General features: G+C 37.2%; 11 protein-coding genes, 2 long non-coding RNA genes and 1 pseudogene across 31 annotated transcripts in view; 6 read left to right on the forward strand and 8 right to left on the reverse strand.

Annotated features, from left to right (window-relative positions):
• Positions 1 to 1,710, reverse strand: part of LOC147550917 (putative F-box protein At1g32420) — a 2,230-nt gene extending 520 nt beyond the window's left edge. Inside the window, exons 1-3 of the mRNA XM_086671089.1 lie at positions 1,296 to 1,710; positions 845 to 1,193; positions 1 to 747 (exon numbers count right to left, since the gene is read on the reverse strand). The exon at positions 1 to 747 is cut by the window's left edge and continues 520 nt beyond it. Coding sequence (XP_086527215.1) covers positions 1 to 747; positions 845 to 1,193; positions 1,296 to 1,349 — 1,150 coding nt within the window. The 5' untranslated portion in view covers positions 1,350 to 1,710. The remainder of the gene's footprint in view (positions 748 to 844; positions 1,194 to 1,295) is intronic.
• Positions 1,711 to 13,361: 11,651 nt separating this feature from the next.
• On the reverse strand, positions 13,362 to 16,344 carry LOC147550918 (putative F-box protein At1g32420). 4 transcript variants are annotated; one of them, XM_086671903.1, is made up of 4 exons: positions 15,869 to 16,344; positions 15,408 to 15,738; positions 15,175 to 15,304; positions 13,362 to 13,653 (listed from the first exon to the last, which is right to left on the reverse strand). In XM_086671903.1, the coding sequence occupies exons 1-4, from the start codon at positions 15,935 to 15,937 to the stop codon at positions 13,521 to 13,523; spliced, it is 663 nt and encodes a 220-aa protein (XP_086528029.1). In that variant the 5' UTR covers positions 15,938 to 16,344; the 3' UTR covers positions 13,362 to 13,520. The 4 variants fall into 4 exon arrangements, with proteins under 4 accessions (XP_086528029.1, XP_086528028.1, XP_086528027.1 ...); XM_086671902.1 differs by having other exon boundaries at positions 14,207 to 15,304; XM_086671901.1 differs by having other exon boundaries at positions 14,189 to 15,304.
• A 5,965-nt stretch (positions 16,345 to 22,309) lies between these two features.
• On the forward strand, positions 22,310 to 25,147 carry LOC147550919 (uncharacterized). The gene is made up of 2 exons (XR_015237560.1): positions 22,310 to 24,690; positions 24,853 to 25,147. It is a non-coding gene; the product is annotated as an uncharacterized LOC147550919 (long non-coding RNA).
• An 8,780-nt stretch (positions 25,148 to 33,927) lies between these two features.
• LOC147550920 (GATA transcription factor 1-like) lies at positions 33,928 to 35,550 on the reverse strand. The gene is made up of 2 exons (XM_086668992.1): positions 35,137 to 35,550; positions 33,928 to 34,670 (listed from the first exon to the last, which is right to left on the reverse strand). The coding sequence occupies exons 1-2, from the start codon at positions 35,335 to 35,337 to the stop codon at positions 34,074 to 34,076; spliced, it is 798 nt and encodes a 265-aa protein (XP_086525118.1). The 5' UTR covers positions 35,338 to 35,550; the 3' UTR covers positions 33,928 to 34,073.
• A 3,564-nt stretch (positions 35,551 to 39,114) lies between these two features.
• Positions 39,115 to 44,647, reverse strand: LOC147550921 (chaperonin CPN60-2, mitochondrial). Its single transcript, XM_086667447.1, has 18 exons — positions 44,267 to 44,647; positions 44,118 to 44,142; positions 43,806 to 43,937; positions 43,415 to 43,574; positions 42,575 to 42,750; positions 42,332 to 42,427; positions 42,066 to 42,170; positions 41,847 to 41,933; positions 41,663 to 41,752; positions 41,471 to 41,551; positions 41,304 to 41,372; positions 40,963 to 41,040; positions 40,776 to 40,871; positions 40,485 to 40,584; positions 40,282 to 40,385; positions 39,742 to 39,847; positions 39,575 to 39,653; positions 39,115 to 39,426 (listed from the first exon to the last, which is right to left on the reverse strand). The coding sequence occupies exons 1-18, from the start codon at positions 44,302 to 44,304 to the stop codon at positions 39,330 to 39,332; spliced, it is 1,719 nt and encodes a 572-aa protein (XP_086523573.1). The 5' UTR covers positions 44,305 to 44,647; the 3' UTR covers positions 39,115 to 39,329.
• A 313-nt stretch (positions 44,648 to 44,960) lies between these two features.
• On the reverse strand, positions 44,961 to 55,832 carry CLASP (CLIP-associated protein). 3 transcript variants are annotated; one of them, XR_015237890.1, is made up of 21 exons: positions 55,096 to 55,701; positions 54,157 to 54,312; positions 53,882 to 53,944; positions 53,284 to 53,352; positions 52,961 to 53,126; positions 52,424 to 52,585; positions 51,884 to 51,981; positions 50,447 to 50,521; positions 50,300 to 50,368; positions 50,136 to 50,221; positions 49,927 to 50,044; positions 49,614 to 49,712; positions 49,176 to 49,527; positions 47,068 to 48,896; positions 46,783 to 46,884; positions 46,495 to 46,599; positions 46,334 to 46,408; positions 46,182 to 46,250; positions 45,708 to 45,890; positions 45,561 to 45,623; positions 44,961 to 45,458 (listed from the first exon to the last, which is right to left on the reverse strand). XR_015237890.1 is itself a non-coding variant. In XM_086670013.1 (21 exons), exons 1-21 carry the CDS (start codon positions 55,426 to 55,428, stop codon positions 45,297 to 45,299), a joined length of 4,359 nt encoding a protein of 1,452 aa, XP_086526139.1. In that variant the 5' UTR covers positions 55,429 to 55,832; the 3' UTR covers positions 44,961 to 45,296. The 3 variants fall into 3 exon arrangements, 2 of the variants coding, with proteins under 2 accessions (XP_086526139.1, XP_086526140.1); XM_086670013.1 differs by having other exon boundaries at positions 45,561 to 45,662; positions 45,822 to 45,890; positions 55,096 to 55,832; XM_086670014.1 differs by having other exon boundaries at positions 45,822 to 45,890.
• A 4,581-nt stretch (positions 55,833 to 60,413) lies between these two features.
• On the forward strand, positions 60,414 to 63,264 carry LOC147550923 (tetraspanin-18-like; annotated as a pseudogene). Its single transcript, XR_015238286.1, has 6 exons — positions 60,414 to 60,862; positions 61,686 to 61,785; positions 61,998 to 62,078; positions 62,168 to 62,272; positions 62,630 to 62,836; positions 62,938 to 63,264. The product of XR_015238286.1 is annotated as a tetraspanin-18-like (transcript).
• A 2,005-nt stretch (positions 63,265 to 65,269) lies between these two features.
• LOC147550924 (uncharacterized) lies at positions 65,270 to 70,420 on the reverse strand. Its single transcript, XM_086672050.1, has 6 exons — positions 69,823 to 70,420; positions 69,154 to 69,300; positions 68,790 to 68,857; positions 66,778 to 68,685; positions 66,371 to 66,521; positions 65,270 to 66,233 (listed from the first exon to the last, which is right to left on the reverse strand). Exons 2-6 carry the CDS (start codon positions 69,290 to 69,292, stop codon positions 65,503 to 65,505), a joined length of 2,997 nt encoding a protein of 998 aa, XP_086528176.1. The 5' UTR covers positions 69,293 to 69,300; positions 69,823 to 70,420; the 3' UTR covers positions 65,270 to 65,502.
• Positions 70,027 to 80,603, reverse strand: LOC147550925 (uncharacterized). Of its 12 annotated transcripts, none has more exons than XR_015238713.1 (9): positions 80,275 to 80,603; positions 79,539 to 79,649; positions 79,266 to 79,400; positions 78,944 to 79,063; positions 78,159 to 78,264; positions 78,027 to 78,090; positions 76,484 to 77,855; positions 76,147 to 76,262; positions 70,027 to 71,649 (listed from the first exon to the last, which is right to left on the reverse strand). XR_015238713.1 is itself a non-coding variant. In XM_086672051.1 (8 exons), exons 1-7 carry the CDS (start codon positions 80,411 to 80,413, stop codon positions 76,521 to 76,523), a joined length of 2,010 nt encoding a protein of 669 aa, XP_086528177.1. In that variant the 5' UTR covers positions 80,414 to 80,603; the 3' UTR covers positions 75,914 to 76,262; positions 76,484 to 76,520. The 12 variants fall into 12 exon arrangements, 1 of the variants encoding a protein (XP_086528177.1); XR_015238710.1 differs by lacking the exon at positions 70,027 to 71,649 and adding an exon at positions 74,656 to 75,033; XR_015238715.1 differs by lacking the exon at positions 70,027 to 71,649 and adding an exon at positions 74,656 to 75,033 and having other exon boundaries at positions 76,454 to 77,855.
• A 13,552-nt stretch (positions 80,604 to 94,155) lies between these two features.
• LOC147550926 (uncharacterized) lies at positions 94,156 to 99,345 on the forward strand. 2 transcript variants are annotated; one of them, XR_015237706.1, is made up of 5 exons: positions 94,168 to 94,734; positions 94,865 to 95,204; positions 95,316 to 96,434; positions 97,623 to 97,941; positions 98,042 to 99,345. XR_015237706.1 is itself a non-coding variant. In XM_086669487.1 (4 exons), exons 1-4 carry the CDS (start codon positions 94,663 to 94,665, stop codon positions 99,205 to 99,207), a joined length of 2,697 nt encoding a protein of 898 aa, XP_086525613.1. In that variant the 5' UTR covers positions 94,156 to 94,662; the 3' UTR covers positions 99,208 to 99,345. The 2 variants fall into 2 exon arrangements, 1 of the variants encoding a protein (XP_086525613.1); XM_086669487.1 differs by lacking the exon at positions 97,623 to 97,941 and having other exon boundaries at positions 94,156 to 94,734.
• Positions 99,346 to 105,659: 6,314 nt separating this feature from the next.
• Positions 105,660 to 107,045, forward strand: LOC147550927 (uncharacterized). Its single transcript, XR_015237910.1, has 2 exons — positions 105,660 to 105,855; positions 106,392 to 107,045. It is a non-coding gene; the product is annotated as an uncharacterized LOC147550927 (long non-coding RNA).
• A 2,943-nt stretch (positions 107,046 to 109,988) lies between these two features.
• Positions 109,989 to 112,764, reverse strand: LOC147550928 (uncharacterized). The gene is made up of 4 exons (XM_086672534.1): positions 112,335 to 112,764; positions 110,820 to 110,918; positions 110,674 to 110,730; positions 109,989 to 110,585 (listed from the first exon to the last, which is right to left on the reverse strand). The coding sequence occupies exons 1-4, from the start codon at positions 112,713 to 112,715 to the stop codon at positions 110,256 to 110,258; spliced, it is 867 nt and encodes a 288-aa protein (XP_086528660.1). The 5' UTR covers positions 112,716 to 112,764; the 3' UTR covers positions 109,989 to 110,255.
• A 6,667-nt stretch (positions 112,765 to 119,431) lies between these two features.
• On the forward strand, positions 119,432 to 120,694 carry LOC147550929 (glutathione transferase GST 23-like). The gene is made up of 2 exons (XM_086669415.1): positions 119,432 to 119,792; positions 120,246 to 120,694. Exons 1-2 carry the CDS (start codon positions 119,475 to 119,477, stop codon positions 120,600 to 120,602), a joined length of 675 nt encoding a protein of 224 aa, XP_086525541.1. The 5' UTR covers positions 119,432 to 119,474; the 3' UTR covers positions 120,603 to 120,694.
• Positions 120,695 to 137,750: 17,056 nt separating this feature from the next.
• LOC147550930 (F-box protein CPR1-like) lies at positions 137,751 to 140,287 on the forward strand. The gene is made up of 3 exons (XM_086669488.1): positions 137,751 to 138,408; positions 138,547 to 138,883; positions 139,023 to 140,287. The coding sequence occupies exons 1-3, from the start codon at positions 138,349 to 138,351 to the stop codon at positions 140,201 to 140,203; spliced, it is 1,578 nt and encodes a 525-aa protein (XP_086525614.1). The 5' UTR covers positions 137,751 to 138,348; the 3' UTR covers positions 140,204 to 140,287.
• Positions 140,288 to 141,896: the final 1,609 nt, after the last annotated feature.

Below are 141,896 nucleotides of genomic sequence, written 5' to 3' on the forward strand. Positions count from 1 at the left end.
CTTCTTTATCCAAATTGAACGCAATAATATATCCATCTTCAGTTAACCAATGTATAATCCCTCGATAACAAACAGGAAGAACATGTTCGCATACGTAACCTATTTCCAACCCGTTAGTATCATAGCTTATCATGGAAGACTTGTTGGAGTCTCTCCAACGCCTTTTCTTTGGCATAAAAATCTTGAATTTAAAAGCCTTGTGTGCTTCAACCAAGCAAACCACAGTGTAGTGATTATTATAGTCATACTGGTTGGAGGAAGTCGACCCACCAAAGATTATCCCGTAACCACAACGGAACATTTTGGAGGGAGATGGAATATGTTCTTTTTTCTTGGTCAAAGGGTTGTAAATGTAAATGTAGCCTCCAATCACAACCAGAAGAAGGCCACGGCAACTAGCACAAATGCTTGACATGCCATAGTTACCAGGTGGTATATCTAGACTGAAGATGGTTTCACTAAGGAGATTGCGTGAAGGATGATTGAAAGATAACAGACTGATGTTATCACCAAAAAATTTCGAAAGAAAGGTACATGTTTGCAAAAGAAAACTAGTAGCATCACGAGTTGTTTGAAGACTAGTGTGTTTGGTGACAAAGGAAGGATGAGAGATGAAGGAGTACCATCTTTTGTTGATAACTTTTAATCCACCTAATGTTTTTGCAGGTAGTCTTATCAAGATTTCAGAAAGGAGGTCGTCGTTGTCCATGACCGCTCTCGTCGCTTTTGGGATACAGTAGTAATAATCTGCAAAGAAAGAGAAAAACTTCAAAAACTAGCTCTAGGTAATGAATGAATCATATGGGAGAAGAATAAATAATAAACCCTAGCTGGCTGCTAGTACCTCTTTCTCCTTCTTGTATTCTCCTTCTCACATTCCTCATGGTTTGGCTACCACTAGTAATATTGTTGTTGTATTTGAAGATGACCATTATATCATTATGGTTGGCCAAGGTAAATAAAAAATATTTCTTCATCGTGAGAGGAAGCTGATAAAAATTTAAGCATCTTCCACCTGCTCTTTCGATCCTTGCTCTTGCGGCGTTAGTGAAATCCAAAGCAATAACATTCAATTGTGGTGGAAATGGAATTACCTCATCATCATCATTAACCCCCCTAGACCTAGTAGTAGTGTCATCATCATCATCATCGGTGACTGTACCAAGAAAGCCAATATGATTCCCCTCGTCGTCCTATTATTGAGTAGTATTAATAATCAAACACCGGATTAACAAACAAATAATCAGCAACTTATAATATTAATCTGGAAAAAGGAAGAAACTATATTTATTTACCTGTTCCTTTACGTAGGTTATCAATCTGGAAATAGTCGTACTGGTAATCGGCATTGGATCCTTCTTTGGTTGCTAGAAAAAAGAGGATATGAATAGCCGCCGCCAATGGTTTTATGGAGAAGAGAGGAAACAAATATGTTTTGAGCGACAAAGAGATTTTCAGAACAGAGTTTAATGGGAGAGAAGAGGGTTTAGGCAGGGTTTAGGGAGGGAGAGACAGAGAGGTTTTGATTTTGGGAAGAAAAGATTCAAGTGATTGTCCAATTATATATAGAGGAGAGAGGGCGCGCGAGGGAGAGTCCGAGAGAGGGCGCGCGCGAGAGAGAGAGAGAGAGAGAGAGAGAGTGAGAGACCATGATGACACCATGTGGAGATTAGCATACAAAAGGGCTGCTCTCTCCCACGGGTGGAAAACTGACCAAACAAGTAGTCCAAGTGTCACGTGCATATTGTTGAGCATGCATATGACGTGACGAGTGCTAGGAGCACGTACGAGCATATAGGCCGTAGGGCCGAATACGAGGTCGAGATAGGGCTAGAGTGCCAAGCAAGCTTCCTTAGGCCATGCACGGGACGCCCGTGGCATTCAAGACTTTGTCAAGGATACGAAGGGTCATTTGGACGAGAGTATGCCTGGTTAAAAGGATTGATGTTTCCTTGTGGAAATAGGCAAAACAAGAAGTTTGCACCTTAGGAGGGGGTGGTCTCCCTTCCTCATATGCATCCCGCATATGCCAAGACCTCGTGGATGGGAGCTCGCCCATCCTTAGCATGGTATGCACGAAAGTGAGCATCCTCGTGGCGCAACCCATGAGGCCGGCCTAGCGTATGCGAGAGAAGCATATTGCACGGGTTCCCTTGTCATAGGAAATGGCTCGGGACAGTACCTGGAGATAGGTTACTGCGGGTTCCTTTTGAAAAGGTGTTGCATGTTCTCATGCCATGGCGAGGCGTGCGTCGTGCTAGCATATTCCATAAGGAGGATTGAGCTATTCAAGGGGCCAAGCCTTGATGTGCTATGTTGGGCATGAGGTAGCTTATTAGAGATGGATGCTCCTATGCCCAATGTCCGGATGGTAAGCCGAGATGATAAGGTGACGGATGCATGAGACTAGATGGCAAGATCCGCATATGCGGCTCGGTGTGCTCCGCACATATGTTGGTATCCTTTATAGTGGGCGAGAGTCTATGACTCAAGGAAGCGTTATACGGGACGGCTCGAGCTATGCTCGTAGGTTGGGACACGTTGGTGTCATGCCGCATTATTGGTTGGGAACCAAGATGACTTGATAGTCGAGATGCTCCGAATATGTTCGGGAAGGCTGGCTATGTGTTAGGAGGGAATACATAGCGCCGCACGGTACGTTAGGATTTGATATTCCGCACTATCGACCCGTGTCTTTGAGCATAATATGCCGGGTCGACCTAACGTGACAAAAAGGCCGTGCCAATTGGTATCAGAGCCTGGATATCAGGCTATAGATTATAGTGCTCTGATCCCATATGAGAATAGTGATCAGAGTCCGAGTGACATGCTAGAGTATTGTGCTCTGATCCTAGATGAGAAATGGATGTCAGAGCCTGAGCAGCAGGATGAAGATGCACGAGCGAAGATGTATTGCATCCTGATAACCATTTAACAATTGGTATAGCCTAGTGGATAGGCAAGCGTGTATATTGCTCTGGTCCTTGTGATAGATGGATCAAGAGCTTGATAGCTTACAAGATGTGTTCCAAGAGCCTAGTGATTGTGGCAAATGGATATGGTTTGGAAGCTTGATGAGACAAGCACGAAGATATGCCCAAGAACATGTGGTATGTTTGGAAGCATACTTCTAGAGCCTGGAGGGCAGGTTCAAAGAGATGGTATCTATGCTCGAAGAGTTGACGAAGAGCTTAGTGATTCTCCCACTATGGTATAAGGTATACTGGAGTGTGTATGAAGAGCTGTGTTGAGAGCATGATTCCAAGAGAAGGCTTTCAGAGTGAGATGCATTCAAGATGATAGGGTCTCTGAAGCTGTGATACAGGATGGGACCTTTGTCGAGGGATGCATGGTGCATAAGGCGACGAGAGTTCCGATGGAAGGAATAGGCCGTGTGCACGGATGCTACGGTGGTAGCTATACTTGGGTCTATGTTCCTTTGAGATGAAGGACATATGCGAGATATGAGATGGAACCGTATTGACACAAGAAGTCATGTGCAAGCTGTAAGAGTTCAGTGTGACTTGGTGTACAAGAAGGTACCATATATACTTGAGTCCTTTAGAGGTAAGGACAAGTGCAGAGATGAGATGAACCAAGAATGGCACGGTGAGTCGTGTGCGAGCTTAGTGCAGTAATGCTCAGTACGATTTGGTGCGCATTGGGTACATCATATGTTAGAGTCCTTTGTGTGGACAACATGCTTGGTAAGAAGTGTACCAAGATGGCAAGTAGAGTCGGGCTGAGAGCTTGTGGTAAGCTAGTCTGAGTAAGCTTGTTGGATTGGCATCCAAGAATGGAGCTATGTTGATCCGAGTGATACTTGAGCGTTAGAGCAGGGTATGGCAACAAGGTGTTGAAGGATACTCTCTTATGCTTAAGCCGAAGGTAGCATCGAGTGACTTGTGATGTTGTGAGTTCAAGCTACTTACAGAAGACAGGGGTCAAAGAGTAAGGTAGATGGACAGAGTACATCGTTGGGCAAGTTGGTGCTAGATCAAGTTGTGCTTATGTGGTATAAGTGCATTTGAGTCCGTAGAGAACGGACCTCACTTGAGATGAGACATGGATATGCTAGCATGGTCGTGATTGGTATATCGCATGAGTACTATAAGCCGAAACCAACATTGAAGCTTATGGACATATTGGTGTGAAGTCTAGATGACAGATTCACGAGACCAAGTGAAGTACTGATGGTAGTTGGAACCGAGTTCAAGCCGTCAAGTAATATGAGGGTCGTTGTATCTGAAGTGGATCGGCCCATGTTTGAGTTATGCATTGCAGGTAAGTTGGAACCGAGTTCAAGCCTACAGTGTGCAATGAGTACGTGGTGACTGAGAAGAGATCAGCTCACGTTATGGGATTTCAGAATGGTGTGTCGTGGTGACATTAAGCATCGTTCAAGTCTGAAGATAGTTGGGACTAAGTTCATATCGTCAGATACATATGACAACGTCGAGTTTGAAGTCGAGTTGTAAGCCGTATGGTGCTGCATGAGATGTGTTGGAACTTATGTGGTGGTACGTTCGGATGTGTTCAAGAGGGACACGAGCCTACCAAGATGCTCGGGTTAAGGAGCATCGCCAAAGATTAAATGGCAAGTGTGGGTCTGGATGTAGTCAAGAGGACGTTCCCAAGAGTATGCCAATGGTGGATGGTTTGGTACCATGTAGTCTCGTGGAGAGAAAGCTACCATATTCGTTTAGTGGACATCGAAGGCAACACGACATTTTCCCGAGGAAGGGATGGCACGGATGATGCCGAGCGCACGAGGCGCAAGCGCGGAGGCGCACAAGCAGAGGCTTGTTTGAGTTGCACAGAGGTGCAGGTGCAGAGGCACAATCGAGGCAAGGGTCGTCGAGAGAGGGGCGACATTGCGAAGAGTTCAAGTGACATACACTCAAGGGTACAAGTAGTGGATACGTAGGTACTAGAGTGCACTTGATGTTGGGGACAGTGGTCAAAACGAGGGTCTCAATGAACAAGCAAACCAAGGAGTCAGAACGTGGAGTACATGGGTACGTTGGGTCTGATCCAGAGGGGAGTGACATTGAAGACGAGTTGCTTCGCGATGGTAACATTGCGAGCACATGGCAAGACGCAGTGGCGTCGAGATGCTAACTCAGGTGAAGGCAACGGTTGCTGAGGTACCAGGGTGACGAGTTGTGTCGCAGTTCACTGCGATACGCATGGCAAGATTGGTCACAAAAGCAGAGATGGAAGGTGACAATCGAGATGCCAACTCGAGGTGAAGCCGAGGAGGTGAAGTACCTGAGTTCGAGGAGCGGCGGAGGCTGCAACAGAGAAGCGACATTGAGCATGGATGAATGGTACGGAAGACCATTATCCTAATGCATTGGAAGATGCAAAGCAGAAGACTGAAGTAATCCTGCGGGATGCCTACACGATGAGACTGTGTAGTTCGCACGGAGGTGCGGTATGCCGAAGACACGAAGGTGCAGTGGTAGCATCGGAGTTGAGGCAGAAGATTGAAGTGATACTCCAAACTTAGTCGACGAGGACGTCGACATTACAAGTGGGGGAGTATGTCACGTGCATATTGTTGAGCATGCATATGACGTGACGAGTGCTAGGAGCACGTACGAGCATATAGGCCGTAGGGCCGAATACGAGGTCGAGATAGGGCTAGAGTGCCAAGCAAGCTTCCTTAGGCCATGCACGGGACGCCCGTGGCATTCAAGACTTTGTCAAGGATACGAAGGGTCATTTGGACGAGAGTATGCCTGGTTAAAAGGATTGATGTTTCCTTGTGGAAATAGGCAAAACAAGAAGTTTGCACCTTAGGAGGGGGTGGTCTCCCTTCCTCATATGCATCCCGCATATGCCAAGACCTCGTGGATGGGAGCTCGCCCATCCTTAGCATGGTATGCACGAAAGTGAGCATCCTCGTGGCGCAACCCATGAGGCCGGCCTAGCGTATGCGAGAGAAGCATATTGCACGGGTTCCCTTGTCATAGGAAATGGCTCGGGACAGTACCTGGAGATAGGTTACTGCGGGTTCCTTTTGAAAAGGTGTTGCATGTTCTCATGCCATGGCGAGGCGTGCGTCGTGCTAGCATATTCCATAAGGAGGATTGAGCTATTCAAGGGGCCAAGCCTTGATGTGCTATGTTGGGCATGAGGTAGCTTATTAGAGATGGATGCTCCTATGCCCAATGTCCGGATGGTAAGCCGAGATGATAAGGTGACGGATGCATGAGACTAGATGGCAAGATCCGCATATGCGGCTCGGTGTGCTCCGCACATATGTTGGTATCCTTTATAGTGGGCGAGAGTCTATGACTCAAGGAAGCGTTATACGGGACGGCTCGAGCTATGCTCGTAGGTTGGGACACGTTGGTGTCATGCCGCATTATTGGTTGGGAACCAAGATGACTTGATAGTCGAGATGCTCCGAATATGTTCGGGAAGGCTGGCTATGTGTTAGGAGGGAATACATAGCGCCGCACGGTACGTTAGGATTTGATATTCCGCACTATCGACCCGTGTCTTTGAGCATAATATGCCGGGTCGACCTAACGTGACAAAAAGGCCGTGACACAAGGTCACTTATACTTGAGATCCTGGCATAACGGGCAAATTTCTCAATTTGTCTTTCCGACATCCTGACAAATCGGGCGGGCACTTGACATAGTTCGGTCGTCTGTCCAAATTGTTGGGCAATCGGGGTTACAGATCGGTCGGACTCGACCACAGTGTTTATTTATTTTTGTTTGAGTGTCCACGAAAAGAACTCATTAATATTTCACCCAAACAAAGCCCATAAAACGTAGTCCCACATTGTAAACTCTTTGAGATGAAAGAGATACAAAACTTTATAAATAAGAAATATAGTCTTTCCATGCATATACATGTAATAGCGTAGTCTAAATGCTAACTATATTAATTGTTTATAACTATCTATATACGATTGAAATGTCTAAGTAAGTCAAAAATATCAAGTGGTTGGACTTTGTCGGACTCGGACAGAATGTCGATTAGAGCTTTTTGTCTGTGTCCGTAACACTAAATTTAGCGGTCCGGACGGGTAATGTCTATCTCGGACTCTAGCCACTCACGATCACATCAGGTTCGGCGGCGTTCCTGAGCGGATACGGACTCGTTGACCTTTTCCCCAACCCTACTCTCTCCCAGCTCACTTCAAGTAGTTTTTTTTTTTTTGCTGAAAAACCTAACTTAAAGTAGTTGCAATTCGAGAAATGGTATTTGACCCGGGACCACACATAACAAGATCTAGTCAGATTGGACGGGAAAAAATTATACAAATAGCGGAATTTTGACTAATCAAAGTGAGACTCACTTTGCTTTCTAAATCCTGTCCGTCAACTTAAAGCGGATTAGATTTCCTAGCCGCTCAAACGTCGGACAGAGAGTTGGAATTAGTGGTGTTCAAAAGGTCGGGCCGACTCGAGTTGGGCCCAGGCCCGGCCTGTACGGTAAATGGGCCAGGTTGACTCGAGTTCATTTCCGGTCCCGCGCTGGGTTTATGTATTGAGCTCGGGGGGCCAAGCCCGACCCTGGAAAAGCCTGGGTTCAACCCGTTTTTCTCTTCTTTTTTTTCTTTTCCTTCCTTCCTTGTTTTTTTTTTAAATTCCTTAGATTTCTTTAAAATTTCATAGGTATATTTTTAAGTAAATGAGAAAGTATTTTTTAAATTCCATAGATTTCTTTCAAATTCCATAAAGTTACTTATGTAAATCATATAAATCTTTACATTTATGAGAAAGTTTTTTCTAAAATTCCAAAGACTTCTTTTTATTTTTTTAGAAATTGACTACTATCAACAGTGGTCGTTACATTTGGCATTGATACATCAAAGATGTGATAAGCTCGATAACCGCCCATTCAAACGGTAACAAGACCAGACCTAAAGCCCAACTAAACTATGAAAACCCAACTAAACTATTGCATAAAACTCAACTACATTATTTATACCCTAATAATTCCATTTCAAATAACCAAAGATTCCACCTTCTTTAGGATTCAAATCTGGGACCTCCAGGGCTTTTCTGGATTTATATCAATACCTTGGACCACTTGGACAACCAAAGACTTCTTTCAAAATGATTTCATTCCCTAAAATTGTTTCCATATAATCTTTCCAAAAATCTTTTTCAAAGTTATTAATGTAAAAGGTAGGAATCTTAAGTTTATAAGAAAGTATTTTTTAAAATTATATAGACTTATTTTCAAAATATTTTATTCCTATAATTATTTCCATATCGGGTCTTATTTATTGTTATCATCAAATCATCCCAAAATTAATGTCAAAAAAATCTTTTAAGAAAGTTATTTCTAAACTATCGATAAGTACTTCCTAAAATAAATTATCAATTTATATTTTCTTTTAGGGAGCGGCTGTAGGCGCCTCCCAAAACTACTGTAGGGGCCTCCCAAAACATCTATAGGGGCCTCTTGAGCACCTCCATCTTCTTCTTCTCTTCTTCGTTTTTCTTCCTTCTCTCTCTATTTTCAACCTAACAATCAACCAACTAAAATCCATTAATCTTCAAAAAGATTAAACACAAGATTAAAACCTGAACTCTAAACCCGTTTTCAATCGTTTTTGGCTTCCTTCTCTCTCTACTTTCTTTATCTTAACCCAACATAAAAACATAATGAAAACTCTAGATTTTGCCAGCCAACTTCGAACGCGTGATGAAGAACCCCTAGATAAGTTGTCCAATTTCGAAAGTGTGATGAAGAAATCCTAGATCTAGTGTCCAATTTCAAGTGTAATAAAGAACCCCACCATTAATGAAGAAACCCTAGATCTACTTTCTCGATCTTCTCTCGGACTGATCAGTCCCAAGTCTAAAGGATGGCCTCGGCTTGGGCCAGTCCTAGACCTATCGGACTGGACAGTCCGACCTATTTTGGACTGGGCCAGTGCGAGGCAAAACTTTGAGCCTCGGACTGATCAGTCCGAGTGGGGGCGCCTATAGGTGTCGGGTGTTGACTACGGTCGAACAGCATTTGGAGGCCCATAAAGCATTTTGGAGAGGCGCCTTTAGACGCGCCCTTTCTTTTATTTGTATATCAAATTGAAGAATTTAAACAAATAAATAAATAACGGGCTTATCTGGTCCGGCCTAGGCTTGTACTTGGTCACGGGTTGCGAGGAGATGAGGGAGAAAGAGCTTTCCAAAAGAAATGGAAGATAGAGGAGGGTATCAAAGGGCGTGAAGAAGAAGCTTGGGCGGGAAGGTGAGGCCGGTTTGGGAGGGTATCTTCGAATGATGCTCTTTGTTATCATCTCTACCCTTCGATGAAATGCAATTGAATCTAAGTCATCTCATTTTGAAAAACTAAATCTCAACTACTTGATATAAGTTCCTAAGATTAAATCTGGACCATTGGGAGGGGAGAAGATACGCTCCTCCCTTATTACATGGATGTCTTTAGTTTTTATTTTTTAATATTTGCAAGATTTAATAACTTTAAAAAAATCTTCTCCCAGTCAACAGTTGGTAGCCCAAGTGGTTCCAAGGACCTGACATGAACTCCAGAAAGCCCACCGGCTATAGGCCCGGTCTTGTAAGAATTTGAATGGGCAGTTACCGAGCTTGTCACATCTTTGATGTATCAATGCCAAATATAATGACTATTGTTGATGGTAGTCAACTAAAAAAAATTTCTCTTTTCTCTTTTTTTTTTTTGGAATCTGGTAACTTCATTCATTGCCGAGGCTAAAGGGATTACAAATTCGAAGTTACAAAAAAGAAAACAAAGCAAACCCTAACTCTAATTAGCTAGTAAAGCTTGTTGGGCTAGCTCGTGGGCCAACGAATTGGCTTCTCTAGGGCAGAATTGGAGTGCCCACAGCAGGTTGGTTGAGAGCAGTTGTTGGGCCTCGGCCAGTAGTGGTGCTATTCGCCACGTTGTTTGATCTCCACCATCAGATAATGCATCTATGATAATCTTGCTGTCCCCCTCATATAAGACCCGTTGTAGCCCTAATTCATTTCCCATTTGGAGAGCTATCAGACAAGCTCTCGTCTCTGCTTCAAGGGCCGACAAAACCTCAACCTTCATCGATTTGTTAGCGATTACTCTTCCTTCCTTGTCTCTCGCTACTGCTGCTATAGTTGCTCCTGATCTTGAGAAAAGCCTCGTCGAAATTGATTTTAATGTTGGGTTCAGTGGGGGGTATCCAGGAGAGATTACTTGAAGTGAGTGTTGAACTTTCAGATCTGTTGAAGGAAGCTCTTGATCTTCCAAAAGAAAGATCGATTATGTGGTTGATGTTGAGGATTTTGTTGGAGAAGCATGCATTATTTCTTCCCTTCCAGAAGTTCCAAAGCAGATAAGCACCATACACCAAATCTCTTTTGTTTTTTTGATTTTAAAGTAATTTTTTTAAGAAAATTACTGGATCTGGTTCATACTCTATATCCATTTTATTTGTTGCTGCATGTATCATCTCTATGAACCGAGGGCAAGATCCAAATAAATGACTCAGAGATTCTAGTTGTAGATGGCAGAGATGACAGGTTGGATCTATATTGTGATTTGCTCGACTAATACTTGTTAGCACAGGTAATCCATTCATTACTACTTTCCATAAAAATAAGCTCACCTTCGGTTCTATACATGTATTGTTCCATAACTTGCTCCATGGGAAGTCTAAGATTGGTCTATTGCTTTGAGTATTGTTTGTGATTTGTTTGTAGTATGATTTTGTGGAAAAAATCCCTTTTGGATGAGGGATCCAAATCCATCTATCTTCTGTCCAGCTTTGAGAAATAGGGATCTTTAAAATTTCCTTGGCCGATTCTTCAATGAAAAGGTCATTTACTCTGTCTTCATTCCACCTATAGTTAGTGATTAGATCTGAAACCATCAAACAGTACTCTTGTCTCCGATTCTCACATGTTGGTTTGAAATCTTGTAATGTAGGGACCCATGGATCATTATATATGTTGATGCTAGAACCGTCCCCAACCTGGTAACAAGTATGAGCTCGAAGGGTGTCCCTGACTTCCAATAACGAAGACCAAATTGGCGATGAGTTTAATTTCTTGCTTTCAGTCCAATAATCCCCTGTAATTGTATATTTTGCTTTCAATATCTGTACCCATACTGCCTTAGGACTGTTGATGAATCTCCAGGCCAACTTGGCCACCAAAGATTCATTAATTTTGGCCAGAGACCTCACCCCCAAACCCCCTAGATCCTTTGGTTTTTGGATTGCTTTCCATGGCAGGAAATGCATTTTCCTTTGACCTTCATCATGATCCCACCAGAAGCTACGTTCTAGCCTTTCCAATTGATTTAAGGTCCCTTGAGGAATAATGGAGAGGCCTAGAAAATAGATAATGATGGGACTAAGAGCTGCTTTGATTAAAGTTGTTCTACCTGCCTGGGAAATCAATTTTTTCTTCCAACCCGCCAATTTAGCTTTGAATTTTTGGATGAGAAAATCGTGGGCATGAATCCTGTTTCTAGGTTTTAGCATAAGAATTCCAAGATATTTCTCAGAGTCCGTCATAAGGGGAGAATTTAGGCGTACCTGAAAAGTAGTTTTAACGTGTGTTTCCACGCCTGCCCCAAAGAATAATCACGATTTGTTAAAATTAACAGCTTGGCCAGAGAATGAGCAATAAGAGTCCATAATTTGTAGAACTGAGTCTAGGTTTTGTTCTGTAGCCGCTCCAAAAATAATCAGGTCGTCTGCAAATAATAAGTGAGTCACTGTAGGAGCAAATCGATTGACTTTGAAACCTGTAAAAAGAGAATTTCGTTCATAGGTGTCTATCAATAGAGATAAGGTTTGAGACGCGAGTATGAACAAATAAGGTGACAAGGGGCACCCCTGCCTTAAGCCTCGAGAAGACTCAAAGTTTCCACATTGGTTGCCATTCACTATAATACTGAACCTTGGTGTTGTGACGCAAAACACTTTTCTCTTTTTTCTTTCCCTCTTCTCATTCATAAATATTTACATGTATTAATTTGGTAAATTTGTTTGATTGTATTTCATTAGAGGTGCGCCCAAAATAGGTAGACACGAGTGGAATATTGTAACAACATTTGCTTCAAATTCCATGCAAAGTTGATATTGGTGGATTCGAGTTGAATTTTGTTACCAAATTCAGTTTTTCCTTGGTGGCTAATATATGGACAATCAACTATTCTATGTGGACAACAAAATTGGGCGTAAATAACACGATCATACTAAGGGTCTAAAATTAAGTACTTCATTCTTTATCCTTCTTCATCGGCTACCACTCCTTCACCCAAAACTGGGAAGTTTAGAAACCCTAACTTTGAAAAATCTTTCTCTTAGCTTCACATACATTGCTGAATCATCTTTAATACAACTAATGATGCTAAATTGCACCTTGGAAATTGGATCTTCAACCCCTTGAATCCAGGAAAAGAACTAATACTTTTCTGCTTCCGTAAGAAGAAGAAATCTCTGATTATATGACTGGTGCAGAAGGATTTGTTAAAAGGGGAGAAGAGTGAGGAACAATAATCGATTCAATGAAAGCAGCCATATTTTTTTAATCTGAAACTTGTATGTGTAGAAATAGATGAATTGATACACTTGAGAGAGCGAGGGCTGGGAAGAATTTGTCTGAGGAACAATGATCCTTTTTGTTGGAGAACCACCACCAACATATTCATCTTCTCCTTCGTTCTTCATTTTCATCTTACTCCCTCCTCCCTTTAAAAGAAAATCTAGCAGAAACCCTACCCAAATCAAACTAACTAATTTGAGAAATTTCTCCCTAAATCTTTCTTAGTCAATCGTAAATCAAATCAAAGAGAATCCAGCTATGGAGTATCTGGATAATTTGTTGGTGTGGGCGGTGAAGATATGTGGATGTCAAGATCGTGAGGACGAAGTAAAAAAAAAATTTATCTTTTGATCCTTCAAATAGATTGTATTATTTAGCCCCAAACTGTTGTTGTCCATATAGGAAAAGTGATTGTCCGTATAATGGTGGCCTTTTCCTTTAATATCATAATCAATATTTTGTAGTGGTTGTTAGGGTTCAGCATAATAATGACCGGAAACCATTGAATTTTTTTTTTGTTGAACTGAAACCATTGAATTTTGTACAAAAAAAAATGGTATGGTCCTCCTTTTTACACCATACTCAATTATTCTACACACTTCCTCAAATGATTAAAATTCAACAACACACCCAATTAAAAACCACCCAAGTTGTCCAATTTGGATTTGTGAGACAAAAGGAGAAGCTTAAAAAATAATCTCACCTTTAGAGGTTTTATTTATCAAAGAATTGAACATGGAGGAGGAAGAAACCAAAACGAAGGACTAGAATTGTATGAGATGGTAGATTAAAACTATTGGTAAAATACAATTCTGAAAAAAAATCAACCAAGGGAAACGCTTCTTAAGATTTATTCAAACTACTAATCTTCACTTTACAACTTCTAACACATAACTTACGAATTAAGCAGAAACTTCCTAGTAGCAACAATTAAAAAAATGCATGCTTGCATTTCCCAACTCATCCGACGTATTATTCTTGAGAAATCATGGTTAATGGAGCAGAGAAGGCTTTAAAAAAGAGCAGCAAGACTCCATACAACGATAACAACAATCGAGCTAAACCAAATTCAACACAAGCAATCCTTCTGAAGAATAGCACTAACCTGAATAGAAAATAAGCACGAAAGAACTAAGCAACGAATTCGACAAAAAATGGTAAGAGATTTCTAGCCGATCATATATATATATATGATCATCTACCCAAACTGCATTTCTTGACAATACTTTTTTCGACTTTGATACTCAATTACTATGAACTTCAATCTCAAAGAATTAAAGAATGAAAATGGTGAAAAGATTACTATCTATTAAAAGCTTAACTCGAAAAAGACTGCCAAAATGACACAAACTGGAACTTAAACCAAACAAGATGTGTGTCTATCCACCACAAACAGACTAACTACCATTCATGCTATTATTAACAATTGCTTTACCTATGAACTTCAAATAAGATATAAAGAATGAAAAAGGAGAAAAGATTAGTATCTACTGAAAGCTTAACCCGAAAAAGAGTTCCTACCGAAATGGCACAAAATGGAACTTAAACCAAACAAACGTGTATCTATCCTCCACAAACAAGCTAACTACCAGTCTAAACCTCAGTAAGAGTGGTCATGACAGGAAGACACAGAAAAGAACCTGGAAACGATATACGACCTTCAGAACGTAAAGGTTTTGAAACACCAGTTCGGACATCATGTTCCATCCGTAAATGTGCATGGTACCCAGACTTGTAGTAGATGTTGGTTGAGATGGTTAACAAAAATCTCTGACCATCAAAGAATAATGGTCTTATATAAACTACGGGAACCCTCTTAAGATTTATGACATCTTTTCTCTTAATTGTCCACTTGTTGTTTTCATAATCATGGAGTACCCAAGTTACAATTTCATGTTTAGAGGTAGCCACGACAAGAATAACTTCATCTTCTAAAACTCCGAGCCAAGTACATTCCCACCATTCTCCCCTCATAGCAACCGCCATTACGCTCTTTGGTATTTCAATCATCCTACTCTCTTCTTTATCCAAATTGAACGCAATAATATATCCCTCGCGAGTTAACCAATGCATAATCCCTCGATAACAAACAGGAAAAATATCTTTGCATATAGAATATATTTGTAACCCGTTAGTACCGTAGCTTATCATGGAAGACTTGTTGGAGTGTCTCCAACGGCTTTTATTTGGCAAAAAAACCATGAATTTAAAAGCCATGTTTGCTTCAACCAAAGAAACCAGAGTGTAGTGATTATGGCCGGACGAAGTTGACTCACCAAAGATTATTCCATAATGAGAATAAAAGGTTTCGTAGGGTTCTGGAAAATATTTATATTTCTTGGTTAAAGGGTTGTAGACGTAAGTGTTGTATCCAGTTTTAACAATAAGAAGGCCACGACCACTAGCAAAAAATTTAGGTTGAGGAACAATGGTTGGTGTACCATAGTCATCAGGTGGTAAGCTATGGGTGAAGGTGGTTTCACTAAGGAGATAGGATGAGGGGAAATCAAAAGATAACAGAGTGACAAGACGTTCATATGTTTGGAAAAGAAAAGTAGAAGCATCTCGAGGTGTTTGAAGACTAGCATGTTTGGTAACAAAGTAAGGATTAGAGATGAAGGAGTACCATCTTTTGTTGATAACTTTTAATCCGCCTAATGTTTTTGCAGGCAGTCTTATCAGGATTTCATAGAGGAGGTCATCGTTTAGGTTGTCCATGAATGGTGTTGTCGTTGTTGGGATACAGTAAGAATATTCTGCAAAAAAGAGAAAGAGATAAAAAAAAAACTAGTTATAGATAATGAATCAATGAATAATGAGTATGTACTATAGAATAGAATAATAAACCCTAGCTAGTACCTCCTTGTCCTCCTCCTTGAATTCTTCTTCTCACATTCCTCATGGTTTGATTACTACTACTAGGGTTGTTGTTGTTTTTGTTGGGTTTGAAGATGACCATTGTTGTATCATGGTATTTGGCGAAGCCAGATAAGAAGATTTTCTTGATTGTGAGAGGAAACTGATTAATACTTACGCATTTTCCACCTGCTTTTTCGATCCTTGCTCTTGCGGAGTGAGTGAAATCCAAAGCAATGACCTTTAATGGTGGAATTACTTCATCATAAACCCTACTAGTATTCCAATCATCATCGGTGACTATACCAAGAAAAGCTATATGATTCCCCTCGTCCTATTATTGATTATTAATAATCAAATTAACAAACAAATAATCAGCAACTTATAATATTAGAGAAAGAGGGGGGAAATTCGTTCTTAACAAGTAAAGTGGGAAAGAAAAGGAAGAAATTAAATATAGTTACCTGTTCTTTCATCAAGTAGGTGGTTATCAATGTGGAAAGATACGTCGTCGTCGGCCTCATTAGATCCATCCTTCTTTGCTTTGCTCAATTAAAAACCTAAATCTAGATATTAACTCCCTCCCTCCCTCCTGATAAAAAGAGTGCAGATTTATTGAGCGACGGAGGAAGGCGAGATAGGAAAGATTTTTTTTTTTTTTGAGCGACAGAGAGAAAGATAGATTTTGATGGAGAAGATAGGGAAAGATCGATTTTGATGGAGATGAGAGGGAAAGATCCATTTCGATTTTGATGGAGAAGAGAGGGAAAGATCGATTTTAACGGAGAAGAGAAAGAAAGATCGAATTTTGATGGAGAAGAGAGGAAATCGATCGGAGAAGAGAGGGAAAGATCGATTTTGTTTGGAGAAGAGAGGGAAAGATCGATTTTGGTGCTGTTTGTTTTTTTAATTTTTCAGATCTGAAATCTGAATTGGGAACGATTCAGATTTCAGATGTTTGTTTTTCTTATTGGGTTTTTTGAGCTTACCCCCTCAAAACTAATTAGTAATTGAGTTTACCCCCTTCAGTAATTAGTAATTGAGCTTACCCCCTTTGAATTTTGTATTTTTAGCAAAACTACTAAGGACATGTTTGGCATGAGATGATAAAATCACAAATTACAACCAAAATCAATCTTTACTAATCTTATTACCGACCAAATCAAACAATAAAAGTAAGGTGGAACAACTACGAGGAATCATATTGAATGATAATTGTTTTTGGTAGTCACATTTATTTCACGTACGCCAAACACAACCTTTGTGTTTTTGTCAAAAATAGTAAATCTAAGGGGGTAAACTCAATTACTCATTATTAAAGGGGGTAAACCCAATTACCAATTAGTGATGAGGGGGTAAGTTCAAAAAACCCTTTCTTATTTAATGAAATCTGAATTGCAGGCTGAATTATGTTCATGTCTGAATGAGCTGAAAAATATCCCACAATTTTCAGACTTCACAACAAGTCTGAAAAGAGGATGAAACTTCTGAAATGCGTTGATTGACCATTCTACCCCCGTGAAAATAGTAATTGCTTTTTGCATCTCCCTCTTCATCTTCTCCAACGACCACCACCGACAACGCCGCCACCGACAACGCCGCGCCACCGACAACGCCGCCACCACTACCGACTTTGGAAATGCAAATCCAATCACCACCACCGACCTAAGCAACACAGATCTGATCACAAGTTCGACAAATACATTTCTAACAAGAAGTTACCGGACTTTTAGATTCCGATAAGAGAAGGTTCTTCGTTCCGACCAAATTCAAGTATCAACCAACCGAGTTATTTAGAATCCGTAATCAAACTCCACCATCACTGTAGAACAATCACCACAGAACACCACCACAAAATATTTCGAGAGAGATACTCAAAGAGAGACGGAACCCTAAGTGGTAGTTGGTAATCAAGTTGAATTTTTGTATCTTTATCTTTTGTCTCAGGTTGATCTTGATTTTGGATCTGAGGCTGATCTTCCTTGTGGGTTTGACTAGTTGGTGGTCGATCAGGAAGAAACATCATCACCAAAACATGAACAGTTTGAGTACTATCATCCAGAAACCCACAATCACACAACTTTCTACTATAATCAGACAGCATCTTATCTGAGAAGACAAATCGAGTTTGATATGAATAATTCTCGCCGGAGAACATGAGAAGAGAGGCACGGTCAGAGAGAGAGAGAGAGAGGGAGTTCTTGAGACAGACTGACATAGAGAGAGAGAGAGAGAGAGAGAGGAAAGCTTTGGATTTTAACTTTTATTAGGGTTTCCATTTTGTTTTTGTGAGGGAGAGGGAATTTAGGGTTTTGTCAAAAAAAATTCCAAGTTATATACAGGGGTATAAATGCCAAAGTTTTAGTTCAGATTTCATAATTCAGATTCAAAAAACAAACAACTAACTTGCAAAAGAATTCAACCAATTCAGATTCAGCCATTTCAGTTCAGCAATTTCAGATTCAGACGCAAACAAAAAAACAAACAGCACCTTTGTTTGGAGAGGAGAGGAAATCGATCGGAGAAGAGAGGGAAAGATGGAATTTTGATGGAGAAGAGGGGGAAAGATGGAATTTTGATGGAGAAGAGAGGGAAGATCGATTTTGACGGGAAAAGAGAGGGAAAGAAAGATTTATTGAATTCAACAACCAAAAAAAAAAGATTTATTGAGCGAGATAGGAACACAGATTTTGGGCACTCTCTCTTTTAGGGTTTCAAATGGGCTTCATGTACCTTAAGGACCCATGGTTCTCCGTGCACCCTTGGAGAAATTTTCCAAGGTGAATCTATAAGCACACCCCAGATTTCTGTTGGCGCCTCAGTTGATGTGGTCAATCTACATTGACTCCCGACACCTGTAGGTGCCGTTCTCATACTGCCCCAGTGTGAGGCCCAAAGTATAGGGATCTCAGACTGCCCCACTTTGAAGCCCAAAGCATTCCCCTCGACGTCGCCCAGTCCTATACCATCCCATATAACCCATCAACTATTTCTAGAATATTTTCATTTTTTTAGTTCTTTTCTCCTTTTATTTCATTCGATTTTTCTTCATATAACCCATGCACTATGATAATTGCCAAAGAGTTAGAAAAAGAGAATCCTAAAGAAAAAAGAAAGACAAAGAAAAAATCGGTTTTGATGGAGAAGAGAGGGAAGAAGAGAGGGAAAAATCGATTTTGATGGAGAAGAGCGGGAAAGATCGATTTTGACGGAGAAGAGAGGAAAAAGATCGATTTTGACAGAGAAGAGGGTGAAAGATCGAATTTTGACAGAAAAGCGAGGGAAAGATTTTTTTTTTTTTTTTTTTAACCATAACTTTCATTCATAAGTAGGATTTAAATCCAATTTACATGGTTTAGAGACTTTGATTCCTTTGAGTACAATATTGATTTACTATCATAAATTACAACACGCAACTTACAAAAGTAAAGTCAACATGAAGGTAAAGGTATACAATGTTGCGAAAAACAAAAACAAAATGAAAAGACCCTAAAGGTCACAGAATAAAACGATCCTAAAGCTCACAAATGAGAAGACCCTAAAGATCGTACCAACTCGTAATTTTCTGGGCGGAGGTGCTACACAGATGTACCAACTCGTAATTTTTTCGCGGAGGTGCTACTCAGATTGTACCAACTCGTAATTTTGTTTGTTCTAGAGGAGGTTCTAGAGGAGGTTCTAGAGGAGGTTCTCTTAGAGGTGCCACTCCTAGTGGTGTGGGAGGCTCTTTTAGAGGTGCCACTCCTAGTGCTGTGGGAGGTTCTTTCAGAGGTTCTTTCAGAAGTTCTTCTTCTAGTCGTCAACCTCAACAAATTTTTCTTTCTTCTCCACTTAGTTTTAATGAACCTATAATCTTTTTTTCTAAATTTTGGTTCATGTTTCTGGTCAAGGTCATGCTCATCCATCATCATCTGGTGTTCCTCTACTCCTATTTCTAGTCAAAGAAACGAAGGTTTTCTCCTGTGGTTGTTTCTTCTGTTGCACCTACCTTTGAACAACTTAAAAAAAAAAATTCTCTTCTGATTCAGTTGTTTCTGGCGGAAATGCTAATCAAACTTAATTATAATTTTTGTATAATTATAATTTTAAATTATATAAAATTTGATAATTAAAATTTAATAATTAAAATTATATATATATATAATTATATATATATAAATTTTATATAATTATATAGGTTTTCTTAGTATAATTATAATTTTAAATTATATAAAATTTGATAATTAAAATTTAATAATTAAAATTATATATATATAAATTTTATATAATTATATATATAATATTAATTTTAATTATCAAATTTTATATAATTAATTTTACTTATATAATTAAAATTTTAGTTATAATTTAATTATATTATAATTACAAGTTGAAGGTCTACCTATATAATTTAATTATATTACAATTATAATTTTAAGTTGAAGGTCTAGCTACCTATATAATTATATAGGTAGACCTTCAACTTATAATTTTAATTACATTTTTAATTATATTATAATTAAAATTATATAATTTTATAGAATTTAAAATTATAATTATATAATTATAATTAGTTTTTTTTATTATAATTATATAAGTAGACATGCCAAGTTGCCAATTATTTGGTAGGTTTTTTTGTAAAGAATCGATATTATATATGGGTGACCTGCTAAGTTGACAATTTCTTAGGAAGTTTTTTTGTAAAGAAATGGATTTTGTATATAGGTAGACCTTGCAAGTTGCCAATTATTTGCCACTTTTTTTTGTAACAAATAGATTAATATATAGGTAGACCTTTAACTTTTTGGAAAGAGTAACTTTTTTGAAAAACAACTTTTTGTCGGTCATGCTAAACCAATTGGACCCTTTCGAACCTCCCCAGTTCCTCCGGATGTTACAAATGCATAACGAGGTATATTATCTTCCCCTACCTTACAAGATCTAACTTTTTCTATTTTGTTGTTACTCTAACTAATAATTTTCTTTCTTGGTTGTGTAAGAGTTGCTAACAATCCCCCTTCTATTTCTGGTGCTTACAATCTCCCTCCTATTTCTGGTGCTTACAATCTCTTTGGTGCTAACAATCCCCCTCCTATTTCTAGTCAAAGAGTTGCCACTCTTCCTTCTTCTACTTTTACTGTTACTCAACCTATGCCTTTTTTTTGTACTTTTACTGTTACTCAACCTATGACTTCTTTTTCTGAAAATCTTTTTCATGTTTCTGGTTTTAACCATCCCCCTCATAGTCAAAGAAACCCACGGCCTCCTCTTCTTACTCCTTCCTTTGACCAAGAGGTTGATGATTTTGTCACTTCTTCTCTTAGAAGTGATAATCAACAGCACACAAGAAACTTGCTTGATTCTATTAAAGGGACTTTTGGGGGTGGAGGGACTTTTGGGGTTGGTGAGTCTTCTGGTTATCTTGGTGATCCTATGATTAGTTCTGGTAATTCCCCCGTCAGACGTCTTGGTCCAGCTGAACCTAATTCTGATCCCTCTGGACAACAAACGGTTAATCTCATTTCTTCTGGTGGTCAAGGTTCTGGTGGTCAAGGTTCTGGTGGTCAAGGTTCTGTTGGTCATGGTGGTCAAGGTTCTGTTGGTCAAGGTGGTCAAGGTTCTGGTGTTACTGTTCGTAGCATGTATGAATTTGTATTGCATATGGGGACCCAGATTTCTGATGTATCTGAGAAAGTCAATCAGCTCCAGGAAATGAACACCCAGATTTCTTATGTATCTGAGAGAGTGGATCAGCTCGGGGACATGAACACCCATGTTGCCAATTTTTTAGCTAGTTTTTTATGAAGAAAGGAGGAAACCTATATTTGATAACTAAAATTTTGTATAAAATTTTATATATATAAAAAATATTTATATATATATATATATTTATAATTATATATATAATAATATATATATAATTATAAATATAAATATAATTATATATACAACTAATATTTTAATCATCAAATTTTATATAATTAATTTTAATTATATAATTAACATTTTAGTTATAGTTTAATTATATAATTATATTATAATAATAATTTTAAGTTGAAGGTCTACCTATATAATTATTTAGATATAGGTAGACCTTCAACTTAAAATTATCTAATTATAATTCTATAATTATAATTGAAATTAATTATATAATTAAAATTATAATAGTTTAATTATATAATTAATTATAAAATTATATTATACAAGCGAGAAAGTTGCTAAAAATAACGCTTCACCACAGTTCATAGCAGGAATAGTTTTTAGACAGTCTCCAGTTCCAATTGTCGGTCATGCTAAACCAATTGGACCCTTTCGAACCTCCCCAGTTCCTCCGGATGTTACAAATGCATAACGAGGTATATTATCTTCCCCTACCTTACAAGATCTGACTTTTTTTATTTTGTTGTTATTCTAATTAATAATTTTCTTTCTTGGTTGTGTAGGAGTTGTTAACAATCCCCCTCCTATTTCTGGTGCTTACAATCTCCCTCCTATTTCTGGTGCTTACAATCTCTTTGGTGCTAACAATCCCCCTCCTATTTCTAGTCAAAGAGTTGCCACTCTTCCTTCTTCTACTTTTACTGTTACTCAACCTATGCCTTTTTTTTGTACTTTTACTGTTACTCAACCTATGACTTCTTTTTCTGAAAATCTTTTTCATGTTTCTGGTTTTAACCATCCCCCTCCTAGTCAAAGAAACCCACGACCTCCTCTTCTTACTCCTTCCTTTGACCAAGAGGTGGATGATTTTGTCACTTCTTCTCTTAGAAGTGATAATCAACAGCACACAAGAAACTTGCTTGATTCTATTAAAGGGACTTTTGGGGGTGGAGGGATTTTTGGGGTTGGTGAGTCTTCTGGTTATCTTGGTGATTCTATGATTAGTTCTGGTAATTCCCCCGTCAGACGTCTTGGTCCAGCTGAACCTAATTCTGATCCCTCTGGACAACAAACGGTTAATCTCATTTCTTCTGGTGGTCAAGGTTCTGTTGGTCATGGTGGTCAAGGTTCTGTTGGTCAAGGTGGTCAAGGTTCTGGTGTTACTGTTCGTAGCATGTATGAATTTGTATTACATATGGGGATCCAGATTTCTGATGTATCTGAGAAAGTCAATCAGCTCCAGGAGATGAACACCCAGATTTCTTATGTATCTGAGAGAGTGGATCAGCTCGGGGACATGAACACCCATGTTGCCAATTTTTTAGCTAGTTTTTTATGAAGAAATGAGGAAACCTATATTTTAGTATATAGTGAAGAAACTTTTTGTGGATGATGTGAATGGAAGTGAATGATTGTGAGTAGTGACTTTTTGTTGATGACAGACATATGTGTGAATTGAAGTGAATGAAAGTTTATTTTAGTACCTAGTACGTTTGAATGTCTGCTCACTTTTTAATTTATGTTAGTATCATTTCCTAGTTCCATTAAAGTGGCTTACAGTTCCATTGAAGGGCTTTACTAGTGATAGTTTAGTCAATCTAAGAAATGGGGGGGTTTCTTTTAGTTTTTTGTATCTCATTGTGGTTGTATTCATTTTGTTCTAAGATCTGGTGGTTATCTTAAGGTAAGAACAAACGAACCTTGGGATTGTTCTAGGATTGAGTCTTCTGAGTATGTGTATCAAGACATCACAAACATGAAGTTAGAGAAAATTCATACTCATTATTATGATTTAAAGATGGGTTCTTTTTGTCTTAGGGTTTTGATTTTGTAATTGTGATTAGGTTATTTGATTTTGATTCTAAACAGGGTTTTGGAGTTTTGAATAATTTTTTGGGGAATTATTGCAGTTATGAATAGATTGATTTAATGTATGTTGTTTTGTTTTTCTTGATTCTTTAGTGTGATTATGTGATCGATTATTATTGATGGTAATTTGTCTTCCTTTTGTTGATTAGTACTTAGAATAAGATATTAGAAAATCTTCAAGTAAACTTTTAGGTAGTAATTTTTTAGGCAAAAGAAGAATAAATCTTTTAGCTTTGCTTTCATGCTTAAATTCTCAAGTTTTTGAACTAGGGTTTGTTTCAGAAGTTATGGGGATATACTTGCTTGAAGCAATGGCAACTTAAGAAGCCCCGAAAAATCTGCAAAATTTTTAATAGACTACTTTTCTTTTTTATGTAAGCTACAGGTTTTCTTGATCTTCCTTTCTCTTCACTTGTAATTTATGGGTTATGGTTCGAAATTTGATACCTATTGTTCGAAAATTTTGAGTATTTGGCTCATTACTTTTGTGTATTTCAATAAGATTTGAGGTTATTTTGTAGATCAATCTTGATCATTATGCTTCTTAGAGACAACACATCTTTTGGTCTTTAAATGCACTTCAATTCTCCCAAATGCCATGTTTTTTTTCCTAGGAGAGGCCATCATGGCCCGTCCTAGAAAATATTAAAATAGCTTCTTTTGTTTCTCGTATTGGTTCTGGTTGTTGAGTTATGATTACGATGAATAAATCTTGAATGTTCGTCCGTCATTAATTGTTCGGGTACTAAATGAACTCGGATATCAAATGATCTCCAACCTTCAATGTTGTTTCCGTTTTTTGGCTAACCTCTTGTGTTATTTTTTCATATTATTGGGGGTTTAGTATTAGAAGATTACAGTTAATTGCCATATAGTTAGTTGAAGATGGAAGAAACATTTTATAATAAACAAAATGGCTGTCAAGACGAAGTTCAGTTGCTACAGTTGGGAAGAACAAGGGGACACCCAAGAAGGTTGTTGATATCTTTAGGACAAACAATTTGTTCAAGCATGGATCTAACCACAATGTCGGTGGACTAGGCCCGATATATGAGGATATCTCTTGGAACCCATGTGAAGACACGTTCGATAATCTTGATGCACTGGGAAGAAGAAACCTCCTTGACTGTTCGCCCTGTCTCGAATTAGCAGCCATTGTTGTGAAAGAACTTCTTCATGAAAATTGTCAAGAGGAAATTGTTGGAGGTTGGGGGCTGAAATTTTTAGAGAAAGCTAGGATTCTGCCAGCCAATACGCCCTTAGAACCGTCCGTTTCATCTGATATTGGCCAGGAGAGTTGTAACAGAAATAAAAATGATTGCTCGACTACTAGTACGAGTATGACTGTTTTAATCCCAGATGGTATTCATGGAGGCCCAAGAACAAATCATGGTGGGCCTTGAGTCTCACTGAGAGATGGCAATCAGGTGGAAAGTGCGATTGTGGTGGAAGGGATATCGGTTGCCCTCCTAGAGTACTCAATGGCAGCAAAAGCAAACAAGACTTGCCCCACGCCGATACACAACAAGAGTGTAAACCAAGGGATATAGTGATTGAGGTATATTCATCCTTTATTCTTTTACTCTCATCCGCTAATATAATCATTATTACGAATAAACAACTCTGTTTTCTATCATATATATGTAAATCATTTCAAATGAACTACTATTTCATTGGAAGGCAAGAACTAACAGTAATACGAAAATATGTTTTTTGACAGGGTGGGAAGCAAGATTTACTCCGATGAGAATGGTGCAGATGCAAGACGGATCATACATGATTCATTTTCAATCTAAAACGATATCGATTCTGCAAGCTTTCTCAATAGGCGTGGCAAATATTTATACCCAAAATTCTACTTTTCATTCGAAAAACGTACAGAAATTGAGGCAAAAATCAGGAGTGAGGTTAATGTAGTTGCAGTTGTAATGTTTTCTCTTTGTGTATAATGTATATTTAATGGATATTTACTTCGATAAATTAAGTAAAGATGGTGGATGTTTAGATGTTCTTAACTCTATTTTTGGTTGCTTTTACTATCTCTATTTGAAGAAAATTGTCATTAAATTGGTCTAGCATCAAGGGGAAATTGGGGATCCGGGATCATTCGAGATCGATACTGAATTACTGTGAACTTCAAACTCAAAGAACTAAAGAATGAAAATGGTGAAAAGATTACTATCTATTAAAAGCTTAACTGGGAAAAGAATGTCTACCAAAATGGAACTTAAACCAAACAGACGTGTTGATATCCACCACAACCAACTACCATTCTATGCTATTCTAAAACAACATATATTATGTTCGTTACCCATTATCCACAGACAGTGACGACGTCTTCTCCTTGTGCTTCCTCATCTCTATTATCTTCCTATGGGAATTTGAATGAACTTCACTCACTAACGTCGGGCTGCTAGCAGGCCGATACTCTGGCACGAGCCGCCCTGATTTATACCTAACACCACATGCATTACAAAGTGTCTTCGGACCCATTGGACCTGCTCGCCATTGTGGAGTTTTTTCCTATAAACAATGAGTACATTTCCTCCCATCTGAAACTTTTGCTATTCTTTCTCCCGTCTCTTCTCGGGTGCGGAATGAAACAATCTCCATTTATGACCAGAGTATTCTAAGTAATTACGTTTTCGTCGTCGTCTCTTGATTCTTGCTTGAACTGGAACTGGAACTCCAAGAGTGATATTAGAACTCATGATTCCACTACTACTGCTACTACTGCAACTAATACTGCTACTACTAATGGTGCTAGTTTCGAGCTTAATCGATATAGGACTTTTATGTTTCATTTCATTGTTGGGTTTCGTGGGAATATATGTTTCTATGGGTGGAAATGCATTTTCATTTGATTGACCATTCCAACTCTTCTTTTTGAATCACCTCGGAATGCTGAAAAAACAAGAGTTAACTCAGTAATCATCCGATTCAGTACTTCATAGATTAACTTCATTATACAAACGAGTGAAGACCAGAAACGAAACACTAGTCTACTTTCATAAACCTTTGTTACTACGAACCGGAAGAGATCACTCACTGTACACTGCCTGAGTCATCCAATATTTTAACTAGAATAGATGAAAATCATTCATTTGATAACTCAAATTTTTTTAGTACAGCTTTTCACACAATATTTTTCACTTTCTTTAGCTTAATATAAGTAGTAGTTTTTTAACTCCACCGAGTTGAACCCGAGTTGTTAAACTCAGAGAGCATCTAACATGTTCGAATAAATCAGCTGAGTTATGATGTCTTCAAATCTTTCATCTTCTTCAGGCTAAGAATCACTCTTTAATAATACTTGGACCAACCAATATACTATAAACCTTTATCTCACTTAGATTTCACAAAATCACGAGTTCATAGCCAATCCATACATCAAAAACTTCATACTAATTGCCTAACCAGAGCTTGGTTTGCCTTCTCATACCGTTGTCAGAGTACTTATATCGGGGAAACACCATTCACAATATAGGTTGAAACTTAAAGGTCTTGAAACACCAGTTTTGATATCATGTTCTTGCCAATGAGATTTAAAGTTACCAGACCTGCTCTCGGCTAGAATGAGAAGAACCAATCTCTCACCATCGAAGAACATGATACGAATATAAACTATGCCATTAATCTTTGTTTGTATCGCATCCTTTCTCTTAATTTTCCAGTTTAAGTTTTCATAATCGTGGAGTACCCAAATTACTATTTCATGTTCAGGGGTAACCATAACAAGATTAACTTCATCTTCCACAACTCCAAACCAATTATTCCTATGTGTAGTTATGATTTCAGATAGACTCTTGGGTATTTCAATCACCTTACTCTCTTCTTTATCCAAATTGAATGCAATAATATATCTCTCGTCAGTTAACCAATGTATATTTCCTCGAAACCAAACAGGACATGATTTTGTAAATACCGACCTACTTTTCAACCCATTACGATAGCTTATCATGCTAGTCTTGTTGGAATCTCTCCAACACCCTTGCTCCGGATCGAAAATCTTGAAAGCAAAAGATGTATTTGTTGTATACAAGCAAACCACATTGTAATGGTAAGACGGAGATGAAGTTGTTCGAAAAGCTAACCCATACCTACAAGAGAGCGATCCACAACCAGATGATGGAATAAGGTGTCTTTTCTTGGTTAAGGGATTGAAAGTGTAAATGTAGTCACTAAACTCAACCAATAGAAGCCCATGACAACTAGCTACAATGCCTCCACAATAACTACTACCGGGTAACTCTTTGGCTAAGTCTAGAGAAATTATGGTTTTAGTGAGGGGACGACCGGGCGAAGATGGATCGAAAGATAGTTTGAAGACATCTCCACCAGTATTTGAATAGCTGAGGAATAAATTACAAGTTTTGGTTTGAAGACTAGTGTGTTTATTCACAAAGGAAGGATCAGAGATGAAAGAGTACCATCTTTTGTTGATGAGTTTTAATTGACCTAATGTTTTTGGAGGCAATCTTAATAGGATTTCACCAAGGAGATTGTTGTCAAGGTTGTCCATTGCGATTCTTAACCAATTTCTTTGTATAAACCACCGAGAGAGAGAGAAACTTAAACAAAAGATATTTAAAAAAAAGCAACAAGGGTTTGATCAATTTTTTTTTGTTGTTAAACCAACAAGGGTTTGATCTAGATCCAGAAATCAATATATGTATATGAACAGAAAATGGGTTTAGGGTTTATGAGGATTATAACAATGGAGAACTCATCAAATCTCTGAATTGAATTACCTGATTAGCCCAAATCCAAGTTCTTCCCAAAATAGATGAGAGAGAGCGAGAGAGGAAGATACGAGAACTAGATTTGCTTTTGAGGGGAAGAGAGAAGAGAGAACCGACCTGTTATTTTTTTTTTTTTTGAGTTAATTCCTATATTGCACCCTACTTTATGACCAGCTTCCTTTATGGACTCTTTTTTTCGTAAATTCAAATATGGCCTCCTATTTTCAAGTAAATGTCATTACTACCCTTCTTAATTCTAAATTTAAAACATTAAAAAAAGTTATTTCCACCTCACCCCTCTCTCTCTACAACTCACCCCTCTCTCTCTCTCCAATTCACCTCTCTCTATCTCCAACTCACCTTTCTCTTCTCCGACAAGGTCGCCCGCCGAAAATTTTTACGGGCAGCGACCTTCAAACCTGAAAAAAAAAATTCTCTCTCCTCTCTCTCTCTAAATTTTATTTTTTAAATCTCTCCACTCTCTCTCTAGAAACTCCGGTTAAGGGATTTCCCTTCGCCGGAGTTTTTAGAGAGAGAGAGAGTGGAGAGATTTTAAAAAAAATTTAGAGAGAGAAAGGAGAGAGACATTTTTTTTTAGGTTTAAAGGTCGGCGGCCGGAAAGTTTCCCGGCCGGCGACCTTGCCGGAGAAGAGAAAGGTGAGTTGGAGAGAGAGGGGTGAGTTGTAGAGAGAGAGAGAGTGAGGTGGAAATAACTTTTTTTTAATGTTTTAAATTTAGAATTAAGAAGGGTAATAATGACATTTACTTGAAAATAGGGGGCTATATTTGAATTTACAAAAAAAAAGAATCATAAAGGAAGCTGGTCACAAAGTAGGGGGGCCATATAAGAATTAATTCTTTTTTTTGGGGGGGGGGGGGGGGGGGGGGGGGGGAGGGGGGGAGGAGAATAGAACCGACCTGTTATTTAAGGAGGGTAGTCGATCAATAATGACTTTGCATGACATTCCAAAGTCCTCAAATGTCTGCGGCATTCAATAACAGACATTTCAAAGTCCGCGATGGTTAGTGATTCAATTACAGATATTTCAAAGTCCGCGAATGTCAGTGACGTTCAAATTCATCGACTCTGATAGACTTGGACTTTCATTAACATTTTGGTAGTAGATTCTAGTGTACAAAAATTAACCAAATTTGTCAACAAAAAAAATGAGAGACTTTCATTGACATTTTGGTGGCTTCTACTTTAATTTATAATTAATACCAATAATGGTAATTAAAAATTATTATTATTAGTATTATTATTATTACTTAAAATGACATATTTTACTGATATTTCAAAAGTATTTTGATATTTTGCAAAATCAATTTCACTTTAAATTTTAATATCCACTCTTCTTAAAGTTTTTTTTTATGCTTGATTTGATTGAATTCTGCCGGACCGACCAACCAAACTCAATTGAGTCAAACCGAACCGGACCGAACGAAGTCAGTTGACGATTTGATCGGCTCAGCTTCGGTCGATGATTTAGTGAACTTTGAATTGTAGAAATGAGCTTTCATGCTCCTATGATGATCTTGAAGGTCTTTGTAAGACCTTTAAAGTCCAAGATGTATTTAGTGATTGTAGTTAATTAACGTATTTTTTCATGATGTATCTACACTATATTGATGTAATGACTCTTAGAGTCCACGTCAAAAAATAAAAAAAGTATATTATAGTAATATATTTTATATGATATAATATATATATATATATATAAAATAATATCATATTGGTTGTTGATCTATTTATCACAGTTATATTAGTACATTACACTTTCATAGACATGAAATCCATGAAAGTCCATACAATGTCAATGAAATTGTCAATAAGAATCCATGCAGGGTTATACAATGTCAATAGAGATGCCATTGAAATGATAATGAGAATCCATGAAAGTCTGTGGACTCTCCATTATCAATGAAAATGTACATGGAAATGAAGTCTATGAATGTCAACCAGATTTAATCGACGGCAACGAGCAACTTCTTTGCCTCTTCTCTCTTTTTTCTCTTTCTCCTCTTCTCTCTCTCCTCTTTCCATCTCCCTGCTTCTCTCTCTGTGTCTCTCTAAGTTCAGCCAAAGGATGCCCCTTCACCCGAACCCTTAGCCGGAACTTAAAAAGAGAAGCACGGAGATGGAAAGAGGAGAGAGAGAAAGAGAAAAGAAAAAAGGGAGAGAGAGAAAGAGGGAAAATGTGATTTAGTGGTGGAAATCGTATGTATTAATGGTAGAAGTCACTAGAGAATGGTAGAACTCGCAGGAGTTATAGTGGAGGTAGGAAGAGAAGAGAAAAGAACAAAAAAACAGAAAATAATAAAAACATTAATGGTGATGTTTGGAGGAAACAAAAAGTTTCTAAATATTTTTGTTTACACCCAAAACTTATTGTCCCAGAAACTTTTCTTATTTCCTCAAACAATAAGTTTAGGGAGCCCGCTATATGGGGACTAGGGCTGGGAAAACGGTCCGAGACCCCGGGATCCGGCCCGTTCGGCCCGGACCGTTAGAGACCGCTACCCGTAGCCAACCCGAGCTGGGATTACCCGGCCCGATGGCTCGGGCTTATAGGGTCGGGCTCGGACAGGGACTCCAATCCGAGTCCTGGCCCGATAAGTCTGCCCGATACCCGAGCCCGATTACGCCCGCTACCCGAGCCCGCGTGTAGTAGTAACCCTAACATCTAAACCTATTATAAAAGCAAATCACAACCAGAAACCTAGGCAAACTCTTCCGCCTCTCTCTCCTCTCTTCCGCCTTTCTCTCCTCTATTCCGCCTTTCTCTCCTCTCTTCCGCCTTTCTCTCCTCTCTTCCGCCTCTTTCTTTCTAAGTCGCCTCTTTCTCTCTAACCTAAACACCAACCTAGAATCAACCATGAACTACAACAAGCTTGGAGTTTGAAAAATCAACGAACTCCATAAAAGTGTAAAAACGAAACTTTTATCTAGATCACTGATCAAATACCCTAATCCCCAAATCCCCATTAACAAGATCATTAAATCAACAGAAACAGTACGAAAATCAAACATGGAAAGACCGAAAGCAGAAAACAGGTATACCCAAACCCTAATTTAGACAATCTTCTTAAATCAGTCAATTCAATTCAGATACAAACAAAGCATGTACTCAGAAGGAAAGAAGAAGTGAACTTACTGGTTAATACGAACTGTAGTGGAAAAAACCCTAAAATCAACAAAATTCAAATCCATAGATTTCTTCCAAAGTCTAAAGTTAGAAAGAGAAACTGAATTTCTTACAGACAGAGAGAAAAAGAGAGATTGTAGAATCAAATTCGAGTTTTCAATCGTTATCTATATGATGAATGGAAGAAGAAGAAATTGATTCCAGTTGGTATTAACCCTAAAATCAACAAAATTCAAATCCATAGATTTCTCACAAAACCCGAACCCGTCCGGCCCGAGCCCGTTGGAATCCGCTCGGGCAGCCGGGCTCGGACGGGCTACGGGCACTCAGATGGCGTGTTTCGTCCGGCCCGATCCGCCCGACTCCCTACCTCGGGCTCGGCTTATCCGAGCCCGATCCGCCCGAACCCGACACTTTGTAGCCCGAGCCCGTCCGCGCCCGCCCGATTCCCACCCCTAATGGGGACTCCCTATGACCCGTCTAACTCATTTGGGCTAAAAGACAAAGAAAATTCTAGAGAGAGAAAGTGGTTTAGTCTTTGTCTTTTAACCCAAATGGGTTAGACGGGGGTCATAGCGAGTCCCCATATGGCGGGCTCCCTAAGACTTATTGTTCCTCAAAACACTGTTATTTTACTAATGTAAGGTATTTACTGAGGAAAGAATAATTTTAAAGGCGCCTCCTTAAAATGTTATTGTCGTCCCTTTCCTTCACTATCTATTATATTAAAACAGCTCAGTCGGTTATCCATGGGATAAGTCTGACCGTCCATTATATTTTAGAGATTTGGTTGGGAAAACATCCGACGGATGATATAAAATCTTTTTATGTAAATTGACTCAAAAGGAAGGGTATTAAAGTCAATAACAAAACAAAAAATTTGAATATAACTACTTCCTTTATTTTCTCACGGTTAGTTTTCATTTTCTCTAATTACTCACTCTCTCACGGTTATCCCACTAAAATTCAATTTGAAATCCACTGAATTCTAACTGCCTTGATACTCTCCCACGTTTTCATTCACACTGAAATTCAACCAATTTTTTTCATGACTTCCTTAAAATCTTAAATGTCTCTCGACTTTCTCTCATTATTCTCTCATGTCTCTCAAATGCTCTTTATATCTTCTTCTTAAAAGTTAATATATCTGTTAATTAATTCTTATTTCATTTGTTATATACTATATAGATATAACTCATATGTTTCATTTTTCTTTTTACAGGCAATCTGAAAAGAAAAAACATTAACAAAGGAAATTATAGCCATTTTACTCATCTGTTTCATTTTATAGTTTTTATACTCTTAACTTTTTTGTGTAAGTTTTAACTTTTTTGCCAATAGTTTAATGTTTCTTCCGTGTTAATCAATATATAGATCATGTTTATGAGTTTCTTCTTATCAATTGTTTTGATCTTAATGTTCATAATTATTGAGACGGCGTTAGCCAAAAGGGATCTACCGCGTCCGTAGGACGCGGTGGGAACCTAGTCTCAATCTAAAATTGGACATGAGAGGAGTGGCATCAACACTTCCAAGGGGCGCCTTTACAACTATACTAATTTTAATTGGGAAATCAGGAAGTGGCAGTAGAAATTCTACACTCTCTTTAACTTGGTAAATCAGTTTGATTGTTTATTTGAGGGTCCAAAAGAGGTAGACACGAGCCCAATTTTGTAACAGAATTAGGTTCAAAATCCACCGCAACTCTAATGCTCTGAGTTGCAATGGTGGACTCCGGCCAATTTTGTTACAAAATTCAGATTTAATTCTACTGTTGTAGAGTTGAAATCGGTAGACTTTAACCTAAAATTTTGTAACAAAACTTGGCCTGAGTTCACTAATTTGAGTAATAGTTCGTAGTGGTTGTAGGGTCCTCCCGTTTAGCCCATAATCAATCATTCTACACACTTCTTCACATTAGCAAAATTCAATCAAACACCCAAATACAGACCACCGAAACTATCCAATCTGGATTCGTGAGACATGAAGGGAAGCTTCGAAAAAAATCTCAAGTTTAGAGGTTCTATTTCTTAGAGAATCAAACTTGTAGTAGGAGGAAAAAGAAGCCAAATCGAACTGCTAGAATTGTATGAGATAGTAGATCAAGATTCATGTGTAAAAATACAATTCTGAAAGCAAATCACACAAGATAAAAAGGAAGCGATTTTATATTTCTCGTTAGATACTAACGTAATAGAATAAAGGATTCACTCAGAACAACTAACCTTCTCTTACAACTTCTAACACATAAGATGCAAATTAAGCAGAAACCTTTGAACAACAACAACCAAAAAACAAAAGCATGCTTGCATTTCTTAACCGACATATTCAACTTGAGCAAAAAACGAAAGCAATCTTCATTATTCTTTAGCAATCATGGTTAATGGAACAGAAAGGGCTTTAAAAAGAGAAGCGACACTCCATACAACGATAAAAACAATCGAGCTAAACCAAATTCAACACAATAACTTCCATATTTCGATATTGCAGATACCAAAAAAGAAGAGTGGAAGCATGTAATGTGTTTTCTAGGGTTGTCAAATTTCATACTAGTTTTATAATCAAACTAGGTCATTGTCCTTTAACCTCAGTCAGAGTGTCTATATGAGGAGAAACACTTCAAACAATCCTTATGAAGAATAGCATTTACCTGAATGGATAATAAGCATGAGAACCATAAAGAACTAAGCAATGAATTCAACAAAACATGGTAAGAGAATTTTAATAGATACACGAAAAAGTAGTGTCAAGGAAAATCTGCAGTTTCGATAGATGACCATATATATCTGATAACCATTTTCTATGAGGTTATGATTCTAGTACTCCTCCAGTGATGTGATAAAGATCACCGACATAGATACTCAATCACTATGAACTTCAAACTCAAACGAATTAAAGAATGAAAACTGAGAAAAGATTACTATCTGATAAAAGCTTAACTCGAAAAAGAATTTCTACCAAAATGGAACTTAAACCAAACACATGTGTTGATATCCACCACAACAAACTAACTACCATTCTATGCTATTCTAAAACAACATATATTATGTTTGTTACCCATTATCCACAGACAGTGACGACGGCTTCTCCTTGTGCTTCCTCATCTCCATTATCTTCCTATGAGAATTCGAATGAACTTCAGTCACGAACGTCGGGCTGCTAGCCGGGCGATACTCTGGCACAAGCCGTCCTGATTTGTACCTAACACCACATGCATTACAAAGTGTCTTCGGACCCATTGGACCTGCTCGCCATTGTGGAGTTTTTTCCGATAAACAATGAGTACATTTCCTCCCGTCTGAAACTTTTGCTATTCGTTTCTCCTGTCTCTTTTCGGGTGCGGAACGGAACAACCTCCATTTATGACCAGAGTATTCTAAGTAATTACGTTTTCGTCGTCGTCTTTTGCTTCTTGCTTGAACTGGAACTGGAACTCCAAGAGTGATATTAGAACTCAATGTTCCACTACTACTGCTACTACTGCAACTAATACTGCTACTACTGATGGTGCTAGTTTCGAGCTTAATCGATATAGGACTTTGATGTTTCAATTCAATGTTGGGTTTCATCGGAATGAATGTTTCGATGGGTGGAAATGCATTTTCATTTGATAACCATTCCAACTCTTCTTCTTGAATCACCTCAGAATGCTGAAAAAACAAGAGTTAACTCAGTAATCATCCGATTCAATACCTCATTAGTTTTATATACCAACTTCAATATATACAAACAAGTCAAGAACAGAAACCAAACACCTGCTGGTCTACTTTCATAAACCTTTGTTGATACGAATCGGACGAGTTGACTCACTATAAACTACCGAGTCATCACATATTTTATACAAGAACAGATGAAAATCTTTCATGTGATAGCTACAATTTTTCGAACACAGATTTTAACACAACATTTTTCACTTTTTTAGCTTAATAAAAGTAGTATTGTTTTTAACTCGACCGAGTTGAACCCGAGTTGTTCAACTCGGTGAGCACATAACATGTTAGAATAAATCGGCCGATTTACGAGTCAACTCGGTCTAAAATTTTGAAGCAAGGGTTTTCAACTGAGAAGGTAGAAAGAGAAACGTAAGAAGAAGAAGAAGAGGGTAAATGGACTTACAGGGAGAAATGGGGTTTCTTTGTCTGGGTCAAAAATGGTTGTAAGAGCTTCATCCTTTAAGGGTTTTGAGTCCAAAGGCAAAGAAGAAGTAAGAGCTTTGTTGTTGGGTATGTTGTTTTTATTCTCGTTTTCTTCTCCAATATCTGATGAGAAATCGAGAAGGTCGTCTATAATCCAACCAGCTGTGTCCAAAGACTCCATTTTCTCTTCCTCTCTCTCTCTCTCTATAGTTTCTCTCTCTAAAACAGTAAGGAAGGAGTGAAGGGTAGGTAAAGTCTGAACAAGAAAGAGGTTCTCTCTCTCTCTCTCTCCCCAAGAAGAACAATAGAAGAAGAGGATAGAGAAAGAGGGTTTTTCTCTTCCCTCTTTATCCCTCTGAATTTTTTTGACACTTTTCAAGAGGGTAACAAATGAGGGGGCAGTCTCCATTTTTTGACTTGTTCTTTCTTAACAATTGGCCATTACTTTTAGCTCTATTTACTTTTGGCCCTCCTCTTTACATTTTATTAGGGTTTTGATCTTTTTCTTTTCCTCTTTTGTTTTCCATTATTTGGTATTTAATTATTCTTTTTCCCCAAAATAATATTAGTTTGGAACCCTAAATTGAGCAATAAATCTCTATTGAAACAACCATTTCTTCTTGTAAAGATAATACCATTTAAAGTAGTTCTTTTCGATCTTCAATTATTATTCTTTTATATGACTTAGGTATAAAGATACTGAAACCCTAACAAAATCGAATAATCTATCAGAATTTATTCTTAAAAGAATAAATGAGTATCCATTTGTAGTTTATTTTTTCTATGATTTTTCTGTAAGAATCCACAACTTTTCAAATTCATAACAATTAAAATCAAGAATTAGTGAAAATTTCAAAAATAGGCTATAAACTCATCTGAATGAAATCTCTAATTATATTTTGATTCATTATGGTGTTAATCTACATTGGAATTGAACTAATTACTTTTCCCTAGTTGGATTTAATCAAACATAGAGACAAAAATGAATTAAAATAACAAAAACAACCATTATATGGTTCACCACTAAGTCTTTGTTGATGGGCAATGGAGATAAAGGCCTTCCACTCAACACAAGTTGAAAAGATGTTATCCCAACTAACAAAAGGAAACCCCATATATACCAAGTATAAAATCTTAAATCTAACCCTAAAAACCTAAAGTCAAATTCAATGCTAGATGAGTAGGAAATCCCAAAAAGAAAATAATTGAAAAACTTTTTATCTAACCTTTAGGCAGTATAGTTTTCATCCTTATTTATATATAGAAGCACATTATTATTTTCTTAAAATTGAATGAAACACATGACACTAATGTTGGGAAAAGACAAAGAGTTTACATTTTCTTGACTTAGAAAAAACTACTTACTAAAATTTTTATAAAACTATTCAAATATATAAAAGTCACGGTACCAAAAAAAACTTTTAGATCGTCACCTCCATGCTGAGAGTTGACAAATCATACCTCTCTTTTAGACCACATCTCGAGTGGAGAAGTTCATCTCACGTTCGATTAAATTCAGAATTTTTAGAAAACGTAACTTACGGACTTACTCTCTTTAGACATTAGACGTTACTCTTATCTAAATTCTACAAGCTAATTTTTATTCTTTTATCTATTTATGCTACTAAAGGTGTAAGGAGAAGGACCACCAAAAATCTATAATTTCCTACCATCTCTTTAAGTAAACAGTTTCTCAGTCTCTCTTTTTCATTCTTGATTGGTTTAAAGTACTTTTCCTTTTGCAAAAGTACTCGCAAAAGGAGTTCAAAAATAGCATTTACAAGAGGAAGGGTATATATGTTATTGTCTCTAAAATGAAGGGCTTAATAAAAGTAAAATACTTAACGGGTCAGAGTGGACCCTCAGCCCTAATGGCGAGTTGATTCCAATGAGCTAGGTACACGTCAATCAACCAATAATAATATGACACGTGTTTTAGGACAAGATAAATTAAACACGAAATTCACGGCTCCATTTCTACAGAATATGGTTAATTCTAATTTGACCCCTGATCTATTACCAACTGGACAATCAGCCATCGTATCTGTCCAACATCCCAAAATGGTCCAGAAGACGGAAAACCATGTTTGACTCACAACAACTCACCATTCTTTCTTTTCATTTCTAACCTTTCTTTCGTAAATATTTTCGTTATGCCCCTCTTCTTCCTTACTTGATGGAAATCGATGCTGGCAACCTAATATTAAAAAGGACAAAAAAATAATGACATCAAATAAATCGCCACAACCTCTTTCTCTATTGTTTTCAATTGACTTTTCTCCCTTTTAGTAACTCCAGTGGGGGGTTTTCTCCTCTTATGTAAGAAGGGTCGTTGGGGTTTGCCTCCCTACTCAAAAAAACACTATTGGGTTTCTTCATCTTCATTTAACCCTAATGGGGTTTCACTCGTAGAATCCCGAAGGCTTATCCTATGGAGGGAGAGGAATCGCGACAGAGATTCCTAAAGAAAGAGGAGTGAAGTAAAGAGGTGGTGGTGGAGATGGAAGGAGTGAAGAGATAGAAATGCAATTTCTCATTATGTTAAAAGCAGTAACAGATGAGCAATCGACTGCCTGTTAGTAATCAATTTCTGATAAAAAAAAAATAGGTGGGTGTGGGGAAATAAAGGAATTTTCTGGGGTCCAAACACTTAATAATTTAAGCTTCTTCACTCTTCTTCCTCTCCCACTTCCACTATGATCTCCGGCGACCTCCACAATAAATTTCTGCGACATATTCACCATTTCCGACAACACCTTTTCCTATCATCTTCCCTCTCTCTCTCTCTCTCTCTCTCTCTCTCTCTCTCTCTCTCTCTCTCTATCTATCTATATATTTCCGGCGAAGGAGGGGGACCCTTTTCGTCGGAACCCTGGTTTCCAAAAGAAACCAGATCTGGTTTCGTCTGGAAACCAGGCCACATGAGATATGGTCTCATCTGGTTCCAGACGAAACCAGAAATCTGGTAAAGGGGTTCCTCCCCTTCGCCTGATTTGGAGAGGGAGGAGAGTAGCGAGAAGAAAGAGAGAATGGAGGGAGAGTGAAGAGGGAGAGAGAAGAGACAAAGAAGTCGCCGACCGTCGCCGGTCAACTCCGGTCGGCGACTTTAAGGGCGTGTTCAGTTCATGTTTTTTTTTGGGTTTCCACCATTTTCCCCGGAAACTATTCTTGTTTCCTCAAAACACCCACCAAAAAATATCATATTTGGAGAAGACAAAAACGAAAGAAAATTATTGTTAAAGCGTACTAACTAAAAATAGTCTTTAGAACCATTTTTAGAACGTTGGACAAATACGAGTACAAAGTTTTCCAATTGATCATAATTTTCTAAATTGGTCATAAACTGGAGCCCCAATTGAATTCTTCAACAAAAAAAAAAGTTGAACTTAACTGTATTTTGTGTACTTGGTTACTAGAAAAGTGTAGGTAATTATCATTTGGACGTGCCAAATATATCGTTAATGATTCGGTAATATCGTCCAAAACCAATTGGTAATTGTGGGTGAAACTCTGATACCGTGTTAAGTTTGTGTTTATTGAACTGAAAACTACATTATATTTTTAGTTGCTAGATATCCCTTCTCTTGTGTGGAACTATTCCACACCATGTTACACGATTTTGCTTTAGGCTTTGGAGATCTTAGATAGCAAATTCATCAGCTGCTTGAGCCGTATAGAAGTTTCGAGCTCTTAGATACTGCTATCTGCTGAGAGAACTGAAACAGGATGGGGGCCGAACTCCAATCATCCCATCCTAAATGGGTTACAAAATTCAGCCAAAACCATCTAAAACCGAGTCAGAGATAGTCACGAGAATTAGGGTACATGTCCAAACCAAAATCAGAAATATAGCATAAATGTAATAACTGGATTTAGATTCTGTGGTAGTGATCAAGTACTTGAATATCACCCACATTTGAATCATTTGATACTAAAAGACCTTTAATTTCACAAATAATTTGAATGGGAAAAAGAATAATTCATTCCATAAAATGAATCCTCATTATGATCACATGTTCTTTTTGCCTCTCCTACATTGTTTACAAGCTTAAAAGAAAGAATCTAATTCAAATCATGAAAGTTTTACCAATTCCCGAAGTTTTGTAACTCAGACTATATGATTTTTGGTGAAGATAATCTGTATCAGACAAAATGGCAGTAGCGTTGTTATTCTTAGTAATCCATGCCTCCACCCATTGCAGGAGTTTCTTTGTCGTCCTTGGGTAGTTCCACCACCACAGCTTCTGTCGTTGTCATCAAAGACGACACACTGAAAAACACAAATTTAGTTAGATTTTTTTGATTAAGACAATTTTAGTTTTTTTTTTGTTGAAAGAAAGACAATTTTAGTTAGATAAACTATAAAGATATCGATGATGGGAAAACCAAGTAGTAGAGGTCCGAGTTATTTTGGTTACCTAGCAGCATCTACTAAAGCTGTTCTTATCACTTTCAAAGGATCGATGATTCCTGCTTTGATCATGTCGACGTATTCCCCTTTTTAAAGAGAAAGAGAAGTTCAAAGCTTTCAGTATCAATAAATGAGAAAGGGATCAAAGTAGGAACGTGTTTCTTTTTTGCATACCTTTAGCTGCATCATATCCTAGATCAGGGTTGTCTTGTTCTAATAGCTTGCCTACAACAACAGCACCCTCCACTCCAGCATTTGAAGCAATTGTTTGCACTGGTGCCTGTTATCGAGTTATGCACATTGGTCAGTAGATTTCATGATAGTGAATGTGAGGTAAGATTCTGATAGACTAACTGATGCATACAAACTAAAAATGACTTGTGCATGATCCTTAAACAAACCGTAAAATCTGAAGCCAAAAAATGGTCGACTTATGTATGATCTTTAAACAAATCAGTAGATTTCTTGATAGATAATGAATATGAGGTAAGATTCTAATAGACTAATTAGTGTCTACGAAATAAAAGTGACTCGTGTGATCTTCAAACAAATCGTGACTCGTGTGATATTCAAACAAATCGTGAATTCTGAAGCCAAAAATGGTCGACTTCACCCGCTGATAGCGAAGTATCAAGTCGTGCAGAATGGAGTGATGGGAAATGCTTTCCAGAACAGATTTTTCTTCAAAAATGATTTGAAAACTTAAAAGTTCACCTTGAGAGCATTTTGAATGATCTGAACACCTATCTTCTGGTCGAAGTTAGCAGTCTGCAATTTGTCCAACTCCTTGGAAGCGTAAAGGAGTGCAACACCACCACCTGCAACATGAAACCATCAAGTAACTATCTGACTAAATCATGGTAGCACAACACAATCGCTACAATTATCCACAATAACTATTAATGACAAAAAGATACCGGGAACAATGCCCTCCTCAACAGCTGCTTTGGTAGCATTCAAAGCGTCGGTAACTCTATCTTTCTTCTCTCCAACTTCTGCTTCACTTGCTCCTCCAATCTGAAACACATGTAAATTTCAATGACACAGCTCATGGACTGGCGATGGAGTATCCAAGATAATTGCAGTTCGGCTTTCATCTCTGTAGTTTTTGGTGATACCCCAAATGACTTTAGTATACTATTTGACTAAATCAACACGAGAGCTGCAAGAATATGTAAACTTATTATCATTGACATAGGAAACAAGACCTTCAAGACAGCAACACCACCAGAGAGCTTTGCTAATCTTTCTTGCAATTTCTCCTTCTCATAATCAGAGGTGGATGCTTCAATTCCAGACCTTAGCTGTTGTATCAGGAGTGTTAATCAAGTTAGAGAACTACACCCATCACTACCATCCCTTGTACGAGGAAAAGAACAGTTAGATATCACAAACCAGTTCACATCTCTCTTCAATGGATTTCTTATCACCAGCTCCATCAAGAACCACAGTGTCATCCTTCGATATGGTCACCTGATATATACATTTAGAAGTTACCTAATCAGTAATTCAGTATAGCACCAACTAGCCGAAGACAAAAAAATCAACCACTATCTTCAGTCTTAGTTTTCAAACTGGGTAACAGGGGAAGAGATGCTTCACTAACATGTTGAGTAAAAGCACGAAAATGCGTTCGATGGAGATTACATCATAGTATCTTACAAGTTACTACTAACTATTTTAATCCTGACTAGAAAATAAATTTGTAAGTAATCTAGCACTACAGATGATTCCACCTTTTTGCATGTACCCAGCTGATCCAAGTCAACCTTTTCGAGATTCATTCCGAGCTCTTCAGTTATGAGCTGCACCACAAATATAGGGTCGCCACTTAAATACCGTTTAGTAGAAAACGACTAGAAAACTTGGGCAAACAAAACCACTAAATAATAAGGTAACTTACTTGTCCTCCTGTTAGGACAGCAAGATCCTGCATACTGGATTTTCTATTTTCACCAAAACCAGGAGACTTGATCGCACAAACCTACAACAAACATTCAAGTCCTCGTCAACCAAAAGTGGAACCTAGCGCCAAATTGGGACTTGTTCTAAAAGAACATAAGAGAAAAGAGAGGAAAAAAAACATGAACTGCACCTTGATTCCAGCTCTAAGCTTGTTTAAGATGAGAGTCGCTAATGCATCACTTTCTACATCTTCAGCAACAATCAACAAAGGCCTTTGTCTCTGGAAATAAGAATTAGATAATTTTAATAACTTGTCATTTCCCGATTAAATAAAATTAGATAACCCAAATCTCGACAAATCAAATATTGCTCACCTTCAGGGCGAGTTCTAGAACTTTCACGATAGCGTTGATGCTTGAGATTTTCTTCTCGTGGATTAAAATAAGGGGATCATCTAATTCCTGCCAAAAGAATTTCAAATTAGATAACTCGATTATATCAACAGGCGTAACTATAGCTTTGCCGACCACCAGATATATTAAAATTGTATGAAGGCAATAAACATTGAGAGATCTAAGGTCTTAGTGTCTTACACATTTTTGATTTTTCTGGTTGGTGATGAAATAAGGAGAAATATATCCTCTATCCAGTTTCATTCCTTCTACAACTTCCAGTTCATTGTCCAGTGTCTTCCCATCCTGTACATGTTTAAGAGCAAAACTCAGACCATTATAACCACAGCAATCTGCGAGTCATAAATGTACAACAGCCCACTAGGGAACAATTAGAATACCAAAAGCTGTATGTTGAGTCTTGTGTACATAATACTTATATATATATATATATATATAGAACTTACAGAAATGGTGATGACCCCCTCTTTGCCAACTCTTTCCATAGCCTTCGCTATCAGCTCACCGATCTCTCTTTCTCCATTTGCAGATATTGTACCGACCTTTAAGAGCAATAAGAACTCAGCATCCAAGCAAATGACAGAATCCATAAACAGCTAAATGTTTTTTCAGTCTTAACGGCTATAAAAGACTTTCTTCGAAATACCTTCTCCCTACGAATGACAATAAACAGAGTAAGAAAAATTAACCTGAGCTATTTCTTCAGATGTGCTAATCATTCGTGCTCTGCTTTTCAAATTTGTAACGACAGAGTCCACTGCCATTGTGATACCTCGTCTCAAGTCCATTGCATTCATTCCAGCTGCGACAGACTTGCATCCCTCGGAAAATATAGCACGTGTAAGGACTGTGGCACAAGTAGTTCCTGCAACCATGAAACATAAAGCAGAAGCACCATTAGTAACTACATCGCCCTAGAACCTGAAAGCCAATACCGATAAAACCATAAAAGTGTGAAAATAGTCCCACATGGGAGAAGGGGTAACAAGCAACCAAGAATATAATACGTAGGTCCTCTCCACTCATTGCCAATTGGTTTTGAGTTGGATGGCCAAAAACTTAACATGGTATCAGAGCTAGGCCCACACGTGATAGGCTTAAATGCCACACGTGCTCCACGTCACCCGAAAAAAAAAACACGTGTTAGACTAACCATGCCACACGTGAGGGGGCGTGTGAGAATAGTCCCACATGGGAGAAGGGGTAACTAGCAACCAATAATATAATGTATAGGTCCTCTCCACTCATTGCCAATTGGTTTTGAGTTGGATGACTACAAACTTAACAAAAAGAGTTACAAACAATATTGAATACTCTTAAAAGCCTTATTTTTGTAGTAAGCTTGTCGAATAAGCAAGGCCACTACTGCGCATTCTTCATACACAATTTCTCAGAACTTTTGTTTCGACAAATCGATGAAAAAGATATTAACGCAGCTTTTCGAGGGCGAAAATAACACTATAAACCCAGGATTCTTTGTAAACATGCATTACGATAAAACCTCAATATAGTTTACAAGGGAAACTTACCATCACCAGCAACATCGTTGGTTGCGTTTGCGACTTGCTTTACAAGGCTTGCACCCATGTTTTTAACTCTATCTTGGAATTCTATGCTCTTAGCAACAGTGACACCATCTTTTGTAACTTTAGGTGCCCCATAGCTTTGCTCTATAACAACATTCCGACCCTTGGAAAACCAAAACATTGAAACCAAATATAAGACATCTATAACAAGGGTTTCGTTTATGAAGTAAGCTATAAGCACAACTATGCAAAATGAAAAGATTTGCATCCACTATAACACATTAAAATAGAAAGAAGAGGTAGAATACCAAAACTTAAAGTTTCAACATTGCACATCCATGGATTAAGTTAAATCAAACTTCTCTATATGCAAATGATAAGATGATCACAATACCTTTGGTCCCATTGTCACTTTAACAGCATCAGCAAGTTCTTCAACACCTCTAAGCATCAAAGCACGAGCTTCAACTCCAAATTTAATGTCTTTAGCTGCATAGTTTCTATTCCAACTCACTCTACTACCAATCTAAAACACAACAAACACAAAACAAATAAGAAAAAAAAAAGACTTATTTTGAACATTTAGGATCAACCCATTTCACCAAATGGATTAAGAAAACAAACCCAATAAACCAATTGATGTTAAAACCATCTAATATTGAAATCAAAGTAAAATGGTAAAAACAAAATCTAAAATAAGCCTTACTTGCTGGGTACTGTTCCTGACGATCCTGAAATAGTAGTGGAAACAGATTAATAAGAGCCAATGATTGAGAAATAAACAAAACCCAGAATCAGAAACAAATGAAAACTTGATTTTACTTTCTTGAAGTTGGTAGTAATTGAAGAGCTTACCGGGCTTTAGAGGCAAGGTTAGCAGCTGCTCGATACATTTTGAGATAGGTAGAATGACAGAGAAAGATTTGAGTTTAGTCGATAATTGAGATTGTTTTGGATCGTTTCTCTCACGGCGTTAATAGGCGGCAAGAGAAAAATGTGAGAGAAATAAATATAGAGAGAGAGGCCTGGAAGTCAGAATGAGCTTTGAGTTGATTCGGAAAAAGGGAAGTCTCTAGAAGAAGCTTATATAGGGTTTAGGGTTTTAGGTGTGCAATAATGGTAAACGGCAAATTATCTTTCAAATATTTCTATTTCTTTTTGGCAAATCTCAAGCTCACAACTGGCTAGTGATACTTTAACTCGATTCCACAAGTGAGATTGAGTCTCGGTAGAAGCAGTTTGTCACCCAAATTTATCTCATATAATTTAAATTATAAATAAAGTAAATATTGTAATAGATTTGTCATCTTCATGATGTATCAATATCTTAACAGTCTCATTTCGACAATAAAGTCAGAAATATTTCGTACCAGCCCAAAGGGCCAAAAAACCCATAAATTCTATTACCACATTTCACACAACTATACATAATTAGCAACTCCAACTAGTACCAATTAAAGATGAGGCATCTTAATTACAAAAATCCAATCAGAGTCATTTTTGTCTTGAGTGTTGGATCCCACATAAGTAAAACAAATACTAGCCTTCATGTTTAGAACGCGATAATCACATTCCAAAATTTGGTACATGGAAATACATTAGAAATCATAATCTTTTCTTATTCATCCCAAACTCAACATATCAATTGACTCTTAACTCTCACAAACTCTCTAAAATGGGCTCATCTCTCTCTCTCACAAACATATGCTTATAACTTCCATTTTCCTCAAACAACAAACAAAAACCAAACCACACAATATAAATTGACAACATTTCACACAAATTTACAAAACATACATATAAATAGATAACACCCCAATAACACTCCAACAACACCACCTAAACAACATCTGTTCCCCTTCTCCATGCTCAAGTAGCCATCTACCTAACCATGGTTAGCATCAATCGTGGTGCCTGACCTGGCCTGTGAAATACGGTTCGCGTAAATTGTCACCAATCTCAATTGTGTACTGTTAAGACCTTCCAGGTATGGCAAGAATGCCTTTCCTAGCATTATATAGATATCCACCAAACAGAAAACAACAGTCTGCAGATACCAGCAAATCATAACAGTCAGAAAGGAAAGCTAGAATAAATGGTTATTGACAACAACAATAACAAGTTTCAGACACACAAGAAAAATTCTTACCTTTCGAACATCAGCACTCTGGTTTCCAAATGCATCAAAAATGGCAGGAAGAAATGAAGGTATCTGAGACATTAGTTCATTTTGTGAGAGACGACCCACAAGCTGGATAGAGAGAGAGAGAGAGAGAGAGAGAGGTGTCAGTCTTACCAATCAATATATCATACAGCGATGTCCTCGTATCAAAATCAAATTTCAATTGCCGTTTTTCAGAATGAGAAAACGAGAGTGCGTGAATAAAATGAAAGGTTAACAAGATAATACCTTAGTCAAACAGTTGATGCAAGTGACAAGAGTTTTCTCATCTTCACTGACTAATAAGGGAACAATAACCTGCAGAGGGAATAAGGAAAAGAGTTGAGAGATTTGGCAATGCTGAATAGCAGATTTATCATTTATGAAGTGTATCTTTTTTCTGCAAGTGAGAACCAAAATCTGACTCGAGGTCTGAGTTCACTCGAGTCGGTTATTTCAATATCATTTGCTTTCGTCTAACACATCCGAATGACTGATTTGATTTTTTGGTTTGGGTTCCATTTGACTCAAACGAGTCAGATTCAGACAAACAACATCATAGTGAAAAATATTGAAGATTTGACATATGAAATTAACTTCTTAACGTACACTCAAACATCTAAACGGATCATATTGAGATAACACGATAGTCAAACACTGCTCCGCTTCACTAGAAACCTGGTGACAGAACCAAAGTCAATAAGAAACTCGTGAAACTATAAAGACTAAATAGTAATCGTAACCCAGAAAAAGTAAGATACCTTTACAACAGAGTCATTGGTCACATGAAGCAGTTTCTCGATTACGATCTCAACAGAATCTTCCATGGAGTCTTTCTGGAAGCAAGACAACTTAGTGAGTTTCCGACTATGAAAGAATAAGACAATAAAATATAACAAAGAATTCTATGTTTTTTAATAACCTGATTATTAAGCATTTCCACTATCAAAGAAAGGGCAAGCTCCCGGATTGACGAATCCGGATCGTCGAGTACTTCAAGAACAACTGTCAAAATCTGATTGAAGTACTGCAGACATATAACTGAAGTTTATTAGTTAACTATTTTATCTCCAGCAAAACATTTCAAAATACTGCCTACTCAAACAACATATCATGTCCTAGCGAAAAAATGAATTTAATCTAGGGTTGACACTTCGATGAAAAATTAGAAGAAGCACTGGGGAACTAGCTTAATGAGAAACCATCACACCTTCGCCCAGATGGAGAGATCATTAACCATAGAAACTTCAAGCAACTGCTGAAGTGCTTCACGTTTGCCTACACTTGCGCTCCCTTCATTTCCATTACAAATCTACAAAATAATCCGATTAAGTTTTTATAAGAACAGAGCTGACAAATGAGGTTAGCTAGGACCAATATTGGCAGAATAGGACAAGTAATAGTAGCGTCTGGTAAGTTTCATTTAATTCTATTTTTTAGAGTTGTTAATAGAAGTTATCTTCCATGAAAGTAAGATGCTAGTATTGGGATATACCTGGTTAAGAATCTGAGGAATACTAGGCCCGTAATCGGGAGAAGGGTTGACTTTAACAGGTGAAAGTTTCTCGTTGCTACGATTCATATTTGGAGAACTTTCATTAGCAATGTTCAACTCAGTCATTCTTCCATGATCCAAGGACATTCGTCCATTCATATCTAGACGTGGAGTTGATAACGAACTCTCCAAACCCATGTCATGATCCTCATTTTCAGGTTGGTTTGTCAAGGATACCTTATTTTCAACATCGGTGTTAGCATGGTAGTTCAGATCCAGGCTCTTAGAGGTAGTCAGATCCAAGCTCTTGGAAGTGAGAATACCAGAATTAGAAACAGTATCAAGATTGCGATAAAAGTTCCCATGAGTTTCATGAGAAGCAACTAGACCAATGGAATTTGTAGTCTTGGGTGATTCATTGTTCGAAGTCCATTTCCTAACACCATCACTTTCAACGGAACCAGCTGAATACCTTCCAAAATAGTGACTTCTATTTGATACCCCTGTATATCCTTCTTCCGAAGAAGTTCCAACAGCATCTGACTGGTCATAGAAGGATTTAGACCGTTGTCTCTCTTTCTTGCTTTGCACAAAATTCATGAGGTCAACCTCTATACGAGGGGTGTACTGCTTAAGTGCTCGTCTAATGGAATTTTGTTCCTCAACAGATAAACTCAAAATAAAATTCAGAACCGAAGTTGAATCAAAGTGGGAATAAACCGATATAATACACGTAATAGCTACTTCCTTCAGTTTCGTATTTTTATCGTGGACAAGAGGTGCCAACTTAGCGAGCCACAATTTTAGTATACCACTATTCCCATAACTTTCCGAATTGACTGAGTGTTTATTAAACGATTTGATAGCATACTCAATAACAGCCAACTTAGCTTTTGGTGACCTCTGTTCATCCAATGAACGGAGCAAAGCAGGTAATAGAGAATCAACTCCATAAGTTTTGCTCACAATTTCCAAAGTTGTTGAGCAGGGCTGCCGAACTAACTCCTTCGGATCTATTAACCGTGAAAACACATGGGGTAGAATCCTTTCCATGTAGCTTTCAAAAGGCTTCCTACAAGCTGGAATAATCTCTGCTAGTGTTGAAAGAGCTGCTTGTGCAACTTTATGGTGAGGGTCATCCAAGTGCTGGAAAAACAATTTCATAACCTTCTCAAAACTTTGTGTGACTTCCTGGATACCCCTTGGACCTTGTTGTAGTAAAGTCCTCAGGAAATTGAAAGCAGCAACTCTAGCACACCAATCAGAAGTAGGACTTAAACCCTCTGTCAAGGCATCGTTAAGAGATGTTGGACCAGCAGCATAGCCTGACATTTCACCAAGGGCCAACTGACTATCGTCGTAACTATTTCTGCTGTTAGAAGAGACCCGCGCAGTAGAGTGTTTTCTCAAAAGTGGCCTCTGAAAATTGGGAACATAACTATTATGAGAGTCCCTAAAATTTGTGTCTTTATAGGGAGAGTCTAGGTAGGACTTGTCAATGTGTGAGGTCATATATCGCCTAGCTGCCCTGTTATCAGTACTGTCTTCATAAGAACCTCCTCCATGTTGCCTTTCGGAAGTTCTACTCGTTGTATATAGCGACGACAGATGCCCAGTTGTTGTTGAATTACTGAGGTAAGAAAATGTATGAGGATTGGAGGCACGAGTCTGGGAGTTATAGAGATCAGACATAATTGAACCTCCATTTCGACCACTACCCTTTGAAATAGTGGACCCAGAAGAATCTACCAATGCTGGATTTGTGAGATGATTTGAAGCAGAAACAGCAGGAGGAAATGGTGGATCACGAGCTGATGGAGGGTCAACTCCTGCACTAGGGGCAACAAGAAAAAGAGAAAAAGAAAAGAAAGGCTTAGCCAGTAACAAATAATGATTGGTCTATTTAGCTATAGGATTGGTCACCAATTACTGCTCAATAAAACATGCACTGCTTTTGTGCTTAAATTAATAGTCAATGAGCTGTTTAATAAATACCTAGATCCATGATTGGTCTATTTAGCTATAGGATTGATCACCAATTACTGCTCAATAAAACATGCACTGCTTTTGTGCTTAGATTGATAGTCAATGAGCTGTTTAATAAATACCTAGATCCAAGCTAGTCGACCGCAGAGATGATGAATTGTTTTTGTCTGACATTTCTAGACCTCTCAGCATGCTCTCAATGGCCGTAACTTTCTGTTTGCTTGCTTGAAGAACACTCTCGAGGCTCCGATCGGTACCTTTTCCAAGTGAATTTGTTTGTGATAGAAGCAGACCAGAAGAAACCGATACTCCAGGGGTTGAAGATGCAGTCCTATCCATTGCAACGATTGCCGAAGTTCCGTATCCAGCTGAGGCAGGAGTTTGAGATGAAACACGTGACAGTGGAACGACCCTTTCACGCAATGAAGGAGAAGCATGTCGTCTGTGCCCACCGCCATCCTCCTCATTTATTATCTATCAACATTCGGGAATAATTGAGAATTTGTTTCGTCAAAATAAGTATCATCAGAGATCGAACTCAAACAAAAGAAAACACGTACCCTTTGAATTACGGCATCAAAAGATGAAAATAAACGTCTAGATCGTTCTGGCCAAGTTTTCGTGAACATTCGATAACAGGTCCTTGCAGTTGAGCGCACCTGTAGATATTCAGTAATTTATTATTTAGTAGATGAATGATGATTAACTATAACCAAAACGTCAGTAGTATATGGGTTTAAACAATATATAAAGCACTTAAAGACTTAAAGCTTAATAATGAAACGAGATACTGCAAAATTTTTGGACAAAATTATTTCCTTAACAACTCAAAAATTATTTCCAGTTATCCACCCTACTAATAACTCATAATACCTCACTCATCGCATCTGCCACACAGCATTTTATAAGATCTTCATAAAGATCAGCTGACCGTTGTATTTCCGGTGCATCAGCCCAATACTCTAGTATCAAAAGTGCGTACTCGATGCACCTAAAAAAATAATGCCATAAAGGGAGATATTCAGTAAAAAAAATGAAACGAACAAAATAATGTTCCCATCTGACAAAGGTCCCACTCTCACCTGGCACGGAGGACAGCGTTGCGGTCATTTTTCGCAGAATCAGCTATTCGAGGAAGTACACGTGCAACTTTGCAGTTACGCAACATCTAAAGTTCCAACAAGATACGTTTAGAGAACAATATTTAAAAACCAACCAAGAAAGAATATGATGTAATCTTGAGTACCGTCTTGATGCAATTATCAGCTGACTCAGCAATCACAAGTACAGTTATCACAACAAGCTTGAAAAGGACCTGAAACGTTATTACCATAAGTCAGAAAATACCAAAATACTAAAGTACAACATTTGACGCCAAAGCCGATCAACTTACTGGAATAAACAACTCAGCACAAGCCTCAAAATCACCAAGAAGCTCCTTAGATAACAAGCTTAATAGATGGCAAGCCTACAAAAGAAAACCATTTAGCAGGACGATAAATTATAACTATAGTCCATCAAGACCTAAATGCTAATGCAATAGCATAGACAAATGAGACGAAAATTACACAATGATCAACAAATGCACATCATAATAAAATTTGCTGAGTTAGTACTCAGAACACCTATTGGTTCTTGTTAACAAACAAGCAGGTTTGTCAGCTACTACTTTTCATATTGAAATAATAGAACTATGTTTACAAGGACAAATCACCTAATGAACAAATATTGGCAATTTCATAAAGAGTATAAATCGACATCATTACTCCTCTCAGAATAACGTATTAGTAGCAGAGGGAGGGTTCAGATCAACCAGAATCCCAGATTGAGCCAACCCGACGTGAGTATGTGCATCTAGGCTCCCGCAAAGGCCAACAGCACAACAGAGCCTGGTAAATTGGTAATAGACTTGAGTTGGAAATAAACCTTTTCGGTTTAAGTCAATTAGCAAATAAGCCTTAAAATTGAGCCCCTAAATAAGCTGCAAGAGTGAGGTACTAAGCGAAGCAGATGAAACTAAAAACACTTGCTAAATTCTTTAGGTTCTAGCATTTGTTATAAAAAGGGGCAGAAAAACATAGAGAAGAACAGCACAACTGGAGGTATGTGACATAATTAGTAGAACATAAAGTTAGTATCATTAGGTCAAACCATATGCTGCAATAGGGAGAGAGTGTCGTGCCAGAATGTCCAACTACAGAGCAAAATGTACACCATATAGGAAACGAAATTTTATGGATGAAACGAGGTAAAGAAAGTACAAACAATCCCAAGTTCAAGAAAAACCAAGTGGAAACAAGAAGATAACAAAGATTTTGACAATAACCATAACGAGAGAGAACATCTTTAAGATTAAAATGCCCCTGCAACATCTAATGGTATGATGAAACCCTCAATAGAGAAAAATATGCTTTCTGAAATTTTACAGTCTTAAAGCTATTGGACAGAGGATACTCTGGGCACTTTTAGCAAATTCAGTCACCATGTTATCTAAAAACCACCTAATTTTGGAGGCTAACCACAATACCATTTTCTTACAAGGAAAAGGAATGTATATCCAAATGAGCTTCAGAAGCACAATCACCTTCACCTTCTAACATTTTCTAGCAGAGAAAAAACTGCAATATGAACATGAAAATGTTCCATTGCCCCAACAAGTAAAATATTCACAAATGAACGTAAAAGAACTGTCTGACAAAGGACATTGACAAAAATTACAACGCTTGAGTATTCTTACCAGTACGTGTAAATCCAACAACCACAAAGAGGAAAAAAAAGACACCTCAAGTATAAATTACCATAACTGCATGTCAAAATGAGTGTAAGATACCTGCTTCACTATGCTAGAACGGCGATCGGATAGTTGTGTGCATAGTGGCTGAACAAGTTGCTTCAAAAGCGAAAGAAAAGATGGATAATCAGTGGCACCTGGTATGACAAGAAAATAAGGTAATAGTAGGTATATCTCCAAGACAAGATGATGTGTAAATCTTAGCCACTACAGTTATAGTTGAAACCTACTTCACACTACGAACCAAAATGGATAGAAATATTACAGAACAAGCTTAAACAAGCGATATAGTTTTAAACAAAAATAAACGAGAAAAAGAAAATCTGAGAAAGAAATGAAAATAAAAATTTCAAAAAAGCAATGACATACAGAAAAAGTCTCAAGAGTCAAAACCGCTCAAGCCGTTTTTGGGTTCTGCAATTTGCTAGATGAGTTTTACTTCTACGAATATAGTCATAGATATCTTCTTAGATAAAAGAAAAGAAACAATACAAAAATTGAGAGCAAAAAAATGGTGTTGAAGAGAATGTGTTCCGTTTTTTTTATCCAAATATCAAGAAATATTAAGTACAAACAAACCTCCAAACACGAGGCCTTCAACTCTTTGCATGGCAGCTATCCGGACAGACCAATCCTTCTCTGGTACAAGTGTAGATGCGATCTTTTCAAATTCTCTAGTTAATTCCTTCTCAGAGTAGACTTTAATAGGATCGACAGGTTTTTCCGCCACATCACTTTCTCCTGCACCTCACAAGAGAGAAAGAGCTAAGAACCTCAAGAATATACGCGGTTGATAAATCACAAGCTTAATGCATAAAATTGAACAAATCAACCAATACCAGTAACTAAACTTTAAAGACAATTTACAAGTAACGACACCAAAAAACGAAATATATGACATGTATAAAAGATCCACATGTATAAGAACCATAGCAAACACAATAAGTGAAACAGATAGAAAATGTGACAAAGAAATTTGATTTCACCCATCAGAAAAAGACTACAAACTCCAAAACATTTAACCAAAATAAACTAAGAGAACAAACTAGAGTTATTATATGGTTGGATTGCCACTAGTAATGACTTTTCAGATATTCAGTTAATAAACATGCAAACCTCCAGAGAGAGATATTTCACGAGTTGAACTCTTAGCCTTAGGACTGCTTTTCTTCTGGTTATGACTGGCAGACTTTGTTTCTCCAGAAGTAAACCGTCCTGCATGTCCATCTGAACTACGAGTCTTAGGTTCAATTTTCTCCAGTCTGGCATTAATATCCTTAACCTGCGTGTAGAAGTAATGAAGAATTAATGACTATTGAAAAAGAAAGATTCCTACATTAGGCCGAGGAACCTGGGTTGACAAGAACTCCTAAACATTAAAGAGCTACATGTCAAGACCATTATACGAAGAGCACAGGGAACAAAAAAGGGAGTAGTACCATAAATGTTGGAAGATGATAACGTTGCAATTCTTCACGAAATTGAGGCCCAACCTGCGTATACATCTCCTGGGGAGGAAAAAAACAGATTTGCTTATCAACGGGTACCATAAATTACAAAAGCAAGTAGAGAAACCACGAACCGTCTTAAAGCACTGACCAGAGTGAGAATTCATAAGATAGGACAAGACTAGAAGTCTGGAACCAATAAATAGGATCTACAAAGAAGAGAACAAGTACCACAAAATCGTACAAACAATCATTTAACCTTTCAGACAACAGTACGCCCCAATGCAAGTAAAATCTTCTTATGGAAAGATTGTTCTGGCAACAAGTTCACTTCAGTCACACAGCCACTCAGAAATTGCAACGAGTAACTCTTTGAGCTGATATTCATAGTTTTGAGTAAAAAACTAAGAACAATTGGTAAAGAAACAAGGTTTTCTCTTAAAAGCTCGGCCTCATGAGTGTCATCCTGATGAGACCAGATAGGAGACGGGCCTACCCGATTCATGAAAAAAAAACGAGCCCGACTCCTTATCATCAAGCATCATGTACAGTTAAGTTGTTCAATTCATAAAGAAACTCACTCACTAACCTCGATACACGATACAGCTGCCTCCCTTACACCATGATTTGAGTCATTCAACATCTGCAAAATCTGATGATGCAAAAAATAGAAAGACAAATCAACATTTTTCTAGTTCTACAAAAATGATCGAACTATATATTTTCTTAATATATTAATATTAATAATAATAGTTCCGAACAATCATTTACGGAGAAAGTATGCCTGTTTGACTCCACTTTGTGTATAAATCATGTAAGTCCAAATTTTATTACGAGACTTTACAAAATGAGCAGCTGACATACCGGAGGAAGGATAACCCTTTGAAGAGGAAGCTCAGTAGACGCAAAAAGACCAATCGCGGATGTGACAGTCCTTGCAAACTCTTCACGAACTCTCCAACTTTTGTGTGTCCACCCGTAAGACCCAGCTCTTTCAACAATTATCGTTGGTGAAGAAACCTGCATCACGCAAAAATGTCGATTACAAATTGTTTTCCTCTGTTTACAGACAATGAACCAAATATCCCCAGTCTTGGGAAAATCAAACACGAGAGCAGATAAGGTTTGACTTTCATATTAACAAAATTTCACAACAATCGACTTGTTTCTTGTAGAAACTTTATTCTCTTAACGCTGATGCTTTTCTATGATATGGGGATTTATAAATAGACGGTAAGAGTCAAATAGAGTAAAGCACTATAAACTCTCGCTCATGCGGCAAATAGGAGACTACAAGCCAACCTTATGAGGCAAGCACCTTAAGATTTCTCCCCATTGGAAGTTTGATCCCAATAACTCGCACCACCACGTGGAAGAGCTAAGTGTTTCCGTTTCTAGTCCGTGCTTATGATTATCTTAAGGGTAAACTCGGCAAGCCGCAAGAGATACAACAACCACACAATTGACTTGGAAACAGGCTAACCACCGCAAAGCAACTAGGTAAAACAATGCCTAGCCATGTAAGAAATACGAATAAGGTGCAAATAGATGACTTATCATAACAGGGTAGCAAATTGCTCATATGAAATACGAAATACACAGTAAATGTGAAGAAAGAAAATTAAGCTTTTCACCCAAAAAAATGCACAAGATGTCGATTATAATCAATAAAAATAACATCAAATACCCAATTACTAGTTTCAGTCGAAAATTGAATTCATTTCTACGATCAAAATCGTTTAGGAATTGGGAATTAGTGAATTTAATTACATTCAATAATCAAAACTTAAGAAATAGAATTACCTCCATGAGAGTGAGCAATAACCGACGAGCGGCATCACGAACAGGTTGTTTTCCATCACCTAATCTCTCAACAACAGCCGGAACAAGTGCATTAAAATGCAATTTCAAATGTTCACCAGAAAGTACAGCAGCAAACGCTAAAGCTTGTAAAGAACCCTGAGAAACCCTAAAATTATTATCTTTTAAGAGATCTAAACAACAATCAACAAGAGAAGTAACTTCAGACGAATTCATGCTTTTTCTAGAAGCTTCTAAAAGTTGATGAAGTCTTTCAACTCCTGCCATTCTCTCTTTAGTGTCCTTCGATTTCGCCATTTCTAATGCCTCTTCCATTTTCCGTGAAGGCTCTTAATTAATTTTCAACGGATCTGGTTTAGGAATGCTCAGATCTGCCCTAGATTTGTGGATTTGAGTCGACGAAAAGTTGAAGAAGAATAGAAGATTAGAGAAAAGGGAGATGAAAGAAGTTGATGAGAGAGAGACTAGAGAGGGAAAGTATAGAGAGAGAGAGAGAGAGAGTACAGTGAGTGTGGTAAGTGAGAAGTGAAAGTTTGGTCGAAGAAACATTGCTATATTGACGGAGGCGATGATATAAACTACTCTACTTCCGATTGGTGTAATTACCAGATAACCCCTAAACAACAAGTAATTTACGGAATTATGCCACTTAATATCTGTTGCTTTTTGACCTTTTTCACTTTAATGAGAGTCTTTTCGTCTCTTCACATTTTTATACTCTTTTTTTTTTTTTTTGTTAAGACTTCACATTTTTATACTCTGGAATTACCACAAAATATCACATTTCAATTTTCAATAGTGTGGCATTGCTGTTTCTCATCAAAAAATAGTGTGGCATTGCTGTTTCAACAAAAAAAAAAAAGTGTGCCATTGCTCATTGTTCTATTGAGGTAGTCTATTGTTTTCTTTGTAAGTCAAATCTAAAAATCTAATGGGATGTTTGAATGGACTATATAATGATTAGGGAAGATTTGTTTGTGTATGACTGATAATATCGGATTCGTGATTTCTGACTCATAATATTTGTTTTGTAGTCTTTGTCACGTTTGAATAGCTAATTTTGATTCATTTGAGTCGAGTAAATCAAGTTCAAATAGTTGGAAAATCATGTTCTCTCGGTTGAATATAAATGTTTACAAACTTGGTCATGTGAGGTAGAACGAGTGTTTTTTCATTGCATGTATCTTTTTGTGTTGTAAAACAAATATGTTGTCAAATTATATAGTCAAACTTGGGAGGTATTAATCACTCTGTTATTCTATATATGATTTCATTCGCGGAGAAACTGAAAACCAAGTATATGAGGCGAATACTTGTGTATTTGCGTCTCAAAAGATTATGTCTATAGTACATTCTCATCTCATTCTTGTTGGTATACTTTATGCACATTTTACGTATAATCCTCGCGAATAACATTGTTATATTCTTAGTATCTGAAACAATTACAATAGTAGTAAAAATAACCAAGGACATGTCACATGTGATATAAGGGTAATTAGTTGACGATGAACTTCGTTTTTTTTTTTTGTGTTATTGGCAATGAATTTCGTTTTTTTTTTTGTTGACAATGAATTTCACTTGTTACAGAAAAAAAAAAAGTTACTGATCATCTTTTAACCCCACTTACTTCCATCATATCTAAATATATATATTTAGAGAATCTTATTTATCATGTGGCAGACACATAATGTTGTAATCAGAAGTAATCTCACCCACTTTCAAAAATTAACAAAAATTAGACGGTCATCGTGTTCATTACATCTCCATGATGCATCTATGCCTTGTAACGACTAACGTAGACCGTAGTCTAATTTTCGAAAAAATGAAAAATAAACAATAAAAGTGGAAATAAAATGGGGTCGTGCCCTTGTTAGACAACCGCACTTTTATATGGGAAGGGACATGAAATACAATAACAAGCTTTTTCACCTTTTTCATTATATAATTTCATCTGTTGACATGGAAAGTATATAATGTGGCTGGAAATGTTATGTTAAAGTTAATTTCAAGTACTATGAGTTGTAAAGAATTCAGATTCAGGACCTAAGTTTTGCCCCTGGTTGAACTCTTAATTTACAGGCAGGTATATCTCTTGTAGAATGTCTTTCTAACTAGTGACCACTAACCATGAATTCATCTGATAATAGACTAGAGTCCATACATTGTTCTTTGCCTTATGAAGTGTTATTTGTGATTCTCAACAACAAAAAAAGAAAGTGTTATTTGTGGGTTTGGTTATTAGAACTTTATATAAGTTATTGTTAACACAAAAAATAATATATAAGATTCTAATTTATCATACACGTATCTCAGTGAATTTTGAATTTCATATAAAAGATCCAACAACAAAAAATAAAATTTACCTCTTAAATTTCCCACTAAGAATTCAAAATCATTTTTTGTATTAGAGACATAAATTGATGTTAATCTTTAATTCGACTATTCCAAAAAGAACATGAAGAAAGATAGTACCGGAGAAGTTGATATTTGTGTAGTTATCTATATTGGTTTATTCTCAATAATTGAGATTATATATATAATTGGTGTTGATGATAACCCTCACAAAACATGATTTGATAGGTAGATTAAAATCTAATTAGAGTTGAGACAAAATAGTTAAAAGCACTAAAAGATAAACACTATTTTGTGTTATTGTATGATTTGTCCCATGACTCAATGGACAAACATGATTACTTGATCTTTAATTGTAATTCACGCTTTGAGTAGGGCAACTAAAGATGAATATAAGCAAACATAACTATACCTACCCATTATAATAATTTCATAAAATATGAAGTAATTGAATGAGACAATTAGAAAGATAAAAAAGAAAAGAATACTGAGTAAGGTGATACCTAATGATTATAATAATTCTTACAAAAATATATTAGAATTGATTGTTTTATATATAGATATATTTCTTCATGAACTTTGTCTGTGTCTAATAATACAATAGTGTATATCAAATATACGCCGAAAAATTTAATAAAAATTATGTAGTTCAAAACTAGTATTTGAAACTCTATAATTTAAACAAATATTTTCAAACTTTAGTTGTCACATGAGTACTTTAACTAATAACCCATATTATAACAATTTTTGCATGCTAAAGATTTTTATTTGGTACATCCTTAATCCATACACAATTTTTTTTTATCATACTTGAATAATTTAATTTAGGTAGGCACAACCATATACCCATACGAAAATTTTTTTAACCTTTTCCCGTTTAGACATACAAAAGCCATTCACAAAAATTATTTAGTGATCATATTTTGAAATGGTATCTCTATAATTTCGATGAGAGCAAAATTAGGTTCTATGTCTAGGTCCCCAACATAATTTTAGAGGTATTTTAAGCAAATAAACTATAAATTCTATAGAAGCGGATTTTAGTAATGAACTCTCTAAAAGAAGGTAAAGATAAGTACTATTATGTGTACTGTTTTTTTCGAATAGGTCACTAGTTTAATGGAGTAGTTCACACCATTGTTAGAAAAGAAAATATTTGATCTTTCTTTTATTTAAATAGTATAAAAGTTACCAAGTATCGTCTATCACTATATTGTGATGAGCAAGGAGGAGAATTTCAATTCTCATCTTGATGGCCTCATCTATCATATTTTGAATTTTTTTAGACGGGAATCTGAAATATGAATAAGCTCTAGGTGAAATTTGTTGGGTTACCTGAAGATTTCGAACAAATATTTGTATCAATGTATGTATATCTGCTAATAAGACAAATCAGAATGTGATAAAAAAAAGATTGTTTTAAAGTCTAAATTTAACACTTGCAATACTCAAACTATGTATGTTACAAGGATCGCTTTTGATTACAGTTTCTATAATATAGTCTATAGGGGCTAGCAATGATGATACCTTATTATTATTTACACGCGACCAAATTGGGAGGGTGGGTTTGCGATTTCAATTTTGAATCAGAATATAATTCATTGTCCATTTTGGTATACCAACAGGGGTGGCCCTGGGCCAAAGCGAACAAAGCATCGCTTCGGGCCACCGGCTTTTAGGGGCCACCAAGACGCTAATTTCTTTACAAAATATATAAGAAGTCCAACTCTCTAAGAAAATTATAAGGGCCTCATTTAACAAATGTTAAGTAAAAAAGGGCCACCAAATTTGATGATCTTTAAATGAATGGTGGACCCAACAGTTTGTTTGACTAATGAAACAAAAATGTTTTTTAAATTTCCAAATCTTGAAATCTCAATATCCTTTCCTTTCTTCAAGCTAAAGTGCCAAACCAGACTGTTTATTCAATTTCTAGAAACAAAGTCTATTGTTTTGTTGTTGTAAGTTGTTCAATTTCAAAAGCGCAAAAAAATATTTTGTTTTATGTTTAAAAAGTTAAACTCAGAAGATGATAGTGATTTGAGAGATTTACGTGGTCGCCTTGAAACCTTTTTCAAGCATAATGAATCATATGACATAGACAGACTAGTCTTATTTTCTGAACTGAAAGTGTTGAAGCGTCTTTTACCAAATGAGGTCAAAAGACCAATTGAAGTGCTAGATTTTTTGAAAGATCTGAAAGGTTGTTACCCGAACACATTAGTTTCTTATAGAATTATGTTAACGATATCAGTTTGCCTCTGCAAAAAGAAGTTTTTCTAAGTTGAAGTTGATTAAGTCTTATATTCGATCTACTATGTCGCAAGAAATGTTGAACGGGTTTGCTATATTATCTATTGAGAAGGATATGACTGACAGTCTTGATTATTCGACAATTATTAGTAACTTTGCATCGAAAAATTTAAGAAGACCAAAATTTCATTGATTGTAATTATCAAAAAAACTATTTTGTTATATATAAATATGATGAAAATATTTTGCGGTACTTACGATTTTCATGTAGTACATTTATACGTTTTGCAATTTGATAGAAGGGGCCACATTTTCAGACCTCGCTTCGGGCCACCGAAAAGTCAGGGCCGGCCTTGTATACCAAGCTATTCCAAGACATGATTGGTTCGACTTAATAATCAATAATATAATCCCGTACTCGTGAGCTTAAATGTGAATATCTAAAACGAAAAAAATATGAACTGCTTAGGTTTGGGGTGTCACACTGATACTAGAGTCGAAGACGGCTCGTAGCTGAGGGTGGGGACTATGATAGTCCTTCGCGAATCTTGTGGGCTTGGACCCAAGTGTCTAAATCCTGAACAATATCCACAACGCTCATGTTAGGGGCAGTCTGAAATTTGTGACCCCTCCAGAGAGTGGCAAGTGGCAACTCACTATTACCAAATTTCTTGAAAAAGGTTCAACCTTTTTGCTCTTTTCACAGGGTTTAATACCTCTGTATCTCTCAATTTCTCGAAGAGGGAGAGAGAGAGAGAGAGAATGAGATCGAAGAGTTTGTGATCATTTATTAGGGTTTCGAATTTAATCCGTGAATCAGTCAGCACAAAACTATGGCCGATTGGTGCCAATGTTGTCTAGCATTTCATTTAAAGTTCTTAAATTTCCTTCAAACTTTTATTGGAGTTTCAATAATAATTTACTCAGTATGGATTTTAAATCGATGGAACAATCATAATCATATTCGTCCACCTATGGCTCCGTCTCCTCAATCCTCAGCTGTTCTTTTGACGATGAATTCTGACAATGTGGATACAGTTAGGGCTCAATTGAATCACAATCTTCATTGGAAGCTCGCAGTTGGACTCGTTTCTGGTCTGGATGATGAATTTCAATTTGGGTTGAACAACCTTCCTAATCCATGGTTAGTTAGAGTTTCAATTGTTTGTTCATTAGGGTTTTTGTTTGATAATTGTTGTCATTCTACTTTTTTTTTAATTTTTTTTTATATTATTTGCTTTGTCAATCAATTTCTTTGGTGGGTTTCATTTTCTGCTTTCTGTTTATGATTTTGGTTGTTTTAGATTTGGTACATTCACCTAAAGAGTTAGGGAAGAATATCTCTGGATGTTTATCTTCTTCTAATTACTGTTGTTATAAGATTATATTCCTGGTTATCTGCCATTCTGAGCAATTATGACATGATATCGAAATTACTCTTAATGGTGAGGATATGATAGGGGCAACTTGTTGCCTGTTGACTTAGCTTATGATGTATTGCTAGTTTGTAGTTTCATTACATCCAAGAGGCGTATTGGTGTGAGATAATCCCACATTGCTTGAGAGAGTATCCGGAGCCTGGGCCTTAGGTGCCTGCTAAAGCTTAGTAAGTGTCGAGGCCTCCAGGTGTAGAACAAAATCTCACATCACGGTGGGTGGTGGCTAAGTGAGGACAAAATCAAACCTGTGAAGGGCCCCACGGTGTCGTCGCGTACTCTAATGGGTAGAGCGAGTCATGTATCTGTGACTCTTTGCCAATGTCTTTGTCTTTCGGGTGGGCTCGTGGAGCCTTCGCTAGAAGCAAAACCTTGTACCTGCTGAACGCGGGCCTGGGTGTCAAAAGCGGGGACGACATTGATAACTGCTTAGGCTTGGGATGTTACAGGGTGGGCCTACAGTCGAGTAATGTTGATAGCAAGAATGTGTATGATTTTTTATGTATTGATTTGTGATTGTTGTTATGACAGGTTCATCTACACACTTATGGGAGTTGGGATTCTGATATGTTCAATTACTTTCATTGGTCATGTTGCAACTGAAGCAATCAATGGCTGTTGCCTATGCTTTGTATCCTACTTTCGGAGTGCTTCATTTTTTGTATTTCTATTTATCATATTGGTAACTCAAATGGTTTCGTATACAAACTCGGAAAAGTTGAAATGAAATAAACATGTTTGGGTTAGAGATGGTGATTTTAATGAATTTGTACGTCATCCATACAAATATACAGTATATTGTAATTGTTTAGATCTCTTTCCTTAACCTCTTAATGGCATCAGTACTCTATACTTAATACAATATTTCTGTTAATCGAAGCTTCTATGGTGGCTTTTCTTGTGCTTGACAAACGGTGGGAAAAGGTTAGTTCATACAACGACTGCTCAATTTCCGACTTCTTTTAGAGGATTTATCGCAGGGTATGGATTTTGATTGTGCATTTCTACTGCAGGAACTCCCAATTGATCCGACTGGAGAACTGGATAGCCTTCGATCATTTATTGAGGAAAATATAGATGTATGCAAGTGGGTCGGAATTGTTGTGGTCATAATTCAGGTACTTCTTTTCTCTTATACCAAGGATATCGAGTCATTTAGAAACCTAAGAAGCCATTTCGTCTTTTTTTATATAACACTCTGACCTCTTGGTTATGCACTAATGTTGTATGACGCTACAAAGTACAGACCACACCTTTGTTAACTTTCAAATTCAATCCTAGTAGTCCTCCGTGATGGGATAAAATCCTTGAATCAGCCCCAAGTTGGGAACTTGGGAGTTTGGATAAGAATGCAATGACAACGAAAACATTGTATCCATACAGAATAAATTATTAAGTCTCTTGTTTACGAAGGACATCGAAATTATTCAGTACACCTCGTATATTGCTTATAATATATGGCTTTCATACACCAGGCTCTCTCTTTACTACTAGCACTGCTTCTAAGAGGGTTAGTTTCTACGAGAGATCCTGAAGACTATGAAAGTGATGAAGATTACAAAGTTATTAGGGGTAGAACTCGGCAGCCACTTCTAAATCCTCAACTAAGCCACAGTTTTGCTTCGACCTCAATAGACGGCAAAACTCATTCTGATATATGGAGCAATAGAATTAGAGACAAGGTATGATATTTGAGGTATGCTCAGTTACCTTTGAGTTCAAAATATAGTAATGATTGGATTTTGCGTTTACGATTCTGAAATCAGATTTTTTTCTGCTCCAGTATGGTTTGTATTCAGAAGAAGCTAAAGTATAATTTGTTGGATTTGAATGCAACTGTGAGTACAACAAGCAGTGACGACCGAACAAAATGTTCTATTGATAGTGTATGCAGGTCTGATAGAGTAAGCTTTCGGAGTTCTCGTTCGGCTGTTTTCAATCTTTATTCTTGCATTTCCTGATTCGGGAAGAAGAAGAAGCTAGGTTTTGTAAGTGTATGGGTGGATAAAATGTGTTAAATAGATTCGTTAACGAACGAACTGGATCGTATTAATATAGTCATTGTATGATAATTCATGTCCATTTATAAATGTGAAATCGTCTGGTCTCAGTTCTTATCTTAATGAAGATTGGAGACCAATATTGGGTATTTGGTAATTAGAATAAGTACATACACACCAAATCCCTTTGGTCAGATAGGGCCTATAAAATTTCACATTGATAATAGAGTCCTAAGAAGAGTTCAAGATCACTTTTGGGTTTTACATGACTCAATTAAAGGCAACCCAAAATCACATCATTTTTAAATCCTATACAAATGATAGGGAACTTTTTTCCTTCGGATTTTCCAGAAAAAGGTTTCCAAAATGAAAAGAAGATTTGAGAGTGATAACATTAATCTAATTAGCCACATCCAGAATCCCAAGCATGAAGTTCATTGGCAATCTCAAGTTCATCTCAAGAAAATCCACGATAGCAAAAATCAGTTTAATAGAGTGAAATTTAACTACATAAACCGGAAATTTAATATGCCAGCTGACAAGCTTGCGAAGCGAGCAAGAAAGAAGAATAAATCTGAATCTTGGCATAAAATACCTTTCTTTCTTATTTCTATGTACTGTAATAACACTTTGGTTTATTAATTTGATCCGAACACCTTAACAAAAAAAAAAGCAACAAAGAGAGAACACAATTATAAAGTAAAAAAATTTGCCAGACAATATGCGTACTGAAAAAAATCGGGTTTTCAAAGTTCAATTATCTATATCACCTTTTTCGTACTTTTATCTGCTCATTGCACGGTCTACAAAGCAAAAGCCCCACCACGAGGGTTGTTTTTCTCTCGACTGTACTCGGCTTGTCGAAATAGAATTACCTTTCCTTAAGGTAGCCGGGCATTAAAAGTTGTAAGTAGGAGAATGATATAATAGACTCTAATATAAAGCAGTTGTATAAGGATCCAACTATCCATAGAACGATATATAAAAAATAGTTGTATAGGGCTTGAAATAACCATATAAAGGAATGTTGAATGTCCCACATGGGAGAAATTTCATTTGTTTGGGTGGTATCATTGGGTCAAATCCTTGGTAGTGGGGTTCTTAGTCTTCTTTGGAAAGCATATTGATATTTGAGAAAAAAAAATCTATTCCATTTGAGAGTTATGAGTTTTAATAATACATTCCATGTGCACCCAAAAGCTGATATGAATGTAGGGCTATGTTCATTAATCTAATAGTGGGTGTAGTAACTACTCTTGAATCAAGGTCCCCTCCATCCCAACTCCCACCCCACTAGGAAGAGTTAGGTTAGATGGGGTCTTAACCTTACAAGGAGGAACATAAATATAGGAATGAGGATTCCAACATTCATTACACCCACCACCACCAACAACCACCACCCACCACCACCACCATAATTGCAATTTTACCTACTCTTACCACCATCCACCACCCTCCACCACTTTTACATGGTTTGTTTGACAAGATATCAAGATTCATTCCTTTCTTACTCCTCATTCCTAGAGTCAATTAAGTGGAGATGTGTTGGCTAAAACCAATGGGATTGGGATTTAAAAATGTGATGGAAATCCAACTCCTATTCTAATACCATCACTATATCTCTTGGTTTTGATGGAAAGATCCTTTGAGGGTCTGAAATTCCAAATAGTGTCCCCATGTTCATACATCATACATGTTCCCAAAATTGTACTTCTTATAGTTTTTTTTGTTGTTTATCAACCCAATTTTCTTGGGAGTGCAAATTATGTTTAAGAATTAGTAGTTGTCTAGTTTGACTACAAAGTACCATTTTTCTTTGTAATTGTCAAATTTACACCTAGATTCAGTTCTCAAGCACATCTACATGGTATTTTCGATATTTTGATGCGGATAGTTATACATAAGTTGGCCGCATCCCGGTGCCCACACGAAACTTGAATCTGGAGTCTCTTGAAGATTGAACTGACTCAAGACAGATTTCAGATCGATGGTTTTGCCTGATTCGTGATGTTTGACTAATTGAAAAGTTGATTCGGGTAGATTCTGAGTCTATTTGATTCATACCAGTCAAATTGAAGTAAAATAAGCAGAGGCAATACAAGAAGATATCTCATATAAACAGAAAGTGAAAGCAGACCTTTAGAATTAATAATAACAGTTTGGTATCTAAACAAAAAGAAAGATTTACATGCAAACTTAAGTGATTAGAAACCAAGAAGGAAAAAAACTCAAACATCAAACATGGCAAATACATTCTCGATTATGACGATGATAACAGTAAGAATCAGTGAAAGGTAAACACAAATAGTTGAAGAAGGAAAGCCGAAATGAAAAAGCCTTGTTTTTTTCTAACACAATTGGCTTGTCAATTCAAATAGAGACTCATCGACAAGCTCGTCCAGCACTTTTCCTTCAATATATTTCCCAATATCGTCTAGTTCTAATCGCATAAGTTCAATCCACCCTGTTCCCAATACCTCCTTCCTCACCACTCTCTCCACTTCGAGGGTGCTGATATCTTCTTCATATTCAATCGAGTAACACTTTCGTTCGCTTGATAACCAGTCCTTCACTCGGCTCCATACTTCTTCGACAGACACTGATTCACCTATCGAGAGGGTGTTTGCCGAATTGCTTGACATTCTTGTCCATAAACTTGTTTCTGACCCACAACCCATGATATCTATCAGTGCAGAATTCACATAGTCGAACAAAAGTTTTTGAGTTGATCTTCGTTTTCTGCATTTTGTGCCTTGCCATTGTTCTTTATTTCCTCTCTGACTGAAAAGTTGTTCCAACAATGAGGGGTCTAATGGGTTTTCGGCTGAATGCCATCTGGTAAAGACTACATCATAATGGAAATTCGAATCGAAGGCTATCGATGAGAGTAAAGATTGGACAAACAGATAACATTCTTGTTCTTCTTCTGCTTCAGTGAGGGGAGGAGTGGAGTTAAGGGGGTCCGGTGTGGCTACTTCTGAACATGAATCATCCCATGATAGGGATCTTGCTAATGATCCAATCCGCGGAGATTTGGAAATTAAATTGGATTTAAGTGAGTGAAGATGCATCGATTTATCTGTCGAAGGAAAACAAACCAAGATTAACACGGCATGATCCGAAAGCCAATAGCCTGTGAATATGTTAAATTTTTTTGGAACAAGAACTAGGAACTTTCTAGCTGAATCTGTTCAATTAAGACTGTAATCCACTTACCTTGGAGTTCTGACTTGATGTTATCACAGGATGAGGGAGTTGTATTAAGATCATCTTCGTATTGTCTTTCGAGCACTGATATAGGACTTGGCTGGTCCTGGGCCTCATTTAGGTTTTCTGGTATCCAAGGTTTAGCTACACCAAATTCAGCCTATAGAAACGAAAGAAAAACCTTCAGAGTATTCTCATTGATATTCAACAAAACAAATGCACCTATTCATTAATCGCAATTTGACATATTATGTAAAGAGTCCGACTGTCCGAGGATATTCGGAATAGAAGTGAGTTGGTTCCCAACATGGAGAAAGGTGCAATCTCAACAAGGAGAAAATCCTCAATCGACATACTTCGGAAGTTGAAAATATGTGAACTGAATTAATTAATGACAGGAATATCAAAGAAAATACCTCATTAGACGAAGTGCTGTGTTTTGGTTCTATAATGATAGAGGGAGAAAGATTCTTGGTACATTGTTCTCCAGGATTCTGTGACGACACTCCTTCAACGGAGATATTCACATCAAACTGAGGAACAATGTCATCTATAGGGGAAGACTGCTTTGAAGCATCTGGTTGTTCAGCAATGGCTGACTGAATTTGATCCTCACCACCAATCACAGGAGATGGATTTGACTTCTCTTTACTTGGTTTTCTGTTTCTTGAGAAAAATAAACTAGAAACTTTCCCTTTGAAATATGATTTTCCACTTTTCGATTTACACATTTCCTTGGCAGCATTGGCCTTACCAGACTCCATATTAGAAACTTCGTTACTCTGTTTGGACACGTTTGTTGCAGACAAAAGTGGAAGAGATTTTGATCGTAATAGATTCTTAGGAGAATCTTTGGAATCTTCATCTTTGCCCCTAATATTCGACAAAGATGATAATGCAGAATTCAGCTCTTGTTCACCTCCACAAGATTTGCTAGTTGGAAAATTATGTCCTCGATCAACCTTAACTTCACTAGATATTGTTGCCTTCTTAGTATCAGAAATAGCCAGCATCTCACCTAACGTACTAGAGCTTCTTCGGCCTTGTCTTTGCTCTTGACCAATTCTGTTTGAAGCTACCATTGCCCACCTTTCTGATAACCTTTTCTTTGCTTCCCGGCAAACCGATGATTCAGGAGAAAAAGATGGTCTACTGAAAGAGGACGACGAGTATGGACTAGCAAACCTATTGACGTAGTCCCATGAATACCTTGAAGTTGGTGTTACGGCTTCTGAGTCGGAGAGGTTTCCACCCTCTACGAACTCATTTTCTGATCTATTGAAGGAACTCTCATCACCAACATATCCGTTCGAAAATACAGAAGAATGCACAGTATCATCCTGCTGACTGTCCACAATTTGACGCATTTGCTCTGTGATTTCCTTAGCAACTTCCCTTGAAGATCTTGTCTCATCATTATCCAGTTCTTCATATAAATCCTTATTAGTATGAGGCTGTCTTGGTGAGGACGGACAGGATGAAATCACAGCTTCCATGTCATGAATCTTCCCGGGATTAGGCTTTAGGACCACTATTCGTGTTGGTTGAGCAGAATTATCGCTGTTATGATTGATAAAAGGAGGTCTCCGTCCAGGTCGGTTTTTGTCCCAGGCATCTGTTTCGTCTAACCTATTTTGTTTCTTCATCTGTTCTCCTCTGTTCCTTTCAAATCCCACATATTCATTATCCTCCACTGTCCTAGACGGTTTAAGTACTGTAATACGTTTTGTTTGAGGAGGCGGAGGAATCGACGGTAGTTCATACAAATTTTGTGAGAACAAGGAATTTGGTTCTTGCAAAAACTTGAGGAATAAATCTTTGTTTGAGCTCAAAACCTCCAATGCATCTTGGAATTCCTTAGACTGCCGAAGTTTTTCATTTGTGGATAAACGTTTTGCTTCGATGAACTTCTGACGAACTAGGGCCATTTTCTTCTCATTTAGTTGTTCATTACCTTTCACCCTTTGGTGTGCTTTATTTTTAACATCACTAGCTTGTGGAGAACTTCGCCAAACTTCATAAACATCTTTATATTCTAGATGTTCTTTCTCACGTGGAATTGGCTCATCCAAGAATTCATTTTCTTGTGGCATGTATTTATATGGACTCACTGATCCAGGCCGATAACCTTTGGACGGGCTTTTCTGCGCCGTTGTGTTTGGTTGCAGCTCCGGGAGGGCATCAAGGCCCATCAATTTGGCAACCACACTGCGTGGATTTTGCTTCGACTCCGTTTCTTTTGACATTTCTTGAGCTATAAGCATCTTCATGGGGGTTCCATTAGATTTGTTGTTTGAAGAAGACCTAACCAAATCACAAACTACCTGCATTATAAGTTGAGATATAAATCAGTACCCACACCTCATGTGATTCAGGATGTTAACAATCAAAACATTATATATACATAAGAGAATCTGTTTTCGCTTACTGGCTTGCCGTCTATCTGATTTCTAACGCGATTGAGACCATTTCTGTTACCCTTAGAAGATAGAGAACCTGATAAGTCATAATCAACCAGTAAAGAAAAAGTATACACATTTTAGTTGAACTTATAAGAGATTTATACCAAATAATAGTCACTAACAACCTCAAGTATCGAACGAACGTAAAAAACGACAAGGTCCTTCAAACCCCTACTTCTAATCACTTCATAAATGTGTCAACTCTCTCAAATCTACATACTAGTATAGGAATACTCATTAGCTCTTAAAATCCAATTTTAAGACCTAGAATGAGATACTCAGACATGGGATTAAAGCAAAAAAGAGAAAAAAAAACGAGGAAACTCTCACCATTTTGATGTTCCTTATCTGTGAGAAGCTTGTTTCCTGTCATACCAGGTCCAAAATCAAAAAGGTTAATCATCCTTCCCATGCATCCTGGGAATGGCTTATCAAGATCTCCTCCTCTTTTATTCTGAATACTATTCATATTAACACCTAAAGAAAAGGGAAACCCTAAAATTATAAGTACAAGTAAGACTTCAAATTTCAACAATTACTAAGAACTTAAGCTTTAGAACAACTAACAAGCTTAATTAACCTAAATTAAAATCCACCAACTAAACTACATTCATCAAAGAAAACTGAAAATTTGATTAAACATAATTTGAATGGATAATACCTTAAAAAGATCAGCTTTTTTTTTAAAGATAGAAGATAAGAAATGAAAAGAAACCCACAAACCACAAGATTGAAACAAAAAAAGGAGGAATTTTTATAAGTACAGACTCTGATATTTTTTAATCAAACTAAAAAGGCTGCTATTATTCCCCCTGAAAAATGGAAATCAGAAGAATATGGGAATCTGATTGAAATCGATTAATCCAAAATCAAGATCGAGAAATGAAAGAAAAAGAGAAAAGAGTAGAGCTGAAAAAGTGAAACAAAATTGAAAACACAAGACAAAAAGGGAAAACTTTTAGAGAGAGAAAGAGAGAATGATAAGACATTAGAACTCACTTTGTTTGAATCGATCTCGAAGAAGTGACCTGTGAAATGTCGTCGGAATCTGACATTCCGGTGCATCCGTATAAAGGGGGGAAGGGAATAATATCTGCCGGATAATTACCGGTGTACGGTCGTAATCGGAACTGGAAAATCCTGTTTTTTTTTTTTTTTTTTTAAGAAAGTTGCAGGAAAAAAGTGAGTTTTTTTTTTTGTCACTCACACCGACTTCACGGACTTGAAAACAAAAGGATTATTCGCTGTCATTCATTTATACGAGAGAGCTGAAATTATTATGATGACACACAAAATTTAGAGAGAGAAAGAGATCTTCTGGAGTTTAATGTGAATGGGATAGCAAACCAGACAACACCCTATAGACAGAGATAGTATTCATGAATCGGTTGTTAAGCTGAGTTAACTCAAATAACTCGTTACTCAGCTGGACCGAGTTAACTCAAATAACTCTTTGGAGTGAAAATGGCAGCCCGAACCCCCCACATGAGCGGCTCTTAGAGCAACTCCAATGGCAGTATGTCTTAGACCGAAAAAACCATTTTTTCATCCAAAATTTTCAGCCTTAGCACAGCCTCAAAAATTCAGCTCCAACCCCAACTTCTCTTGAGGCCGAAAATTTGTTGGGATATTTTATAGGGGCTCCTCATTTTTGTTAAAAGGCCTCCCCTAGGTGATAATTTAACAAGTAAAATAGTTCATGAGGAGGCCTTTTAACAAAATTGGGGAGGCCTTATAAAACTTCCCAAATTTGTTTATGTGGAAAATGCGTGTGTGGCGTTTTTGTTGGTGTGCGAGAAACGTATGTGATTTTGTGTATATACAAAACACGTGTTTGAACTATTTTCGAAATAATTTTTTTCCAAGGTTGAAAAATTATCTAGAGACCCACACTTTCGTCCAATGTATTTTAATTATTAATGTGAAAGTTTTTTTAGAGTTGAAAAAAAAATCAAAACTAATTACATTAAAAAAAAACAAAATAAAAATAAAAATAGGAGAAGATCTTGGCCGTTGGATTATCCAACGACCAAGATCAACCCAACATGACCATTGGGTCCCCAACGGTCATGTTGGGGACTGCTTCAGTCCGCCCCAGCCGACTGCCGTTGGAGGGCCTGACTGAGGCAAAATATTTGAATTTTTGGCTTCAGCCAGACCCGCGTTGGAGTTGCTCTTACTAAGCTAAACCGAATAAAAAAAACATCGAGAAAATGTTTCATTATACAAAATTTTGAATGGTAAAAAAAAGTTTAGAATGTTTTCATTCCTTCCAAATATAACCCACCCAATATTTTCTTTTCAGATTTTTCTTCATCTTCCCCTCTCCCACCTCCACCCCATCAATTCTGGAGAGCTCTACCATCAACTCCGACAAGTTTCACCACCAACTCCGACGAAATCCTCTTCCTCTCTCTCTCTCTTCTTCCTTCTTCATTTTCTCTTCTCTTTCCCCCCTCTCTTTTCTCGTTTTAAGTCCTAGCGAAAGGGAAAACCCCTTCGCCGGAACCTCGTCTGGTTTTCTAAACGAAGAGTCATCTCGAAAACCAGACGAGGGTGCTTCGTCTAGATCTGGTGCTTCCAGATCCAGATGACCCTCATCTTCAAACCAAACGAAGGATTCCGGCAAATGGACTCTCCCCTTCGCCGAAACTTAGAGATAGATAGAGTGGAAAACATGGAGACCAATGGAGAGAGAGAGAGAGAGAGAGAGAGCTATAATTGTCGGCGGTCCTCTGCCGCCGGACTGAAAAAAGGGTGTGTTTAGCTTACGTCTTTTGTGTATTCCACCATGTACTCCGAAACTTCTCGTAATTTCTGAAAACACTGACCAAAATTAATGGTAAAATACGTCAGACTCACATTTTCCTATAGCAATATTATTTGTGTATAATACAAACACTACCTCATAACAAATACTAATGTAGGCGATAAGAAATGAAGAAAATATTACATAATATCATGAAGTGAGACTTACACGCCATAAAAAACAACTGGTGCACCAACAAAAATATACTGTGCAAGTGATGACTTTTTGACGATTCAAAACTCCATTTTCTAGACTTGTCCCAAATTTATTTTGTCACTAGGCATTATTAAGCTTTGTTCTCTGGATCTTTTGTCCAAGGACCCTTTATATTTTCTTTTTGAATATCATAGTTTTATATAAAGTTGTGTTAGACTTTTCATATGAGTCTTTGTAGATTATTATGGTGTGTAAAAGTTGGATTGAATAACCCCTAAAGAACAAAATAAAGAATTTTCATCAATACCATTTAAAGAAACTAAGCTAGTGAAGAAAAAGAAGAAAAAACACTAGTAGAATAAATTTGATGGCAAAATAGTGCTATTATTTTAAATTTCTAACAAGATAATTTTTTTTTTTGATGAAATGCTAACAAGATAATTGATCAACATAGTTCTTTATATCTCTCATCAAAAAAAAAAACATAGTTCTTTATATCTCTCATCGAAAAAAAAAACATAGTTCTTTATATTATATAAATGTGTAGTATTACATTGCTAGGAGTATGAAAGTGTCACAACAACAAAAAATATGACGTTAACAAATTTAGATTGTTGTCATTTGTCAAAAGAGGCAGTAGAAAAAACATAGAAAAAGAAAGAAAGAATCATTTGTTTGATTAACATATAAGATTTCTTAAACAGTTAACATCAAAAAGCGACAAAAGTAATACTGTTATATTAAGCTTTACTTATTTATACGAATATTGAATATTGATAATGATAATATATTATATGAACCAACGTCTATATTTGTATTTAACATAATGGTCATGCAACTTGACAACCTTAATTTATTCTCAAATGTGAGTTAATGTTTTAAAAACATTCTAAGCTCTGGATTATGAATAAATATATCCTATATTAATATGTTTTTACTAGAAAGAAGAAATCTTATTTTTATTACTCAGTAGTTTAGAATTCACATGAGTCGATTGGGTTCCAAGTTGGCTCAACAAAGATTTGTCCGTTACACCGAGTTAGACTAGGTCACTCGGCCAAGACAAATTCTTTTGATGGATTAATTGCAATCTACAAATGTTAGAATTTAAAGGAGTTTGAGAATACCCGGATTGATACTGTAGATCATCATCTGATGAAAAATCAGACGACAAAGCAATCTTAGCCGTCAATAATACAGAACTGATTTGATAATGATTTTGACTTATAAGAGGCCAATTTGGTAGGAGGCAGCCAGTGATTCTGATTGGTGCTTATGAAATGGATCTCATAAAAGAGGTGGTTGAAATGTTAGTGATTGATCAATGGTTGGCTAATCGTAGGGTCCATCAATGATTTTTATGATGATTAATTGTACCAAAGGTTTACCATTAGCCCACTTCTAATATCATTACCCTTTCCAACAAAAAAAAAAGTTCGAATATCATTATCAAGAGTACATATATAACAAATGAGATGGGGATGCTATGACATTTGTCTTAGTTATCAACCTCATCTTCTTTACGTGATGTGGTCTATGATTAATAAAAGATCATTATGTGTAGAAGTCCAATTTTGTTAAGCAAAAGTCATCCTATCCCCATAGGATGAAGTGTATTTGTATTGAAGAAATTGATTAGCATACTCAAATTACATGGTACTACTCCTATTGTGTTTGATAACATTGTCTACTCAAGTTGTCTTCTCTAGTCATTATGCAATGTAATCAGATAACTAAAGCTCGCTTAACGTATTTAACAAAATGAATGGTGTTCTAAGAAAATGAATAATAGTTTTTTTCCTCTTCTCATCCTAAAGGTCTTTTGACAAAAAAAAAAAAAAATTCTCCAAGGTCATGGATTTGAGTCCTAGTTAAGATAGTACATGTCCAAAACTTATTCACTGATATTATAAACCAATAAATAAAGAGGTCAATTCCGTTTTGGCCCCCGATTTGTGACCAACTCGCCGTTTTGGCCCCCTAAAGATACCTTCACCGGAATAGAGAAAGGAGGGAGAGAAGATGAGAGAAAAAAGAGGAAGAAGAGAGAGAAAGGAGAAAGAAGAGAGAGAAAGGAGGAAGAAGAGATAGAGAAAGAATTTTTTTTTTCTTAATAAACCGGCAACATTCTGTCGGAGATGAAGGGTGAGGTGGAGAGGAGGTGGTGTGATGGAGGAGCGATTAAATGAGGCGGACAAACAAAAAGAAAAAATATAAAATTTTAGATGAGGCGGACAAACAAAAAGAAAAAATATAAAATTACAGAAATGCCATCGGGGTAGAATTGGAGGGTTGGATAAAATTAGAGGTCAAATAGAAATTTTTTGAGGCCAAAACGGACTGCCGGACACTTATGACAACCAAAACGGTGAGTTAATCACAAATCAGAGGCTAAAACGAAATTAACCCACAAATAAAGGTAGTATAGATAGACTTTATAACCCCTTAGGAGAGCCTTAAAGAGTCCTGGTCTAGCAGATATAGTAGTTAATGTTTTTATTAAATTATTCTATTTGAACTTCAAGATGCACCTAATTTTTTATATTGATAAAGACATCATCAAGCCACAATTTACTATTGTTCATGTTGTGTGGTCATGAATTTTCTCATCCCAAAAGCTAGCTTAAAAGACAAAGTTTTCCGTAAAGTGATCGGCCACCACCAACCAATGTGGGATTATCCTTATAATCCCCCATTCACAAATTAGCTTTTAACTTCAATATAATATTATCCTCGGCTGTGATATCAATACGGAATCATCTTGGATTTTTTTTTTTTCCTTTTTTTGTTCAAAGCATCTTAGATTCCTCTCACCCCAAAACTTTTCCTTGACATATGAGATGACCACTTGCTTATTTCACAACTAATAAAAAAATGATAGAAGATGCTATAAATTTTTTTATCATCTGTATAGACGTAAAAAGAAATTAGCTGTCTATTAAGAGTGAAAAAAAATGCACCAACCAAGATAAAAAGAAAGGTGACTCGAAAATGAAAATCGTTAATTTTGTGTAGATCTGAAGTAGACTTCAATTTGTAATCTCTTCTAGCGCCAGTCTAAAGTCTAACTCATCTAATTTTACGAGGGAATAGCAATAGATGCCGACACAAAAGTATGGACTATCGTGGAAGTAGATAGAGAGTGGTTGGACCACCACATCTCATTCTCACATTCTTATGCTTTATTTTCTCCTCCTCCTTCAATTATCATTTTTCTTTGTTTCTCATACCTACTATGTTCCTACCTATAAATTAAAACAAACAATCATATAATATATAAGTATTTCTTAATACCAACCTAATTACTCTTACACCAAAGTCTTAAATCATGCAAAAACGTGACTTAACCAGTTAGATTAAGGAGTGATTTTTTCTAATTAATTACTCATATCTCGAGAAAAACACTAGTCGACAGATGGTAACAAGTTCCAACAATTTCATTAGATTTTTGATAAGATTTCTCTCTATACACCTGCAAAATGCACGTGATATACTTTTAACTAATCATTTTTCGCCATTTTCAACAAAAAAAAAATCATTTTTCGCCACGTTAGTGACACAGTAAACCATACCCGTTAAACTTTATCCTAATCACAGAAATGATATTTTAGTTCTACCTAATAAAACCAAAGTTAAGTGGTCAAATGGATATTTTTCCTAGTGGAAATGTATGATAGATCATGCTTCTTGATTAACCCTACATATACAAGACTTATGTCATTCTATGAGTTCTTTTTTTTTTTCATGTAATCCAAGACCACAAATAAATGACATTGTGGTGTCAACGGGACTCCGACCTTAGGGTTTTGTTCGTGTAAGATGTCAGTAGCCCTGAATCGTGCAAACTTCTAACTTATTACTCTTAACTATAAACCTAGGAAAATAATGGTTTAGCTCTTCCTAATATGTCTTTTTCTTATTGAAAAAAATGAAAAAAACATTTATGCTAATATTTTAGGAAGACCACATGGACCATATTTAAGAGACCATTTATGATTGAAAAAACAAGGTGGACATATTTCTCTTCTACATGAGAAGATGACATTCTTCTCCAACTTTAATGAGCTTTTCGTTGCACCTCCAGTTTCTCACCCTTGGATTCAAGGATCACTTTCATGACTATTACGAAGCAAGTTCTGGTTGATTTTATATTGAATTGGTTCACTAACAAAATAACATTCTTCATCTACATTTTGAACAGTTTTTTCTTCATAGGTTTCACAGTAAGTTTTGGTTCTAATCTCAATTTATCAATTCATAGCAACCTATTTGATGTATATATACAACTAAGAATTAGAAATATAGGATAACCAACATACCTACGACACTTTCAACAAAAAAAAAAAAAAAAAACATACCTACGACACTTTGTAAGTGTTAGGGTTGGTGTTTGAAGGTGAGAATCATTGCAAAATGATCTTTGAAGTTGAACTTAGTCCGACGAGAATCTTCGTGTTCGTTTCTCCTGGATGGTCTGAAACAAAATAACAGTCATTTATCAAGAAATCAAAAGACATGTCTAGAGAGTAATAGATCAAAACAAAATGTAAGAATCCATGAAACAAACAGATCAAACTGAAAGGTAAAAAGATACGAAAAAGTGTAAGAATCATGAAGCAATTGTTTAAAATTATGAGTACCTAATAATGACTCTCCGACCCATACCTGACGTTTTCAAGCACAAAAAGAACTCACCAATCAAATAGAGAGCGAAAAAATGGTATCCGTACGTCTACTCATCCTCACTAAAATCATGTGAGATACCGACTGATCTTTCCCAGCAAGTGTTGTCAACCAACAGCGGATAGGCTACTTCTTTGTTCAGAGAAACGTTGAAACCAATGGATGGATAACCATAGTTAAAGGCATCTTCGATAAACTCGGAACTGTTTGATATATGGTTTGAACTGTCCAGCAACATATTAGTTTCGTTACCGATAAGTGAGTAAGGACATAAACGCTTCGTATCTTGCATAAGAAGTTGTAGGTCAAATAGCATGGACGAGCGATAATCTCCAAAGGAAACAGCTTCGGAAAAGTCTTTCAATCCAGAATCAAAGTTGAGATCGGAGGAAGGTAGTTGGAGTGTATCTGAACTCGGGTAAATAACTTCCTTGGAAATGCCCAATACTCTACTTTTACCACCATAAGGAGAGCGAGAGATACTTCGCCAGTTATAATCGTCACTTGACCTGATATTTTCTGCCAGAGTAAAACAGTTTTGGTTATATGACAAGTTCAGAGGAAGATGATCTGAGACCACAACTTTATAATTCCTGTCATCAAGAACTTGACTTCTAATATAGGTTTCTGAGCAAAGGTCCAGTAAAGGATAATCTGGAGCATTATCCATAGCAAGAACAGACGGAGAGCCAAACTCCGCAGCATCGAACTTATGGTTCAGAGTCTTCCGGGTAACACCTTCCCATATTCTCCAAGTGGGATTTATATTCATTACTGTACTGGGAGAAGAACTGCCGAAATCTTCTGTACTTTCCAAATTATTATCGTTACCGCCCAACAGAAAAGTGCATCCTTTATTTCCAAATACAAATTCATTTGCATCATGCAGTTGAACCAACTCTTTGAAACTTGAGTTATTATTGAAGCCAAGAGATTTCTCAGAATAGTCCCAAAACGACGATACATGATCCTGGACTGAGCAACCCAATCTGGGCTGCGATGGTGTGTCCTGCAATGCAAGATTTTCCCATCGGTCGAATGAGAATTCTGTACCTTGGTGGTTTCTACTGAAACTCGATCGAGTGTTTAAAAGCAAATCTGTTGTTTTTCTATCATCTAAAAGTCTTTCAAAACGCTTGTTAGCATGGCCAGTTAACAGAGAATCACTATCCTCCTTATCTGATAGTGAGAGAATGGTCTTTCTTGACTTGTTAGACCAACACCTTGGTGAACCATCCTCAGTGTATCTCCCAGCAAAAGGTGAGATGAACTTCGTATTTAGAACTTGGGGACGCTCCTTGATGTCAATATCAGACTTAGAAGAAACAGGCAACTGAAACTTGATGTTCAAGTCTTGGGGTGTTTCCTTTCCATTCATGCAACTCTGCAACATAATCATGTTTTCTTTTACAAAGATCCTGTACTAATGAAATGCATAATATAAAAAACAAAATCAACAATTACCGTTGGTTACAATTTTAAAGATGTTGTCTGTAAGATACAACCAGAATAAACCGCGGAAATTGGAAGGTTTTTAAGAAGTTTATGAACATACACTGGTTGCAATTTCCTGGGTGTCAGGGACTAACCGCTGAAGGAGCACTTGTATCAAATCATACCTGCGCAAATTCCTGTCAAACTATATACGAGACAAAGTAAACAGAAGAATCTTAGATATGGAGCTGACCCGTTTGCCTTGTACTGGTTACTATCAATCGACAAGGCTTCCAAAGCCCACTGGAGTAATTTCTGTCTCTTGGTCGAAAAGATTTCCGAGTTTCTAGTATGGAGCCCTGAAATTTTGACACGGAATTGTCATTGTTCAACAAGAAAAATATTTTACAGTAGTAGATATAAAGTACGATCATAAGGGTACCTATGAAATATGAATCCAATATTGAATTAGTAGGTATTACAGATTTGAGAATTTAAAAGAAAGTTAAAATTTATATTTAGCAAAAAGAACGAATATAAAAATATCATAACGGTGACCTCTGTGCACAGAGGAAGAACATTTACAAATGATCAGAACAAAGTAATCCATATGGTAGGGGGATTCCTCCAAAAGCAAAACATGGAGAGACTCAATGGAGGGGTATGCTCAATCTTGTGAAAATTTTGAGTGAAATTAGGCAATGTGAGATATTAGATATGAAATTTCAAGGTCAAGTCCAGGGACAAAGCGGATGTAGCTTGAAACTTTGTTTTCGGGTGTTACATGAGTTACTCGGAAATGTACATACTTGCTACTTGTCTAATGGCGAAGGTCCCTAAACTCAATCTTTCAATTTTACATAGAGACAGAAGGAAGAGAAAAAGAGAAAGCCAATATGGAGCCTTCCACGGAAACATTGTCATCATATTCGATGTAGTTGACGAATAGATACTTCAAAAATATACCGCATCAGAAATGTAGGTCATTTTAAAAGAGAAGTGCACAAGGGTGTTAAGATCTCTCGTGGTAGTAGATACCTGAGTTCCTTGGGTCCCCACGTGGTAAATGTGATGAATTGAGTTTAACAGGAGTAGGGGTAACCTTATCGATAGGGAACAAGCACATCTTCTCAAAATTTGCTTCAGTCGTGCTGGACTCTGCATTGGATAAATTGTAACCAAACATCAAGAAAAGTTATTTGTGTCCAACAATACAATCTAAGTCACCCCAAAAGATGAGAATGAAATAATAGGCTATTTGTAGAATCATCCAACATGATCTCCACCCATAACCTTCTCACTAGACTAGCCAATTAGGTAAACATACAAGAACCAAAACTAGTTTTGTTGAGGAACTTACCACCAGCAGAGCTTTTTGTTTCAAATTTCTCCAACGCATTGTCCAATTTAGTTTGTGTATAGGACTGGAAATTATGACCAGCATCCTTGCGAAGTTTCTTGTAGAAGGCGTACTCAGAAGTTTTTGGTTCTTCAACTGCATGTTACCTCCTCATTAGAAAAAGTGGCAGCAAAATGGAACATCGGATGATCATAATCCATCGGCATCGTAAACAGTTTAACCAAACCGAAGAATAAGATTCCACAGAATGCGTGTATACAAAAGAAAACTTACAACTAGAAGGAAGTTTCCCCTTGGAAGGAAGTGAACAATGACCCGGTTCGGAATGTAATGTACAAACATTATCAGTATCATCAAAACGTACTCTTTTTGCTCTCTTCATATCTACAAGAAACAATATATTTAGCAAGCAATACAAGTTAAGCATTGTTAGCAGAATTTGAGCCAACATGGCTGAATTTGTAAACCCACAATCAAGAATTTTTTTTTATTTTCTCATTGTCTGTTACCCCGCTCGTCTAAATCAAATGGACCAAAATCTACCCGAATCGGCTACCCTAATGAGTCAGACAAACAACATTCTGAATCTGATTCGCGCCAATCCAGACCTCAAAGTGTAAGAATTCAGATCTGACTTGGAGAAATAAAAAACACTACTCGGGTTTTTTTTTGACAAAAATAGGCAATATTAATGAAGGTGTTGAGAGAGCACCAAGAAGAGAAACAAAATTTAGGTTTAACATTTAAATCATCAAGACTTATTCAAATCTAGATTGCCGGAGATCAAAACAAAGGATTATCTACACACAAAAAAATTAGGTCTCCGATTATACCTCTACTTGTTAATGCCCTAATATCACATTAGATATAGTGACAAGAACATTCATCTATTTTATCAATTCAAAGAAGAGATTTGCATTAATTGTATAAATTCAGATAAGAAAATACAGTAAGAATCAACAATATCAGTATAAAAACAAGAGATTGAAGTTTCAGTGAGAAAGAGAACCTGGCATCCTTTCACGAGAAACCCTAGAATTTAACCCATTCGTAGACATTCTGATTTCATTTGAACTTTTCAGTGAAGTTCTTCGAATTTGAAGTTGTTCTTTATCCAGAATTCTTGATTTCTTTTTCCCTATATCCATGAATAGCTAACTTTTTCGCTTCTCCGAAAATGGCGCCTTCTTTTTCACGGGAAATTAGAGTGGGAAAATTGAACCGCTTTTTTTTTTGACATATTACCGTTTGTAACAGCCAAAACCATCTTTCGGAACAGAAAATTGAAAACGTTAAATGACGATGAAACAGAGGGCCAGGATCCTACTATCAGCCATCAGGCACCAATGTTTTGCTCACGCACACAATCTGACAGAATCAAAATGGGTTAATTCCATTTTGGCCCCCTAAAGATGACCAACTCACCAAAATGGCCTCCTAAAGATGTCCAGCTTTTAATTTGGTCCCCTTTTTTGTTTTTCCGTCCAGTCTTCTGTTAAACGTTTGTGACTCATCATTTTTGTACCCAATTTACCCTTCTGTCTAAAGAATCTTGTTAGCCCAAAATCTTAAAGTCCCAATGCTATTTATTATTAGTCAAATCTTATCTTCAAATCAAATTAACTTTTTAATTTTTAAAATATTTTCATAACTTTTCTTCTCTCCATTCACATCAACTCCATTAATTGGCAAGAAAACCATCTCTCCATCCCCATCAACAACCCTCCATTAAAATTCTAAAAGCTTAAAAACACTAACTGTACAAAAAAATCTAGAGAAAGAGGGAAAGAAAAACACTTAATTAATCTAGATAAGAAAAGCTAAGAAAATATTTTAAAAATTAAAAAATTAGTTTGATTTGAAGATAAAGATTTAACTTATAATAAATAGCATTGGGACTTTAAGATTTGGGGCTAACAAGATTCTTTAGTCAGAAGGGTAAATTGGGTACAAAAATGATGCATCACTAACGTCTAACAGAAGTCTGGACGAAAAAACAAAGAAGGGGGCCAAATTAGAAGCTAGACATCTTTAGGGGGCCATTTTGGTGAGTTGATCATCTTTAGGGGGCAATTAACCCATCAAATATTGCAGTATTTTGAAAAGGTCGGTGTTACGGGGAAATAAAGAAATTTCCTGGGGTGTGGAGTTTTAGGTGGAAACAAAAAAAAAAATAGATTTTTTTGTTTCCCTCAAACAACCAAATCATTTTCATTTTCTTATTCCTTTCACCTACCATCTCCGGCGACTTCCATAATCTCCGACAACTTCCACCATTTCCGGCGACAAATTTTTTTTCTCCTCCTCTCATCTCCGGCGAAAGGGAGGAGCCCCTTCGCCGGAGCTCGTCTGGTGTGCAACCAGACGAGTCTGGTTTCTTCAAACCACATCCCGTCTAGTTTGAAGAAACCAACCTCGTCTGGTTGTACACCAGACGAGCTCCGGCGAAGGGGCTCCTCCCCTTCAACCGGAGACAGAAAAGAAAGAGAGAAAAAAAAGGGAGAGAAGAAAGAGAAAGAGAAGAGAGCGAGACAAAAAAAAGAAAAGAGAGAAAGATAAGAGAGAGAGAAAAGGGGGATAGAGTAGGGATGTCAACGGGGCGGGTTTGGGACGGTTTATCCCCTTCCCAACTCCGTCCCATTAGCAAACGGGTTTTACCATTACTGTCCCAATAATTAGTCGGGGTGGATATTCAATTACCATACCCGTCCCAATTAAAAATTGCTAAACCATTACCGCCCCGCCTCGCCCCGCCCCGTTTAATATAACATGAGTCGGGTCAGGTCGGGTTCAAACAAAATATTTTGTGTTTTGTTTCACAAAAGTTATTTTAGTTTGAAGTAACATAACAATGCTTAACAAAATTTTATAAGACTTTGAGTTTATCAATCATAAACATTACAACTACTTAAATAATATAAAACATAACATAGTTAAATTGATAATATAAGATTAAAGTTTTAGAAACATAACCTTAAATAAAACATATATTTAATATATATTCTAATCGGTTCGGGGCGGAGTTTTACTATCTAATACCAAACCCGTCCCGAACCCGATTATTTTTTTTCAACTTCATACCAAACCCGAACCGTTCCATTAGGGGCGGGTTTGGGAAAAAAACCGCCGGTTCAAACCAAATTGCCACCCCTAAGATAGAGAAGATGATGAAGTCGCCGGCCGTCGCCGGCACCATCCCGCCGGCGACTTTCTGCCGACGACTTATAAGGTGCGTTTGGTTTGAATTTTTTTTGTTTTCCAACGTCTTCCCCGAAAATATTTCTCCTTTCCCCAAAGCGGTGGCCAAAATATAAAGTAGTTGTTATTTTTCCCATTCCCTATATTGTGGCCGCTATATGCACACCAAATTATCCAGATCTGGCCGGCACCTTATGGGTGCCCTAATTTGCATGGCCGACCCTCCTTTTGGGCCCAAAATACCCTTTGGGTGCCCCGGTCCAAAATCTCTTTTTTGGGGCCTTTTGTGTTATCTTTGCCTAAACTTCTTTTAGGCCTATGAGACATATTTATGGGACTCTTCCATGTTTATATATCTCATTCCCACTAGTCATATCATCCGATCAAATAGACATTCTTATGTGTAACCCGATGTAGGATCCGGTCGAAGTTAGCCGCGAATTACTTTGTAATTCGACGATCATAGTTGGTTTCTAGCTAAACACTACGACTCCTAAATAAACCGGACTTGATGATCTTCTTCATCAATTGTCCTTTCCGACAAATTGCTCACATTACGAATCTTTTATGATTTCAAAAATCAAATTTAAGAAAAACTCCGTTTGGGGTTTTGAAGACCCCGAGTCAATTTTGGAAAAATATGGTTTGACTTTTAATGACTTCCCAAATTAATTTTAAGAAAAACCTGTTTCAGCCCTTCGGGTGGCTCAAAACAATTTCAGTAATATTTTGGTGGGATCGGGAGAAAAGTTAGACTTTCGTCAGAGAAACTCCCACTCGGGTCAAGACCCGTAAAATTTTGGCTCGTGGACCTAGGTCAAACTCGGAATGGACCGGGACAATCCTTGGCCAAGGCTCAAGACCCTAAGGTCAAGGCCCAACAAGCTGGTCTGGGCCAATGGAGGCCTAGGAAGTGCATAGGTCCGACCCATGCACGATTCGGCCCAAGGCCAAGTGCTCGGGCAGTGCCTTAACACGTAATGGTCGAGACCAGACGCATCTCGACCTCGACCTGAACATTAGACGCGTCTGGTCTCAGGCTGAGCCTAATGGGGTGTCTCGGGTCTAGTCCGAGACACCCTAGGCCGTCCCAGACGCGTTTGGCCCTTGGCCGAAACCCTTAGGCCATCTCGGTCCTAGACCGTGCCCAGGGCATCCCAGACGCGTCTGGTGGCAACCCATGGTCCGAGACGCTCCTGAATTCCTAGGGGCGCCCCCTAGATGTAAGGAATTACATGTCTCTAAGACTACCCTAATCATCTAAGTAGTTTTGGTAGCAGAATCTCAAACATCTAATGTTTAACACTAAGTTATCCAGGATCATATACATGAACTAACAATGAACTAGAAGGAAGAAGTATACCTTTATTCGCTTTCCTACAAACTAAATTCCGACCAGTATTCTGAATGTATAACTTGAACTCCCTTCTTTCAGTCAACTAGGACCTTCTTGAAGGTTGAGATGAAGAACACTTTCTTCTAGACTTGATAAATAGAATGTGAACTTTTTTTCTAAAATCCTCTCTCTCCAATAGTTGTGCGAAGAAACTCATTTCCTTCCTGAGATAATTCCACACCCTTTCTGAACTCTAAACTGGTCCTTATATAGACATTACCTTAGTATAGTCCCACTCTAATAAGGAATCCTAAAAGTCTCTCAGAAAAGATAAGCGTTAGTTAGAGTTTTATCTAACTGGGATTCCTAATTAGGGTCAAAACCCTAATTAGGGGTATCCCCTAATGTGGCCGGCCAGACTATACCTTAATGAGCTTAGCCTGTCCGGCCCACATCCCCTTTATGGCCGGTCAGGGATTTCCCTTGTTGGCCCAAAAGTGGGGTTTGCTCTTTTTTGGGCTTCCCTTTCGAGTCTGATTCTTCTCTATCTTTTAAGCACTATTAGATTGGATCATATCCATTTATGTGCTAGTTCCCATCAGTCTATTCTCACTGTTCAAGTTACCATTCTTATGTGTAACCCGTTGTGGGATCCGGTCTATGTTAGCCGCGGATAACCAAAGTGATCCGATAATCGTGAGCGGCTTCTAGGTAAGCATTACGACTCCTAATTGAGCCGGATTGATTGATCTTCCAAATAAGGTCATCATTATCCTATGAGCCAAATCGTGCGCATTGCCATCTTAGTCGAAGGACATTCCTTCGAAAGGATATATCTTCAGGCCTTAAAGATATATATCCTTCAGTCTCCCACTGTACTTAGAACAAGTGCAATGCTTGATTTTCATGTTTTTTCATATCTCATCTGATACATCATACTTATCAGACTTTCTTGATTGGGAGGACAAACAGTCAAATCAAATGATTAACTATTTAATCTATTTGAGCACGACCATGTATTTCCAGTTGTCACTCCTCAAGTGGCCTAGAGATATTTTATCCTAACTTTCGTTAGGAAGACATATTCCATTCTTGTACTCCCATTCAGCTTCATGTCTATCATGTGTAACCTGACCTCCATTTTTATAAACTCCTTTTATGGTGCGGCTTGACGGGACCAAGGCTCGACATTTCTTACATAAGATGAGCGAGTACTCATGTTTTGAGGAATCTCTCCAATTTGCTAAATGAGAGTTATGACGTTCACATCTTCAATTCTTGAAGTACTCTCACTTGGTGGGAGTGGGTTTCCAGTGTAACTTATACACCCATGAAGTTGACTTGAATACCCTTATTCCCATAGCCCAGGAAACAACGCTATCTTGTCAATCACTCATGCTATTCTTCTTAAGTCATTGTTGTCCAACCAATGACTTGGGCTAGGGATATTATAATGGAGTGCTTCCATGTTCACTTAGCAGGGTTTCTTCATTAGATCACGTATCTAATAAACCTACCTGGAACATTCCATTATTTTGGACTGTCGTCTAAATTCTAAACCACAATTTAGATGACGAAATAAACTAATTTATTTCGGATAACAAGAGTTTGTAAAAGTGAGTTCCCCACGTAAACTCCTTTACGTGCCCAATTTTACAATGTAGGGATTTTAACCCATCTACTAATGTTTATAGCAGAATCTCAGACATCATATGTCTAACATTAGTATCCCCAGGATCACATGCATAAGCCAATAATGCTAAGTAAATAAAACTAGTTTGATGATTACCTTAATCGCAAGTTTTTCCCTCGAACCTTTCCAATCTCATTTGAGAAGACCAAGAGCTCCAAACGTCTCTCCTATACTTGGGACACCGAGCAATTAACTTAATCTCCCACCTTTTTGTTGGCTAGAACACCAATGGTGGTTGGATGAAGAACTCCTTCTTCTTTGACTCGATAGATAGTTGGGAATTAGCTCGCATTCTCCTTTTTACTTGATGTGGTAGAGTAAAAAAGCTATATGAGAAATTCGACACCTTATTCTCTGCCCTTAGAGTCATTATGTAGAACCCTAATTAGAGTCCCAATCTAATTTGGTTTCTTAAAAGACCCTTTAGAATAAGATTAAGGAAATTGCCGAAAATAACAACTAGTTGATATTTTCTCAATTCTTTGAGGAGGTGACGTCCAAACCCAGCCAAAATTGACAGATTTGATGTTCCTAACTAAAAGAACCGACCCTCCAAAATCAGCTTATTCCGAGCCCAAAAAGTCCCTTTTTGGCTCTAGGCCCAAAACCCCTTTTTCGGGCCTTTTGTACTATCTTTGCCTAAACTTTCTTTAGGCCTATGAGATATATATTTTGTTGGAATATGTGTGTATCTAATACATACTATTACTAGTGTTCTAAGCGGAATCTCAAACATCTATATGTTAACACTAGATTGTCAGGATCGATAGAGCATGAACTAATCAATGAACTAGAAGAGAGATAAATACTTTGAACGCGTTTTTCCCTCGAACCTTTCAATCGCGTGTGAAGATCGAGAGCTTCGATTGTAGATCCTCTACTTGAGACACCGAGTGTGTTGACTTTCAGACTGCTAGGACTTAATAGAAGGTTGTGAAGAACTCTTCTCCTTGACTAAATTGATAGAACGAGAGCTTTTTCTCTACAATCCTCTCTCTCCACTAGCTGTATATTGAGAGAGAGAGAGAGAGAGCTGTATATTTTTCCTTCCAGAGAAAAATCCACACCTTTTCTATTCTCTAATCACCCTTTTATAGATAAACCCTAATTAGAATCATATTCAAATTAGTAGGGGTGAGCAACGGTCGGCCGAACCGACCAGACCGAACTCGGCCGAACCAGACCGAATGGTTTTTAGGCCGAACCGAATAGTATTCGACTCGGCTCGGCTGAAAAACCGATCAACCGATCAAAGTTTGGTTTGGCTTCGGCTTGGGATTTTGAAAACCGCCAAAACCGAACCGACCAAACTACATATATTTATTATACATATATATATATATATATATATATTGTATAAAATAATACTAAAAATAAGTATTTAAAAGTTGATACTAAATAATAAATAGGGATTGGAAATTAACAAATGAATATTCTACGGATTGAAACCTTTAATAGAATAAAGAGTTCCATTGAATTACAAGTTTCTATTTGTTTTGTCCTTAAGTGAAAAGGTTAAAATCTAACCTAATTTAATATAGTTTTCGACTATTCTTCTTGCCGCATCCTGTAAGGTGTGAAGTCTTAACATCAAAGCTCCCAATCTCCCATCAAACTAATACACCACTATTCAAGTTTTATATACTTGTTTGACCTTTGTGCATGGAATTTATCTTTTTAAGTTATTTATGTGTCTATGACGGTTACAAGACAATTGAACTTAGATATATGGTTGTTGAAAGATTTTAGTTATTTTGTGCCTAATACGTTATCTTTTTACGTTTTGATTGGAATTACATTGTTAAACATTATCATTTTCTATAATTTCATTTTTCTCACGTTTTATTTGGTTTATTGTGTTCGGCCGGACCGACCAACCGAAGTCAATCGAACCAAACCGAACCGGGCCGAACGAAGTCGGCTGGCAATTTGATCGGCTCGGCTTCGGCCGGTGATCTAGCCAAACCGTCATTGATTGGTTCGGCTTCGGCCGGACTCTAAATGATCGGCAACCGACCGCTGCTCGCCTCTACAAATTAGGTTTTTCTATTTTCCGGGTCACAGAAAAGATAATTACCAAAATACCCTAAAAAGGGTATTTTGGCTATCCCCTTTAGTGTGGCCGGTCAGGGCAGCCCACTTATGGGCTTTACATGGCCGACCCAGTTACCTTGGTCGACCATCATATGGCCGGCCCAAAAAGCCTTGCTCCGAGCACCTCTTTTAGGTCCGGTTCTTTCTATCTTGTTCCGAATCTCCATTCGAACATTTTCGGCTTATTTAGTTGGATCCAATCAATCTTTAGCCTGTTCCCGTCTAGTCAAGTCTCTCCGATCAAGTTACCACTCTTATGTGTAACCCGTTGTAGGATCCGGTCTATGTTAGCCGCGAATCACCGAAGTGATCCGACGATCGTAGTTGGCTTCTACTAAAGTGCTACGACCCCTAATTGAACCGGACTGGATGATCTTCACGGTGTGATCATCATTATCCTAGCTGACAAATTGATCGCATTGCCATCTTGGTCTAAGGACACTCCTTCGGAAGGACATCTCCTTCAGACCGAACGGATATATCCTTCATATTTATGAGACACTCCCATTATAATTATCTCTTCCCACTAGTCATATCCTCCGATCAAATTGACACTCTTTGTGTAACCCGTTGTAGGATCCGGTCGAAGTTAGGCGCGAATCACTTCGTAATTCGACGATCGTAGTTGGTTTCTAGCTAAACACTAACGACCCCTAAATCAACCGGACTTGATAATCTTCCTCATCAATTGTCCTATCAGACAAATTGATCGCATTGCATCCTTGGTCGAAGGACATCTCCTTTAGACTCCCACTTGTACTTAGAACAAGTGCAATGCTCGATTCCTATGTCACTTAGTATTCCATCTAATACGTCACGTCATTCAGACTTTCTTGATCTCGAGTACAACTGTCAAAACAAATGATTAACTTTTAATCCATTTGAGCACGACCATGCATTTTTCAGTTGTTGCTCGTCAAGTGGCTCGAGGACACTGTATCATAATTTAATTAGGACATAATCCATTCTTGCGTTCCTACTAAACTTCATGTCTATCCTGTCCTTCCCAGTATCCGCCTTTATAACTTCCTTTTACGGCGCAGCGTTTAACGAAACCAAAGTCGGACATTCCTTACATCAGATGAGCTGAGCACTCATGTTTTGAAGAATCTCTCCTATCTTGTCTATCCTGTCCTTCCCAGTATCCGCCTTTATAACTTCCTTTTACGGCGCGGCGTTTAACGAAACCAAAGTCGGACATTCCTTATATCAGATGAGCTGAGCACTCATGTTTTGAAGAATCTCTCCTATCTTGTCTTTATGAGAAGTATTTTGACGTTTCATCATTCTTGATGAACTTCTCAGATTGAGGGTCATCTAGTGTATAATCTCTATTACACACCCACGTAGTCGAATCGAATACACTATTTCTATAGCCTATGAAACTGCGTTATCTCATCGACTTCCCGTGCTAGTCTTCATGGGTCATTATTGTTCATGCAATGACCTGAACTAGGGAATTGATAAGGGTTACTCCAAGTTCACTTAGTAGGGTTTCATTCATCAAATCACGTATCTGACAAGCCTACTTGGAGTACTTTCTTTATCGATGGATTGTCTCTTAAAATACTAAACCAAATTTTAAGGACAAAACAAAACTCCTTTTATTTTATTTATCAAATGTAAGTAATTAGTTACATAAACTCCTTTATGAATCCAAATTACATTTGTTGTCATTCCCCAATGCGCTTTATACCGATGTCCCTCATGTGTAAGTCGTGTTTGGGTTGAGGTAACAGTTTAATTAAGGGATCTGCAACATTCTCATCCGTATGGACCTTGCAAATGACCACATCTTTTATGTCTGTGATTTCCCTGATCACGTGGTTCTTCCTTTAGATATGCATGGATTTCTGATGTGCTCTAGGTTCCTTGGCTTGGGCGATTGCTCCATTGTTGTCACAATAGAGAGTTACTCCCCCTTCTATACCAAGTACGACACCAAGTTCTATTACGAACTTCTTAATCCAAACTCCTTCCTTTGCTGCTTCAGAAGCTGCTAGGTATTCTGCTTCAGTGGTAGAGTCTGGAACAGTGCTTTGCTTGGAACTCTTCCAACTTATTGTTCCTCCATTCAGACAGAAGACATAACCGGACTGCGATTTGAAGTCGTCTCTATCCGCCTGAAAGCTTGCATCCACATGGCCTACAACCTTGAGTGTATCTTCCCCACCATATACCAGGAAGTGATCCTTAGTCCTTCTCAGGTACTTTAGAATATTCTTGGTAGCGATCCAGTGCGCTTCACCTGGATTCGATTGGTAATGGCTGCACATGATTGATCCTATTGCCGAAGCATAAGGTATCTTTGTCATGTGTGCTAGCTCATCAGGACTTTTAGGACACTGATTCTTGCTTACGTGATTCCATGTGACATGGGAAGGAATTCTCTTTTGGAGTTTTCCATTTCGAACCTATGAAGAATATTATCTATATAAGTTTCTTGACTAAGTCCGATCATTTCTCCCCACCTCACCTATCTCTCTCCACCTCACATCTCTCTTTTACGACGAAGGTCGTGAAGGATATATGTCCTAGGAGTCTAGAGGTATATCCTTCCGAAGGAATGTCCTTCGACCAAGATGGCAATGCGTACGATTTGGCTCATAGGATAATGATGACCTTATTTGGAAGATCAATCAATCCGGTTCAATTAGGAGTCGTAATGCTTAGCTAGAAGCCGCTTATGATTGTCGGATCACTTCGGTTATCCGCAGCTAACATAGACCGGATCCTACAACAGGTTACACATAAGAATGGTAACTTGAACAGTGAGAATAGACTGATGGTAACTAGCATATAGATGGATATGATCCAGTTTGATAGTGCGTAAAAGATAGGAAAGAATCGGACTCGAAAAGGAAGTCCGAAAAGAGCAAAACCCACTTTTAAGGACAACAAGGGATTCCCTTAAAGGGAGATCCTTGGCCGGCCACTTAAGGGGTATGGGTCGGACAGACTAAGCCCATTAAGGGCTAGTCTGGCCGACCATAGCATGAGGAAACCCTAATTAGGAGTTTCAGTTAGAATAAACTCTAACTTGTGCTTATCTTTTCTGAGGGACTTTTATGATTCCTTATTTGAGTGGGACTCTACTAAGGTAATGCCTATATAAGGACCAGTTATGAGTTCAGAAAAGGTGTGGAATTTTCTTAAAAGAAAATCACTATCTTCACACAACTATTGGAGAGAGAAATTTTAGAGAAAAAGTTCTCATTCTACCTATCAAAGTCTAGAAGAAGGAGTTATTCATCTCAACCTTCAAGAAGGTCCTAGCTGACTGAAAGAAGGGAGTTCAAGTTATACATTCGGTGTCTCAAGTAGAGGAACTACACTTGAAGCTCTTTATCTTTCGAATACTGGTCGGAATTTAGTTCGTGGGAAAGCGAATAAAGGTATTTTTTTTCCTTCTAGTTCATTCATTAATTCATGTGTAGATCCTGGACAACTTAGTGTTAATCATATGATGATTGGGATTCCGCTTACAATATTAGTAACATGATTAGGATATGTATTAAATATTCTCAACAGGTCGCCGACTGGCGACCTTTAAAAAAATCTCTCATCTTTCTCTAAACACATCGGCGAAGGGGTTTTCCTTCGATGGAGGTCTGTTGAACCAGACCTTCGAAGGTCTGGTTCCGAACTCCTCTGTCAAACTAGACCTTCGAGGTCTGGTTCAACAAACTTCCAAACTTTTGGCCTCAGGCATGATGCCTAGGTTGGATTTGCTCTTACTTTAAAGTAGCATTAGTTTTCCACCGCGTCCTACGGCGTGACAGATCCCTCTTGGCTTCGCCGGTAAATCACATTTTATGTGAAGGAATATCATATAAAAAATCACTAACAGGAAAGATTTGATTAAAAAATTGGGAGATCGATTTGTTTAGGGAGATTTCTTTTGTTGTTTTTTTGAATAAAATTTCTTTGTTGTTGAGAGAGAGAAAGCATGGTGTAGAGAAAGAATTTAGAGAGAAAATGAGAGAACTTCAATTTTATGTCAAATAGTAGGCGGTTGAGAGAGAAATTAGGAAGATATGGGAGAGTGGGTTAGTTATTTTGATCTCTCCCGCGATGTTCTACTGTAAAGTTGAGAAAATTGGTATGTAATTCGTGGGAGAAAAAAAATAGGGAGAGAAATATGTGGGCAGTAATTATTCTAACCTTACACGGATACCCTTCTTTTTTTTAGTTTATTTACATAAGAAAGATGTGCTCCCAACCAAATCTCTAAAATAAAATCGGCGGTCAGACTTATCCTCTGGATAACCGAATGAGCTGTTTTAATATACTCCCTCTGTCCCAAACTGTTTGAGCAACTCTAGAGTCCTCTTATCAGTAGAAATCTTTAATTGAAAATCAACCAATTCTATATCAATAGAAATCTTTAATTGAAAATCCATCAAGATAAACAAACAACCAAAATTTTGATATTCGTGGATTCACCCAAACAATCTTCACCAAAAACGTGTATCACAAACAAAATTCTGAAAATTAGAGAAAATATGAGAGGAGACATTTACACATCAAATGATTGAAGGAGAAAAGGAGTAGCGCTCAAATCTACAGAAAACTCGATATCTCTCTTTTGGCAACCCACTTTCTCACTCTATAGAAATTCAGACTCTCAACATCTAATCTTTAGATGAGTTTCATCTTTCTCAATCTATTTGTGTACTCTATAATCGATCTCTTTGATGCAACTAACCTGACAATTTTTAACCTTCAAAGCAACCACTAGATGTAATAGTCAAGTGATTCAAACAATTGAAAGAAACAATAAATACAAAAAGGTACAAATGACAAAAAAGATCCAAACCCAAAACTTCAATCCTCTCTTATAGCCAAATATGCATTCAACCATCTAACCTTGGAAAATTGAGGGAAAGAAATTGTGAGAGAAACAGTCATAAGAAAGTTAGAGAAAATTGCCTCCTGAGATGAACCGTGAATCCGTGTGCTGCTTCCCGCAAAAGCAAAAAGCAGAAGCCACAAAATTGTGGCTGTTTTTTTCGCTGTAAAGCTCATTTACGACTTTTAAAAAGCCTTAGCTTTTTTCCACCAAACGTGAGTAAATCGATAATCACTTTATAATTCGCTAAAAGCTGAAATTTTTTTTACTGATTTTAAGCTAACCCAAACGCGACTTATGTCTCTCTCACATAAGGGCTCTTTCTCTCACACACACACACACACACACACACACACACACACACACACAAGCCATCCCTCTCACATAAGCTATGTCTCTCTCTCACATAAGCTCTCTTTCCTATCTCGCACAATAAATCTTTCCCTCGAGTTCTATATTCCAAGTAAGGAAGAATAACCGATTCCTCTTTTCTCTCACATAAGGTCTCTCTCTCTCTCTCTATTTCGGGGGAGGGTTTCCTTCTCTGGGATTTCCTCTTGTTATGTTTATATTTTTGTTTGGCCGCGACTTTGAGGAATAATTCTCCGGGGAATAAAGACTTTTCTTAAAATTAGTCAAATAAGATTGACTTTTTATGTTTCTTGTTATTGCTAAGGGGCTTCTAATTTTAGAAGATGCTATAAAAAAGGCTCCTCCATCTCGTCTGTTCTCTCTGCCACTTCATCTTCTCGACACCTCATCATCTTCTGCGGCGAAAGTCGCCGGCCGGCCAATTTTCCGGCCGGCAACCTTCAAAAATAATTTTTTTTTTAATTTTCTCTCTCCTCTCTCTAATTTTTTTCCTCTCTCTCTGGATCTGTTCTAGAGAGAGAGAGAAAAGGAAAAAAAATTTAGAGAGAGAAAATAATTTTTTTTTAATGTTTGAAGGTCGCCGGTCGGAAAATTGGCTGGCCGACGACTTTCGCCGGAGAAGATGATGAGGCGTCGTGAAGATGAAGTGGCAGAGAAAACAGATGAGATGGAGGAGAACTTTCAAAAAAATGTATTCTGTATTCCCCATAAAAATTTATTCCCCGGAGAATTTTCAAAAAAATCTGGATTCCCTCGAGAATTTATTCTCCGGAGAATTTTCTTTATTCCCCAAAGCCGCGGCCTTTTGTTTTAATCTACATTAATCATTTTGGAAGTCAGAGAGCAATTCGTTTGTGTATTGTGCAGTTTTCATCATCTCTTCTTCTTCTCCTCTTTGTGATGAGATCCCATCTCTCTAATGGGAATGGACAAACATAAAGGAAGAAATAAAAGAAGATAACACAATGAGAGACATCAAGGAAGAAATAAAAACCAAATGAAATAAAAGGACAAAAGAACTTAAAAAAAATGATGAGTATCTTCTAGAAATAGTTGATGGGTAGTTGTATGCGATGGTAAAGGACTGGGCCACTCCGAGGGGAATGCTATGGGCTTCAAAGTGGGGCAGTTCGAGACCCCTCTCATTGGCCCAGTTAGAGGGGAATACTTTGGGCCTCACACTGAGGCACTCTGAGAACGTCGCCTACAGGTGTCGGGGGTCAATGTAGATTGACCACATCAACTGAGGCGCCAACAGAAATCTAGGGTGTGCCTATAGATTAGATTCATCCGGTAAAATTTCCCCAACGGAGAACCATGGGTCCTTAAGGGGTACATGAAGCCCATTTGAAACCCTGAAAGAGAGAATGCCCAAAATCTGTGTTCCTCTCTCGCTCAAAAAATCTATCTTTCCTATCCCGCTTTCCTCTCTCGCTCAAAAAATCTTTCTTTCTCTTCTCCGTCAAAATCGAAATCGATCTTTCCCTCTCTTCTCCATTAAAACGAAATCGATCTTACCCTCTCTTCTCCATCAAAATCTATCTTTCTCTCTCTTCTCCGTCAAAATCGATCTTTCTTTCTCTTCTCCGTCAAAATCGAAATCGATCTTTCCCTCTCTTCTCCATTAAAACGAAATCGGTCTTACCCTCTCTTCTCCAAAATCGAACTTTCTTTCTCTTCTCCGTCAAAATCGATCTTTCCATCTCTTCTCCATTATAAAGAAATCGATCTTACCCTATCTTCTCCATCAAAATCTATCTTTCTCTCTGTCGCTCTATAAATTATAAATCTGCACTCTTTTTATCAGGAGGGAGCATCTAGATTCAGGTTAAATTGAGCAAAGCAAAGAAGGATGGATCTAATGACGCCGACGACGACGACATATCTTTCCAGATTGATAACCGCCTACTTGATGAAAGAACAGGTAACTATATTTAATTTCTTCCCCCCTTTTTTTTTTCCCCACTTTACTTGTTACGAATTTCCCCCTCTTTCTCTAATATTTATAAGTTACTGATTATTTGTTTGTTAATTTGATGTTTAATACTCAATAGGACGAGGGGAATCATATAGCTTTTCTTGGTATAGTCACCGATGATGATTGGAATACTAGTAGGGTTTATGATGAAGTAATTCCACCATTAAAGGTTATTGCTTTGGATTTCACTAACTCCGCAAGAGCAAGGATCGAAAACGCAGGTGGAAAATGCCTAAGTATTAATCAGTTCCCTCTCACCTTCAAGAAAACCTTCTTATCTGGCTTCGCCAAATACCATGATACAACAATGGTCATCTTCAAACCCAACAAAAACAACAACAAACGTAGTAGTAGTAGTAGTAACCAAACAACCATGAGGAATGTAAGAAGGAGAATACAAGGAGGAAGAGAAGGAGGTATTATATTATCCTCCTATTCTATTTAATAATACATACCTTATTCTTCTCCCATGTTTCATTGATTGATTATCTATAACTAGTTTTTGATCTCTTTCTCTTTCTTTGCAGATTACTACTCCTACTGTATCCCAACAACGACAACACCATTCATGGACAACCTAAACGATGACCTCCTCTGTGAAATCCTCATAAGACTGCCTGCAAAAACATTAGGACAATTAAAAGTTATCAACAAAAGATGGTACTCCTTCATCTCTCATCCTTCCTTTGTTACCAAACATGCTAGTCTTCAAACACCTCGAGATGCTTCTACTTTTCTTTTCCAAACATATGAACGTCTTGTCACTCTGTTATCTTTTGATTTCCCCTCACCCAATCTCCTTAGTGAAACCACCTTCACCCATAGCTTACCACCTGATGACTATGGTACACCAACCATTGTTCCTCAACCTAAATTTTTTGCTAGTGGCCGTGGCCTTCTTATTGTTAAAACTGGATACAACACTTACATCTACAACCCTTTAACCAAGAAATATAAATATTTTCCAGAACCCTACGAATCCTTTTATTCTCATTATGGAATAATCTTTGGTGAGTCAACTTCCTCCGGCCATAATCACTACACTCTGGTTTCTTTGGTTGAAGCAAACAAGGCTTTTAAATTCATGGTTTTTTTGCCAAATAAAAGCCGTTGGAGAGACTCCAACAAGTCTTCCATGATAAGCTACGGTACTAACGGGTTACAAATATATTCTATATGCAAAGATATTTTTCCTGTTTGTTATCGAGGGATTATGCATTGGTTAACTCGTGAGGGATATATTATTGCGTTCAATTTGGATAAAGAAGAGAGTAGGATGATTGAAATACCAAAGACCGTAATGTCGGTTGCCATGAGGGGAGAATGGTGGGAATGTACTTGGCTCGGAGTTTTAGAAGATGAAGTTATTCTTGTCGTGGCTACCTCTAAACATGAAATTGTAACTTGGGTACTCCATGATTACGAAAGCAACAAGTGGACAATTAAGAGAAAAGATGTCATAAATCTTAAGAGGGTTCCCGTATTTTATATAAGACCATTATTCTTTGATGGTCAGAGATTTTTGTTAACCATCTCAACCAACATCTACTACAAGTCTGGGCACAATGCACACTTACGGTTGGAACATGATGTCCGAACTGGTGTTTCAAAACCTTTACGTTCCGAAGGTCGTACATCATTTCCAGGTTCTTTTCTATGCCTTCCTATCATGAGCACTCTTATTGATGTTTAGAGGGCCAACCAAAATTTGGTTAGGAACGTATCATGAAATTTAGGTATTTACTGTTGGTTGAAAATCAATTTATTTTGTTTTATTGTACTCTGTGTAATGTGTTTATTATGAACTCCACCGTAGTTTCTTTTTTTTCTTTTGGAATTGTATCTGTTTATTTATGGATTCCTTGGATGTTGAATTAGTGCATGTCCAATACAAACATCATACTTGGTTTGAAGTTTTTTGGATTATTGTCGATTATATATTATAAGCAACATAGAAGTGTTAAGAATTATCAGAGAACAAGCTGTGGGAATATGCAGAGAGAATTCGTTTTTTTTTTTTTGGGCGAGACAATTGGAATAACAGATTTAGTATGTGATGCATGGCTTACTGGCATGTTGATTGAAATCCAAACATTCCCTAAGTGAAAGTATACCAAAAATATCATGTTAGAGAGAGAAAGTTTATGGGAGATTAAGAGAGATTTAATTAAGAAGAGTTTATGTCAACGGTTGGTAGCCCAAGTTCGAATCCTAGAGAAGGTGGAATCTTTGGTTATTTGAATTGGGATTATTAGGGTATAAATAATGTAGTTGGGCTTTAGGCCTTTGCCTAGTTGGGCTATAGGCGCGGTTCTGTTAGAGTTTGAGTGGGCGGTTATCGAGCTTCTCACATCTTTGATGTATCAATGCCAAATGTAATGACATACATAGATCGTAGTCGACTTCCAAAAAAAAATAATTGAGAAGATTTTATACAAACATGGTAAAACAATGTTGTTAGGCTTGATGAATGAAACTCTTAATGCATTTATATCCCTTCGTGGTGGTCCTGTTGAGACGGACTTGATGAATGCATCGACTGATGAATGTGTTCATAACCTTTATGGCGGTCCTACTGAGACAGACTCGATGGACACATAGTTACCGATGATGTGAGGGTGAACTTGTAAAAAGTTCTTAATGCATTTATAGCCCTTTGTGGCGGTCCTGTTGAGATGGACTCGATGAATGCACCGATGACTGATACATCCATCACCATGACTGATACTTTCCCACTTTACTTGTTAAGAACGAATTTCCCCCCTCTTTCTCTAATATTATAAGTTGCTGATTATTTGTCTGTTAGTTTGATTATTAATACTACTCAATAATAGGACGAGGGGAATCATATAGCTTTTCTTGGTATAGTCACCGATGATGATTGGAATACTAGTAGGGTTTATGATGAAGTAATTCCACCATTAAAGGTCATTGCTTTGGATTTCACTAACTCCGCAAGAGCAAGGATCGAAAAAGCAGGTGGAAAATGCCTAAGTATTCATCAGTTTCCTCTCTCCTTCCAGAAAAAGTTTTCATCTGGCTTCGCCAAACACCATGATACAATGGTCATCTTCAAACCCAAAAGCAACAACAACCCTAGTAGTAGTAGTAACCAAACAACCATGAGGAATGTAAGAAGGAGAATACAAGGAGGTACTAGCTAGGGTTTATTATTCTATTCTATAGTACATGCTCATTATTCATTGATTCATTATCTATAACTAGTTTTTGATCTCTTTCTCTTTCTTTGCAGATTATTACTCCTACTGTATCCCAACAACGACAACACCATTCATGAACAACCTAAACGACGACCTCCTCTGTGAAATCCTGATAAGACTGCCTGCAAAAACATTAGGTGGATTAAAAGTTATCAACAAAAGATGGTACTCCTTAATCTCTCATCCTTCCTTTGTTACCAAACATGCTAGTCTTCAAACACCTCAAGATGCTTCTACTTTTCTTTTCCAAACATATAGACGTCTTGCCACTCTGTTATCTTTTGATTGCCCCTCACGCAATCTCTTTAGTGAAACCACTTTTATCTTAAGCTTACCACATCATATCTACGGAACACCAATCCTTGTTTCTGAACCACATTTTCTTGCTAGTGGTCGTGGCCTTCTTATTGTTCGGAACGGATACAACATTTGCATCTACAACCCTTTAACCAAGAAAAATAAATGTATTCCAGAGCCCTACAAAATGTTACATTGTGATTACGGAGTAATCTTTGGTGGGTCAACTTCCTCTGACCAGTACGACTATAATAATCACTACACTTTGGTTTGTTTGGTTGAAGCACTCAAGTCTTATAAATTCATGATTTTCATGCCAAAGAAGAGGCGCTGGAGGGACTCCAACAAGTCTTCGATGATAAGTTATGGTGCTAACAGGTTAAAAATATATTCGATATGCCAGGATATTTTTCATGTTTGTTATCGAGGGATTATACATTGGTTAACTGAAGAGGGATATATTATTGCATTCAATTTGGATAAAGAAGAAAGTAAGGTGATTCAACTACCAAAGACCATAATGGTCGTTGAAGTGGACGTAGCTTGGCGGGAATGTACTTGGCTTGGAGTTTTAGAAGATGAAGTTATTCTTGTCGTGGCTACCTCTAAACATGAAATAGTAACTTGGGTACTCCATGATTACGAAAACAACGAGTGGAAAATTAAGAGAAAAGATGTGATAAATCATGGGAGTGTTGTCGTAAGTCATATTAGACCATTGTTCTTTGATGGTAAGAGGTTTTTTTTAAACATCTTAACAACCATCCCCTACAAGTTTGGGTACCACATATGTTTACGTATGGAACATGATGTCCAAACTGGTGTTTCAAAACCTTTACGTTCCGAGGGTCGTCCATGGTTTAGGTGTCTTCCTATTACAAGCACTCTTACTGAGGTTTAGAGGGGCAACCAAAATTTGGTTAGGAACTTATCATGAAACTTAGGTATTTATTTTTGGTTAAAAATCAATTTTATTTATTTTTATTGTACTGTTGTACTGTATTTATTATAAATTGTTCCTTATTTTTTTTTTCTTCTAGAACTATACCAGTTTAGTTATGGAGTGCTTGGATATTGAATTAGTGCATGGCCAAAACAAACATTATACTCAGTTTGAAGTTTCTTACATTATTTTTGAGTAAATTCCTATATGGCCCCCTACTTTGTGACCAGCTTCCTTTATGGCCCCCTTTTTTTCGTAAATTCAAATATGGCTCCCTATTTTCATGGAAATGTCCTAACTACCCTTCCTTTAAATCTTTTTTCAAAATAAAATAAAAAAACAAACATAATTCCACCTCACTTCCCTCTCCACCACTTATCTCTCTCCACCTCACCTCTTTTTCCAAATCATCTTTCTCTCTCTCCAACTCACCTTTTTCTCTCTCCACCTCACCTCTCTCTCTCTCCACCTCACACTATCTTCTCCGAAGAAGGTCGCCGGCCGGAAAATTTTCCGGCCGGCGACCTTCAACCTAAAAAAAAAAAATTTTTTTTTTTTTTTTTAATCTCATCTCCCTCTCTCTCTAAAAACTCCGGCGAAGGGGGTTCCCTTCGCCGGAGTACGGGTCTGTTGAAGAACAGACCCGATCTGGTCTGTTGAAGAACAGACCCGATCTGGTCTGTTCTTCAACAGACCCGATCTGGTCTGTTGAAGAACAGACCAGATCGGTCTGTGCTTCAACAGACCGGAACTGGTCTCATTAGGGTTTCAATTCCCTCCCCATTTCTTCACACACTCTTCGAGTTCAATAACATAAGTAAACACCAATCAAATTCTCTCACAACTTGTCTAGGGTTTCACCTGATCTTCTGATGTACTAATTGTTAAGTTCTCTCTCTCTTTTTAACTTATCATGCTTTGATCTTGCTGGTAAAGCTTCAAAATTTGCTAGAACGGATGCGAAATCTCTTGCTAAATCCAAGAGAGCCCACTCTCAACAACATCAAAATAAAAAGTCTCATCCAAATCAAAAGGCAAAAGCTTCTGTAATCACTAGTCCGACTGACGGAACTCAAAAGAAGCCATCTGGGAAACCAAATTCCCGCCAGATTCGTGGATCTTCAAGTAAGCTTCCATCCAATTGGGATCGGTATGAAGACGAGTTTGAATCGGGATCAGAAGACCCATCAGTCGGTAACCCTAGCCAGCCTACTGATATTGTGATGCCAAAAAGTAAAGGAGCTGATTTTGCTTACTTGATTTCTGAAGCTCAATCTCAATCTAGCTCCACTTTGGATAACTTCAGTTCCTTTCATGATTCTCTACCTGGTAATCTCTTTTCTTCTATTAATTAATTTGTTCTACTCAAGTTACTCAATTTCAATTCTGTATAACATTTGGTCCATTTGGAAAGTGAAGTATTTTGGGTTGCGGAAATGATGACCAATTCATGGAACTTTGTTTGAATGATGGGAACGTTGTGTAATAATGGAATTTGGAAGCACTACGGAAAGTTCTTCAACAGACCCGTACTCCGGCGAAGGGAACCCCCTTCGCCGGAGTTTTTAGAGAGAGAGGGAGATGAGAGTTAAAAAAAAAAAATTTTTTTTTTTAGGTTGAAGGTCGCCGGCCGGAAAATTTTCCGGCCGGCGACCTTCATCGAAGAAGATAGAGTGAGGTGGAGAGAGAGAGAGGTGAGTTGGAGAGAGAGAGAGGTGAGTTAGAGAGAGAGAAAGATGATTTGGGAAGAGAGGTGAGGTGGAGAGAGATAAGTGGTGGAGAGGGAAGTGAGGTGGAATTATGTTTGTTTTTTTTATTTTATTTTGAAAAAAGATTTAAAGGAAGGGTAGTTAGGACATTTCCATGAAAATAGGGAGCTATATTTGAATTTACGAAAAAAAAGGGGGCCATAAAGGAAGCTGGTCACAAAGTAGGGGGCCATATAGGAATTAACTCATTTTTTTTTGTTGAGAAAGTTTCTTGGATTATTGTCAATTACTCCATATATTATAAACAACATAGAAGTGTAACGAAGAACAAGCTGCTCCTATGCGGCGAGACCATTGGAATAACAGATTTAGTGTTTGGATGGATGGCTTACTGGCAGGTTGTGATTGAAGAGATACTCTGTATGAAGTTGATTGAAATCCAAACGATCCCTAAGTTGTATGCATGGAGGGAAAATTTGAAACAAGTAGAAGCAATCAAAGAGAACATATATGATCATGAGAAGATATTAGTAGCTTATTTCAGAAGTTTGAGGGGAATGTTTTTGAAAACTAGTAGTATTGATTTATTCACCCTCTCACTTATTTCAAAGTCTATATGTATATTGAACTACAGACTACTCTTCTCTTTTACTTTAATGTGTTATTTACTTAGGTCCGGGTAGGTATACTTTTTCGGGCTTCTATATCGTTTTTCATTCTCATTTGATGATATAAAATGGGAAGGCCTCTAGGTCATTAGTTAGGGTAGCTATTCTTTTCCAAGTTCAATATTTAAACAACCATCAGAGCATTGAAAAAGTAATATTGAAGCTATTTGGAAGATGGTCAATGGGTTTTGATACTCAAATGTGTCTCTGTCTCCAGGCCTAGATAGAGAGAGGAAAAGAGGGTGGAGAAATAGAAACTTTGAAAATGCCAGAGATCGAATAAGAGAGAGATCGAAGGAGGAAGAGGGAATGAGACTTAATTAAGGTTATATTTGTTTGATTTGTTTTCTGATTCTCGATTGAAACTTGAAAGAAGAAGTTTACCACGTTAACCAAATCATCTTCTACTAATGGCCAATTACCCTGTGAACAAAAAATAAGTCCAAAACCATCAGTACTGGGTGCTTTGTCACTTTTCAGATTAGTTGGAATAACACAAAGACAAGGTGCAAAACAATCTATGGGATCCTACTATAAACCTAGATTCATATCCAAATTATGAGTTCCAAAAATGGGAGCATTAGGACGTTCTTTGAAAAGTCTATACGTTGAGGTCTAAGTTTCTCTGAATTGGACTTCAATAAAAATTCCAACAAACTATTGAAAATTATTTTGTTATAACATCATCTCTCATGAGTTTAGTAAAATAACAAGTGAGAGCCAACAACCCTTGGTTGGAGGTATAATCATCCACCATAGAGGTTAGGGGTCCGAGGCACGCTGAACAATTGAAAAAATAAAATAAAATGATAAGTGGGAAATTAAGAGAAATACTTAGGAGGCATATGCACATAGTTTAAATTAGACTATGATTTTTCGATGGTCAAAGATTTTTTTACGGTATCAACAAACTTCAACCGGTCTGGTCGTCCGATATACATACGCGTGGGTGCAACAAGATGTCCTAACTGGTGTTTCAGTACTTTTACGTTCCAAAGATCCTTCATGTATCCAAGGTTCTTTAGTGTTTACAACTTGTTCATATTATAAGTGCTCTTACTGAGGTCTAGATAGGCAACCAAAGTTTGATTAGAAATTTATATATGAAATTTAAAGGTTTACTTTTAGTTAAAAAAACAATTTCATATTTTATTTTACTTGTCTCCTTCATGTATTATGAATTTGCATTATAGTTTGCTTGTATATATTCACATTAATTGATACTCTTACCAATTTATAAGAATGACTAAAATATTGAATGATGTAAAATAGTTTAGATTAACTCATAGAAAAACTTTGACTTCAATATGAGAACCTTGTAGGTGAAGGAAATATTCAAAATTCATACAATACAAAATAAATTCCGTCTACCAACCGAGCTATTTTAATATAATAGATGTGTACCACCTTTGGAAGGAGAGAAACAATCGCATTTTTAGGGGTGCATCGTTTGCTACCATGGTAATAGTTAGCACAGCACGAGAGGAAGTAAAATCAAGCGGAATCCTGATCCCAGACCGACTGAAGCAACAAATAATAATAGATATGTCATTGAACACTGGAATTTGAACACCACACTGATCCAACCTGTGTATAGATTTTGTTGATGGGTTGGGCCTGAACTAAGGAGGGTCATGCTCAATACAGATGGGGCTCTAAGCTATGACAAATACAGGATTCGGAGCGCTACTCAGGACCTCGACTGGGGAAATCTTAGGAGCATCCACCGCCCAAGTAGACCGACAGACGATTATTACTCATGAGCTCCAAGGAGTGGAACTGGGCCTACGACTTGCGTTGTGCTCCGACGTACAAGATATAGACATTGGGCTTGATTCTCAGAATATTGCGAACCTTCTCACTAAGCCAGATCCTCACCTTGCGTGGCTAGCGCATAGACTATGGCAACGAGTAAAAAGACTTCGCTCTCAGTTTTGCCATTAAAATTGAACGCATGGGCGGATGTATGTGGAGCTATACCTGGCTGCAGCCAGGGATAGTATTTGCAAAATGCCCCACAATGTTCCCCAAGTTGCATGCATGGTAAAAATGCCTCACAAGTTTTTTTTTTCGTTGAAAGGTTCCCCAAGTTGCATGCATGGACCAAAAATCTCAAACAATTACCAACATCTCAAACAAAAAGCAAAACAGTGGCTTTTTAAATGTGAACAATACACGAGCCGGAACAAGTTGGGTTGAGAATGAGCTAAACTTTACGCCTCTCAGTATACAGCTGGTGGATTCCAGCCACACCTTCAAGGAGAAAAAGGTCGGAAGAAGAACATTTAACTTTTTGTGTTGCAGGTATTCTGTTAATCTTAATCACAGAAGCTTACTTGTTCGGCACTTCGATGGATAAGACGGGAAGGACCTTCATTATCTGTTACCGCCGTTTGTAAAACTTTGGTTTCAACAACGATGTTGTCCATGAAAAGGGACTTGGGTGCGTCTATAGGCGCCCCTCGTTTTTTAACTCTTCGTCGATCTTTTTTCTCTTTGAAGGTTGTTTTGCCTTTTGTAATTTCTTCTGTTTAGTGGCTTTTTTTACGGTTAACGATCTATCTTTTGGTTTCTTGTAATTTTCTCCGTAATAGATCCGAAAACTGGCACTGGCTTTGGTGTCCTTGCTTGTAATTTTCTCTGTAATAGATGTTATTATGGAACAAAGATTTAATTGTTTTTTCGACCCTTGCTTCGGTTGATTGACGTCTCTTCGTTTTCCTAGGTGCTAACCCGCCGGTTTGCTTCGTTTTAATGGCTACCTTGTTGATCCAGAGAACTCTCCCCAGATATAACCTTAGAGTTAGTCTTCATCTACTATTGTCACCGATGACCTCCTTGTGCAGCGCTATCGTATTAAGGTCGAAAGTGAAAGTTTTATCCGAATTTTTTCGCGTTTCGGTCTTGGTCGTCTTTGAGAATTTGGAGGTGATTCTATTTGTTACCCCTTTTTGTCCCTTGCATTTTACTCAACGGCAGCGGGGTGTTTTGAGTGATGGTCAATCGGTTATTTTCGGAGTGCTGGGATACTTGGTTCGTCTGGCGGACAGGCGTCTTGTCGCGATGGTTGTAACGACTTCTGTAGAGCTAATTCCTCCGGACGTAGTTTCTTTCTCCTCTCAGTCTTCTTCTTGTTCTTCCTATGTGTCGATACCTCTTATTTTTTTTTATAGGCGAAACTGAGTTGGTACCTCTTAGAGCATCTCCAATGCAAAACTTAAAAGAAACTCTAAAAATCCTATGTGTCGAGATTCAAATGTCAATCTCTAATTTTTCTCTTTTCTATTTGTCAGGATTGAAATCCTCTATTTGAAGAACTTCTCCAATGCAACACTCTAAAACTCCAAAAATTGCTTATGCGGCATTTTTTTTTCATTAAACTATATGAAAATGTTGAATTGGAACTTAGAGATATCTCAAGAGGACACTCTAGAAATGGAGTGTCCTCTTGAGATATCTCCATTTCATCCTCGACAAGTCATCTTGGAGATTTGAATTGAGTTTTGCATTGGAGATGAATTTTAAGATAAAAACTCTAAAAGTCCTACGTGGCACTCCGAATTTCTAAGATTTGAGATTTGCATTGGAGATGCTCTTAGTTGGTTCCGACCGACCTCCCAATTAGGGGCGTAGGTGGCGGAGCGTCGAGGGTTTAACTGTTATGTTGGCTTAAGTCGGGTTGACCCGTTAGACTTCAGGTCTATTCTTGACTTCTTGGCGTCAGTTGACGTTTCCACAATTTATGCATCCAAGGTTATAGTATTCTAATACTTTCATAATGATGGTTGAATGTATCCCTCATGTTTTGAAAATCTCTTTATATAAATTTTCATGTTTAATTTATAATTATGTATATCCCCATGTTTTGTTAGATTGAACCGAAAATCTAGATTAGTTAATTACCTGTATGCCCATTGGCTAAATAAACACGGCTTAAAACAACACCAAAGTATGGGCGCCTTCAACAAAATGGGTAGGCGTTTGTAACATAAACCCACCTCCCTTAACTAGATTAACCGAATCTCCTTCTTCCATTCGTGAAATCCCCAAATTGAGACTAGGGTTCCATGAACAAGTAGCTTGAAGTTCCATTCGAAGTGTTAATCAAATCGAACTAGGGTTCATATTGAGTTAGAATCTCTCATCTCCAGGTACTCTCTCGTCTCCCCTTCTGTTGTCTCGTCTCCAGGTACCCTCTCTCGTCTCCCCTTCTGTTGTCTCGTCTCCAGGTACTCTCTCGCTCTCATCCTACTTCATTGGAACGATTAAATTTCGAGCTAGGGTTTTATAATGGATAACTTGAAGTTCATATTGAGTTCAAATGAAACTAGGGTTCATATTGAGTTCATTAATTAAATATTGAGTTCATTATAATTCTAGTTCATATCCCTTACTATAAATTTTATACTATAAATGTTACACTTCTGAATTTCTTAATGATCACTGAGAATCAATCTCTTCTTGGTAATATTACCACCGTCAAAGATAGCTTAATGGAAGATGCTCAAGCTGTAATGTGTATATTTAATTTAATTTGGTTAATCGAAGAGAGATTGCTTAGTTTATGATCCAAGAGAGATAACTTAGTTTGTGATCCAAGGTACACACATTTCAAAGTTAGAGAGGGATTGTCGAAGAAGAGTTTGTTGGTGTTGTTTTTAGTGTAGAGAAGGACCTTCAGTACAAAACTACTATCACTCTATAGTCTAACTATCAATACAACTGAAATTCTCTGAAATTTTGATTACTTCTGTTCCCTAACCAGGTCCTGTATCTCTCTCATGACCGCGCTAAAGAAGCCCTTTCTGTTTTCTCTCAGATGCAAAAGGATCCCTCGGTGACACCTAATGAAATCACATTTATCGGTGTTTTAAGTGCTTGTAGTCATTCTGGGTTGGTCGATGAAGGTTTCAAAATGTTTGATCTTTTTACAATCCCTAAGGTTGGGAATGGAGCAAGTAACGGTTGGTGGTGTTGGGGTGGGATGTGGTGATTGGGTAGGGATGGAGTTTTGGTGGTGCTTCTAGTTGGGACAACAATATTGGGTATGTGAACACCGGGGGTGCCTATAAAATCTGTGTTATAGTATACATGGCTAGGGTTTTCTTCACGTTTCAGGTTATGGCTTGGTGTCACACAATGAGGGGAATACGTTGGTGGCGGTGGATATGGTGGAGGAGAATACGGTGGCGGTTGTGTCGGCTAGGGTTCTGTAGAAGAATGGTTTTGATTTGGCTGTTCTGTAGAATAGTAGAAAGATGGAGGAGAAGGAAAAAATATGACTTGGTTCGTCTCCGGGTTCCCAATCATACGAACATGTCGAATTCTTATTTTGATTATTTTTTTCAATATGTATTTTGTCTTCATAGTTACGTTTTGAATCGTCCCATTCGTGTCCAAAATCATCCATATTCGACTCATAGAAATTTTCTGCCTCATAGTAGGAGAAGTTATCTTCTTGTAGATCATTGAAATAAATATTTTGGTAAGATAAATCATCTTCCTCCATTATTGAAAAACTATGATTTTTTTTATCTAGAACCTCTCCTTCAATAATATTGACTATGGTAGTCGAAGGAATTTCGGATCATAATTTGGTCGATTGGATTTGAGATTCCATATAAGATAAGTATTCATGTAAAGGGAGAAAAGCGTATCGAAAAATACTTTTCACTTTATTCCAATCATCTACGATCGATTTTCCTTCATTAATGAGTCTCCATTGCATTGTATTGAAATCTTCATATATTCTTTCGGACATATGTTGCTCAACCAAAAAAACCTTATCATTGTCATGAACTTCTTGATTTCGGAACCGATCTTCCATGTGTTGAATCCAAAAATTTATATAAAATTGACCGTGGAAGAGTGGAATTTTAGAAACTTGATGAATTTTTCTTTTATCTTTCCGATCAATATAAAATTGAGTTGTATCTCTAATGGGATCCCAACATAAACATGGAAATTTTTTCCAACATTCAAGAGAAGATGTATCCATAGATATATATATATATATATTTTTTTTTGAAAAAATTTCCAGAATTTTGATGGCTCTGAATACCACTTGATGTAGTCGCAGCGAAATTAAAGAAGAACAAGAAAATAAACGAAGAACGGTAAAGAAAACGATAAATAAACTAAAACTTAATTAACTTCAATGGTTTTTCTCTTCAATATGAATAATAAACAAGACTGGATCTCCTTTTATGGATTACTAAACTTTCCTAGATAAACATAAACTAGGATTCCTAAATAATAGAAATACCTAAATCTTCCTCAACCTAGATTCATTATGAATCCTTCTTAAATTAAAACTTCCTAAACTAACTAGATTGGCCGACTAGGCCTCGGGCGCGCGGGATCGCGGGTCCGTCTCGTTATGCGCCTGCATCAATTTCCCAAAACAATTTTAAGAAAAACCTGTTTCAAGCCTTCGAGTGGCCCAAAACAATTTCGATAATATTTGGGTGGGATCGGGAGAAAAGTTAGACTTTCGTAAGAAAAACTCCCACTCTGGTCAAGACCCGTAAAAGTTTGGCTCGTGGACCTAGGTCAAATTCGGGATATTCCTTGGGCACAAGCAACCAAGAAGCTTCCTGGTCGCGACTAGCAGCTTCTAAATTTTAGAAACTTCTAAAACTTGGTTTTCCAAGTTTTTTTTCTCTTACAAGTCTCAATAGTTGTTGTCCCAACTTTTTAGAAACATCTAAAACCCAAAATTTTATTTTCATACAATTTCTAAAAATCAATGAAGAACACTTCTTTTGAAAACACTTTTCAATACCGAAATCAAACAAAATCGAATCTTTTGAAACTCTATTCAATCATCAAGTTTGAAAACTTTTAATCACATTCAAAACCATCAAATTGAAGCCTAAAACACTTTTAGACATGACTATCTATCTAATCAATCATGGATTACTCCGAAACTTAATAAAAAATTAGCTATTTGCAAGAGGTTCTGATGCCACTGTAGGGTTATGATCTATACTAGTGCTTTAAGAGGAATCTCAGACATCTCATCAACACTAGTAGTGTCCCAGGATCATCATGCATAAGCTAATAATCAACTAAGAGTTTAGGATTACCTTAATCGCTAGTTTTCCCTCGAACCTTTCCAATCGAATGCGAAGGCTAAGAGCTCCACGTGTAGCTCCTCTACTCAAGACACCCGAATGATCTATTGATCTCCCCCCTTGTAGCTAGCTAGAACTCCAATGATGGTTTTATATGAAGAACTCCTTCTTCTTTATTGACTAGTTAGATAACATGGGAATTAGCTCTCTTTCTCTTCTCTACTTGATGTGGTAGAGTAAGAAAGCTTGTTGAGAAATTCTACACCTTAGTCAAGTCCCTAAGAGACCTTATATAATTTTCTAAGTTAGATCTTCTTGAATAAGATTAAGGAAATAGTGAAAAATATAGGTCGGTGTTACGGGAAAATAAAGAAATTTTCCGGGGTGTGAAGTTTTGGGTGGAAACAAAAAAAATTAGATTTTTTTGTTTCTCCCAAACAACCAAATCATTTTCATCTTCTTCTTCCTTTCACCTACCATCTTCGGCTACTTCCATAATCTCCGGCGACTTCCACCATCTCCGGCGACTTCCACCATCTCCGGCGACAATTTTTTTTCTCCTCCTCTCATCTCCGGCGAAGGGGATCGTCTGTTGTGCAACCAGACGAGCTCCGGCGAAGGGGTTCCTCCCCTTCGCTGGAGACAGAGAAGAAAGAGAGAGAAAGAGAAGAGAGAGAGAGAAAGAGAAAGAGAAAAGAGAGAGAAAGAGAAGAGAAAGAAGAAAGAGAAAGAGAAGAGAGGGAGAGAAAGAGAAGAGAGAGAAATAGAAGAGAGAGAAAAAAGGGAGATAGAGAAGATGATGAAGTCGCCGGCACCATCCGGCCGGCGACTTATAAGGTGCGTTTGTTTGAAATTTTTTGTTTTCCACCGTCTTCCCCAAAAATATTTCTGCTTTCCCCAAAGCGGTGGCCTTTTGAAAAATGTTATGCCCTCCCTCAAATTTTAATATCTCGTCTCCTTTCTAGTTTGATATTTGGTGAAAGGCCCTCCAAAATCGGTGTACTTCGGCCAATTTCTTTTTTTTTGTTTTGTATAAAATTTGTCTTAAAGTTCATTGAATTCAATGACTTGAGCCGAGATCTGTAACAATGTTAGCTAGAGTGTACCAATTTGAGTTGTATTGAGTAGTGGCAATAGAACTCAACCATAAAATTGATTCATCCTCTGTATTGCTCTTCGTATCTTGTATTAAATCCTAAATTGTAGAACTGAAAACTCTTCATAAACATCAGAATTTCAACACAAACTTCTTCCAAATAACTAGTAAGCTAAGAAAGATAACAAAAGAGAGCGAACCAAATTTCATTAGAAAAACAAAGTTATTGATACAAGAAAGTTATTGATACAAGAAAGTTATTGATACAAGAAAATAGACAAATATCACAAACTAGACATATTAAGGCACAAACACAAATCGAACAGTCAATAAGCTTATTTCTTCTTCGAACACATTATTGAGGGAGAACGCATCAAACACGTTTGCTAACGAGCCAGTCTTAGATTGAAAAACATGAAGCCCAGTCTTAACTTGGGAATGTCTCATTTGTATCCAGTTACCACACAGGGAACAACGGTCCAGTGCCTCCTTCCTTGTTAGCATCAGGCGTGCTCGAATACCAATATATTTTGTTCCCGAGTTCCCAACCCCAGTTCTGAGTTCTTGATACAGACATCGGTGGCCATCTATTAATCCGGACATAGTGGTCTCTAATACTCCCATCACCCACAAAGCTTGTAACGGTAGAGAAAGCACACTCATGACCACCCCACACCTGATCATCCGGATCTGCACTTTGTGATCCATCAGGATGGAAATATCGAAGCATTGGTGGGCCTATGCCCGTCCAAGAAGGATCTAGATTCAACCAGTAGTCAGGGGCTTCCTGTTATTAACAAAGTATATGAAATTTTGACGGAGTGATGTGATAAAATGCACCCAAAAAAGGCTAAAATATAGAGTGCAGGAAGTACCTTCTTGAACCGAAACTCCCATATATGGTCACAGAGATCAGCCTTCGTTATGCGAGTCTAACAGCAAAGTACCGGAAAAGAAGTTAGTAATAGAACAAGAAACAAGATACACAATGTAACACTGAATGGAATTGGATAGTACTCACTCGCTTAGCATCCATGATTGAAAATGAATAAGCAGCCAACCATGACAATCTTGGTGAACACCGCGGGACGTGTACCTTCCCTAGCCATAATTCCTTACACTGAACAAGTACAAAATTCGGCATTTTTTGGTAAAAGCAAATATATTAAACTAAACTCAAACACAACCAGCGAAGTTTGATCCATCGTCCCTGAGGTCAGAACCCCAAAAAGAGGGAATACAGTTAAAAAGTAAACTGTTACAACCCAAAGATAACAGAACAAGAAAACAATTTTGAAGAACAGAAAAACATGCAGCAGCCTCCTTAATTTCTTCCAAGATGCCGTGACTGGTCCAATCTCTTTCTTTTCGATATAGTCGAAGAAAGATATCCAGCATACTTCACAAACGAATGAAATACTCATACTATGCAATATGTCCAAACAATATTGTTTACTCTTCGCCATTTAAGGATCGGGTAGATTGCGATGGATGATAGTAATGAACAAGGTAGATGGAATTCAACGAATCCCCACAAAAAGATAAATACCTTGCTTCGTTCTTAACCTCAAACACTCTCAAAGAGACTCCACAATACAAAATAAAACCTAACTCTCTAAATATCAATATATGAGTAAATTCAATCATGCACACAGCATTTTCGTGTTTCTGCACATAACCACCCAAGACACATAATTCAAGTTCAACCTGAACTAAGATAAGATCCAATTTATTAGTCATCTCAGGATTTGATATTTGCTTTAAAGGGATATTGATTCGAAAAATACCATTAGATGTCAATTTGAATCCAACCAAGAGCCTGATATGATAGCTGAAACATGGGATTTGCATAGGAAAATATTAAATGAATAATCGTACATTATTGGGTTCTTTATTCCCAATTCTTCAAGAGAAGGTACTAGTTGCAGTGACAATTGAATTACCAAAAGAACTGCACGGGGAGATGGATCCAACCGAACGATACATTTTTCCTATCTAACCATAAAATATTTATCTTTTGCAAGCCCTTTTCAAAAAAATCAAAGTGAACTCCAGTGACTTATAAAGATATAACCCTACAAAATGAATTTTGCGTGATCCACTGTCTTCCAATTTTTTTCTAGAAAATACGGGATTACATGAGTACAATAGACATCATACATCATACATCAAAGGACTTGGATTCCCATAAAATGAAATATGCTCGTACCCTAAAGGCCATTATCCACTTTTATTTATACCCTTAATATCATGAATCAATAAATGATGAATTTCCACCCCTACAGACTAACATTACTGGTACGGTGGTACCTCCGGTTTTCGGAGTTGATGCCCTACCACTAGAACAAGACCTCCATGTGCTTTACTTATGCATTTCGCAAAAATTCAAATTCCTAACAATACCCTAGTTTAATAATAATCAATAGCCATCAATTAACCCTAGTTTCCTTCATTAAAATTTCATTAAAACAAGAAACTTTACCCAATTTGATGTTAAAAATGATTGTGTAAAAGAAAATGAGAAAGAGCATTATACCTTCTTGTTCCAGAGAGAATCACTAGAAGCAAGTTGATTCCAATCATGAGAAACAAGCAAACAAAGAGCAACTCCTTGTGCATCAAGCTTATTCAATATCATCAACATAATATCTGAACCAAAAACCCCAATTGGTTCACGGAGAAGTTGAGCTGATTTCATCACTAATCCTGTTTCTTCTCTTTTCTCTCTCTTAGGTCTTCTATCACTACTACTACTACTACTAGTACAACTTTTCTTACTCTTCTTCCTCATCCCTGTAATTTCTTCATTAGTTTTTACAACAACAACAACAACTTCATCAACATCTTCATTGAATTGGCAATCAAAATTAGGGTTTTGTTTCTTCAAGATCAGATCCAGGTTTTCTATTTCCGCCATTATAGAGTTGATCCAAGGTTTCCAATCAGAATTTGTTCATTTTGTAGTTAGGGAAGATATTTATAGTGAGTGCCACGTCATCTTATAATACGTCCACGTGTTAGATAGAGGTTGGTAAAGGTAACTGTCTGAAGGCGGTGCCTCCCTAATTCCAGCATTGACTTATACTCACTCATCTGATAATATCCGATTGGAACCAATCAGGGACCAAGCCGGAACCATTTTTTCCGACCTAGTTTAGGTAACTTGGAAATAGGGATGACAATTATAGTGATTTTATTGGGACCTGTATAGAAAAGTTATCGGGGAGATTTTGACATATACCCCCACTTTTATATCGAAATTAGGGCTTCTCTCCCGTTTTTTTGAAACTTTTGATTTACACCTCCACATGGATGAAAACTGTCAACTTAGAGTTAAGTTTTAAGTGTGTGAATTACACATGTGTATCAAGACAAAAATATCCTTCCTTACGTTTTAATTTCCAACTCAAGAGGATCTTCTTCTTTCTTCAACATTAATCACCTTCTTCCACTACAATGGCAACCACTCCACCTTCACCAAGAACCACCGCCATCATCTTCATCTTCTCCGCCACAATCATCGCCACCATCTTCATCTTTGCCGCCCCTCATCGCAACCATTTGCTTGAGTACTATGAAACCCTAAATTGAAACAAAAACAAACAGATTTAGTAGTGATGGTTGGTTGAGGCGTTTCGTCAAACATTTAGAGAGTAGAAGATAACATCCTTTCTTCAGAAGGCTTTGACTTTGATTCAGTACTATTTGATGAAATAGGTTGCGATTCGTGAAATGGAAGGCTTAACGATAAATCAAGATTAAGGTGCTGTTTGTTTTTTCCATTTTTCAGATCTGAAATCTGAATTGGACTCCAATTCAGATTTCAGATGTTTGTTTTTGTTATTTGACAAAATCTGAAATATTGGCTGAATAAACTAGACATTAAAACAAGTCTGAAAAAGGAACCTGACATCTGAAATTTTACAAATGACGAAGATAGCCCCGCAAAAAAATAGAAAAAGACTATCTTCCTCTTTTTCATTTCAGCACCACCATTAATGTTCTTCATCTTCTTCATTTCAGAACCACATTAATGTTCTCCATCTTCTTCATTTCACCACCACCACCACCACCACCACCACCACCACCACCACCACCAATGTTCTTGTCACTCGCTAACGCCCTTGAAGAATATTACTCTAATGTAGTTCCACACTTGCATTTGCACCCTTCTGGTTCATAGTTTGCATATTGAACACCAATGCCAGATCCAAGGAAGTTCGTGCAGGATGAGGACTTTGGCTTTGATCAAACATTTCAGGTTAACATAAATTTAGAAGCTAAAAGAAGAAAAGGGTTTCGAGTTGATGGGAATCAAACGAATAATGATCGTTTGATAAAATTTGGTTATCTTATTTCAGAAAACAAATGGATTAAAGATTGTTCTGGTATTTGTGTTTAAATCATGATAAACTTTGTTATGTGAAATAGTATTTTCCAGAGAGTAGAGAGAGAGAGAATGCAGGAGAGAAGAAGATGGAGGACGGCTGAAAGAAGGGTAGAGAAAAGAGATTAGGGTTTGAGGAGTTTCCCTGGGTTCACCTTTGTTTTATTATGGACTTGGATTTGTAAGAAGGGACTGTCTGAAGGCGCCCCACATAAACTCCGCCCAGCGAAAGAAAAAATGAAAGTAGGGGTATAAATATCAAAATAATAATTCAGACACTATAATTCAGATTAAAAAACAAACATTCTAACTTCGTAAAAAAATTCAGACATTTCAGATTCAGCCAATTCAGTTCAACCAATTCAGATTCAGACCCAAAATAAAAAACAAACAACACCTAAGATCAAGACTTTGGTTCTTGTTTTTGTTGTTGTTCTGATGGATGATGATCTTTCATCTCAACAGTCATACCAGAACTACTGCTCTTTGTCAATGCATCTTTAGGTGTATGAATATTAAGATGATGAGTTTGGTTAGTAATTGATGATTCAATTTTAATTTATGGGTAAGAAACACCTTTAATGATTTCTGGGCAGGAAGAAGAACCACTGTTGCTACTGATGTTGTTGTTCTTGTTGTTGTTGATGATGAATTGGTGAGTTTGATGATCAATTCTTCCAGGTAAGGCCAGCAATCAAAGACCATCCATTAAAAAAGAATGGAGAATAAAAAACAAAACCCACATCAGACTAATGGTTCTTTTATAAGAAAGAACCATCAGTACTCAATTTAGGATTTCATAAATGGATTGAATGTGTCGTTTTGTGTATAAAAGGCATTGACTTTATTGGTAGATTGATTTTCTGCTGAGTGAAAAAGGGATAAGTGAAGGGGATCAACCACAGGATAAGTTTCAATCACGGGATAAGTTTCAACCAAGAGGAAAGATTGGATGGATCAGGGTTGGAATGAATCACCTTCATAGCCACCAACTTAGTGGGGATGAAGTTGCATCTAATGTCACAAAGCAGAAGGTCGCAACAACAAAGATGATGGGTGATGGTTATGGTGAGGGGCGGAAAAAATGAAGATGGTGGCGGTGGTTGTGGTGGTCGGGGAAGATGGAGATGATGGTGGTGGTTCTCGGTGAAAGTGGAGTGGCTGCCATTGTAGTTGAAGAAGGTGATTAATGGTGAAGAAAGAAGAAGGTCTTGAGTGGGAAATTAAAATGTAAGGAAAAGCATTTTCGTCATGATCCACATTTGCAATTCGCACACTTGAAACTTAACACCAAGTTAACGGTTTCCATCCATGTGGGGGTGTAAATCAAAAGTTTCAAAAAAAACGGGATTGTGGTCCTAATATTAATATAAAAATGGGGGTCAATGTCAAAATCTCCAATAAATTGTTAATAATTTGGTAATGGTGTTTGTTTCATAGTTGTTTATAAATAATTAATTATATGTATTTTTATTAGTAAATAGTTTTGTTGATTTTTGAAAAACATGACCGGTCATGAAAACACATTACAAATCAGATGGGGTTGAGATAAAATCTCACTTTGATTAGTAACCAGAGCAGTTTTGTTTCACCCTATTTTTTAACTAGGATGGTTTAGATTCCTCCGTAGAGAGAAATATAGTCTAAATAAATTCAGATATAACTTTAAGAAAAGTAAGGCTAAGAACTTAATTTTGTAAAAGATATAGAATTAAGGGTCTGTTTGATACGTTAGAATGTCTGAGTAAAAAAATCAAAATTTTTTCTGATGGAAAAGGAAACAATTGGTTTCACATGTGAATTGAGTTTTAAAGTGTTTGATAATAGAATTATTGTGTATATCTTGAGCCTTTAGAAAAGCCAAACTTACATAAAGAAGATGGGTAGATAAGAAGTTGTTGAATTTAGTTTTGTATAAAGAGGATACTAATAAAAACATTTGAGTGATTAAATTCTTTTTTTTTCTTGCAAAACCTACAAAAGATCTTGATATATACAGAGTAAGGTGGCACATCTACAATTAGTCAATTACAGATGAATTGGTCCCCATTGCTGGTAAGATGATCGATAAAAAAAATGATATAAAAGTAGTCCAGCTATCTCATAAATCTTTGAATCTAACCGAGAAAACTTTGCATGTGAAGGAAATATTAAAATGTTCAAATATCAAAATCTATAAAATAAAAAATAATTTTCCTAGGTGAATTCAATTTCCCACACCATCTACCACGAATAGAATAGATTCCCTCTTTTAATTTTCTTTTTTTGTTGCAAGCACAAAGAGATTCTCACATGGCCCCCCTGTTCCTTATTGGCTACTCCAGTTTAAAGTTCAGACTCATTTAAACGACAAAAACCAAAAGAAAAATGGGAAATTATTATTTGCCCCCAATTTATGACCAATTCATTCTTTGGACCATCTTTAAATGCAATCCTCAATCTGTTAGTCAGCTTTAACCCATCGTTTGTTTTCTGAGTTTAGACTTTGTTATTTATTCTGGTTTATTTGGTTACTTACAAGAAGAAAGAGGAGAGAAAGTGAATAAAAATCGATAGACTTACATAATTAGAAATGAGACCAGAGAAAGATCTTGCTGTGAGAAAAAAAAGAAGAGACAGTAGTATCTAGATGATTAGATTGAATTGGACAAAATGACCTATCCTTAATTATCGTGTAAGATATTAGTTAACTATTGACAATCTTAACAAAAAGATATGGTTTACTAATGAAATGTCAATATTCCATCAATAATTCTCTCTCTCCAGCGATTTTCTAGAGGAAAGCTTCAGATCTGGTAGTTTTTTCCGGCGAAGGGTTCTCCCTTCGTCGGATCCCTTTATTTGTTCTTATAGCCTCTCCCTTTCCTCTCTCCTCCTCTCGTCTATAGTTAAATCGTTCATGATGGTGTGATTAATCCATGGAGAGATCTTGTAGTGGTTCGGATCTACTGGTGTTAGGGATTTTAGTCGTGGTGGTGGTGAGTCTGATTGGAATGGGGAGATATGGTGGTGACTCGTGTTGGTGGCGTGGTGGTGATGGGGGATCAGTGATGGTGTTTTGTGATAAAGATGGTAATGTTGGTGGTGATGGAGGAGTGGTGGTGGTGATGAAGAAGATGAAGCGACTGGATTCTGTGGTGTGTTGGAGGTGTTAATTTTAATGTTATTTTATTTAAACTCAAAATTGATTTAATAATTAAGTTATTAGAGAGTTAAGTTAGTGGGAAGTTATTTTCTTTAGTTGATTAAGTTAGTGGGTTAATGGATGAGTTACTGGAATCATGTTAGTAGTGGTCTTAGTTAGTGCGTAGAATTTGGGTCTATAAATAGACCGGTCTTTGTAGTTTATTTTCATCAAAAATCAAGTCAAGTAATTCAATTCAAGCTAGATATCTTCTTTATTCTTCTTTGTTTGTGCAAGTATTTTTAATTTTCAACATTTGGTATCAGAGCTAGAATTATTTTGTGATTACTAACCGAATTACAAAATGAATGGATCAATCCAACCTCAGCTTCCGCGATTTTGTGGGAAAATTTTTGATCAATGGTGTATCCAAATGAAAGCATTGTTTGGCTTCCAGGAAATTTGGGTATGTAGAACCAGTTGATCAGGTAGCACATGAAGCTCTCTCTCAGGTCCAAAAAGATAGTTTGAGAGAGAACAGAAAGAAGGATAAGAAGGCATTGTTCTTTCTCTATCAAGTTGTTGATGAGATTGTCTTCGAGAAAATCTCAAGAGCTGAAACAGCTAAAAAAGTGTGGGATTTGTTGCAAAGATCCTACAAGGGTGATGAGAAGGTAAAAAATGTAAGGTTGCAGACTTTACGAGGTGAATTCGAATCTCTTAATATGATTAACTCTGAAAGTATTTCTGATTATTTTTCTAGAGTTCAGTCTATTGTTAATCAATTGCGGGTTAATGGTGAACATTTAACTGATCTTCGACTTGAAAAATCATGGACCTTCAATGACTTAATAAAAAATCCAGTATTTCATGGAAGAAGTAAACACATCGACATAAAATATCATTACATTCGCGAGCTTGTGAAGGACAATGAGATTGATGTGAAGTCTTGCAAATCAGAAGAACAAATGGCTGATATTTTCACTAAGCCATTAAAGGTTGATTCATTTTACAAGTTGAAGGTCATGATGGGCGTTATACAGTTTGAGTTTAAGGGAGGGTGTTAATTTTAATGTTATTTTATTTAAACTCAAAATTGATTTAATAATTAAGTTATTAGAGAGTTAAGTTAGTGAGAAGTTATTTTCTTTAGTTGATTAAGTTAGTGGGTTAATGGATGAGTTAGTGGAATCATGTTAATAGTGGTCTTAGTTAGTGGGTAGAATTTGGGTCTATAAATAGACCGGTCTTTGTACTTTATTTTCATCAAAAATCAAGTCAAGTAATTCAATTCAAGTTAAATATCTTCTTTATTCTTCTTTGTTTGTGCAAGTATTTTTAATTTCCAACAGGAGGCGGCGGTGGTATGGTAGTAATTTGTGATGGTGGTATGGTGGTGGTGTGGATCTGTGGTGGCGGACTAGAGGGTTGTGATTAAGGGCGGTGGTAGTGGTGGTTTAGTGTGTTGTGATGGTGGTGTGGGGGTGGCATGGATCTTCGCAACGGCGACGATTTTTCTGTGGTGGAGGCGGTTCTCCGGTGATGACGATGGTTTCCGACGATGAAAGCAGTTTTCCGGCGACAAAGACGGTTTTCCGGTGACAATGACGGTTTTCCGGCGACATTGGCGGTTTTCCGCCGAATGTGACGGAGATGTAAATTAGTATATTCTATTTTGTATTATCTGTTATTTTGGTGACCTTTAGGGTCTTTTCATCCGTGATCTATCCTTTCATTTTCGACCTTTAAGGTCATTTTCTTGAGTCGTGTCTAGTCCAATTTCTTTCTCATTATGAGGCACTTTGCATTTAAAGGTGTGCAACTCTCATGATGTTTGAAGAGAGAAATAATTATGATCATCCATGTATCAATAGTGATTCAATCACGTATGAATGAATATGGTTCGCTCGGTTTCAAAAAAAATAAAAATAAAACTAAATTAATTCTAAAATATCATTTTGTTAAAGAGATACACTTTAAGAAAAAAAATTGTAATAATTATTTATTTCTTCTCTAATTTTGTATTCATGGTTGAACATCCAACATTGAATCAAATTAATAAAATAAAACTAGGTCTAATCTGTTAATCTGATATAAAATGGAAAAGCTTTTAGGGTTTTAAGGGTAGCTTTTCTTCTCCAAGTTAGGGAAAAAAAAATCAAAACATGGAAGAAGAAACAGTGAAGGTATTTGGAGCATGGTCAAGTCCTTTTGTTTACAGGGTTATCTGGGCTTTGAAACTCAAAGGTGTAAAATATGAATACATAGAAGAAGATCTCTCAAACAAGAGTGACCTACTCTTACACTACAATCCAGTTCATAAGAAAGTACCAGTGCTTGTTCATGGTGGCAAACCAATTTCTGAATCCACTGTTATCCTTGAATACATCGAAGAAACATGGCCGGATAGTTATCCGTTGTTGCCGAAAGATCCTTTTCAGAGATCGGTTTCACGGTTTTGGACAAAGTTTTTCGACGATAAGGTGACGTTACATTATTCTTTTTGTTACGGTTTTTCTTACCGTTATCTTTCATCAGATCAGTGGACTCTACATACAGAGCTTTTGCTTATTGCTTCTAGAGTCGGGTCATACCCACCCCTATTCATATTAATATATCAAGCCTACTTGTCGTTGTGAGGATACGGACTATTGGTCACGGTCTAGGTGAAGCCACAATGACCCACACTTATTGCACCCTCAATGACGGTTTTGGTATTACACCAAGAAAATGATGTATTTTAACTATATTATGACAGAAAATTAGATGGTCACAATGAAAATAGATTTGTTTGACTTTATTCGCATCAATCCGATATTGAAAGGTGTAGTCATTGTTAGATATACTTATAGGATAAATATTACTACAAATATCAATACAAATTCAGACCAGACATTGGGTTATACTATGTTGATAGCTATTTCTTTCTAGTGCAGGGCATAATTTTTTGGACAATTTTCGCCACACAAGGAGAAGCACAAGAGAAAGCAATAAAAGATGCATTAGAAGTGTTAAGGATTATGGAAGAACAAGTGGCGGGAATACGCGGAGAGAAGTTTTTCGGAGGCAAGATGATTGGAATAACAGATTTAGTGTTTGGATGGATGGCTTACTGGCAGGTTGTGATTGAAGAAGTAATCGGTATAAAGTTGATTGAAATCCAAACGTTCCCTAAGTTGTATGCATGGAGGGAAAATTTCAAACAAGTAGATGCAATCAAAGAGAACATATATGATCATGAGAAGATATTAGCTCATTTCAAAAGTTTGAGGGAAATGTTTTCGAAAAACTAGTAGTATTGATTGATTCACTTCTCACTTATTTCAAAATCTATATGTATCTTGAACTACACACTACTCTTCTATTTTACTTTAATGTGTTGTTACTTCAGGTCTCGGTAGGTCTACTTCTATATCGTTTTTCATTCTCGTTTGATGATATAAAATGGGAAGGTCTCTAGGCAATTAGTCAAGTTTAATTAGGGTAGCTATGTCTTCCAAGTTCAATATTTAAACCATCAGAGCATGGAAAAAGTAACATTGAAGCTATTTAGAAGATGGTCAAGTCCTTTTGTTTACAGAGTTATTTGGGTTTTGAAACTCAAAGGTGTAAAATATGAATACATAGTTACCCACTCTGTCTCCAGGCCTAAATAGAGAGGAAGAGAGGGTGGAGAAAGAGAAAATTAGAGAATGCCAGAGATCGAATAAGAGACACTGAAGAAGAAAGGAGGATGAGGGAGTGAGTGTTGGGGTCCCTCCTTATAATTAAAGGACTCCTAGTTGGAATAGGATTTCCCTTATTCCTTGTTTGGGGAAAAAAATAGAAGTTTCTATTTTTTCAAGCCTAAAAAGGAATTCCTATTTCTTTTGGTAAACCTCCCTATTTATCATTATAAAAGGGAATGAAAGGGAAGAGATTATACACAACAACTTCCAGAACAAAGAGAAGTCAGAGAAAGAGAGATTTCTGAAGCGGTTCTTTCAAGAGAGATTGAAAGAGCAGAATATTGGTTTGAAGAAAAGAAGATTATTAATCTTGTGAAGCAATTTAGTTTGTGGTTATCTTCTTCAACCTTTAGGAATCTAGGATTTGTTCAAATCTAAGGAGTAAGAGATTTTATTTCTTTGTTCTTTGCTCAGTTTATCCACCATAGGTTTGGTGAAGAGTTGTGTAACCCATTATTTAATTATAGTGGAAGATTTCTGGACTAGGTCCCGTGGTTTTTTTACCTTCTAGTTTGGAGGGGTTTTTTGCCACGTTAAATAATCTTGGTGTCTCTACTTTTACTTTCGCATCGTTTATCTTCATATTCCTGAACAAGTTAATTAGGTTATTTTTCCTCACAAGTGGTACCAGAGCTAAGGTTGGATTTATTGTTCAGAAATATGGAAGTGAATACTAATCGAATGATTAGTTTAGATGGAGAAAACTACTTGATGTGGAAAGCAAAAATGGAAGATTTGTTATACTGCAAAGACCTAGCTACACCCATTGAAAATCACGGTACAAAACCGATGAAGATAGATGAAGAAGACTGGAAGGTATTAGATCGTAAGGTTGTTGGATTTATTCGACAATGGGTAGAACCCAGTGTTTTTCATCATGTATCGACGGAGACTTCCGCTTATAGTCTATGGAGGAAATTAGAAGAATTGTATGATCAGAAGACAGCTGCCAAAAAGGCTTACTTGTTCAAAAAGCTAGGAAAATTACAATATAAAGAAGGAACCTCAATTGCTCAACACTTGAATGAGATGAAAAGTCTAGTAAACCAGCTTTCTGCAATGAAGTTAGTTTTGGATGATGAGTTGCAGGCCTTACTTCTTCTAAATTCTTTACCAGATAGTTGGGAGACATTGGTGGTGTCTCTTAGCAATTCTGCTCCTGATGGCATAATGCGTATGAATCACGTAACAGGTAGTTTGTTGAATGAAGAAACAAGAAGGAAATCATCGTCAGACGAGTCTCATTCAGAGGCACTTGTTACAGAAAGACGGGGGAGAGGTAAAAGTAGAAAACCTCATAACCGTGATAAGTCAAGGGGGAGATCAAAACCAAAGAAAGAAGTTAGATGTTTTGGTTGTGGAAAAATGGGTCATTACAAGAGTGATTGCAGGAAACCAAAGAAGGAAAATAAAAAGGATGATGAAAAACAAGATAATGTTGCGGCAGTTGCTTCAAGTGATGACATTATCTTACTCTCAGGTTGTGGAGACACTTGCTTAAGTATGACTGAGTCAGAACCAGAAACAACATGGTTAGTTGACTCAGGTGCTTCGTATCATGCTATTCCATGTAAGGATTTCTTTAACTCTTACAGAACTGGTGACCTTGGCAAAGTCAGGATGGGAAACTTAGGTTTCTCAAAAATCGTAGGAATTGGAGAAGTGAAAATCGAGACGAGCACAGGGAGTACATTGATTCTTAAGAATGTGAGGCATATACCAGATCTTCGATATAACCTAATCTCTAGCGGAGTATTAGATGATGAAGGGTACCACAGTCACTTTGGTGATGGAAAGTGGAAGCTCACAAAAGGGTCAATGGTGATAGCAAGAGGGAAGAAGTGTTGTACTTTATACAGGACTCAAGTAAAACTGTGTAAAGGAGAATTGAATGCAGTTGAAAAAGATTCTTCCACTGATCTTTGGCATAGAAGACTCGGGCACATGAGCGAGAAAGGACTTCAAATCCTTGCTAAACGACAAGACTTATCGAACGTAAAAGGTATAAATTTAAACACTTGCTCTCATTGTTTAGTAGGAAAGCAACATAGAGTATCCTTTCAAAGGAATGCATCTGAAAGAAAATCCAGTGTTTTGGAGCTTGTTTATTCTGACGTTTGTGGACCTTTAAAGGTCAAAACACTTGGTGGTGCTTTGTATTTTGTTACTTTTATAGATGATGCTTCCAGGAAAGTTTGGGCATATGCCATAAAGACCAAAGATCAGGTACTTGCAGTTTTCAAGAATTTCCACAACATGGTGGAACGGGAGACAGGAAAATCATTGAAGTGCATTCGCACTGACAATGGAGGAGAATACATCGGGCCGTTTGAAGAGTATTGCAAAACCCATGGTATTCGACATGAACAGACAGTTCCCAAAACTCCACAACAAAATGGTGTAGCAGAACGCATGAACCGCACTATTGTGGAGAGGATCAGATGTATGCTCTCAGAAGCAAAGCTGCCTAAAAGCTTCTGGGGTGAAGCAATGCGTACTGCATGTTATCTGATTAATTTATCACCTTCAGCACCATTAGATGGAGATGTAGCTGAGAGAGTGTGGGCTGGGAAAGAAGTCAGTTATGAACACTTAAGGGTGTTTGGTTGCAGGGCTTTTGTGCATATACCTAAAGATCAAAGAGCAAAGCTTGATGATAAAGCCAAGCAATGCATCTTTTTAGGCTATGCAGATGAGAAATTCGGATACAGGTTATGGGATCCAGTCGATAAGAAGATTATTAGAAGTAGAGATGTGGTCTTTCTTGAAAACCAAACTATTGAGGACTTCGGGAAAGTTGAGAAGCATGAGAATCATAGTAATGATCTCATTGATCTAGATCCACATATCTCTTCTAAGGTTATGCATGATAATGCAGTTGAAGAACAAAATCATGAAGATGAAGCTCATGAAGATGTTCCTATGGGTGATGATGTTGAGCAAGGAATGGAAGTTCAACATGAACCACCAGCTGAATTGAGAAGATCGACTAGAGATAGAGCACCATCTACCAAGTATCCTCCACACGAGTATGTGATGGTTACAGATAGTGGAGAACCACAGTGTTATGAAGAAGCCATAGATGATGAACACAAGAAGGAATGGTTGAAAGCTATGCAAGATGAGATTGAATCATTGCATAAGAACAACACTTTTAAGTTGGTTGAAAAACCTAAGAATAAGAAAATTCTTAAAAATAAGTGGGTTTTCAAAATCAAGACCGAAGAAAGAAATTCACAACCACGGTATAAGGCACGCCTAGTGGTGAAAGGATTTGGGCAGAAGAAGGGTATTGATTTTGATGAGATTTTCTCTCCAGTGGTGAAGATGTCCTCTATACGGTTAGTATTGGGATTGGCTGCAAGTATGAACCTAGAAATTGAACAACTAGATGTCAAGACCGCTTTCCTTCATGGTGACTTGGAGAAAGATGTGTATATGGAACAACCAACAGGGTTTGAAGTTAAAGGTAAGGAACACTTGGTTTGTAAGTTAGAGAAGAGTTTATATGGGCTGAAACAAGCACCAAGACAGTGGTACAAAAAGTTTGAATCATTCATGAAGGATCAAGGGTATCACAGGACGGCTTCAGATCATTGTGTTTTCGTTCATAAATTTCCTGATGGAGATTTGATTATACTTCTACTTTATGTTGATGATATGTTGATTGTTGGTCAGAATGCTAATAAAATTAGCAGGTTAAAGAAGGAACTAAACAAGTATTTCGATATGAAAGACTTGGGTCCAGCAAAACAAATTCTTGGCATGCATATCTCTCGTGATAGAAAAGCTGGAAAACTTTGGCTATCACAAGAAAGATACATTGAGAAGGTTCTAGAAAGGTTCAATATGGACAAGACAAAACCAGTGAGTTGTCCATTAGCCAGTCACTTCAAGTTGACTCGTGATCAGTGTCCATCAACTAGAAGTGAGAAAGAAGAAATGGAGAAAATTCCTTATGCTTCAGCTGTAGGAAGCTTGATGTATGCAATGGTGTGTACAAGACCGGACATTGCATTTGCAGTTGGAGTAGTAAGCAGATTTCTTGCTAATTCAGGCAAAGAGCATTGGTTAGCAGTGAAGTGGATTCTGAAGTATCTTAGAGGCTACTTATTTACATTTTCAGGGGGAGCAGTGTCATGGCAATCTAAATTACAAAAGTGTGTAGCTTTATCTACTACAGAGGCAGAATATATTGCCATTACAGAATGTTGCAAGGAGATGTTATGGATGAAGAGACTGTTAGAAGAACTTGGTATGAAACAGGATAATTATGTTATTCATTGCGACAGTCAAAGTGCCATCCACCTCAGTAAGAATTCTAGTTTCCATTCAAAGTCCAAGCATATAAATGTGAGATACCAATGGATCCAAGATGTTCTTGAAGACAAGGTGTTGAAGATCGAGAAAATCCATACTGACGACAATGGTTCAGATATGATGACAAAACCATTACCCAAAGGCAAACATGAGCTATGTAGCAGTGTTGCAGGTTTGGGGATGGTAGGTCCCTCTTCATAAGTCGGGAGGGGGAGTTTGTTGGGGTCCCTCCTTATAATTAAAGGACTCCTAGTTGGAATAGGATTTCCCTTATTCCTTGTTTGGGGAAAAAATAGAAGTTTCTATTTTTTCAAGCCTAAAAAGGAATTCCTATTTCTTTTGGTAAACCTCCCTATTTATCATTATAAAAGGGAATGAAAGGGAAGAGATTATACACAACAACTTCCAGAACAAAGAGAAGTCAGAGAAAGAGAGATTTCTGAAGCGGTTCTTTCAAGAGAGATTGAAAGAGCAGAATATTGGTTTGAAGAAAAGAAGATTATTAATCTTGTGAAGCAATTTAGTTTGTGGTTATCTTCTTCAACCTTTAGGGATCTAGGATTTGTTCAAATCTAAGGAGTAAGAGATTTTATTTCTTTGTTTCTTTGCTCAGTTTATCCACCATAGGTTTGGTGAAGAGTTGTGTAACCCATTATTTAATTATAGTGGAAGATTTCTGGACTAGGTCCCGTGGTTTTTTTACCTTCTAGTTTGGAGGGGTTTTTTGCCACGTTAAATAATCTTGGTGTCTCTACTTTTACTTTCGCATCGTTTATCTTCATATTCCTGAACAAGTTAATTAGGTTATTTTTCCTAACAGTGAGAGGCCTCTATTGCTTATATATAACTCGCAATCATTCACAAATTACCCAAATATTTGAAGATAAACTATATAATTCATGCAAATGAAGAACTTCATGTGCAAAAATTGTATTATATATCGATATCGTGTCGACCATACACAAAAGCGACTTGAAAATGCGAGATGAAATCGTCCAGCAAAGGTTTTAATGGCAATGTAGAGATCACTTTATAAGATGTAACCATCTCTCCTTTGCCTTTCTGGTAGGCAAGTTGGCTTGCCGTGAAATTGGCGAGGGATCGAGCTTCGGTATAGACAGACCCCATCACCATTATCATCACTTTATAGGATGTATAACATAAGATAATTGGTCAAAATCACTAGGTGTTGGAGGAGTAGAAGTTTTGGGAATCAAGGTTATATTAGTTTGATTTGTTTCCTCATATTCAATTGAAGCTTGAAAGAAGAATTTTACCATGTTAATCAAAATAGGTACAATTCTTCTGGGATCAATTTAGCGTGATTTGGGGGTTAATATAGAAAACGTATATATCACTTTCTCTCACTTAACTTTCAGATTTGGATCAATTTAGCGTGATTTGGGAGTAATATACAAAACGTATATATCACTTTCTCTCACTTAACTTTCAGATTTGGAAAGAGTATATTTTCTGAGATCAATTTAGAGTGATTTGGGGGTTAATATACAACACATATATATCAATTTCTCTCACTTAACTTTCAGACTTGGAAATAGTATATTTTTCCAATGATCAATTTAGCGTGATTTGGGGGTTAATATACATAACGTATATATCACTTTCTCTCATTTAATTTTCGTTTTTACTTATACATAACAAAAAATTCCTTACAAAATTATGAAACATGTTCATAATTATGTACCCTTTACGAACCGTTTTTACTCATACATAACCACACATTAAATATAAATTATGAAACAAGTTCGTAAATTATGTGTTATTTATGACGAGGAAACCATCATTCGTCATGTATACAACGTAATTTATCCAATGGTTCACATTATTTATGCCAGAACTTAATGTTTTTTACACAAGTACAATGCAACATCTTCTCAACTACCTGAGTCATTCAACAAACAACAGTGACACACTTTAAATCATTCTTCACAAACGAACTGAATCTTCTCTAACGGAAATCGAAACAACTGACCAACTTTAGTAAATATTTTATCCCAACCATCAGATTTTAGTTTCGTAGTCTTACTTAGGTTGGATGATTCTGTAGGAAATTTCACCAGTAACAGAAAATTACAAAACGAAAAGGCCGCGGCTTTGGGGAATAAAGAAAATTCTCCGGGGAATAAATTCTCGAGGGAATCCAGATTTTTTTGAAAGTTCTTCGGGGAATTAATTTTTATGGGGAATACAGAATACATTTTTTTGAAAGTTCTCCTCCATCTCATTTGTTCTCTCTGCCACTTCATCTTCTCGCCACCTCATCATCTTCTCTGACGAAGGTCGCCGGCCGACCAATTTTTACGGCTGACGACCTTCCAACATAATTTTTTTTTTTTTTATTTTTTATTTTCTCTCTCCTCTCTCTCTAAATTTTTTTCCTTTTTTTTCTATTCTCTCTCTTTCTCTAGAACAGATCTAGAGAGAGAAAAAGGAGAGATATGATGTACTAGATGTGCGCGTTCATGATTGGCTTTGGGCATCAAGACAAGATCAATCACCAACCAGAGCTTCCATTAGTCCTTCCCAAAGCCAGCACTATAATGTGCAATTGACTCTAGCTTCTTTGCTTCATTTAACTTTCTAAAAGAAAATGATGGTAGAAGTGGTGGAATTATAGTGGAATGAACCTTTTCGGGTTCTTGATTCAAGCTCCTTATGTTGCAAGCGTTATTACGGTAATCTCTGACGACGAAGGTACGTCGACGTTCTGCTTCTACTACGTTTTCCATCTCTAATTCTGTCTCTTTAGCTCCAACCCTAACTCTGTCTCCTGCCATGAAGAACAAGAAGAAAGGTTTGAAAAGTACACAAGTAATTCTGTCTCTCTAGCTCCATTCAAGGTTTGTTCGTGAGAACAGACCCTCTCTCTATCTAGATCTGTTCTAGAGAGAGAGAGAAAATTTTAAAAAAATTTAGAGAGAGAGGACAGAGAAAATAAAAAAAAAAAATTTTATGTTTGAAGGCCGCCGGCCGGAAAATTGGCCGGTCGACGACCTTCGCCGGAGAAGATGATGAGATGGCGTGAAGATGAGGTGGTAGAGAGAGGTGATGAGATGGAGGAGCCTTCTAAAATTTGTTTTAATTTGAACTCCCAAAATTAGAAGCCCCTTAGCAATAAAAAGAAACATAAAAGTCAATCTTATTTGACTAATATTAAGAAAAGTCTTTATTCCCCGGAGAATTTTCTTTATTCCCCAAAGCCGCGGACAAAGAAAAACATATACATTAGTCAACAAACATATAATTTACTATAAACGACATGTATAATATAGTAAATTATGTATAATATTTTATAAAATTCATCATGTGTTAGAGACAACAAAACTTTAGTTTGAATAACAAGGCTACTGTTATGTAAAAAAAATATATGTAAAGTGCAATAAATTACATATAATTTTTGGAACATTACACACTGTTCACCTTCTGTAACAATAAAATTGTACGGAATCTTCACTGGTTCAAATGTGTAAAGCGCAATAAAATACATATAATTGTTTGAACAATACACATTGTTTACATTCTGTTACAATAACATGGTACGGAATGTTCTCTGGTTAAAATGTGTCATGTTAGTACACATAATTTCGTATAAATTACACATCGTTTACATTCTGTTACAAAAAAAACGTACGAAATCTTCGCTGGATCAGAAATAGTACGGATACCTTGATCTGATTACAATAGATATTTTAAAAATCAAAATCTGTAACCTAAAATACTAAAAAGTAACATAATACATGGATATAAACATAACATAATCGAAGATAATGAATTAGTAAACAAAGATTTAACATTAACATCATAAATTGGTTATGAAGATCTTAGAGAGAGAAAATCATGAATAATGATAATATTTGAAAAGATGATACAAAGATGAAACCGATTATAATGAAAATCATAAATATCTTTAAGCACGATGATGAAAAACATAAAAAAAAAAAATTAAACTTGTTACTTTAACCTCAGAAGCACTTATTGATCTTAACATGGTAAGAACTGAGTCTTTGATGATTGAAATCGAAATAAACGATGAAGTTTTCAGTTGGTCTAATGAAGATGAAGCAGATTTCGAGACTCAAAAATGGAGGTTGAATAGAGGATTCGATTTTAGAGAGAGAGAAGGAATGGTTTCCGTTTTGGAGAAGAATGAAGATAATGATTTCTGTTAATAGTATCGTGATTGGAGAGAGATAAAAATGAAAAACGGATATTTGAGAATTTTGATGGAAAAGAAGTTTTTGTTTATATAGAAGGTTAGCTTAGGTATTATGATTTAATATGAAATCTAGGGGTTTGTGTTTTCTCTAGAGATGGATACAAATGGACTAGATTTCCATTTTTTTTAATATTTTGGTTTATAAACCCATTTTACGACTAGAGGGGATTAAAAGTGTGTTTAAGGGTAGATTTTTGGACCCTAAACCCAAAAATTATTTTCAATTTTCAGATTAGTTAGAATAACACAAAGACACGGTGCTAAACAATCTATGGGATTCTACGAGAAACCTAGATTCATATCCAAACTTTGAGTTTCAATAATGTGATCACTAGGATTCTTCTTTGGAAACCTAATAAAACATCACTCTCATTCTAGATTTCAGTGAGCTTTTAGTTCATCTTCATTCTTAGCATGACTTTCATTGTGATATAAATGAACGATAAGATGGATACGACGAGTTGGATCTTAATTACCGGTGGCGGACAATTATATAGACAACTATTTTCAGGCCCGGTGCAAGTCAACTATGCTTGACTTAGTTGACTTAGATTTAATAGGGGGACAATAAAAAATATTTTCTTATTCTTCTCATTCTTCTTCTTCAATTTTCTCAAAGGAACCCACTTCCCATCTTCCAGTTTCACAATGGAAACGTGTTCTAATCATTAATTTTTCATCCATGGTCAGATATTTCCATTTTTGTTTGGGTAACAGTACGGTGAATAGGTTCTTCTGCTTAGACAAAGACATCGATGATGTTGGTGTTATTCGAAAATTAATTAGGTCGAAACAGTTGTCTCTCTGGTGTTATGAAAAACCAAAAATCGAGTCTTCCTGTTTTAGTAAAAACAGGGATACACTTTAGACTGTCTTTCTAAAATAACTTCAGAGATAACTTCATGTCTAAAATTATTACTGTATTTGAAACATATTAAAATAAAACTAATATAATATAAAATAGAGATTATTAATTAAAACGTTAGAGAGAGAAAGCCGAGTCGAGTTGTCTCTTTCCTTTAGACAGCGAACACCCTGGTAACTTAAACCAGTCAGATGTTTGTCTCGCAGGATATAACGGCTGTATCTTTCAGGATGACGACTAAGAGTACTTCGTTTTTTCTGAAAGCGTGCGAACTTTGAATAAGCAGTAAGAACGACAGATGAAACTGACTTCTTAATACTCTAAATGCTCATGTAACTTTGAATGCTAAAAACTTTCGTATTTTGTTTGCTGGATTCTATTTGGTATTTATAAAAGTATTGGTGACACTTCAGACAGGTGCCTATAGAGAAATGAATGACTGTTGGCTTTCGAGTGCCATGTTGACTGTCAGATCTCAACGGATCTATCAAGATCTCGCGCCTTGAACGCCCACCGTTAGATCATCAACGGATCTACCTAAAGGGTGCGAAAAGTCCTGATCGTCGGATCAAATATATGAACATAAAAATCAAAGGCTCCAATCGCTCCTCGTGACGATGCGAAGTGCAAAGTGAGTGCACCTTTAAAGCGCCCAAGGCGACCCTAAAGGCCCACGCCGCACGTGGTGCAAACCACGTGAATCACCTTTCAATTTCAACGAACATACCATTGATATATGGAAGAGTCTATATAAGGAAATAAAACTTCTCTAACATCATGAATGTAGTACTAATTCAAAATTCAATTTTAGAGTTAATGTTTCTCATACCAAACTAATTTTGTAATAACACATTATATGAAATCGGATTTGGACAAAATTTAGGTCTACATTCAAGCGCTCGACGAGACGAATCCAACGAGACTTCAACAAGAGAGTAATTAGGTCTACTTTTGAGCTATATACCGATTTCAACAGGAGAGTAATTAGGTCGAAACTTCGAAAGCTCTTTAAGCAGGAGAGTAATCCGTTACTGAAACGGTTTGATTTGTTTCTTAGTTAGAGAAAAGGGAATTATAGAGATCTACAACCATAGCAGACATAAAAAAACCCAGCACAATCATCTTTGTTCAGTAATGCAACCCTTTACTGGAAGTCATCTATTTTAAGGTGTTAGTTTTCAATCTCCATAATGAGAAGATTCATGTCATTCTAGCCCCGCCTATTGGTGAAAGTTAAATTAAGTTGTTGGAGTTTAAGGGATCCCTGCATTGCAACTATGGAAAATCAATTAGATTGGAGAATCTGTGAGATTCAGTTATATACATTAAATAACACATCCATGGACAACGAGCAAGAAGAAGAAGTTATTCAGAGTTTAATTGAAGACCTTATAGAGTTGCCCCTTTATTAAATCAAAATCAATTAAGTCAAACATAATTGACTTGCACGGCTGTTGAAAATAGTTGTCCATGTAAGAAAATTGGTTGTCCACGTATTATGGACAACTATTTTCAGGTCCGGTGCAAGTCAACTATGCTTAACTTAGTTGACTTAGATTTAATAGGGAGACAATAGAAAACATATTCTTCTTCTTCGATATAATGAACTGATTTTGTTATGTGTTTGGTTGATCTGAAACAATAAATTCCTTTAATCACTGATTTCTTAGTCTTTTAATGTTGAAAGCATGTTTATAATTGGAATATATTTATCAGAGTTCCATTTATTAAACTTTTTTTATACTCCATGAATTTATTGATATCAAGGTAAGATTTCTCTTAATATTGGTCTCAAATATTTATATTTATGCCTATATATAATTACATATACAAAATAAATTATAGATTTATATTATACGACTAGTCCCGTGTAAATACGACTATTACGTAAGCACAGCCTTGGATTCGGCGACTGGTCCTCGTTGCCGACTTTTTTAACATAGTACTTGATTGTCCGTTATTCTCTCGTATTAATGTATCACTTACTTCCAACTAGCCTTAAATTTGTTCATGCTATTATACATTCCCGAGTAGTCTACGTTTGCTATTTAGTAACATTTCAGTCTTTGTTTGGTTTACTTTCATCGTAACTCATTATATTAAATTCTGCCTATTTAGATTAGAGATGGAGAAACTGTCGGGATCATTGGGCCTTCTGAGACTGCAAAATCTATTATACTGAAGATTAACACATATATAATTGTGTGGTCTGTTGTTCAAATCGGATCGGTTGGAATTCGATTCCAATCATACCTAAAATCGTAATTAACACTACATCGTCCGATTTGTAATCTGAAGCGGTTATGGAGTCGTCAACAGTGGGATTCACAGTGAAAGCCATGATCCAAATTTCGAGACAGAACTTAAAGGGTTTGGAGGAAATCGTAGAGATAAAAGAGGAAATTTTGGATAAAATAAAAACAAAGTAGAAAAAGTAACAAGAACAATAAAAATGGCTTACCTTCATCTTCCCAATAGTCAACCACCATTAAACTATTACAAATGTATGTTTTTTCATCTTTTTTCTTCTTCTTCTTCTTTCTCCAAAAACCCTAACAACCATAATCCTTCTAATTTTCTGATCTTTTTTTTTTTCATCTTTTTTCTACTTGAGACACCGAATGTATAACTTGAACTCTCTTCTTTAAGTCCACTAGGACCTTCTTGAAGGTTGAGAGAAGAATTCCTTCTTCTAGACTTGATATAGATTGCGAACCTTTTCTCTAAAATATTCACTCTCCAATAGTTGTGTGAAGAGAGAGTTTTCCTTCTAAAAAATTTCCACACCTTTCGTGAACTCATAACTGGTCCTTATATAGGCATTACCTTATTAGAGTTCTACTCAAATAAGGAATCCTAAAAGTGTCTCAGAAAAGATAAGCATAAATTAGAGTTTAATCTAACTGAAACTCCTAATTAGGGATAAAACCCTAATTAGGGGTTCCTTATGCTATGGCACTCCAGACTAGCCTTTAATAGGCTGAGTCTGTCCGGCCCAATCCTCTTAAGTGGTCGGCCAGGGATCTCCCTGTAAGGGAATTCCTTGTTTGCTCTTAAAAGTGGGTTTTGCTCTTTTCGGACTTCCTTTTCGAGCCCGATTCTTTTCTATCTTTTAAGCATTATCAGATTGGATCATATCCATCTATATGCTAGTTCCCATCAGTCTATTCTCATTGTTCAAGTTACCATTCTTATGTGTAACCCGTTGTAGGATCTGATCTATGTTAGCCGCGGATTACCGAAGTAATCCGACAATCATAAGCGGCTTCTAGCTAAGCATTACGACCCCTAATTGAACCGGACTAGATGATCTTCTGGATAAAGTCATCATTATCCTAACTAACAAATTGTACGCATTGCCATCTTGGTCGAAGGACACTCCTTCGGAAGGACATCTCCTTCAGTACACCTGCGCCGGATCTAGTTCGGTCTCCTAGTCGCCTCAGATCGGGCGGTTAAGGCCGGATTTCGGATTTCCGTACTGTTTTCCCGGCCTTAGTTCCATACCTCCTCTTTTGATGATGGTGGTGCACACAATATGTTATTTTCCTCCTCCACTAAAGGGCAATTGCTCAGTTGAAGCTCCATTGGAAAATCTGATATCGGTTCTGATCTAGAGGCCCTGTAAAAATGATTAACAAAAATGCCAGAAATCTTTTTTGGGTCAGCTGACCAAGGGTCATCTGCCCTTATAGCATGGATTGTATTTTTCCTCCTTCTATTATGCACAGACAGATGATAGAATTTTGTATTTCTATAATTTTCAAGAACCCATTTCTTCTTTGCTTTTTTGTTCCAGAAAACCTCTTCCATTTTTCATAAGTTCGATAATAGTGTTTGGACCGATTTTTCTACTACAATATTATCAATTGATGGAATTCTACTTTGTATCTCCAGTAGCTTTGTTTCAGCCACTTTGATATTGTTAAAAATGTGGTCGATTTTTACCTTCATCTTCTTTGCAATTTTTGGTAGCTTTTGAATTAATGTGCAATGTGAATTCTCCTAACTCTCTTTTACCATATTATTGAAACCATCGTGCAAGACCCAATGAGCCTCAAATCTGAATGGTATGTATCCTCTTAATTTTTTTTTTCTTGCGGTGTTCAGGACAATTGGAGCATGATCATTATTGAACCTAGGTAAATGTTTTACTAGAACTTCTTGGAACCTTAACCGCCATTCAGTGTTTGCTAGAACTCTATCAAGTCTTTCACGGACATGTGTATCAACATATCTACCATTTGCCCAAGTATAAGATGGTCTGGAATACCCCAGACTTATCAGATTACAATTTGTAATCATCTCATTAAATTACTCCATGGCTCTTATATTACCTCCCGATCCACGCCATCTCTTCGAACTCAAAGGAACGACATTGAAGTCGCCAATAACACACCAAGGTTCCTGCACATGATTGCTGAATCTTCTCGTGAAGTCCCAAAATTTCCTTCTATAATTGGAAGAAGGAGGTCCATACACCCCTAGGAAACTCCATTTTTGTTAGTTACCTACCTCTTCGATTCTCATGTGAATATGATTCTGAGAATAGCAAACAATTTCTAGCTTTGTATCATCATCCAAACACACCCATAATCCACCACTCAATCCAACTGATGGAACTATGAAACAGTTTTTTTATGTCAACTTTTGAACCCATATATTCGAGGAGCTTTGTGATAGTTTGGTCTCAAACAACAGAAAAGGCTATAGCTGGTTTAACTATCGGAGGAATGAATAGACGGACAGAATTGTCGGAGCATTCCCCACTGCCCGACAATTCCAGCTTTGTACAATCATGCATCGACTTAGCGGCCTTATAGGGTTGGCCACCTCTACCCTGAGATCACTATTGTTGCTCACATCGCTTTTGATTTTCTTTACACCATCTTCTCTCGATTCTTCATCAATCAAAGAATACACACGAGCTCCCTTATTATCTTTTGATGATGCTTTTGGTACCTGTTTAGTCTTAGGATTTATCACTTTTCGAGCTAGTTTACTTCATGATCATTTGATTCTTACGGAGACTATTCGTTCCATCTCTTCTGGTTTGTTATCATGCAGTGAATCCACATCACAGTTCAAATTACTTTCATCCAATGGCGACACCACCTTCAATTTTGATTGATGTTGGGTCTTGATCGCCCCTTGATCTTGCGGCTTAACCACGTCAAGAGGGCTTTGTTTTTCAACGAACGACTCTACGACATTCCATTTAACTCGATGGTGGGTCTTGGTTACCATCCTTGATCATGTGGTATTCTCACATCAAATGGGTCTTCTACTTCTTCCAACCCTACCTTAGTACGTATCACAGATTTAGGTTGGGCCTTCTTGGACATTCCCTCCGTCTTAATTAAAAGACCAACTCACTTGTTGACTAGTTTGACTTTGTCATCCTTATTCTTCTCTACCATAACTGTGTCTTTGAAGAGAGAGAAAAATTTAGATTTTGTTGTTTTCCGGAGGAAGATTTCTTCCTCCAGATCTTCCTCTTTTTTAGTTTGTATTATCTTATTAGATCTATATTAAGAGAATCTGAAGTAGATATAGAAGAAGAAGAAGACTCCATTAACAACATTTCCATCATCGGGTGGTTTCATTTCGGCATAAAGATGGTTTGAAGCCAACTTATATGGGTATTATTTGTCTTAACTCTAATGTGTTGTCAATGGCAGTTAATCAAAGAATATATATCTGGAGATTATTATGCCATGAAAAGAGCAACTGTATGTTCATTTCGAAGAATCAAAGGCATGTTGGGAAATGCTATGCTTCTTCTGATATACTGACACTATCTTGATGAGTTTTTCAGCCAGGGGCGAAGTAGAATACAAGTTTTTATTTTTTACCCTTAAAATGCATATGGGTAGGAATTTTCTAACAATGTGAAGAACGGAAAAAGACATTCAAAAAAGTGATGGTGGTGACTGTGGTCTCTGGGAATCAGTGGTGGTACGATGACGAGGAGTTATGAAGAAAATGGTTGTGATTATGGTGATGGTGGTGGTGAAGTGGTGACGGTGGATTCAGCGTCGGCGATTTTTTATATGGTGGCAGCGGTTTTCAGGCGACGGTTTTCCAGCGACAATGGCGGTTTTCTGACGACAGTGGCGGTGGTTATTTTAGTTTTTTTTCAGTTTTTTTTGTAGATCTTTAGGGTCTCCTTTCACGATCTATAGGATCTTCTTGTCGACCTTTAGGATTTTTTATTCTCGATCTTTAGGATCATTATGTCTATGTCTAGTCCAATTTCTTTCCCTTCATGAGGCACTTTGCATTTAAAGGTATGTAACTCTCATGAAGTTTTCAGATGAGAGAAATAAGAATTATCATCCACGTATCATTGTGATTTTGTCACTTATTAATGGAATATGTTTGGGTTATTTCCCTAATGGCCCCCTACTTTGTGACCAGCTTCCCGCCTGGCCCCCTACTTTACGAGAAATACCCATATGGCCCCCTTCCGTTATAACACCGTTACTCTCTCTCCTCCATCTCTTTTTTTCTCTCTGCCATGTCACCTATCACGGCCACATCATCATCTTCTCCGGCATTGGTCGCCGGCCGGCCAAATTTCCGGCCGGCGACCTTCAAATATTAATTTTTTTTTTTTATTTTCTCTCTCCTCTTTCTCTCTCTAGATTTTTTTTTTCCTCACCCTCTCTCTCTCTCTAAAACTCCGGCGAAGGGGTTTCCCTTCGCCGGAGCTAGGTCTGTTCGTGAGCAGAACATTAAGGGTTGTTCTGCTCACGATCAGACCTTGTAAGGTCTGTTCGTGAACAGATCTAGGTCTGTTCGTTGAACAGACTTTGCTAGGTCTGTTCCACGAACAGACCTTGCTAGGTCTGTTCCACGAACAGACTTTGCTAGGTCTGTTCCACGAACAGACCTTGCTAGGTCTGTTCCACGAACAGACCTAGCTCCGGCGAAGGGAAACCCCTTCGCCGGAGTTTTAGAGAGAGAGAGAGGGTGAGGAAAAAAAAAATCTAGAGAGAGAAAGAGGAGAGAGAAAATAAAAAAAAATTTAATATGTGAAGGTCGCCGGCCGGAAATTTGGCCGGCCGGCGACCAATGCCGGAGAAGATGATGATGTGGCCGTGATAGGTGACATGGCAGAGAGAGAAAAAGAGATGGAGGAGAGAGAGTAACGGTGTTATAACGGAAGGGGGCCATATGGGTATTTCTTGTAAAGTAGGGGGCCAGGCGGGAAGCTGGTCACAAAGTAGGGGGCCATTAGGGAAATAACCCAATATGTTTCCCTTATCTCAAAAAAAAAAAAAAAAGTGTCTTTGAAGAGAGGAGAAAAATTGGTAGATTTGTTGCCATTTCTAACACGTCCACAGGGAGACACCCGTTTTCATCTTCATCTTATGTTTTTCCTTGAGCCCCATTTTCACATTGCACCAATGGGTGAGGTAGTACCAAATCAAAACCCTTTCTTTTAGATTTCCTCCATATTAATAGCTTTAACCGTTTTAGGATGGCTAAGCTTTCTCTCTCTCTCTCACACATTAGCTCTCTCTCCTCTCTCCTCTCTCTCTCTCTCTCTCTCCTCTCTCCTCTCTCTTTCTCCTCTCTCCCTCTCACATAATCTCTCTCTCTCTTCTCTCTCTCACATAATCTCTCTCTCTCTCTCTCTCACATAATCTCTCTCTCTTCTCTCTCTCTCTCTCTCTCTCTCCTGTCTCTCCTCTTTCTCTCTCTCTCTCCTTAAAGTATGTTCTGAAATTCTCCCTGTCGCTCAAAAAATTTTATGTTTCCTCTCTTCTCCATAAAACCATCGGCGGCTACAAAGTAACAAATACTACTATCCATGTCCTCCTTTTATCAAGAGGGAAGGAGCATCTAGAGGTTCTCTGAGCAACCAAAGAAGGATCGATCCAATGAGGACGACGACACCGATGACGTCTATTTCCAGATTGATAACCTCCGTCAAGAAAAAGGTAACTAGTACATTTAATTTCTTCCTTATTCCACTTTACTTGTTACGACTTACTAATTCCCCCCCTCTCTCTCTAATAATAAGTTGCTGACTATGATTAATTTGGTGTGTTTGATTATTAATTCCTACTCAATAATAGGACAAGGGGGATCATATAATTTATTTTGGTACAGTCATCGATGATGATGACACTACTACTACTACTAGGGTTTATGATGATGATGAGGTAATTCCACCATTAAAGGTCATGGCTTTGAGTTTCACTGAGGCCGCAAGAGCAAGGATCGAAAATGCAGGTGGAAAATGCCTAAGTGTTCATCAGGCTCCTCTCGCCCTCCAGATGCAGTTTTTTTCTGACTTCCCCACGCACCATGATACAATGCTCATCTTCAACTTCAACAACAACAATATTACTAGTAGTAGTAACCAAACAACCATGAGGAATGTGAGAAGGAGAATACAAGAAGGACAAGGAGGTACTAGCAGCCAGCTAGGGTTTATTATACCACTCCTATTCTATTCTTTAATACATACTTTATTCTTCTCCCATCCCATGTTTCATTCATTCTCTATAACTAGTTTTTGAAGTTTTTCTCTCTTTCTCTTTCTTTGCAGAATATAACTACTACTGTATCCCAACAGCAGCCACAAGAGCGGTCATGGACAACGACGATCTCCTTTCTGAAATCCTCATAAGACTGCCTGCAAAAACATTAGGACAATTAAAAGTTATCAACAAAAGATGGTACTCTTTCATCTCTGATCCTTCTTTTGTCACCAGACACACTACTAGTCTTCTTCAAACAGCAGCTCGAGGAGGTCATTCTACTTTTATTTCGGTGTCACAAGAACGTCTTCCAACTCTGTTATCTTTTGATTGCCATTCACCCCATCTCTTTAGTGAAACCACCTTTACCTTAAGCTTACATGACAACTATGGGAGACCAACCATTATTCCTGTACCATCAATTTCTGCTAGTGGTCGTGGCCTTCTCGTTGTTGACACTGGATACAACGCTTGCATCTGCAACCCTTTAACCAAGAAATATAAATCTATTCCATCTCCCTACAAAATGTTATCTCCTCGATATGGAATAATCTTTGGTGGGTCGACTTCCTCCGGTCAGTATGACTATAATAATCACTACACTCTGGTTTGTTTGCTTCAAGCATACAAGTATTTTAAATTCATGATTTTTTTGCCAAAGAAAAGCCGTTGGAGAGACTCCAACAAGTCTTCGAGGATAAGCTATGGTACTAACGGGTTGAAAAGATATTCTATATGTAGAGAAATTCATCCTGTTTGTAATCGAGGGATTATACATTGGTTAACTCGTGAGGGATATATTGTTGCGTTCGATTTGGATAAAGAAGAGAGTAGGATGATTGAAATACCTAAAAGCATAATGGAGGTTGAATTGGACATGGATTGGTGGGATTGTACTTGGCTTGGAGTTTTAGAAGATGAAGTTATTCTTGTCGTGGGTACCTCTAAACATGAATTAGTAACTTGGGTACTCAATAATTATGAAAACAACAAGTGGAAAATTAAGAGAAAAGATGTGATAAATCCCGAGAGGATTCCCATAGTTTATATTAGACCATTGTTCTTTGATGGTCAGAGTTTTTTATTAACCACCGCAACCAACATCTACTACAAGTCTGGGTGCAGGGTACAGTTACAGATGGAACATGGTGTCCAAACTGGTCTTTCAAAACCTTTACGTTCCGAAAATGCATCTTTTGCAGGTTCTTCACTGTGCGTTCCTATTTTAAGCACTCTTACTGAAGTTTAGCGGGGAAACTTATCATGGAAAATATGTATTTACTTTTGGTTAAAAATCAATTTTATGAATTGCACAATAGTTTTTTTTTGGTTATATTAGTTTGATTTGTTTCGTGATTCACCATTGAAGCTTGAAAGAAGAATTTTACCATGTTAACCAAATCCTCTTCTAGTAATGGCTAATTATCTTATGGACAAAAAAATAATTCGAAAACCATCAGTACATTACTTTTTTGTACGTTTCAGATGATGAATAACAGAATGTATTTCTTCACGATCAGTTGGAATAACACAAAGACGCGGTGCTGAACAATCTATGGGACTCTAAGAAAAACCTGAATTCATAAATTACGAGAGTTTCAAAAATGGGATCCTTATGATTGTTCTTTGAAAAACCTAATAAAACATCATTAATTACCCTTCTAGATTTCTGTGAGCTTTAGCTCATCGTCATTCTTAGCATGACTTTCATTATGATATAAAAAGAACGACAACATGAATAAGATGAGAAGGACCTTCATTATCGGTGACCACCGTTTGTAACACTTTCGTTTCAACAACGATGTTGTACATGAAAAGGGATGTGGATTCATCTGTAGGCGCCCCTCATTTTTTCACTCTTGGACCTGTCTCACTTTGTGTTTCCACGAATAGGCACAGTCCGAGGGCGCTTAGACTGGGTTGATCCGTGCTAGGCTTGAATATTAGAAACTCATGCCAGTCCAGAGTGCCCTCGGGCGATCCCACTGCTTTGCCTCGGGACGACTTTCCTCTTTATTCAGATCAATTGATACTCACCAATTTATAAAAATGACTAAAATATTGAATAATGTAAAATAATTTAGATGATCTCATAAAAATTTTGACTTCAAAATGAAAAAACCTTGTAGGCCAAGGAAATACACAAATTTTAATACTAATAAAAATCCATACAAAAAAATAAAATAAATTCCCATTAACAAGTCCAATTCCCCATTATCCAAGGTTCTAGTGTTCTAATTTTTTTTAATGATGGTTGAATATAAAATGGGAAGAGTTCTAGGCCTTTAACTAGGGTTTAAGGGTAGCTACTGGAAATTGGTGTAGTCCTTTCGTTTTGAGAGTTATTTGGGCTTTGAAACTCAAGAGTATATAATATGAGTACATAGAAGAAAAGAGTGATTTACTTACAGGACTATAATCCAATTCATAAGAAAGTACCGGTCCTTCAGTCCTTGTTCAATAATGGAAAACCAATTTCTGAATCCATCTTTGTCCTCATAATCGAAGAAACATGGCCAGGTGGGTTACCCTTTACTGCCGAAAGATCCTTATCAGATATCGGTGTCACTATTGTGGACAAAGTTATTCCAAGATCTGATAACGTTATGTTGTACTCACCGTAACGGTTTATATTATCTATGATCGCCTTTGTCTACTAAATTGGGTTTTGATCAAATCAGTTGACTACATGATACTAATATATCAGGTAGTACTTGTGCTTATTGCTTTTCGAACCGGGTTATACGGGTGTTAATATATCACACTTGGTGTGACCAACGGACTATTGGGTCACGGTTTAGCTGACACAGCCTCATTGGCCAACACTCATTACACCTTCAACGTCAGTTTTATTTACTCACAGTTGTTTAAGTGGATGCCGATGTTATTTTTTACATTAGTCCTCGGGAAATTAGATTGTCAAATAAAAGATAGTTGACTTA

Source organism: Eschscholzia californica, unplaced genomic scaffold (assembly GCF_041429995.1).
Source record: "Eschscholzia californica isolate CP2 unplaced genomic scaffold, dmEscCali1.0.p SCAF_3, whole genome shotgun sequence".
In the NCBI taxonomy this organism is placed as follows: domain Eukaryota; kingdom Viridiplantae; phylum Streptophyta; class Magnoliopsida; order Ranunculales; family Papaveraceae; genus Eschscholzia; species Eschscholzia californica.

Bases quoted from the DNA above. Each gene is read 5' to 3' on its own strand.
- LOC147550918 (XM_086671900.1), bottom strand. From the start codon at position 15,937: ATGGATCTAATGAGGCCGACGACGACGTATCTTTCCACATTGATAACC. The intron at 15,739-15,868 runs GTAACTATATTT...AATCAATAATAG, and splicing joins CCTACTTGATGAAAGAACAG to GACGAGGGGAATCATATAGC. The intron at 15,305-15,407 runs GTACTAGCTAGG...TCTTTTTTGCAG, and splicing joins TCAAGGAGGAGGACAAGGAG to AATATTCTTACTGTATCCCA.
- LOC147550920 (XM_086668992.1), bottom strand. From the start codon at position 35,337: ATGGAGTCTTTGGACACAGCTGGTTGGATTATAGACGACCTTCTCGAT. The intron at 34,671-35,136 runs GTAAGTCCATTT...TTGTTTTTTCAG, and splicing joins AAGAAACCCCATTTCTCCCT to CATTCTGAGGTGATTCAAGA.
- LOC147550921 (XM_086667447.1), bottom strand. From the start codon at position 44,304: ATGTATCGAGCAGCTGCTAACCTTGCCTCTAAAGCCCG. The intron at 42,751-43,414 runs GTAAGTTTCCCT...TCATGGTTGCAG, and splicing joins CAACGATGTTGCTGGTGATG to GAACTACTTGTGCCACAGTC. The intron at 39,654-39,741 runs GTATGCAAAAAA...CTCTTTAAAAAG, and splicing joins AGGATATGATGCAGCTAAAG to GGGAATACGTCGACATGATC.
- CLASP (XM_086670013.1), bottom strand. From the start codon at position 55,428: ATGGAAGAGGCATTAGAAATGGCGAAATCGAAGGACACTAAAGAGAGA. The intron at 50,369-50,446 runs GTAAGTTGATCG...ATAACGTTTCAG, and splicing joins GTGCTGAGTTGTTTATTCCA to GTCCTTTTCAAGCTTGTTGT. The intron at 46,600-46,782 runs GTGTGATGGTTT...ATATGTCTGCAG, and splicing joins ATCTCTCCATCTGGGCGAAG to TACTTCAATCAGATTTTGAC.
- LOC147550924 (XM_086672050.1), bottom strand. From the start codon at position 69,292: ATGAATAGTATTCAGAATAAAAGAGGAGGAGATCTTGATAAGCCATTC. The intron at 68,858-69,153 runs GTGAGAGTTTCC...ATGACTTATCAG, and splicing joins AGATAAGGAACATCAAAATG to GTTCTCTATCTTCTAAGGGT. The intron at 66,522-66,777 runs GTATTTTCTTTG...TCGTTTCTATAG, and splicing joins ACAGCACTTCGTCTAATGAG to GCTGAATTTGGTGTAGCTAA.
- LOC147550925 (XM_086672051.1), bottom strand. From the start codon at position 80,413: ATGGATATAGGGAAAAAGAAATCAAGAATTCTGGATAAAGAACAACTT. The intron at 79,064-79,265 runs GTAAGTTCCTCA...TATCCAATGCAG, and splicing joins AACAAAAAGCTCTGCTGGTG to AGTCCAGCACGACTGAAGCA. The intron at 78,091-78,158 runs GTCAGCTCCATA...GAATTTGCGCAG, and splicing joins AACCAGTACAAGGCAAACGG to GTATGATTTGATACAAGTGC.
- LOC147550926 (XM_086669487.1), top strand. From the start codon at position 94,663: ATGGATCTAATGACGCCGACGACGACGACATATCTTTCCAGATTGATA. The intron at 94,735-94,864 runs GTAACTATATTT...AATACTCAATAG, and splicing joins CCTACTTGATGAAAGAACAG to GACGAGGGGAATCATATAGC. The intron at 95,205-95,315 runs GTATTATATTAT...CTTTCTTTGCAG, and splicing joins ACAAGGAGGAAGAGAAGGAG to ATTACTACTCCTACTGTATC.
- LOC147550928 (XM_086672534.1), bottom strand. From the start codon at position 112,715: ATGGCGGAAATAGAAAACCTGGATCTGATCTTGAAGAAACAAAACCCT. The intron at 110,919-112,334 runs GTATAATGCTCT...GTACTTGTTCAG, and splicing joins ATTCTCTCTGGAACAAGAAG to TGTAAGGAATTATGGCTAGG. The intron at 110,731-110,819 runs GTGAGTACTATC...CTTTGCTGTTAG, and splicing joins CAATCATGGATGCTAAGCGA to ACTCGCATAACGAAGGCTGA.
- LOC147550929 (XM_086669415.1), top strand. From the start codon at position 119,475: ATGGAAGAAGAAACAGTGAAGGTATTTGGAGCATGGTCAAGTCCTTTT. The intron at 119,793-120,245 runs GTGACGTTACAT...TTTCTAGTGCAG, and splicing joins CAAAGTTTTTCGACGATAAG to GGCATAATTTTTTGGACAAT.
- LOC147550930 (XM_086669488.1), top strand. From the start codon at position 138,349: ATGAGGACGACGACACCGATGACGTCTATTTCCAGATTGATAACCTCC. The intron at 138,409-138,546 runs GTAACTAGTACA...ACTCAATAATAG, and splicing joins TAACCTCCGTCAAGAAAAAG to GACAAGGGGGATCATATAAT. The intron at 138,884-139,022 runs GTACTAGCAGCC...CTTTCTTTGCAG, and splicing joins AATACAAGAAGGACAAGGAG to AATATAACTACTACTGTATC.